Source organism: Apus apus, chromosome 1 (assembly GCF_020740795.1).
Source record: "Apus apus isolate bApuApu2 chromosome 1, bApuApu2.pri.cur, whole genome shotgun sequence".
Taxonomy (NCBI): Eukaryota; Metazoa; Chordata; class Aves; order Apodiformes; family Apodidae; genus Apus; species Apus apus.
The window spans coordinates 190311853-190449468 of NC_067282.1; the positions used below are offsets into that span (position 1 = coordinate 190311853).

Here is a 137616-nt window from a genome sequence, read left to right on the forward strand (position 1 = left end):
TTTCTCTCAGCTGCTTCTCATCAGGCTTGCGTTCTAGACCCTTCATCAGTTTTGTTGCCTGTTTTGAATGCACCAACCAATTCTTTCTGAAGGACTTTCATCAGGCCACTCCTATGCTGGTACTTGCCTCCACAGGCTCTGTTGCCTCAAGACCTTGTTTTCACTGAGGACTTTATGTTGGATGGTGTTATGGTTTGAGGGACCCTAGCATGGTGTTAAACACCTATAAAAGAAACTAGAGAGAGGGTCCTTAAGACCCTGAAAGACTCAGTAGAGTCAGAACAGGGGGGGTTCAATATTCCCCCCACTTCCTGCCATACTCTATAAAAGCCAGGAGAACCAGAAGCTCAGCCCTTTTTCCTTCCTGTACCTCCTTCCTTGCGGTCACTGCTTGGGGATTCTTCAGTTCGCCATGTGCTCTCCAGAATCCAACTCCCATTTGGTGCTGCAAGGAGCCATGGACCCCTCTCCTGAAGCAGCCTTGCTGCAAGGGACTCTCACTCCCCTATTCCTGCCATCAGCAAGATCGGTTTTGTATATATTTGTATATAAGTGTATAGATCTGTTCTTTCCCCCACGTGTTACTCTCTTACTGGTGTTACAGTAAACTCATTCCTGTTTCAGTTTCCAACCCTTAAGTCTCCCTTCCTTATTCCCCTTCCATCTTCCTTTGGGATGGGGGGGGTAATAGGGAGCAATTCTGCCTTCTGGTTTGTGGTTCACCCTTACTATTTAAACCAGGACAGATGAGTGCCCTGGATGACAGCTGGTCCAATCTCCTGCTAAAGTTACGTCAGGTTTCTCAGGATCATATCCAGTTGAGTTGTGAGTGTTTCCAAGAGTTTGGTTTAGTTTTCAAAAAAGATCTTCTCTAGAAAAACATGTAGGGTTTGATCTGGCCTAGAGGATGGATGTTTATGGCCAGGCTAGTGCTGATCTACAGCTGAGCTCTGAGTCATGTCAGCAACACCTGTACTGCTCTGTGCTGTCGACGCAATTCCATGCCTGGGATCCTCTGAGGACATCCATATTGTTTCCTCTGATTGAAATATTTTTCACCCGCCTGAGCAGCCCTAGAAGGGAAGATCCCACCTCAGAACAAGGTTTTTTTTACTGTGGATGAACATATAAAGGAGAGAGGAATCAAGAGATGGCAGAGCTGTGAGCTGACATAGTATGTGATACCAAGGTGAAACACAAGAGGGACATGTACAAGACCTGAAGGCAACACTAACAGTGAAGGAAGAGGACACTCCAAGGACATACAATTAATTTGGTAAAAATGGAAGTTGTATGGACAAGACAGACTTCTTTCATACAGAAACCTCTTACATCATCACCTGAACAAGACTTTTTCATTTTAGCTCCCAATGGAAGGGCTCTGCCTCCTTGCAGCAGGGGGAGATGTGCTATGGAGGCACAGACTCAAGTGGAAATAGCAGCAGTGCTGCCTCTAGTGCTTCATTGAGGATGAAGTGGCAACTTCAAGACATGAAAAGCAGCCACAGGCATTCAAGGGATCTGGTCATTATCAATAATGTCTTCATGGACATGCCCCATGACTGAGTCCTGCTCTGCCTTAGCATCAACCTGCTCACAGCAGGGATTGCCCCACTGCCATTTTCTCTCCTTTTCTTCTGGGAGGTCAGCAGGAAGCAGGTGGTAGGGGGTGGTGCTCCCCTCACAGCTCTCATCTCCTCTGAGGACAAACTGATGCATACGGGGTGAGGGCACAAGGCCTCACAACTACCCGGAGGCGACAATGGCAAGTCCAAGTTTTAAGAGCAGATGCTTCACAGTCTCTTTCAGTGAAAAATCAAGCAGAGCATACTAAATAGATTGCACTAATGAAGAGATGCAATATCCAGAGAAGAACAAGACAGTATTTTCTTTTTGGGGATATTAGCTGTTGCCCAGGTGAAAAATAAATTTTTCCCAACTACTCTGTCCTGGATAATGTCCTTGCAGATATACTTTGGAATAAATTAAGCAAAGTAATTGGCTTGGGTTTGCATCTGCTCAGTTGTGCCTCACCCTCCAAGGCTTTTCTTATTTAAGCTCAGTCATTAAAATAATGAATAAAAACTACACTTAGTAACTGAAAGGAAAAATACTGCTGCTTTCCCAGTACTTGGAAACATGGGACACTGTCTTGCATTCAGCAAGATGAAAGCTAAGTAGTTGCAGGAGGTATTGTTCTGCACCCCTCTGGCCAGGAAGCTGCTGTGGCTGCCTTCAAATTCATCACTGTCCAATGTGATTCATGGCATGATCTTGCTGAGCCTTGGTGCTGCAACTGCTGACAGCTGCACCAGGGTGGTGGCTGCTGGTGCCAGTGACATCTGCCACCACTTGTGCTTCTTAAAAATGGAACAGCAGGACCCAAAAGCAGAGCAGGGTCAGGGACCAGAGCTGGGAAATGAAACAGCACTATGAGGAACAGAGCAAACAGCTTGTTTGTGCATCCGAGTCGATTTAGCACTTCTGGGTGAATGATATTGCAGCATGCTGCGAGCAGATAAATACTGCTGATATTTTTGGTTCATAAGGTTTAGTGCTTCTCTCCAGTGTGCGGGAAATCCCACCACACTTGTCACAAACAAATGCTGTACTAAGGGAAAAATTAGCAGTGGAGATCTCTTTTCTGACTAAAAGCCAAGTGAGTTTTAATGCTGCCACCTGAACTTCAAAGTTTGTGAAGCTGGACTCAGCCTTGGCAAATCATCCCTGCAGATGAAGAGCAGAAGGACATTTATCGTGGTTCGGACCTAACACAACAAGAAAGAAACAGCCCCGTGGCTACTCACTCAACCTCCTCCCCTACCCCTCCTCCCCCCCAAACACACACTCTGGGATGTGGAGGACAAAGCCCAACTAGAAGCTCATGGGTCAAGACAAAGAGCAAGAAAGGCAAAACAGACTCAACTTGGGGAAAATAATTTAATTTCACACTAATCAAACACACACAGGACACAGACAACACAAAGAGCAGAGCTTGCATATGTTACCCCACCCCTCCCTTCTTCCCAGGCCCAAATCACTTTGTTCCTGGTTTCTCTCCCTCCTTCCCCCCAGTGGCACAGGGGGACAGGGGATGGGGTTTAGAGTCAGTTCACAGGCTGGTGGTTCCTGCTGCTCCTTCCTCCTCAGGAAGGATTCCTTACAGTCCTTCACTGCTTCCCCACGGGGTCCCTCCCATGGGAGAAAGTCCTCCACAAACCTCTCCTTCATGAGTCCTTCCCACGAGGTCCGGAGCTTCTCCAGCCTGGGCTTCCTTCAGAGTCACAGGCTCCTTCGGGAACAAACTGCCCTGGCACTGGGGTCTTCCAAAGCTGCACAATCAGAGTTCACTGGCAGCAAATCCTCTGGCCACAAAATCCAAGTCCAGTGGCCAAGTTCACCCCTCCTGGCACCTTCAGGGAATGTTCCACCATGTTCCTCCATGAGTGCAGGGGGACAGCTGCCATCTCATCATGGGTTGCAGGGAAACTTCTGCTTGGGCACCTTCTTCCCCTTCTTCCCCTTCTTCCTCACCAATCACGGGCACTGCTCTGCCTTTACAGCCCAGCTCTTCCTCCTACTGCTTACTCTGCTCAGGTCTCCTTTCAGTTCTTTCTAATGTTAATCACACTGGTGCATCTATTGTCTCTCATGGCTGCTTGGCTGGGTTTGGAGAAAGGGGAGCTTCTCAGCTTCTTACCAGAGCCACCTGTGGCACCCATTACAAAAATGATGTGCTGTCCCCTTTGTTTTCTGCTTTTCTGCAGAATCTTCCCAGTTAGTGATAGTTTTTTGGCTACTTACTAGACAGGTCCTTTGTTGATATATTAAAATTTTCTTCAGCCTGTTTTTTGGTGTTTAATCACTGTTTACTCAGTGATTGTGCTTTATGGTAGCCTGCATTTTGTTATCTACTTAATCAGATGAAAGAAGGCTTTTTTATCTATTTTTATTTATTCTTAATTTAGGAAATGCCTAGACTTGTTGCACAAGAGAAGTGCAGCCTTGTACGCCCTAGGCAGGAGCAAGCATGCTGCCAGGGGAATGTCTTGTACAAAATCTTCTTGTCAGATCTGGTTATAAAAGATAAGTGGCACTGACATGATCAATAGGATAAATGCCAACTGCTGACTTGCTGAACCCTCTGCAACCTTGGACAACTAAAAATGCACTTATTAGAACATCTGATTCCCATTTATTTTTATAGATAGATATATAAACAAAAAAATTTTGCCATTAATACACAGAGACTTGTTTTCTTTGAGGCTAGTATTGATTTTAGGAAAGTATTGATGTGTTAAAAGAGAGAAAAAAACCCTGAAATATGAAAGATATGGTAAATTGAAATTGAAAATCCCCTTTAATAGTTCTTTGCTTTTCCCAGGCCATCTGCTTCTCATCTGAATGTCTCCTGCCCTTGCAGCAGAAAGGCATCCCTGGCTGGACATCAGGCACCAGAAGGATCCATTTTTACAGCAGCTTTCCCACCACTGGTTTTAGGACAGCAACAGCAACTCATCAGTTTTCTCTTTTTAATAATCTCCTCACAGATCTTGATGGCATTGATGTTCCTTTTGGGAAGAGGGCCTGTGCTCAATTCCTTTCCCTGTGGCTACAAGGAATTAGACACTGGTACCTCTGCAGGCTCCCCTCTCCTCTAAGGGAGTCAGCCTCCTTAGCCCCTTGTACTGCAGGCTGGGGTTGTTGGGTGATGGCATTACCAGTGTTGGCTGCTGTGGGTTCTGGTGTCGCCAGTGCTGTCGTACGCCATGAAAGCTGTGGTGCCGGGGCTGCACCACTCTCCTTGTGCTGCACTAGTTTTTCTCTCTCTCTTTCTATCTATCCATCCACCTACCTACCTACCTACCTACCTACCTACCTACCTACCTACCTACCTACCTACCTACCTACCTACCTACCTACCTACCATCTCCCATGTCCCTGCCATAGTGCCCACCACCACTGCCCTCTGACCACACACCCCCCTGGCTGCCAGCCCACCACTGCTCAGGCAGCCAATCCCACCTGATGCTTGTCTGCTGTTTGCAGAGCTGCCTCCTGATCTGGGAAAGAAGTGATGAATGTATTTCATAGAATCATGGAATGATTTGGAATGGAAGTGACCTTAAAGATCATCCAGTTCCAGCCCCACTGCATGAGCAGGGACACCTTCCATTAGACCAAGTTGCTCAAAGCCCCATCCAACTTGACCTTGATCCACAACCTCCCTGGGAAACCTGTTCCAGTGTCTCACCACCCTCACCCTGAAGAATTTCTTCCTAATGTCTAATCTAAATCTACCCTCTTCCAGCTTAAAACCATCACCCCTCATCCTATTGCTACATGTCCTTGTAAAAAGTCCCTCTCCATCTTTCCTGAAGGTTGGGTCCCTTTAGAGGTGTAACTGTGTTTGCAAGACCCTTGTCCTCCTCTAAGCCCAAGATGGGCTCACGCTCCCAGAAGGGCTAGTGCCCCTGTGCTGTCCTGTGTCTTCCACCAGAGCCCATGACAACAGCTGAAACCCTCCAAGATGACCTTTTCTTACATCATAGCCAACACTTGACTTGAGAAGGGATTTTCATCAGCTTCACAGAGCACTATTATGGCATTACTTCAAGTGCCAAGTGCTTCTATTGAATTTGAACACTGGAGAATTCCTTGGAGAGGCTCTTTGCAGGCCAGGGCCCTGAGTGATGTGCAATCACTCCCAGAGCCTCCAGTGACAATCAGACATCAGTCGAGACTCCAGGCAGATACTCTTGCTGCAGACAGTGAACAACACTGCTGCTTCTTCTGAAATGCCTTGGAGTGCCTTGCCTGGGGCGTGCAGCTTTGAGATCCTGTCAATTGGCAGAGGCAGCTTGGCTGAATGTCAGGATCCTGAAGTTCTCACCACATACCTGGAGGAGTCCAGGCACAGAGCAGCCCCATGAAGGTACAAGTCAGAAGGAAAAGTTTCCTCAGATGTACATGTGAGATCTGTAACTCATGACCTTCTTGCACAGACTTGTTATAAAGTTGGCTGAGCCCAGCTATTTTTTAATAAGAAATGAACATATGTTAGAGCAGTGACCCTGCAGCAAAGTGAAAATTAATGGTGGAGAGGAGAAAACAAAATGTTATGGTCTTTTTCAACTAGGATTTGTTTTTCTCCCAGGAATCTTGACAAGTAGTGTTGGGGCTGTCAGCTACCCAGCAGTGGTGGCACACTAGAGCCTTCTGCTCCAATCCCTTTTAAAGGCAGAAATGGACTTCAACCCTGTCCCTGCCTACCTGGGGCCACTGTGGATGCTCCTGCTCTGAGCCACCAAAACCCAGCTCTGCAAAGAGCCAGATCCCAGGACAGCCTTTCCATGCACAATCCCACCAGAGGTGGCTCAGCACAAGATAGTTTCCCACAGTTACCGTTACTATATGAAGCCTCCTAATTGGAAGAACCTATTTGGGTAATCCCTTAATTTTGGAATGTTTTTTTTTTTCAGTTTCCCTGTTAGGAAAAACACCAGACCTGGTGGTTTCTGACAGCAGGTAAGACTTACCTTGTTGAATTTTACCCATTTAATATCTTTGATCCTAGTGAAATTTGCCTCTGACCCTTTGATGCAGTAGGGCAGGGATTATTTTGGCTTCTGTTGCCACCTCCCACCAGCAGCTGAGAAAATGGTGATTTCCTTCAGAAAAAAGCAACTTCCCAAAGACCATCAAGGCTCTGCTCGTGCCTTCATTTTATTCAGGTTTTATTTATCTGAAGGTTTGTCAGTAGCTACAGAGGTGTAAATCAGAAATAGCTTCATGCCTGACTCAATCAATACTCCACCACATCTCATCCCATCCATCAAGAGCTCCCATTTGGCTGCGTCAGCACAGATTTCTTGCTCCCAGGAGGCAGAGTCAGGCAAGGGGGGCTGGAGAGACCCCTCTTGGGAGGGGCCTTAAAACCAAAATCTGAAAGGTCACTGCTTATCCGCCCTTATCTCCTAGGCTGTCTACAACCACTACCAGAACAAGACCTGTCCCACTCCCCTGGCTGCCAGGGCTCTGCCAGCTGCCCAGCCTCCAGGTCTTCAGATGTTGGCTTTCCTGCCTCTGCCAGGTGGAAATACTGGAGGAAACAAATACTTTCCCAAAAATAGTGCCTACCTTTGCAGCTTTGAAAAGTTCTGTGTCACTCACACTCCTGCTGAGTCTGGCTTTAGGTACAGCTGGCTGCTCTGGGTAAAGAGGGCTATTACTTCTTCCCAGAACAGGCCGTTCATATGATGGGCAGACTTTGTACATAGTGACTTAATCTCTATAAAAAACCCCACAAAACCCAGGACAGGAGCTATTCAACCAAGTCACTGGGCTGGGACACAGGCAGCACAAGGCTGTACAAGTCAGATGGGTGTCCAGGAGGTGTTCCAGCTGGCCCCACTCCCCTTAGCCAGACCGCACCAAGCCCTTGCTGAAGCTTGCTCCCTTGGGCACCCACACATGGAACCGAGGTGGGAAACTGCAATGCACCAAGGGGTGGCTGTCACAGTGATGTCCCCACAGTCCAGCTCTGGGCACAAGAGGAGGTGCTGGACAAGCCTTGAGGGTGGAGAGATGGAAACCATAGCAGAAGGAGGAAAGGGAGCAGAGGAAGGTGCCACTGCTCTGAGTTTCCACTTAAGTTCTGATTTCATAGAATCATAGAACTATTCAGGTTGGAAAAGACCCTTGGGATCACCAAGTCCAACCATCATCCCTACTCTACAAAGTTCTCTAAACCAGATCCAGCAACATCACATCCAAATGACCGTTAAACACATCCAGGGATGGTGACTCAACCACCTCCCTGGGCAGTCTATTCCAGTGTCTGACCACTCTTTCTGTGAAAAAAGTTTTTCCTAATGTCCAGTCTAAACCTGCCCTGTTGCAGCTTGAAGCCATTCCCTCTTGTTCTGTCACTAATTACCTGTGAGAAGAGACCAGCACCAACCTCTCTACAATGACCTTTCAGGTAGTTGCAGAGACTGAGGAGGTCTCCCCTCAGCCTCCTCTTCCCCAAACTAAACATTCCCAGCTCCTTCAAGTGTTCTTCATAAGATTTATTCTATAGGCCCTTCCCCAGCTTCATTGCCCTCCTCTGTACTCACTCCAGCACCTCAATATCTCTCTTGAATTGAGGTGCCCAAAACTGGACACAATACTCCAGGTGTGGCCTCACCAGTGCTGAGTACAGGGGGACAATCATCTCTCTACTTCTGCTGGTCACACTATTTCTAGTACAAGCCAGGATGCCATTGGCTTTCTTGGCCACCTGGGCACAATGCTGGCTCATATTCAGCCACTTGTCAGTTAAAACCCCCAGGTCCTTTTCTGCCAGACACTTTCCAGCCACACTTCCCCAAGCCTGTAGCATTGTCTGGGGTTGTTGTGGCCCAAGTGCAGGACCCAGTACTTGGCCTTGTTGAAGCCCAGACCATTAACAGTAGCCCAGCGATCTCATCTATCCAAGCCTCTCTGTAGGGCCTCCCTGTCCTCATGCAGATCAACACTCCTGCCTAGCTTGGTGTCACCTGCAAACTTACTGATAATACACCCTATGTGATTTGAGGTTAAACACAGCATACAAACTTAAATCAAACAAGTGGGACAGTTTTCAAAGCAAGCAGGGACTTTTCCCTCCTCCTCCACTCCTGTAAGACCTGCCTGGGGGGAGTGGGCAAGGCACAAGCTGGCAGGAAAGGGAAAGCAGCACATCCTCCAAGAGAGCATCCCCCAGGAGCTCTGGCTCCTAATGAAATTAATGCAAATTTTAGAGAACTATTGAGATGTCTAGAGCTTTCTCCACCTGTCTCTGGTCTATTTCTAGCAGAAGCCGTTATGAGGTGCCTGGAGGATGGGATCATTTAGATTTCTTTACAGTAATCGCAGTTTAGATGCTCCATAATATAATAAGATCAAGAAGGGAATGACCGCTGGAACAGTTCGCTGGCTTGTCAGGCCTGATGAGCTGCAACACAGCAGCCATGCAGGCCCTGTCCTACCATGCCAGGAATACTATTTTGCAGTCCTGTTTTGGGATAAACCCACCCATTGCCTTCCCTGCCAGCCAAGCACAGCAGACCAGCACACCTCTGTGCTCCTGGCCACCCTGTGGCACACAGCAGCCCAGCACACAGTGGAAGCCGGTGACTGCCAGAGGCAAAAGCACGTATTTCAGCTCCTGCCAACTCAGCCAGGAGTCTGAGAGACCTTGGTCACCCGTGTGTGCCCAGTGCCACAGTGCTGAACCTGGAGTGGAGAGGCATATCTGCCCTTGGAAAGTCCAGGCTTGCATCAAGAACACTGCCTTTGAGCTAAGAAATTTCACCCACGAGCCATCAACACAGAGCTTGGTGTGCCTGCTTATATATGTTATACATAGACTTACCAGGGCAAAAAAGCTGGCAAAGGGCCTAGATCACAAGACTTCTGAGGAGCAGCTGAGGGAACTGGGGTTGTTTAGCTGGCTTTTGGACTATAATTTCCCTGTACTTCAATTTAAAGGGCTTTGGTGTGGTGCAGTGTTTGAAGAATAAAACAACACTCCACCAAGCATTACACATCAGGTACATCAAGTACAGAAATCTTTCCGTGTGCCAAAGAATGTGTCACTGAGAAAAAAAACAACCCTCAAACAGCTTTTCCTCTGCAGAAGAACAGCAAAACTTACTTGTAAACCCACTTCTTGATCAGCTGTTCTGATCCCACTGGTAAGAAGAAATAGAGTTTCACAGATTCTGAGTTCAAGACAGAAACAAGAGACAGCACAATAAAAGAAGATTTAAAAGGGAAATGGCTAACAAAAGTAAGAGAAAAAATATTAAAACTACATCTAATGGCATAAAGAACGATGCCAATTTACTTGTGGCTGCAGGTTATGATTGACAGCATCAGTTTCTGAAGTATTCCTCAAAGTGGTGGTGATTCTGTATTAACTGCAAACTGTTCCATGTAACAGACACCCAACTGCTGAACTAGAAAAGCTCCCTCCCCCATTTACCATCCAAAGTAATCTGGACTATGACTTTTGTCCAAGCAGAAGAATATGTATATTAAAAAAACCTTCCAATTTGACAGCCATAAAAATAATTACACAAAATAAGATCAAATCTGATGTCTGCATCTCCAGAATTTGTTTCCATTTGTATGTGCATTTCCAAGACAGTGCTACTGAAGAACATGCAAGAATTTTAACCAATTATTTAATTTCTAGATGACTGTACATAGATTAGAATTCAGGTTCCTAAATAAAGGTTACTTAACTACACCATGGAAATTTTTGGGAGTCTGCAATGCCATTAAATACCTTTATAGTTCAGGAAGCTGGATGCTACTCTTAATGCAGCTGTCATTTTGTGTTATGGACTCAGGACCACAAAGATTGTCACTCATGGCTTATAGAGAACCAGGAAAGCTACAAGAAACTGCTAGAGAAACCTGCACTGTGATCACTCTGTGTTCTCAATGACCATTTTGTTTCATATGTCACCCAACATGCAGAGGGAGAAAAGGAGGCTGAGGGAAGACCTTATCACCCTCTACAACTACCTGACAGGAGGTTGTAGCAAGGTGGGGGTTGGTCTCCCAGTAACAAGCAATAGGAGGAGAGGAAGCAGTCTCAAGTTGTGCCAGGAGAGGTTTAGATTGGATATTAAGAACAACTTCTTCACCAAACAGGTTGTCAGGCACTGGAACAGGCTGCCTAGGGAAGTGGTTGAGTCACCACCCCTGGAGGTATTTAGAAGATGTGTGGATGTGGTGCTTAGGGACATGGTTTAGCCGTGGACTCTGGCAGTGCTGGGTTAACAGTTGGCCTTGATGATCTTAAAGGCCTTTTACAACCAAAAGGTTTCTGTGATTCGATGATTCTATGACAAGGGCCTGGCCCTTCTTCTCCCTGGCTAGCAGCCAGCACTGTTCGCAGAGAAGGATTTTGCCATTTCGCCTTTTACTCTTGAACCTGCAGAAAAATTAGCAGCAGGATAAGCAATGAAAAGCCAGCATCCCACCCCTGCCTCTCTCCAGGTGGTCTCCTGGGGGATCGCAGGGAGGAGCAGAGCTTGGAGATAGCAGCCAAAGGCCACATGCAGGCTTTCAGGGGCACCAGCCTGAGGAGGTTTGGTGCCCACTGGTCCTCTTCCCAGCGCAGAGCACTGGCGGCTCTGGGGATGCATGTGGGGTCTGGGGCTTGTTGCCTTCAGCCGCAGAAGTAAATGAGCTCAGGCACCAACACTTCTGACAACTGCTCCTGGCAGGGATTGTCAATCAACAGTTTTCACCTTCCTCTAACATTCCTCTAATCCTCACACATTTACAGCTTCATCAAAAAAAGCTATTTCAGTTACATTTGCCTCTGCCTTTTGGTTTCTCCAGTAAGTAAGTTCTATTTCTGTAGATGATGGAAAACCAAAGGACCATTGGCAAGGATATCCTAAACTCACACCCACAACCACCTGCTGTCTCTGGGGGCTCCGAGTAATGTAAATTACGCTCCTTAGCGTAAGTTCAGCAGCGTCTCTTGCCACGTGCCAGCTGCACAGGGCTGAGGGACAGCTCTGCCTCCCTCCTGTTGAAGTCTGTGCCTCTCAAAGCATCCCACCTTGTCAGTCTCCTCCTAAAAATCTGGTTTACCATTTTGCAGACTGATCGAGGAACCTCAGCCAGCTGTGAAGCACAGCAGGAGCCAGGCTGCTGAGGTATGTCAGCATGTATGCACAAAGGAAGAAACGTGTTCATGGAGGAGGACATCCTGCATGGTGAAGAAGCCCCAGGCCAGGCAGCAGGGGCCACGGCCCTGGTAGATCTGTGGTGGGCAGCTGTGAGGCTCTTGGCTGGGGTGTTGGCTCTGCCAGTGGCATTGCAAAGGGAGAATCTCCTCGCTAATGATACAAAAACCACAAATCCTTTTTTTTACTGTATTTTCTTCAGCAGCTTTTTCAATTGCCATTCACATTCCTCTCTTGTATCACCCCATCAGCTCCCCTCCACCTCTCAGCCTCCAGACACATTTAGGCTTCCTGCCAGGTTCCTGGCAGCCATCTCTTTCCATCTCTCAATCCCTCCTGTGCTTCCTATAGCTCAGCACTGCTGTGGAGGAGAGCTGGGCTCATGGTCTCTGGTCCCCATTTCTGTCCCTCGAGCTGGGGCAAATGGTGCCACAGGGCCCCAGCTCTGATGTTTTGGATGCAATGAAATTGGCACAGGTTCTGCATGTCACTGTGGTGGAGAACTGCAAGTTAACACCTTGTGCTGTGGTCCTTTCCTGTATCTATTAAATTAATATATTTTTTAAAATATATATGACACTTGTAGTCTCATACTATTCAGGCTCTACTGCTATCATTCTTTGTTGTAAAACCAGACAAAATGGGGCTGCTGCTCTCAGAGAGGCAGGTGGGGTTACAGCCCCTCTGCAGCCCTTGCTGCCAACAGCAGCCAGGCCACTGCCGAGCACTGGGTTTCCAGCCCTCATCCACCCTCACTCCTGGAGGAATAACCTTTCCATTAACTTTTTCAGCACTCCATTTTCTCCCTTTATGAACCTAGGCAACTAACTCATTCTCCAGTCATCACAGCTAGTGACTTTCATTTATCTTCCACCCACAATACAAAAGCAAGCCGTAAGTGCCATATTTAGCACCAGGGTCTGTTCACTGGTGATGATGGATATTATCCCCTTGCTTCCCAAAGCTTCCTTGGAAATGGTCCTAACTGGCTGGCTTTTACCTTATTTGCTGTGATGCTCGTGTGAGTGTCCTCAGAGCCAAGGACTGTCCCTCCTTCCCGAGGCAAAGCAAGAGGTGCGTGCTCTGCCCCTGGCACTGGCCACAGAGACTTGCTGGCAGGAGATGCCCAGGACACATGTACTGGGAGGGAAATATTGTTCTTAAATTGCCATCCAGCTTCAGGAACACAAACTGGTGGCTCTGCTGGATGTAGTATTGTGCTGGCTGGGTGTCTGAGCTCATTAGTGCCTTGGTGACTGTCCTTGCCTGGGCTGTGTCGGGCTCTGCAGACACAGCCATGGCTGCAGGGAGCTGCCAGGCAGGTGTTGTGAGAGCTGCTCCTGGCCAGGCCCTGCATCCCACACAGCACTTCTGGAGTACCAACCTTCATTTTGTGCAGTTTCTTTCTGTCAGTCCCAGACAGCTAGTACGAGGGAGTGTCTGTGGGGGGTAAATGCCCACGCAGAGCTGGGGGGAAAAAGCTCAGCTCTGATGAATCATAGAATCATAGAATCCTAGGGGTTGGAAGGGACCTCGAAAGATCATCTAGTCCAACCCCCCTGCCAGAGCAGGGTCACCTAGAGTACATCACACAGGAAGGCGTCCAGGCGTGTTTTGAATGTCTCCAGCGAAGGAGACTCCACAACCTCTCTGGGCAGCCTGTTCCAGTGCTCTGTCACTCTCACAGTAAAAAAATTTTTCCTGGTATTCATCTTAAACCTCCTATGCTCCAACTTGTATCCATTACTCCTTGTCCTATCACTGGTCTTCACTGAAAAAAGCTTAACTCCATCGTCTTGACACTCACCCTTTACATATTTGTAAACATTGATGAGGTCCCCCCTCAGTCTCCTTTTCTCCAAACTAAAGAGACCCAGCTCCCTCAGCCTTTCCTCATAAGGGAGATGTTCCACTCCCTTAATCATCTTTGTAGCTCTGCGCTGGACTCTTTCAAGCACTTCCCTGTCCTTCTTGAACTGAGGGGCCCAGAACTGGACACAATATTCCAGATGTGGCCTCACCAATGCAGAATAGATGGAAATGGGAATGGAAATTGGGAATGGAAAAGAATGGAGGAAAAGGATGGAGAGGAAGGGAGCACCTGCCCACAAAGCAAACCTCTTTTTTTCCTATTTCAGTCTAACAGGTTTTAAATAAAGCAGAATTTCAGCTGGTTTTTGCTATTGTTAAGAAGATATTTTGGAAGTCTGGTTCTTCCTTGCAACGACAGGCAATAGACAGAGCTATAATGACACAGTTCATGCATGAACAAGCATGTAAAATCTCCCTGTAGTGTGACATACATAACAGTGCCAGAAAAAAACCCCTGCTAATACTGTGGGTGTGTGCTAAAACATGCATTTCTTTCTTGATAATTCTTCCAGGGCAGTGGGAAGTGTTGCAGTGCAGCTGACAGCATCGCTCAAGTAATGAAATGCTGCGATTCAATGGTTTTCCACACTCACAATGGCATCACCTTCTCCCTGTTTCTATTCCTCCAAGATGTTTAGCAATATGAGACAATCTGTTTTGGAATAAATAGCAGTGTCTCTGCAATTGACTTGTGAGTTTGGGGCTTTTTAAAAAGGCTTTATCTGCTGTAACACCTCTTATGCTGGAGAGAATTTAGTGAGGGGTAACTGGCTAACTTAATTAGCAGATGTAATTTCTCTATAGTGTAAGTGCTGCTAACTGAATCACAGGGTAAAATGCTAAAAAGGAGCTTTATTCTAAGCTTTTTGAAAGGCATTTGCACAGGTGATTTGCACAGGCCTGAGTTAGAGAAAGGTGACAAGTTTTGAGGAGGTCTAGGTAGGAGAAAGTGAGGATGACTCAGGTTTAAAACCAGCAGCATTTCTTTTGTCAAATTCTTGTCATGGTTGCAAGAAAAGAGTCCCTGCAACTCCAACTAGAGGAGCAAACCATTAGCTCAACAGAAGGTCAATGGGGGAGAGCATTATTAACTAATGGTTAGCACTGTAAAATTATTTTACCTCCACACCAAGGAGCCATTTATCTCTGAATTTTAACGTGTTGAACATGCAAAGCACAGATTTGAGGACATCCGATAATCCAATTATAGCTCTATCCCAACATCTTTTAAATGCTTCTTCAATTCTTTTATCCAGAGGCTTAATTCTTTGTTACAAGTGAATGAATTAGAGGTATGAGGAAAATACCAGTTCCTGTTACTGAAGAAACTGAATGTTTCAGTACTGCCCAATGCTGTGAATCCTGAGGATCCAACAGCACTTTGTGTCTCTTCCTTTAAAGGAATTGTAGGGATTAGTTCAGTTGATTTCTTTTGTTTATCAGCCCACATACTTAAACATGTGAGTTTTAACTCCCAAGCTGTTATGCACCAGCCACAGTAACACATGAGGTTCATTCATTGAACAGCAGGTAAACACGGCTGACAGAGTACACTGAGCCAAGGTGTCATGATTATAGAATTGACTGTACGTAATTATCAATGGGAACTGAGGGTCAGCTAGTATATGCAGATTTTGGTGCCCAGATTGCAATGCCAGTGACCTGGTCCCCAGAGTACCCAGAACCATGTTGGAGTCCATGCTGGACAGCAGGATCCTTCTGCCTCCGTTGCTTTCAGCTCATTTCTGAGACTCCTTGAACTCTCTTCCCTAAACATGTGCTTTTGCATCCAGCTGGAAGCACGGATGCCAGCAGATGCTGGTCATCTCACCTGTCCACCAAATGGAAAACTCTGAAGAGCCTCTCTCTTCACCATCCCCCTAAATCCATCACTTTGAAACAGGTGACTAGAAGCATAGATGCATTTCAGACAAAATATCACAAGAGCCCTCCTCAGCCCTCCCTGTGCTTTCCTATCTACCCACCCACTCCAGTCCTCCTCTCCCAATGTATTATCCTTGCCTCTTTCTTAATTAGGCCACTTACATTTGCAGGATTGGCAGATGGGGCTTTTGAAGGATATTTAACTATTTAACGTATCATTTCTCTGCTCAGAGAGAGGCCAAATAACTAGGCCATCCCTAGTGGCTATCCAGCCTGTTCCAAACAATTTCTATGACAAAGATGATGCAATTTCCCCGAGATGCACTAGAAGGGGCCTCCAGTTAGTTAGGGAGGTTTGTCTATCAGCCCGTATAAGCTTTCCTTCCTGCCAAAGATGATAACATCACCTGTCATCACTGACCTTTGAGAATAGCTCATTTGCACAGGCACAGTTACCACTGTCCCCCTGGTCTTTTGCATACAAAACATACCCAAGTGCTTTAATTTTTTCCTCATGGGTTAGAAACTATATCTTTTTTTCCCTCCTGGGCTCTTTCAAAATTCTCTGCATCATCCTTAAAGTGTGGCCCCATGGTGCAGCCAGTGCCAAGCTGAGGCTTCGGCCTGGCTTAGCCTGCAGCAATGATCATCTCCCTCTCCATATGAACACAACTGCTGTTAACATTTCCAGGGTGATCTTTGCTTTTTATGCAGCAATATTACAATTTGATTCATAGTCTGTTTGGAGCCCAGCTGTAATCTGCAGATTATAGAGTCCAGAACTGCTGCTTATCCAGGTATTTTTCATTTTCATTTCATTTGTTCTTATTTATTTCTCTCCTGAATGAGTATTTTCCACTTTATTTTTCACAGCAGTTTATCTCACTGATTCCTGACCCTCCCTCTAATTAATCAAAACCATTTTTAAATTCTAATCAGGCCTCCCAGCTTGCAACCCTGGTGAGCAGATACATTAATTGGTTTTATAAATGTAGCCCTTTGTTAATTGCATTAATGACAATATTTGCCAAAACAGCCATGAGATACTCTTGATGGACTCCCGTCTTTTCCTCCAGCTTTGACAACCTACTGGTATTTTCTGTTCCCTCCTGCTCACAGAAGCAAGCAATCAAGGCTGTGTGCTTGCTCCTGTGCTTTTGGGGGCTTTCAGCCAGTGCTAGTGGAAGTATTTAATGACAATGTGAGGACATTATTCACTCCTTTCTTCTCCTCAGAGAAGCTCCCCAGACTGCAGTACTCCTGTGCTCACCGAAACTGGCCAATTCGCTTCCCCCTGAACTCCCTTTGGCTGGTGATTGCATTCTGATGGCCACTCAGTTGAAGACACAGTGCTCAGCACTAATCACTTGGCACATGCAATCAGTTGCTTTGATTTCACCATCAGCCTGAAGCAAACCCAACTACATAACAGGCCACGGCACTGAGACACACCAGCCACCCAGTTATTATGACAATCATGTTGTTCTTGAGGCTGGGCAGAATTTTTGCTCCCTGGAGAACAGCCCCATGCAGAAGTGATGGAATTTCCCAGCACACAGCCACAGCCTGCCATGGCCTGGGACAGCTGGCCCACCACTCGTGGCACACACAGCACCATATCCCGTGCTTGAGGGGCAGGCATCTCACGGCAGTCGTGCCCCTTCTGTAGCATGGAATATCTGTAGGACAGTCACCTCAGTGCTTTTATTGATTGTTTGCCAAACAAACTCATTAAATAAGAATCCCAGTGATGAAATAGTCAAATGTCTGGCTGTAGGCACACACGTAGAAATATAGTGCTCTATACCCTTTGGTCAGATGGCCAGCTTGAAGGTACCAGTAATCTACAGTCACTCTCACTCTGATGGCAGTGAACATAAATGCACATGCTGGCTTGAAATAAAACCTGGAATGATATTGATTCAGTGGCAAAGCAGCAATAAGTCATCATGAAGCACTGAAGAAAATTTGTACTATTACCATAAAGCATTTTGGAAGAAAGTAAGAGTGTATTTGAAACACCCACCTAACAATGTGAATAGATGTGTTCAGTCTTGCCTTACAATGTTTCTGCCGTGATGGCATCAACCTGCTCCCAACAGGCATTCACATCCGCAGGGCTTGTCCTGATCTCACACAGTGATCTGTGCTTTGGTAGTTCATTGTGGTCATCAAAAAGAGTTAGAGGCAACACCTGGCAGGGAGGCCAACCCCACAAAAACCTTTCCTGACCATTTTCCCAACTTGTTCTAACAGTTCTTGGGGACCTTACAGTCCTGGAGGCTTTTTCCAGTTCACCTACATCTTAGCTGAAGTCTCAAAACTGGACCTGGTACACTAGCTGAGGCCGTATTATTTTGAGAACTATTAAATTATTATCTCAGGTAGCCTACTTGAAACTTCTCCTTAGACACCTTCCCCTCAATGTCTATTTTGTGATCCACTATAACCTCAGACATTGTTTTGCAGAATTGCTGCTTAGCCAGAAACTGCTGCAACTGTGTAGTAGGCTTTTGTTACTTCAGTACTCTTAACTATTTGCCCTGATTGAATTTGCTTCTGTTTCAGGTATTTTTTTTCTAATTCAGAAAAATAATTTCAAGCTTTAATCCCACTTTTGGAAGTGATTAAACTGTCTCCAGTTGATATAATCTGCCAGCTTTATAACCATCTTTTATATATTATGTCATCAATGGAAATGACTGAATAATATCACAAGCAAGACAGGTCCCTATGGAACATCACTTGCTCTGTTTTTCCAGCTTGATGATGAAAGACTGATAGCATTTTTCTGAACAGTCTAACGAGTATTTTGTAACACTTCAAATGAGGCCTTTATCTCCTGCTTTGCTTTTAAAATGTCATGCTAAAGCAGCTGTGTCTCTCTTTTATCCTGAAGCTCATTATATTGCTTTTCAAGAACATTGTTTCAAGAGTGTGTGTTATTAATTTTTTTATTGGTAGATGTAGGTCTAGCTTTATTTTATTTTTTAATTGACTATTTAATTCAATAATGAACCCTCTTCTGTGAAGCCTGAAAAAAAACCAGAGCATTTCAGTTTCCCCTAGATTTACTATTTGCTCATTCTTTTGTGAAATAAAGGATGCAACATCCCTTCCCTTCCTCTTGTGTTTTTCTGTCCTTTTCACACATGCTTGTGCTATGTTTTACATTTATCCATAACAACATACTCTCCTTCTATATTATTGTTGACTTTTCTGCTAAAAGAACTTATGATTCAGCCATAAAGCACTGGAACAGGCTGCCCAGGGAGGCTGTAGAGTCCCCTTCTCTAGAGATATGCAAGACCTGCCTGCATGCAGTCCTGAGTAATGTGCTCCAGGAGATCCTGCTTTAGCGGGGGAGCTGGACTAGATGATCTCTAGAGGTTCCTCCCAACCCTGACACTTCTGTGATTCCATGGTAGCCTCTTAATATGCTCCCTAGTTTCTAAATAAATTGGCATAATTTATCATTATGTGTCCTTTTATTAGTTCCCAAAGATGATAATAATTTATAATTCTGATTTTTTCAGGCATTTCATAAAGTATTTGGGAGTGAATTTCATAGAATCATAGAACTATTCAGGTTGGAAAAGCCCCTTGGGATCACCAAGTCCAACCATCATCCCTGCTCTACAAACTTTTCCCCTAAGTCATATCCACCAACACCACATCCAAATGACCCTTAAACACATCCAGGGATGGTGACTCAGCCACCTCCCTGAGCAGCCTATTCCAGTGTCTAACCACTCTTTCTGTGAAAAAGTTTTTCCTAATGTCCAGTCTAAACCTGCCCTGTTGCAGCTTGAAGCCATTCCCTCTTGTTCTGTCACTAATTACCTGTGAGAAGAGACCAGCACCAATCTCTCTACAATGACCTTTCAGGTAGTTGCAGAGACTGAGGAGGTCTCCCCTGAGCCTCCTCTTCCCCAAACTAAACATTCCCAGCTCCTTCAAGTGCTGGTTATCCCCTATATGTCTCTGCCGCTGCCCCGCAGAGCTGCCGAGGCTGCTTCTACGTCTTCCCCGCGTCTCTCAGACACGTCCTGGCACGTCAAACCCTCCGGTTCCTCACAGGATTCCCACGCAGTCCCAGGTCTCCCCGCTCTGCCCTGGCTTCTCCGGGAAGCCCGGCCCCATCTCAGCCTCTCTCAGAAACTAAAAGGAACAGCTCTCACTGCTGCCGGTGCCTCTCTCCGCTCCACGCTCTCATCTGTCCCTGCTTAGGTGAGAATTTCTAACTTTTCAAAAGGTCTTTTAAGAGAATACCTGCTCTCCTGAACTCTGCTCCTCTTCTTCAGACATCTCCCTGGGGGACCACAGCTAACAAACCTTTTTGTGTATGGAAGTGAGCTGATTCCAAGCCCATGTAAATTATGTTGTATGAGTTGCCACTTTGTCTAAAATGATAAAATTCTATTTTGTAACTAAATCACACCATTTCTTTGTCCAGATTAGCAAACAATTCCTCACTAGTCAGAACCAAACCTAAAATACTCCCAAACTGCATCCACCATGAGAAAGTGTCCTTCCTCATTTGTGGGAGCATTTGTACAGTTTGCACCCTGCAGCACCATCTTCTCCAAGTATTAGAAAGAAAACATCTGTTCCAAGATAGATACCACGGGAAGTCTTTCAGAACGACTCATTTGTCATCTAACATCTCCAGTTTTACCTTTCCTAAACATAATTACTTTCTGGTACTCTGGAGTCTCAGAAAATTGCCAAGTGTTGGTAGCAGATAGTATTTCTTAGGAAGGAATAAGAGTTCTGTGTTCTATTGTTTTTAAGAACAAAGCCAGAAGTAAAAATGGCTGCATGTGATATTTTGGAGAAATTCAAGTTCTGACAGTTAAGTCTCATTTCTAATACTGGAATGACTGAGGCTACTATGTGCATTTACATAATGATTCTTATACAGGTTACAGGATCAAGACACCAAACATGTAGGGAATGCCACAAGTCTGGAAAAAATCTTCTTTTCCATTGATCACATCTATTTCTTTCCACTGTTAGATTTCGAATCCAATACCAAACAGAAAAAAAACCTTAAGTGCAGAATAGAATAGGCTAGTACATAGGCTGAATAGAAAAAAATAATTTGATTCAGTAATACTTATTATTAGAAGTTCCTTCACTTGTTAAATGAGTTGTTAAATTAGTTTTGAGACTGATCTTTAGATTAATAAAAGGTGCTGCTTAAATGAGAACTAATAAATTATTCTAAACTGAATAAAAGATGTTTGTAGTTTTGGCTTTAAAGTGAAGACCTACCTGTTAAGTACATGGGCCACCAGGAACCAATAGAAAGGTCAGCATAAAGATTTGCTTTATCAAGTGAAACAACACAAATTTGCTGTTAATTCAGTTATTTTTAAAGTGCCAAAACTCTAAGAATGAAAAATAAACACAGATGATGGAAGGAGAACACCACCACCATTCAGTAGATTTAAACTGACTCTTTATGATGCACTTTCATCAAAATTTGTAGTTTCCAGGTATCAAATTTCATTCATGCAACACCAATCCACTAAGAAATACATATTTTGGTGGGGAAATAAAACTCCATATTTATGTAAAAACTGTTTTGAAATAAAAATAAAACAAGATTTATTTTTACCTTTTTTTCTTTATTTTTCTTTAATTTTTTTTCTTTTTTTAATAACAGAATAATTATCTGGAAAAAGTAATTTCCCACATGAGATACTTAAAGGAAGTTAAATATACTTAAAAATGGAAGATTCTGCATTTACATTGTTAGATGCCATTAATATTGAAGATATGCTTTCTGGCAAAAAACTTCTCATGCTTTAAAAAACGCACCTTAGTTTTATACTGTACATTACAACATACAGTAGTAAGAAACAGAAGTGGTAAACAGGTTATATGCAAAGAAAAGAAGTTACACTACATGACAGTTACAGCTGTGACACACAAAAAATTAAGTTGTTAAGTTTTAACAGTATTTGAAGGCAATTCACAATCATTTCAGGAGTTTTGTGAAATTTAAGGCCATCAGTTCTAAATAAAATGTATCTGACAGAAACTCACAAAACTGTGTATTTTGTAAAAAACTGTACATGCAAAACCATTTTATAATTATATATGAACAGGCATATAATAAAATTTTTGGGTAGTTTCGTACACAAAATTGTGCACAAATCAACATCGTTGTGCAATTTTTAAACCAGTTAATTAACACTATCATTCATGCACCCTGAATGGAAATGTGATTAAATGACAATATTAAACCCAAATATCAAGAGCCAGCATCCCTTTGAATGGGTAATCTAGACAAAAAATTTGAAATTTTAAATTAAGTTTAAAATGGTCCATTATAAAACATCTGCTGTAGGAATTTCAAAAAGCTTATCTGATGCAAAATGTTCAGTGCTTTAAGGAATGCATGGTAAGACTTAATGAGCTCAGTGAGTCAACTATAAAACTTTGATAGTTCTGATTTGAGGTAATTTTCTTTAATTACTTATACCAAGTAAGTCTTATAATTTGCTTCAGTAAGTAGTTTAAAAAACGGTAAACTCAGATAATCTTAGAAATTGGGAGAATCTCTGCAAAAATACACATACCTCACCCTCAAAGTTTGGAGTTAGTCATAAGTCATATGCAATTAAGTTATCACATTTTAGGAGTTTGTTCTCAAACTGCAGGATGAATGGATTGAAGCACTGATTGAAGCAGCTCGGGTACCGGGCAACACGTGTCTCTTTTCCTTCGCTTTCCTTTGTATTTGTCTGGACAAACATTCAAAGAGATATTGCTTCTCTTGTTATCTTGTGAGAAACTATTGCAAGCTAGAAGACATGTGAGTCAATATTCCAAACTTTTATTCTTAAGAATAGTTATAAAAGTACTGAAATTTAAAAATAGTAACATGTAAACATTGATACAGAGTAGTAGCATTCCTATACATTTATGTACACACAGTATTCAGAAAGAAAATAATCTTTTGAGTTGAAATCCTGACTTGTGCTTTCCCCTCCAATAAATACATCCAAAAGTAGGGCTTTAAATAAAAAAACCAACACAAAAACAACAAACCAAAAAAACAATTCAGAGAGAACATCAACATTTTACTCCTAGCATTTAAAAGCTTTCCAGTTGCTCATGCAACCATAGGAGAATTTTGGTATATGAAGAGAATTTTTCTAGCTCCAAGAAGCTATTGGAAGCTACTACTGCATCCAGAGTCTTGACTTGTGATAAGTGAGAAGCACTTTGGGGCAGTCATATCTGAGTCTGCAACACATGGATCGGGGGTGTATAGGGTGGTGGTGCAGGCGATGGCTTTATTCCTCTGACTCTCATGTAGGACAGAAACTGCTCTGGGATCTCAGCTAAAACATCTTTAGCAAGTCTTGCCATGCTTAACACGTGATTTCCACTTCTGTCGATGTAATCTCGGAATGGCACAAACTGCAAAGCAGAAGAGATGTTCACACAGGTCATTATGCAGCCACAGAACACATCTTACAACATAAAAATAACAAAGTTTTGTCTAGGGAGCATGGATATGAAACCTTACACTATTTTTATATACATATACATATTTCCTATTTATGTGATATATTTTATATATCCACATTACATCTCAATGTGTATATACAATAGCGCCTTGCTCCCCCTTCACAAAACAGGAAAGATTTAATTGTTACTTGTTGTTTTCCAGGATAAAACTAAAACTGATTGAGAAGTCAGACCCACAGATCTCTCATCTCCTGGCTGAACTCTAGAATCTGAAGACTATTTTGCTCATTATAGCAACCAACCGAATTTTGGGTTTTTTGGATGCACAGGACCCAAGGCAACAGATTAAATACCATTTTTCTAAAAAGCACTGCAGTTTTCAAGATTTAAGGGAACACTGAATTTCAGTGAGAGTTTAGCCTGCACTGTATTTCTGAGATCCTGAGCTTTCCAGAAAAAGATAGAAATAAACAAATCTAGTAAATAAATTAAACAAACACAATCTGAGAAAAAGAAAACAAAAGAACCCAAAACCAAAGACAATGTTTCAGCAAAAAAGAGCTTGGACTTAATGAAATCATTTTTACAAGAACTTTGGAAAGCAGTTCTCACTCTGGACTTATAAAACTTATGTAGGCAAAAATCTTCTACTAAAAGGTGTCTAGAATTCAAGTAAGAGATGATTCTTGGCATAACTCTCCTGAAAAAGGTCTCCAATTGCCAGAAGAAAGGCTTCAAGCCTATGTTGAATTCAACTGAAATCTGTCACCAAGTCAGGCATAAACAGCTAGTGATTTGGGCATTTCCTGGGGAAGCAGTAGAACTGCAGTTTCCTAGAAGATGATGACTTAGTCACAGAATTGTTGAAGCCAGAAGTGACCTCTAGAGATCCATTTGTCCAAGCTTGCTGCTCAAGCAGAACCAGCTAGCAGAGGTTGTGGCAGTGATCAAGACTACAAGAGCTGTCAGGAAGATCCCTTCAACAGGAGTAGCCTTTATTCCAGATAGGAACATCCTTTACTTCCTGTGTTGTGTCCAAGAATGTATCAGGCATCAGGGCAAAACGACAGGCAAAAAGGAACCTGACTGTAGAGTACTAAGCTAGGAAGCAAAGTACCTGCAGTTCCACCATTAGCCGTCTTCACTATTTCTGTGTTTATTCAGTAACTCTTCAATACAAGAGACAAGCAGATACTGTGACATTTACTAGCACTGACACTTCCATTTTATTAAAAAAAGGTCTGGCAGTTTTCAGAAGCCAGCCCAACACTGCCCTGTTTTAAGTGGTTGCTCCTTCTTAAACTCCATCAACTTTTCTGTAAGAATACATCTGATTATCCCAGAAGCATGAATTTTGAAGAATAACAAGACAAACACCAAGCTTATCCCTTCCCAGCTGAATTTGTAAATCAGCAGGCAACAGAAACTTGTTTTGTTCCCCCCTCCTGTGGTTATACATTTTCTAATGAAATGTCACTCTTATGTAAAAAGAAATCAAACAAACTGAGGAAAATTCATACACATATAATAGAGCATCCCTACAATACATATGTATATTAAGGAGGAGGAAAGAAAGGTCATGTCTTTATGTGAATTGTAGTCAGTGGTAAATAGATACAGTGACTCACTGTTGGTAGACAAATAGTTTCTTTCCTAGTTTAATTTCAGTATTTCACAACACTCACTGTTAAAATTAGCAGTTATTTTCACTAGCAAATTTTAACTAACCTAATACACAAAAAAGATAAACTTTTAATATTTGAGGAGTTAATTTTACAAAAGCAAGTCAGTTTTATCCTGACAGATACAAAATATAGGTCATACTAAACCTAAAGGGTTTGACATTATCCCTTTTTAATTTATTTTGCTAGCTTGTAAGATATTTGTTAGTATTTAGACATAAAAAGAGCACAAAATAATATTGCCTTCAGGTAATTCAATATGGCTTGGGACAAAGTTCTGATTGAAATATGTTAATAGTGAATAAGTATTTTATTACTTTTTGGATATGCAATGAATTCTAAAGAAATATAAAAGTGTATTCATTACGTATTGCTTTTTATTTCTCAGCAGAAATTAGAATATTTCTGATACATAGCCTTTTCCCACATCTTGTTTATAACATTTTAAGAACTCTGTCCACTTATGCACTTTGAATGTAAAAACAGCAGCTTTTGGAGCTGCTGTTGTTTGGAGAAGTTATGTATCATTACATTGCACACATGTAAATGCATTTAAATATAAGTGCAATACATGCCAGAGATATCTGAATTAGCTTTAAAAAACTTGACACAGCACATTTTGCAGAAATACTAGTTCAGGCTGCAGAAAAGTTACAATTCCTGCAGATGTAAGTGAAAACAAATATACACATTCCAATGTTTATCAGCCGCAATATGACCTTAATTATTATTAAAACATTATCACCTGCAAAATGAGTTATTTGTATAGCTCAGATATTCTCTCTGTATATTCTACTAACCAACAATAATATAAAAATCCAACCTGGCTTGGAGAGAAATAAAATAAGCAAGAGAAAAAAAAAACACAACATGTGAAAACTACAGATTTCGACAAATACAAGGAATAAAGGGAAAAGAAATAGCAGATCTAAGATAAGGTTTGACCCTAAGGATGTGTGTCAGTGTTCAAAAAGCATTTGGACGATGCCCTTAATAACATGCTTCAATTTTGGTCAGCCCTGAAGTTGTCAGGCAGTTGGACCATATGAAGGTTGTAGGTCCCTTCCAACTAAAAGATTCTATTTCATAAATGTGTTCCAGAAAAGTATGCCTTCCACAAGAGTTTAGTTTTAGACAGATTTTATTCTTTCTACAGTCATCAGGTTGATCCAATTTTTCAGTAGTTTACTGCTTTTCAAATATCAACTTCTTTAATACTTTGGCAAGTAGACATTAGTGTGCTGAGCCATCAAATGTCTTTCCCTTTGCTTTGTTCCACTTTCATATCCTATGAAAATACAAAAATTCACATCTAGTTAAATTTATTTGATCAAGAAAATAATAATGAAGTTTCTCCAGCAGGTAGGTAATCAGGAGGCAAGATAAGGTGCCTGGAGCATGGATGAAGAACAGTTTGGACAACCTGTGGAGCTGTAGAAATCTGCAGTTCTGAGGGGAAGGGAGATCACTGTGCATGCAGAACTGCTACAGCCCGTGGTTGCCTGGGTTTGAACCACAACTGCTGGACAGACTGAACCACTCTAGGGAGCAGCAACAGAACCAGAGGACTTTGGCAGAGAAACTGAGGCATCCATGGAATGCAGATGAATGGAACACTCTCAGGGCTTCATTCAGATGTGTAAACACAGATCACAGAATCACAGAATGGTTTGGGTTGGAAGTGACTTTTAGCATAATTTAATCCAACCACACTGCAGTAAGCAGGGACATCTTCAACTTGATCAGGTTGCTCAGAGCCCTGTCCAACCTGACCTTGAGTGTCTCCAGGGACAGGGCATCTAAAACCTCTCTATGTATCCTGTTCCACCTATCATCTGAGTTTCCTTAAAGATGAGACATAGACATGGTCACACGTGGCAGACACAACATTGGAACTGGGAGACACTCACTGTCTTCTGGACTGGCAGTTTGAGGCCAAGAAGGATCTCCTAGACATCTCAAATGCACTTGTTAGAGGATTAGGTATTGCTGACCTACACAAAAATTGCAGTTCTTCATGATGGAATCATAGTGAGATGGCAGTGCAGAGGCTAATCCTTCTCCCAAGGCTGTATAACCCTGTGAGTTTGTATCAGTGTGCTGCCAGTTAGGGGTCATTGCCTAATGAGCCCAAATCCACTGCTATGTGTTATATAAAGGCTTGCAGGTATCACAGAGTTTCTGAGCTGCTACAAACACCTGAAGATAAAAATATGTCAGTGCTAAGGTATAATGCAAGGTAGGATGACAGGTAGAAACAAAAATTCAAAACAAACAGGATCAGTAAAATCTAACTATTAGAGTAAATTTTATCTCCCACCTGCACAATGTCTCTTTCTGCAAACTTTCCTCTTGAAGAAATCCTCACTACATCACCATCCAGTTCTTCCATAGCTTAAAAAAAAAAGAAACAAAATTAATCAATCTATGAGTTCAGCTACGCAACAAAAACAATCTCACTGAGAAAAACTTCAGTCAGTTTACAATTTAGAGCAACAAAACCAACAATTGCTTTTTAAGTAACTCTTTAAGATAATTTGTGCTATAAAATACATCATGCTTTATAGTTATTTTGCACTTTTTCATGCTGGCAATACATTCTTTTTGCCTTTATTGTCATCTTCAGAACAAATCAGGCCATGATAAGGTCCTTATTTTTCCAGCTCTCAAACCAGGATGGACATCTGGTCTGGTAAGGCTATATTTGTACTTCCGTAAGTGAAGAAGCATTTATTTTCAGCAATTATTCTTACAGAAGGTATCACAGGATACAGCACAAAGAGGTAGTAATTCACATGCATACTGGAAAAGTAATGACTGTTAGTGCATAGGAATGAGGTGTTCTTTAACAAAATACATTACATTCATGAAGTATCTTCTTGTTTCATTCTGAACAGGACCCAGGAACACTAAAATTGTTCAGATATCCAGAAGCCATTCTAGGTAGAAAGGCATACCTGATCTCTGGTCAGTGTTGAAATGGATGGACTTGGGATCACAGATTATTGCTCAGCTGTTGGCTCTGCAATCCTACAATCCTTTCAGCATACCTATGAAAACCAAAGCCCTGCATCACTGAGCTTCTCAGGGGCTTACAAATTGGGCTGAGTTCACTGAAAACAGCATTTCAAAAACTATTTGTTCCAATGCAAGAACTAAAGAGCATAAATTACACTGTCGGGAGCCAAGTTAAAACCAAAGGGTATGTTTGTTTAAAGAAAAAATAAGTAGGTCTGTAAGGCACAATGTCAAATGATGCTGCTGATGCAAAAAATGTACAGGTGTTCAAACCAGGAGGCTGAACAAGCATTTGAAGGAGAGATCCATTGAAAATTTCCAAATTAGACATAGAATCACAGAATGGTTTGGGTGGGAAGGGATCTTAAAGATCATCTAGCTCCAACCCCCTGCATGGGCAGGGACACCTTCCACAGGACCACATGGCTCAGAGCCCCATCCTGCCTGGCCTTGAACCCTTCCAGGGATGAGGCATCCACAGGTTCTCTTGGCAACCTGTTCCAGCATCTTACCACCCTCACAGCAAAGAATTTCTTCCTAATGTCTAACTTACATCTGCCCTCCTTCAGTTTAAAGCAATTCCCTCTTGTCCTATCACTACAAGCCATTGTAAAAAGCCCCTCCCCAGCTTTCCTGTAGCCCCTTCAGGTACTGGAAGGTGCTACAAGGTCTCCTCTGAGCCTTCTCTTCTCCAGGCTGAACAGCCCCAACTCTCTCAGCCAGACATGGAGTCTGTTTCTTCCAGAAGGAACTTCTGCAGAGGGAAAAGTCATTTCTCTGCCCTCTTGGACACTGACACACTACAGATATGGCACACATTTACTAGGTGAGCTTCATTGAGGCAGTATACTTGTGGAGTGTGGGTCCAAAGATGGAAACTGTACCCTGCAGTACAAACAGAATCCTGCCTTAAGAAAAGTGATAGCGATGACACCTGCAAAACCCTGCAAAGACAACCTCTAGAAGTAAAAGGAAGACAGAATCTCCATGTCCTGACTGAGTTATGGGCAGCCTGGGCAAATGCAAGGAATGGACAAACAGGGAGGAAGGGAAAAGGCAAAGGAGAGGTGAGAGAAAAATAACTAACATATGACTGAAGTTTGAATTCTCAGGGGGGAAAATGAGGGTTTGTAAATTTCTCTTATAGGCATTTATGAAGGTAAACTGTCTTTTCTCATTGCTTGTGGCATACGATCATCTGAAGTGTGAGAGTCCATTTGGACAATCTCTTCAAGGAATAAGAATCTTAAAATGATCACCAATACACCACTTGCAAAAAAGCATTAGAAAGTCAAACCACAAGAACTTATTTTTCCTCATATTATTTTTTCCTACTGTTTTCATACTCTGAGAATATTTGTACAAGAACTAACAGGTACAGTCATTACTGATTATTTACATTATACATCTGTGGTAGTACTAAATATATTTCATGTATAAAAGAAGGCATGCTGTCTAACCAGAAGTACTAGAATTAAAAAAAAAAAGATGTAGAACTCTGAGGAATAGATACACAGGGAAAGTCTACACTTCACAGTGCAGTGATATACACAATGGCACTTAAAAGTAGTCCAAATAACAGAAGCAACTTACTGCAATAGAGATTGGTGTTCTGAAACATCACATGAAAGAATGCGTAAATAATCCTGGTCATTTCTTTCATGCTGTAATACTCTCTCAATGCAAAGCCCAGTTTAAGACAGATCACCTTCTCAAATATATTTATTTTTCTCAGCATTTTATTACTGCACTAAGAACAGATGCTCAGTATTTCCAGCCAACTGACACTCCACAAGGCCACTAAATATGTGTGCTGAAGAAATTCAGAATTACTCAAGTATACTTACTTTACTGTGAGGTATTTTTTCCCCCCTCATCATCTGGAGCTGTGTAAATGCTGAGCCCCCATATGGTTCTGTGACTTGAACAGAGAGCCTGAGGGCCTACATAGCTCCACATGGTAGCTTGTAATCATACTGAGTTATCAATCAATCCAGCTGGAAATGTCAACAGTGCTTACTGCTTGTTCCATATCATGCTCTTTTAAAGAACAGCATTTGTTTGAAAAGCCACATATTACTAACATGTAAACAAATATTAAAGATTCTAGGGAAAAGGCTACAACACTTACCATCAAACTCTGCTGGTCCTACCCCCACGATAATTATTGACATTGGAAGCTTTGAAGCCTTCAAAAGAAGAAAAAGAGGTTTAACACATTATATAACCTTTGCCAATAATATGAGATCTGAGGAAAATCTGAATAAAAAACACACAGAAGTTATTTTTTAAAGAACTTTTTTTTCCACCTAAAAAGCTGAGCGATGTAAACTGTCTGCTTAAGTAGTAAAAAACATCTTGGATGAAGAGATTTTATTTTTTCCTTAGAGAGTCTTTGAATCATATAGGATCATAATTTAACACAACAAACTACATTAGGATTTAATACTAATATGACAACTAGGATAAGAAATTACCTTAGAAACTTTTCTAAACTGACAATATTTGCCAAATATGTACCTAACGACAGTCTGACATTTATTTAAATGTACCTTGCTGTTTTTTGATATTACGTAGCTGCCTGGAACTATGTGACACTATATTTTACATAGATCTGATGTCAATTTTTCTCAACAGAAGGAATAATCTGTTTCAGCAACATGTAACTTGTATTACTTCCACAAACAAAATTCTATTCAAGTCAGTCAACCATGCCACAAAGCAAACAAGATATCAAACTGGCTTATGGTAAGATTTTTTATTTTACTTAATCTTTTTCATTCAATGAAACAAGGCAAAGATGGCATCTGGCTTTCCCTGAATAAACTCTTGGTAAAACCTTGAAAATTGCAAAGACAGTATAATAAATACTGGATTCTCTTGCTCTGATAGAAGAGCCAGATATCTGCCAGACTACAGAAATAATCTGAAAATGGCTCTGTTGAGGAGGATAAGAACTAAAAAAAGCCATCTACCAAATGTCAGGGTTGACAACTGTTCCTTATTGAGATATTCTGATGAACTCTGAAATGTTTATGGTCATTTCAAAGAGGAGTATATATTGGCTAAACTTCACACATGTACACTATCTGCTAAATAGAACCCTGCTTCTCTCAAGTCTGAAGTCAAGTGGGTTTAGAACATATTGTGATATTTTTCTTTTGGAATATAGAAAGTGGTTTTCTCCCTCATTTAAAAGATATTCTCATTTTAGATACATCATCACATTTTCCCATTCTTCATCTGTCATAATACTACACTACACCACTGTGGGGTGTTCAAAACAGTTAGTACAGATCTTCTCAAACCCCGTCTGGAAGCTGTTTCTCTGTACTTTCCCCTGACATTTGCCAGGGTCAAAAGAAAACTGGAACCTGTTCATAATGCAGAATACTGCTTAAAAGCATAGAAGTTTTGAACAGAAAAATATTGAAAATAATGCAGAAACTGAGAAAAAAAAAAAGAATTCTTAAAATTCCAGGGAATTATTTAGAAGGAAATTAGATGACTGGTATGCTTGTCATTTGGGATCAGAAAGTTTGGGGCAGTTTTTAAAAAGGTGGAGGGGGATCAAAGCTGTCTGCAATTGTTAGAAAGACAAACTGTGTGGTGGGATATGCATGAGGATTCATATCAACATACCGTGTCAGAGGGAAGAGTATCAATTGCTCATAGAACACCATCCAATTAGGCTCAGATTTGGGCTTTGGTTTCTTTTTGTCCTATGTATAATGAACTTTTGCTATTTGTAAAAAAAAACCCACAACAACTATGGAATACATTTAGTGCATCAAATATTAAATTATTTAGTTTATTGCCTAAAATATGAATTCCTAGAAACAGAATTAATTTAAATTTCAACACTTTCAGCAGAACTTACATTCACTATGGATTCTTTTGTCTGAGCCATATCAGAAATAACTCCATCTGTAATAATGAGGAGAACAAAATACTGGGAGCCATCTTTTACTGAAGCAGCATATCTAAAGGAAGAAAAAACAGCTTTGTAACAGGGAAAAAAAAACTTTCTACAAAGAAACTAACATGAAAAGAAGTTGCATTTTTTAAATTTGGCCTTTTATATGTCATAGCTGTGCTGACAATAAGTTTCTGTGAAGTACCTGTTGTGATGCTTACCTTGCTACATGATTAATCACAGGGGCAAAGTTTGTTGGTCCATAAAGCTGTACAGATTTCAGACTCCTGTAATATGCCTCCATCACACCATCAATTCCATGGCAGTACGGATTTTGAGGGTTTCCATTCTAAAGAAAATAAGAGATGCTTAATCACTAGAAGTAATGATGAAGCAAAACCAATGTAGGTTAGTGAACAGTACCCAGCATACACATTTAAATGGCAAAGACCTAAGTATTCTAGGATTTAGTCCAAGAGTTTACTACAGATGCCCAGTGTAAGTGCCAAGGCTGGTTGTGAGCGTTCACTGCCTAGTGAAGGAGGTTCTAGCAGCCTTATGTTACAGGCACCCTGAACTGGTTCCTACACATAAATACCATCTGAAGTGGAATTAAAGAGTCCATGTGAAGATTTAAGGGATGAATTACAGGGCAGATGTGAAACTGGAAGCATGTTTAGGAGCACAGTTCTTGCTCAGTAATTTCTTACTTTAAAAATGTGAAAAAAATAAATGGTATCCAGATCCTGATGTTCAGACACTATGCAAGTATTAGGTAAACTATAAACTATTGTTTTGTACACTGTTCTGCACTGGAAAACTGATTTTTTTCAGCCTGTTGAAAAGATTAAGAAAGGAAATTATTATTTTGGAACCCACTGAAATGACTGGGTCTGTAAATTCTTTGGGTAGCCATTTTTACTCCCATCTGCAATGACAATACAAACACATAAGCTAAATCCCAGATTAGTGACTCATGTCAGGCCAGGCAAGTGATCCATGTAAGGCTTCAAAACCTTCCGAATCACTTTACTCTCCTTCAAGTGCCAACACCTCATTGGCTTAATGTGCCAGTATCTCATTCTGAGGTAGAACATACATCCCTGAGAATCTAGAAAAGCAAAGGAGATTTTTTAAATTGAATTGATCTAGAACATTAAAAGAGAGTGCTGAAATACTGCTTAGCATTAAATGGGAGACATCTATTTATGTTTACATATGGAGGAAGGAAAAGAAGACTGTTTTTTCCTCTGTAAAAAGAACCTCATTACAATTAATGTGGCAAAACCAATGCCTCATTAATTAACTGAATTAATTTTAGAAACAAACTGAAAGTAGCCAGGAATAAGTCTTCTGTTTTAATAGCCTGAAGATTATATGTATCAATATATTTGAACTTGCTACACAAAGTCCAAAGGAAGTCTGTAATTAAAATTAGTATCTGCAATTGCACCTGTTTTAAACTACTATCCATGTGGAAAATCTTTCTTTGAGGTAAGACATGTGGCATTGTTTTCTAGCACAGGCTGACAGAAGAAATACACATCTACAATCACCAGTCTTCTGCCATGTCTTTGCTGCTGTCTAATTAAAACCTACCTGATATACCTACACTTGCTGTAACTTTATCCTACTCACAGAAAAAAAAAAAAAAATCTCATAATAAGCAAGTAGATAAACATCCACACTAATCACAAGCATTAGTTATAACACATCAACCTTTCTGGCAAATCCTGTTAGATTTTTAGGTTCAATTTAGCTGGTACATGGACCAGTCTCAGATTTATTCTTGTCACCTCAGTTTTTAGTCCACTTAGTTATCTCTATGTCTCTAAACTAGCAGCCTGGAAAAGATGAAGAGATCACAGAAAATAAGATAAAATAATAATAATAATAATAATAATAATAATAATAATAATAATAATAATAATAATAATAATAATAATAATAATAATAATAATAATAATAATAATAATAGTCATGATGATGATGAAATATTATCTTGGATCATTATTCACTCACTTCTTAAAATAGATTAGCTTCAGTCTGAAGTCTTTCAAGCTTCTGTTTCTCATGCTGCTACAGCTGAGGCTAAAGATGATTAGTTTTCTTTATTACTATTGTTGGCCTACAGAGACTTTTTCACTCTGGATTTCTGTCAGTAACTTGACGACCATAAACGATTTGGGAATAAACTTTTAGACAGAAGAATTAGCACATTATCTGCTCTTATCTAGGAGTTGCTTAAGATTGCAAGCTTAACTCCCTTAATTTTATTGTAGTAAATAATATGTACAGTATGTAAACATACCAGTGCAAACTCATGTGATACTCTTCCATCTGGAGGCAGTCTAGCTCCAAAACCTAGAGCTGGGAACATTTTATCACTGTCATAGTCCTGAATTATTTCACCTACTGCTTTCAGTGCCATGCCATAAGCATTTAGCTGATAGGGATTCATGTAGTGCAGTGACGTAGGCTGTGAGGGGTTACCTGTTGAAGGAAAGATCAAGCAGATTTACTTTAAAAGGAATATCTTCAAAATTTTCTCTCTTAAAAATTATAGAAATCTAAAAAAGCAGAAATTGAAAAGAAAATTATTTCCTACATACCTAACTGTGGTTGTATCAGGTAAAAACACAATGATTTTCTGAATACATGTTAACAGTTTAAGAGTAGTAGCTGTAAACCTTTTCAGCACTGAATGGGAAGCAAGAAACTATCATTACCCTCGTAAACTTGTGTAATTTTAGAACGATATAGATTTTTAAGAGGAAATTTACTAAAGTATTATGACATTCTGATAGCAGCTCTGGAGGAGGATCAAAACTTATCTCGGCTTCACCCCATTTCAGCCTCACTCCACTTGAAACTCCTTTCTTTTGCCCCTCTCAATGAGGTCTTCCTAAGTTAGCCAGTTTTCTCCCAGCAATAAAAAAAAAACCAACAAACATATTAATTGGAAAACACACAAAGATTTGAAAACCACTCCTACTTATTTAGCTTCATATGTAGCTTTTTCAATTTTTATCTGCTCTATTTGCCCTGTTTTTCTGGACAGGAATTGTGCTCTAGTCTGTTGGACAGCAAAATGGAATCCAGATTTGACATGCTGCCAGTCATACACACAATCAATAACAGAATGAAGTTAAGCAAAATACTGATATAGGCACACACATGTACACTTAAAACTGAACAGAGCACATACATGCACAAAAAGTTCATTTTTATTCTTACCATTTGAGGCTGTGAAATCAATAGCTACTGTGAAATTGATTTGGGTTCTGTAGAAAAAGCAAACACAAATCTTGTTAATAGCTTTACTGTTCTCTGGAAGAACAAACAAGAGATGATAATGTTGTTTGTGGACAAACTGTAGGACAGTAATTTTCTAATACAGGAAACAAAACACTGAAAATACTCTTTTATGAGGCTTCAGCCAAGAGTTACACAACAGTGTTTTACTAACACACTGGAAAGAGTTACTTTACTCCATCCTTCCTTTTTTTCATTGGTTATACAAAATCTCGAATTGTTTATAAGGTTAAGTTCAATAAACATTATTAATTTTCAACAGTAATACTGATTTTCCTTTGGACATATTTTAGCCCTAGCCATAGAAAACTTGGAAAGAAATTTTTTTCCTGTGAGGGTAGTGTGACACTGGAACAGGTTGCCATGAGAACTTGTGGATGCCCCATCCCTGGAAGTGTTCAAGGCCAGGTCGGATGGGGCTTTGAGTGGTCTCCAATGTGGTCTAGAGAGAGGTGACCCTACCCATGCAAAGGGGTTGGAGCTAGATGGTCTTTAAGGTCCCTTCCCACCCAAACCATCCTATAATTCTGTGACAGTAAGAACAAGGATCCTAAGACATGCATGTCAACTGTCTTCTACCATGATCACTACAGCATGTAGAAAAGCTGTCTTCCTCAGATAAGAAGAGGTTGGGAAAAACACCACAATGCAACACCAAGGGAAGACCTCACTGCTCTCTACAGCTACCTGAAAGGAGGTTGTAGACAGTTGGGGTTTGGTCTCTTCCCCAAGTAACAAGCAATGGGAGGAGAGGAAATGGTCTCAGTTTGAGCCAGGGAAGGTTTAGATTAGATATTAGAAGAAGCTTCTTCACTTGAAGGGGTGTGAAGAAGAGGAAGGAACAGGCTGTCCAAGGAAATGGTTGAGTCACCACCCCTGGAGGTATTTAAAAGCCACGTAGCTGTGGTGCTTATGGACATGGTTTAGTGGTGGACTTGGCAGTGCCAGGTTAGCAGTCGGACTTGACGATCTTAAAGATCTTTTGCAACTAAATTATTTAATGGTTCTGTATCAGAAACATCTCTCTGAATATGATCCTTGGAAAAGAGACATAGAAGCCTAAGATACACAAGGTATCAGAGTCTCTCTGAGGAAAGAAGTAATATATGGCAAAAGGGTACAAGGTAAAAGTCAGACTTTGTACTCAAAATCAACAAAAGGTAATTAATTTAGTATTTTTAACACAAAACTGGGTCTTTCAAGCTCAAACAAAAAAAATAAACTTCAAATTAGCACCACTGGAGAAAATACTTTCAAAAGCAGCATAACATGTGAGAAATTATTATGATAAGTTATTAATTTCTCTACTGTTTCACCAGGAATAAAAAAAATTAGCAGCTATAACTACAAAATTAATCTCAGATGGGCAATTTAGAAGCTGTGTGTCATGAAAACATCAGACACAAATACTTCGGAAACCAAATGGAAAATTAATCTGGATGACATTTTAAGAAGTGTTTTCATGGTAACAACATTATTCTGGAACCAAATTAAATGTGATTAATATAGCTGAAAGTCCACTGTCCTGTTTTTATTTCTACTACATGTTTTATTTCTCTTTAACAGACTAGTTCTTAGGTTGTATCAAGTGTACATTATTGGGTTAGTCTTATTAACCTTCATCAACATATTTTTAAACAAGATTATTGATTACTGTATTTTCATAGAATCATCCTGGTTGGAAGGGACCTTGAAGATCATCAAGTGCAACCATAACCTAAATCCCTCTACCATAACCTAATTTACCCGTTCAGTGCTTATTTTGTGTAAGGGACATGAGTTAAAAACCATTAATTCAGAATAAGGACACTCCAAATTTGAAAATTCATATAAAATTGAAGTCTTTGAAACAACAAAACCTTGATAAGGAAATTTCTGATAAGGAAAGAAGATTATTAAGAGACTGGAGCATATACCATACGAAGAAAGACCAAGAGAGTTGGGTCTGTTTGGCTTAGAGAAAAGGAGGCTGAGGGGGGATCTCATCAATGCTTATAAATATTTAAAGAGTAGGTGTCAGGAGGATGGGGCCAGACTCTCCTCAGTGGTGCCCAGTGACAGAACAAGGGGCAATGCTCACAAACTGGTACACAGGAGGTTTAACCTAAATATAAGAAAATACTTATATTACTTATATTTACTTATATTATACTTAATTATATTTTACTTATATTTACTCTGAGGGTAACATAGCACTGGAACAGGCTGCCCAGGGAGGTTATGGAGACATTCAAAACCTGCCTGGACATGTTCCTGTGTAATCTGCTCTAGTAGATCCTGCTCTAGCAGGCGGGTTGGACTAGATGATCTTCAGAGGTCCCTTCCATCCCCTACCATTCTGTGATTCTGTGTCAATTCATTGGCTAAGGCTTTGTCCCAGCTTTTCCAGATGTATAGTTCTCCAAAGAGCTACATTACAAGTTCATGACACCCCCTACATCGATGATGTTGTGAGGTCATGAGGCTTTGCATAAAAGCCACTAAAACCATGACACTTGGCCAGCCAGGCTGAATTACTGAACATCCAGCCCCAAGGGAGAACTTAGGTAGAACAAATAGCCAAGCACAGCAATGTGTCTTGTGGATTCAGAGATGGATAGATCACCACTGCTTTACCAGAATTTAGTTGGTGTAGAAAGACTTGATCTATTTGATACCTGAACAGGTGAATTTGCCCTGTATTACCACAAGAAATGATGACAGTATCTTGAAAAGAACAGTGATCTTCACCTCACAGCCACAGAGCAGCCATTTTATTTTTCTTTCGGAGAGCAAGGTGAAACTTATCATCTTTTAATAAAAGCTCTATCTGCACTGATATACATAAGGGAACAAACTAAGCCTGGGTGTAGCTTTTCACTAGGCTTGACAACACTTGTAATTACTAGGGTTTTTTAAACAGTACATTGGAAGGAATCATTGATTTCCTCCTTTGGCTTCAGAGTGACAACCAGCTGGTCTGTTAGTGGGGGGGGGGGGGGGGGGTTTGAAGGTTCAAGGACCACTTACTGCTCAGGCATCTACAAACAGAGCCAATGGAGTAAGTCACACCATCAAGAGACTGTATTCTCTCCATGACATTGAATTCCCCAGTGACAGTTATTTTATAATTTCCCCTTTGCAGATGCTTGTTAGGCCAAATGCAGTATCAACATACAAAAGACTTTTCTGATAAAAGCTCGACAAGATCTTCCTGTTATACTGTCTTATTACTCATTATTCTCGAAGGATACAAAAAAATATATGGTAAAGCCTTCAAAATATGTATCTATGGCAGCCCTTGTTTCATAGCTGTATCTCACACCAGGTCTCCTTCAAACATAAAATATGCATGCTACTACGTTATATGGTGCACTGGGTGAATGAAAATAGCTGTCATTAAAGGAGTTCTAAACTTCCTTTTGACAATCAGTTACAGCTCAGTTAAAAGGTATGTCCAAACCCCTTAGAATCCAAAAAACATGTGACTGTCACCTTCCAAAAACCTGAATGAAGGTATGGCTTTTAACACGATAGGAAGAATGTATTTGCTCTTATCTTCCACTAATCTGGGACAGAAAAGATAATTTCATACTTTGGGATTGCAAAAGGATTCAGTTCCTGAATTTTATTGATTTACAAATGCCTAGAGAAACTTTCTAGCTCACTCCCTATTCTAGGAAGTTGAGCAGGCTAGAAACTTCTGCATAAAAATATCTTTTCTGTCTGCTAAGTTTTGCAGCTTTTTGGTTCCTGGTCTCTCTTCCAGACAAAACCAGAGCAGACCAATTGTATTCTTCTTCGAGGCCACATCCCTTACATTCTTGGGCTTATTCATGTTTGTATTTTGATAGGAACATGTTATTAATTGTTAAGTGGCAGGAGAAATCAGATTTTGAAATATATATTAATTTCTAGCACAATGTACCTATTTTAAATGTGGGAAGGTCAGTATGGCAAAATACATGATTAAGTATAAAGCTGTAAGGAAAAGTCAGCTACTAATACACAAGCACTTCTTGATGTAATATTCAGATGCAAGAGACATCCAGCTCTTTCCTGCCATACTGCTATAAAATCTGGATTTATGTAGTAAAACAAAATTAGAATTTATGAGAAAATTTCTATTTAATTCTTCAAAGCTCTTTAAAAAAATACAGTCATATTGATGATACTTATAATGGAATATCCCAATTAAACAGATGCAGACACAAAACAAATGAAATCAATACTGTAATCCCAATTTGTCACAGTTAAAGCTGTCAAGATTTCCATTAAATCAGTATTAGTTCTAGACAGATGAAATAAATTACAATGAAAGTTCTGAATATGAAGCATTTAATAAGCATCCATTTATAGAAGAGCCAATATTGTGCCTATTGCAGAATCAGTGTTTTCTTTCCCTTGCCTAACTAAATGGAAGAAAACCAGGGAACTAAAAAAAACAACTTTGGAGGACAAACTTGATGGGAAAACAGACTGATGTCATCTTCTCTTCCCCCTTCCTTCCAAGTCTGTCAACTGGACTGCAACTGATATGCAGCAATATTACAGGAGACAAAGGAAGGAAGGGAGAAGCCAAGAAATGACTCAGTCTTTTGGTCATGTTTACAAATAACAAAAGTTTGTAGGTTGTAGAAAGAAAGGTAACATTTTATACAAGCACTTCTGCAGTTTTCGCTGGTATTTACAGAGAAATTAATGTATGAATCATTAAACAAGTTTCTAGATAAAAGAACTACATGACAAGTATTACTGGTCATACTTTTAAGCACAGAGCATTCTACTGAATTATACTATTTTTATATAAAGAGAGGAAAAATGTTTAAGTTGTAATTATGAATATCACAAGTCTTCTTTGACTTGCAGTTACAGAAATACATACAAATTATCAATAAGAACAGCAACGTATTATTTGTATTCAAAATTTCTGTTTGTCTATAGAATGGATATTATAACATTGATTAACTTTTAACATCTCAGTGAGAACTGTGATAAACCACCCAAAAAGATTACATATGCACACACTATATTATTTTCTTTCCATATTTAGATAGAAAACTTAATTCCTCAGCTCCTTATATGCATTCTTCTTGTAGAGATTAATTTTGAATGAATGGGAAATAAGATGTTTGTGTTATATATGTACAACACACTTGAAAGAACAGCTACACTAGAGATAAAACTGTTTCTCTGTGCATCTGTGTCCACGTACACTTCATTCAACAGAAACTTTTGGTAAACCTGGATGGAAGGCCATTTTCTACTGCAGTTCAAGTCCACAACAGGAATGTTCCAGCAACAGCAGGCCTAACAAAAGTGACCTGTTTTTCTTGAACTCCAGGGTTCTCTACTAAAAACAGAACACCTGCACACATCAGAAGAGCACCACAGCAGATGGACCATGACTGTTCATACAGAAATCACATCCAGAACCTGGATGCTCCAATTACTCTTTTGTTATCTAAAGAAGCTGTCCACCTGTTACAGTGACTCAAACCAGGCACAACAAGCCATACTGATCTTTGGAAATGGAGTCAGAAACACAGAAATAACTGGTTTCCTAACCATGGCAATCTAGGTGCCTCAGGAACAGTTTGTCTAGCAAATGTGCTGACAGAATTCTTTATAGCATGTAGAGCTAACGCATTCTTCAGACATTAAAGATTCACAGAATCACAAAATGTTAGGGGTTGGAAGGGACTTCTGGAGATCGAGTCCAACCGCCCTGCCAGAGCAGGACCACCACAGAGTCTAGGGCAGGTCACTCAGAAACACATCCAGACAGGTCTTTAACATCCCCCAAGAAGGAGACTCCACAACCTCTCTGGGCAGCCTCTTACAGTGCTACATAACCCTTACAGTAAGTTTTTCCTCATGTTGAGGTGGAACTTCCTGTGTTCTAGTTTGCATCCATTGCCGTCCAGAATGTGCTGATCCATCATTCTTCCAGGGACGGAGGCAAGGCTGATTCAGTAGTACCTTGACAGTATGCCTGACCTGTATCAGGAAGTTTAACCTTTCCTGAACTGTAACAGATTCTAATGTAGTCAACAACTGAATTGAATCCTCTCTGAGGAGAAACTGTAGGATCCAAAGAGTCCAAATATAGACAAGAAGTATTCCAGCAGTAGTGTTTCTAATTAACTGAACTGAAGGTAAGGATATTCCAGAAGGTGTTGACAGTTTGCAGTCTAGAAGTATCCTGGAACAATGTCTAGTGGTCCCGAGTGTACTAAGAAGTCTTTTAATGGCCCTAAACAGACTCTGTTCAGCCCTCCACGACACTCCCTACCATTGGCTCACGAGCCCCATTTCAGCTCAGCCTTCAGTTCTGGCCTAAGCTATGTCAGAGAAGTTTGGGTCTTCACCTCAGCCAAGCCCATGCCTGCCCATGGACTCCATTAATCCAGATCCTGACCCATGGACCAACTTCCTGGCTTGACCTCCTTGCCTTGCCCACCACAGACCTGCCTGGCAATTGCTGGACCTGATTCTGACCCAGATCCGTAGTTTGCCTTCCCATTCTGACCACGGTCTGCCTCATCACCACAAACTTCCCTGATGATCAGGCCTTAATTGAGCCTGGCCACCATGTCTGGGCCTGTCCTGCTTGCCTTGCCCACGTACTGTATGATTGGGCCCTTCCTGGTGAGACCCTGTCCTGCCAGCCATGCTACCCAGCTCTGCTCCCAGCTCCCCAGCACTTCTGGGAAGGGAAGGCTGCTCCCTGACACACAGCCCCTTCCTTCCCTCCACTAACATGTCCCACTACTTAGAAGCCTCAATGATGAGCCTATACAACTCCCTCTGAAGGTCACCCATAGCCCATAACATAATGTGCCTACCATACAACAATATCAAACAATCAAATCTAATGTTGCAGGGGCTCTGCATCCAATCAAATGATAAACTATGTTCAGCCACCAAAGAACAAGTAAGTAAAATCACAACTCTATCCACAGATACTAAGTAAAAATTTTAATGACAATACCTCTATACCCATGTTAAAAACACTAATTAGGCATTCTCATTTTTAAGTACTGCACATAAAATATGCTTGTCAGGTTTAATCCTAATGAGCTAAAAGACACAGTGTTTTGAGATAGATAACAGGATGAATTCACTCTTAATGAAAATACTTATTTCCTTGGATGGAGATCAAACAGCAGTGAATTTGGATTTTTTTACTTTAAAATTTAATTTTTGGCAGAACTGAAACATCAAAGAGGCTGTTAGTCCTTGAGAGAACAAAAAAAATTACACTCTGCAGAAGTCCATGGGTTAAGGTCAACAGTTTGGAGTACATCTCAACATTTATCCATTCCCTCGAGTTATCAGTTCAGCATGGAGCACAACCTCAGGCTGCAGTTTTTCAAAACCTCGAATGCAATGGCAGTTGAGATAGCTCAGTGACAGCTCCTCTGCAGCTAACAATTGTAATTGGGGGCATCACTTTAACTTAATCAACTTCAACAACAGTTATGTTAGGAATAAACCTTAAGTACATTCTCATCTGTAGGATTACCAGTGTTGTGAACAAAGGCAAAGCCTTTATATTGCTACTTCCAAAACACAACATGGACTTCCCTTTTTTTTCAGCTGAAGCCTGGGTTGAAGACTGGCACAAAAATAGCAACTTGTTTCTTCACAGGTAATCAATTCCCTCCATGGAATGTGTATACAGACTGCATGCCTCCAAAATCCATATTAAGTGTCAAGGACTGTGTAACAGATACTTGTCTTTATCTTAAATAATTGTGTTCTGACAGGTAGTTTAAAAGCCAGGAGTTTCTGAGATTTGATCCCATTTCCAGGCAGGTTCTAGGGTAAGCCATTTCATGCTTCTGTCTCTACTTGGGAAAATGACAATAAATGAGAAATTGAACATGTTTTCTGTATTTTGCATATAATTTTACATAATTAGTATTGGAAAATGCTTTTGAAGGGGAAAGGCTGTAAATAAATGGCAGTATTAAATACCCCAAAGGTCAGTGTAATCAGAAGACATAAATCAGCATTTTACTAATTTAAAAGTCTACTGGTAATTCCCTTTCAGTTAATTCCATTTTCACTGGCTGATCAGAGGTCATTACTCAATCTCAGTGTTTTAGTACCAAGACTAATTCCAACATTATAAGCAAAGTTCTGTAACTTCACTTACATCAGTGACTATCTGCAGGTTTTCTATAGGAAAGTACTGCATCTCAAATGAGGAAATACAGCTCTGTACAGATACTACTTTACTAATTAAGAGTCATCATATGCAAAGTATAGATACAAATTATTACTGAATTACAGTAAGATTGTGAAAACAAGAAAGATGTGTTGCCAATCACATACCCGCCTTTAATATAGTCAAGGAATGAAACTTCTGTTTCAATTAGGAAGGAAAGCAATGTTACCTGAAAACAAATAAAAGAGACATTAATTGTCATTTCCCAGCTGAACAAGTAGAGACATAAGCACAAAGTTTTTGCAGCTCAATCCTTAAGACGTCATTTCTTAGCATCTTAGGGAAAAAAAGATTAAAAAAAAGAAAAGAAGGGCTTTTTACTATGAGGACAAGGGGTAATGGATTAAAACCTGAAGAGGGGAGATTTAGATTAGACAATAGAAGGAAATTCTTCACTATGAGGGTGGTGAGACACTGAAACAGGTTGCCCAGGGAAGATGTGGAAGACCCATCCCTGGAAGTGTTCAAGGCCAGGGTGACTTAGGCTCTGAGAAACCTGATCTAGCGGAGGTGTCCTCCAACAGGAGGGCTGGATCTACATGATCTTTAAGGTCCCTTCCAACTCAAACCACTCTATGATTCTATGATTTCAATAGGCAGTTCTTCAGAATGAAGAAACAAATTTGGAAGTCTACTACATCTGTTTTTAAAAGAACCCAAACCACCCACAACTACACATATATACATAAATATGAGAGGTGAGATGACAATGTATCTATTCTATGAGTACTTCAACACTGCATAAAGAACTCAAATCACATCAAAAGTGGAACTGAGTATTGATGCCAGTCAAGTATGCAAAAATCTAGTACATTTTACATATGTTTGAAATATATATATTAAAAAAATAAAGTGGAATATATAAAAAATTGGAAGAAATATCTTCAGTCCCAGCTTTTATTATTCAGAAAATGTATAGGTCCAAAACCTAAACAGTGGTCTAAAGGTGTTACTGGCATTATCAGCACTTGAGTCACAGAAGTATAAACTCAAGTGGAGAAGCTCCAGCATTCAAGATCTTCATATACTGCAGAACATTTACGAAGGAAAGAATTTGATCCAAATTATTTTCATTTTATTTACAAAGTGACACAAAGCTCTTAGAACATAAATGCATCAGCAGTCAGTGAAAAATGCTTAAGTAACTACTCAAACCAAATTCACTGATGATATAAGGAATAAAAAGTGGATGGAAGTTGGTCACAATTTTATTTGCCTCCAACTGTAGCAAAATATGAAAATAGAAAATATTCCTATGTTGTAAACTTGGGCTCAGAATGAGATTACAGGTAGTAAGTCTGTCTTGTATCCCACTTTTTTTGTCACAGGTTCTCTGTGATTCTTAGTGACCTGCAAAGTTTAAAGCCATCAAATTATCTATGAAAATAGAAGAAGATTACAAAGTTCTTCCAGACTACTGGTGGCATAGTATTGCATATAAGACTGAAATTTCTACAAATTTTCCTACTGAACATCATTTTAATGTTTTATCTGTTATCACAGCTGATCATCTTCTTCCTAATTATTTTAAGCAAATGTTTTCAGTGAATCTTATTTTAAAAGGTAAACTGAAACAGATAAGACTCTTCCAAAGCAGCTAACGTGTTTACTACCAGTGTCCCAAGTTTTATCTAGTTAATTTTAAATTTCTCTACTTTGCTTTGTTCAAAGCTAATAATGTATCCTGAAACATTTCTGTTTAGTATAGTTTGTCTGTCTGAATTGAAAATTACCCTATAAGTCATAATGAACTGAGATGGCTACTGTGTTTACACTGCCCTTAAAAGCAGCAGTGAGATAGCAGTTAATGATCTACATCCACTTAAGGTTTTCCAGAAGGCAACGTCCTATTAGTGAGAATTATGGTCTTAGTGCCTGGTTTGGAAATCTAGAAATCTGTGGAATAAATAACATATTGGATGAATGACAGGGAGAAGAAAAACAAAACTGCAGGCAAACACACAGGAAAGTGACAATTTGGAGAAGCATAAGGGATCCCTGAAGGGCTTAACAGAAGTGAGGGCAAATGAGGGCAAACAGGACTTGATAAAGAAAAGAAATTACAGAACCAACAACAGGGAACACTGACAGTCAAGGGAAGAGGAAAGAAAATTGCTAACTGTTTATTGAAAATTTCCATTTAATTTGGACAAAGGATAAGAAGACACAGTTGATTTTGTCTGTCCAAACATGAGTAAAATATTTCTTTCAAATACAGACAGGTATCTGTGAAGGGGTTAAAATATTTAAAACCAAAATCAACAGGAAAATAGAACACGTAAATGCATTTTTTTGCTCTTCTGTACCCTAAGCCAATTATCCCATCTACCACTTTGAGTACACTTAGTTTTAGTATTGATTTAAACTAATCACTTTTCATAAGCCTCTGACTAATTTAGCGTAACAGAACTTTATTTTTACACATTAAACTGTAGTAAAAGGATATGTCAGCAAAAAATAAATTATCTAACAAATCAGATAATGTATGCTAAGTTTTCATGGAGAAGCTGCTTCTGCCTGTTTTTTACAACTTAAAGCAGAGTTACAAAATAAGTGGTCATTTTCCTACAGATGAACAGACTTATACAAGAATGTGAGAATGACAAAACATTCCTTCAAGGCTACAGGTCAGAGTGAGAGGAGCCCTGCTGACTGCAGAGGAGCTGTTCATGGGGAAAAAATCCATATGCTGGATGTGTTTTTAAAAAATGTATCTTGTATCTGATTAGGTTTTCCAACATATAATTCTTCCACATTTATCTTTGCTTTTTGTAATTGATGTTTTGAACATTGTGGATGCTGAAACATGGAAGCTGAGAAAGTCCTGAAGGGAATTATTTGCATTCCTAACAAATGGTTCATGAAACAGAGCATGGAATATGAACAAAACAACATTAAATTCTCATCCCAAACTATACTAACAGATCTTTCAATGCAAATTTACAAAAAACTTGTTGGTAATAAACAATTTTGGCTCTTTTTGGTTGAACCATGGTAAGTGTACTAGCTTTTACTGATGCAAGCTCAGCAGTTAAATTCAAAAAGAAAATTCACTTTTTAAAGTGCAGATATGTTTCAGATTAAAAAATAACAGTGTTCCATTCAATAATTTCAAGAATTTGACTCAAATTTTGATATAACTCATTTTGGAAATCATTGGCAACTTAACAGCACACTGGGCACAGCTTTTATCAGACACTTCAAATTTAAAAAATCTGAAAATAAATGCTATATATCAGTGAAGAGTTTCATGTTGTGGCCTTCACAGAAGGTTCTATTCTAATTCTGTTAAATTACAAGTCAACTCTACTCTGTTTTAAGAGAAAAGAAAAGCATCCAGTAACATAAAATATATTTACTTACTGTTCCAGAATTAACATACTTTTTCTTTTTTCCTTTTTTCTTTGGATTTATTACCTAGAAACACAGATACAAACATTAAAGTGTATGATTCATGATTTAACATAAAGGTGTTAAAATAATTCCAATGCAGAATGTAGTCTACTTTCAGTGAATTCTACATTTATTCAGCATACTGCCCACTTGTGCACCTCGGTGCTGGGATTTATGCATCTCTGAAAACATCTTCATGGTACCTGCTAGGCAAGCCAGTGCTGTTATTCACATTTGACAAAGAGGAGACCAGGGCAACAGAAGTGAGAGTGTTCATTAAATCTGAGTGCTCAGTGAACCACTTATTTGAATTGTCACAAGATTCTGCATTTTTCTGCATCCTGGGTCCAGTGTTTCAGAGTACCATGTCACCACTTCTCCATCTCAAAATGCACCTCTTCACATTCTAGTTAATCTGCTTCCATCTTCTCCTCAGTATTATTTGAGAAGCATGAGAATTGTCCTACTCCTCATTTCTGTATTTGGTACAAAGACAGGATCTGGTTGACAGGAAGAGCAATGGGAGGGACAGATCATACTGTCCCAAACCAGAAACTGCTTAGTAATTTCAAGAAAACGACACAGACCATCACCTGACTGGTGTACAGGAGTTGAGGGGGCTCACTGCACTCCCCATACACAACACTCTTCACAGACTGAGCTATAAAGCATGAAAAAACTTTAATATCTTGAACCCACACCTATAAAGTTTCCCACTGTAGCCACCAATAAAAATTGTTTCCCTTCTGAGCACCTACCCACTCAAAGGCAAGTCCCAGTTAATTTAATTACATACACATTAAAATGTACTCCTCCTTTTTTCAAAACTGCACATGGAATTGGAAGCAAAACATTATTTACTAGGTCAATGAAGTATCTCCTATATAACTAGGAAACTCGGATCCTTGTGGCGTAGGGCCAGGTTTTACTGTACACTACTCACAGACAATTCTGTGAGTTACAAGGAATGAAAACATTCCCTTAAGCCACTTACTGCTATAGAATGTTGAAAAACTGGGAGTATTATGAGTCTTCCAAAAACTCTCTACCCCCTAACTAAAATAAAATTACATTCAAAGATTATGCTCCTTTTACAATAAAGAACAGCTGTGAAATGTAAGGGAGAAAGAGACAACTATCATTTCAAGTCTTCCTAAACAGGCTAAATAAGAGTGGCTCTTTCTCTCCAGTATGCCACACAACTGCCTGGTAAACACTCTTCAAAGCTTTTACTGCATTATACATAAACCTTAACACTGAAAACCCCCCAAAATAACCTCTGTCCTTCCTATTAACAGTGTCTTAACTGGTGAAGAATAGATTAAATCTGTGTAATAGTGATTTATACACAGTGCAAGAATTCTTGTTGAACCAGAATCTTAGCCAGAAAGTGGGTCCTGCTGACAACTGCCTGGAAGAGGAAAATGAAAGTAACAGACTGCCTGCTTGCCCTGTGGCCTTTCCTTCACAACTCTCCAGAATCCAGTGGTCAGGCCTGAGTTAGCAGCATATTTTTTGCCAGCAGTCACTAAATGCCAAAAAGGAGATTAATCTGAATCTTCTGCATCAGGTAACTTGACAATTGGGTTCCTAGGAATTGCTACAGAATGCACTAGAGCTTGGAATGAAATATCATGGGAAACAAGGCATCTAACTTGCGATCAAAGATGTATTAAATCACAGCTTGTCTATCTCCTGTAATTCTAGGTACTATAATTATGATCATAATTCTGTGGTTTTTTTCTCCAATTTCAAATAACTCAATAAATAAAACAACACGTTTTTACCTTCTGAAATTCTTACAACCCTGCAGTAAGTTAGGAAGCTACAGGAATTCCTACCTATTAAAAAAAATAATCAAGTAAATTGAAAACACCTTGTTATACCAATGCTCCTAATCTGGAAATACGGGACATCCACTCAAACACAAACCCCTCTACCTGCCTTGGGTCAATTTGTAAATGCAAAATAATTTAAAAAAGAATTTGTCCAATCTCTTTTGTTCTGATATTGCACAGACTGACCGAAGAGAAGCAGCACCAAAGTTCAGAGGATTGCAATATGGGGAGGTGAACATGGGATGCTCAGCAAAAACATACTACTCCTGGGAGTAAGATATTGGTAGTTTATTTAAGAAACTGCAAAATCACTTAGGATGTTATGACAGAATATTCCTGATAGGGCAGGAGCCATGCCAGTGATACAACAAGAGAGGACATTTTCACTGCACACAGTAATCTCTGCTGTGACACTATCCATAGGAAATTGCTGTAAATTACAGTAATTCTGGGGTTGATCATGGATCTAAGTAAGGAAAAAAACTCCATGGCTTTCAGTTCTTTGTCTTGCTTTGAGCAGCAGCACCTTTGATGGTTTTCAAAATAAAAGTGCAGCACATAATTGGAGCACCCTCCTTCCCTACCCTACATTAGGGCCTACCTAAACCATCATATTTGTGATCACCTGTATTAGGAATATTACATTTTACAAAATATTTAAGTTAAATGGCAGTAGTCCAAGACCAAAAGATAGCTTAAGGAATAACAAAGATTAGCATGCTATACAGAAATAAATAAATAAATAAATAAATAAATGGCTCAAGTCACATAAGCTTGTCTTCTCATTATTAACACGAGTATCTTTCCATGAGGAAGAAAAAACTCTTTTCAGTTCTGAGATACTGTGCATGTGAACTGCCTGATGCTGGAACTCACAGTGCAAACACAGAAGCTTACCTAAATCCTTCAAAAAGCATAACTAAACCCTGGAACAAGTTCTTAAGTATTTATTTTGAGGGACAGAAGAGGTCTTGAAATGAAACTGTCTACCAGGATAACAATGACTAATTAGCTGGCTTTGTCTTACTTCTGAATCACTCTTGGAAAAAGCAGAACCAAGAGAAGTTCCAATCACGGGACTAAGACTGCATCAGGGAAGACCTTGCAGACAGGCTGGTCAGGAGTTTCACCAATCTGGACATGTGTGAGTCTAAGTACAGTAACAGGCTCTCCTACCAGAATGGACAGAGAAGGAACAGACACAGTCCTCAAGACTGCTAGTCATGGAATCACCCCAAAATCAACTACAGCCCATATGAATCCACAAGTCACCAGGTGGCATCACACAGCAGAACTGTTCGTATCACTTACAGTATAATATGAAGGCAAACACACAGTTCTTTGGGTTTGTGACTCTGATCTGAAACACTGAGTATGAAATTAATATTCAGACTCCTCTAACATTCCTCTGTTGTTTAGGACAATAAATACAGCACAGACTGTTCCTTCTCTTAACAGCAGTTTTCTTGTGTTGTATAAATCACATGCTGTATGTTGCATGAATGCTCGTATCCAGAAATTAAAGACAGCAAAAATGAGAATAGAATTGACTAAGACAACAAAACAGTGAATTTAAAAATAAAATAAAATAAAATAAAGAAGTGCCTTAGGAAATCTCAGTTAAGTGAGGCTATGAAAGACCTACAGAACAATACCTACAGATTCAGTACTTCACCTTAGAGCAACTGAAAGTATCTGGCATTATCCACACACTTTGTCTATGAGCATGTGTGAGATGGAGAGTGCTAAAAACCTTTAGCACAAATGCTGGATATATGCATATGAAAATGCATAGCATGTATTTTCACAGGGAGAAATACACAGGTGCCTGGAATACCTGCATTATTTCCATGTGAATACTCTTGAGCCCTTGCAAGGAGCATCTCATGGCAGCACTGCTCTAATTAAGCAGACCACTTGTTCCCAAATACCATCATCACATCAGTATCACGAGACAGCAGTGAGTTTTAATGCAAATGCATCAAGAATGTCTATCATCAGAATCCTGAATTAAATGCTTAGGTACTGTTGTGTACCTAAGCACTAGGTTACTGCTCGGTGAAAAAAGAATGCTTAAAGGATACTCAGGGCAATCAGGCAACTAGACTTAGTTATCTGTTATCCATATAACCTAAATTAGGGGTGACACTTTCTGACATTTGTATACATACCCCTGGCAAAAAAAAAGAAAAAAAAGAAAAGAAGGAGAAGAGAAGGAGAAGAGAAGGAGAAGAGAAGGAGAAGAGAAGGAGAAGAGAAGGAGAAGAGAAGGAGAAGAGAAGGAGAAGAGAAGGAGAAGAGAAGGAGAAGAGAAGGAGAAGAGAAGGAGAAGAGAAGGAGAAGAGAAGGAGAAGAGAAGGAGAAGAGAAGGAGAAGAGAAGGAGAAGAGAAGGAGAAGAGAAGGAGAAGAGAAGGAGAAGAGAAGGAGAAACGAAGGAGAAACGAAGGAGAAACGAAGGAGAAACGAAGGAGAAACGAAGGAGAAACGAAGGAGAAACGAAGGAGAAACGAAGGAGAAACGAAGGAGAAACGAAGGAGAAACGAAGGAGAAACGAAGGAGAAGAGAAGGAGAAGAGAAGGAGAAGAGAAGGAGAAGAGAAGGAGAAGAGAAGGAGAAGAGAAGGAGAAGAGAAGGAGAAGAGAAGGAGAAGAGAAGGAGAAACGAAGGAGAAACGAAGGAGAAACGAAGGAGAAACGAAGGAGAAACGAAGAAGAAACGAAGAAGAAAGAAGAAAAAAAGAAGAAAAAAAGAAGAAAAAAAGAAAAAAGAAGAAAAAAGAAGAAAAAAGAAGAAAAAAAGAAGAAAAAAAGAAGAAAAAAAGAAGAAAAAAAAGAAGAAAAAAAGAAGAAAAAAAGAAGAAAAAAAGAAGAAAAAAGAAAAAAAGAAACAAAGAAAGAAAAAAGAAAAAATAAAGAGAAAAAAAAAAAAAAAAGAGGTGGAACTTGAAACACTCCAGCACTTCACTTTGTTTTACCATGGGAAAGAAACCAATTTCTTTTACAGAAATGCTGAAAGACAACTCCAAGAACATGATGAAATACACTTGACAGAGACCTAGACAAGCCAGTATGTGAACACAGCGTAGTGTAGACTTCCTATGTCACAGAATCACAGAAAGGAGGACAGCCATGTTGTATCAGCACCAGAACTGATCACTAGATGAAGACAATCTAGTCAGAATTTACTAGATCAGATGTAGCATAACTCTGTCTCACTTGTACTGCTCCTAGCTGGGGATCACATTGACAGTATTTGAAGTTACAGTACTACACACTGTCACCTACTGAAGACAAAGCTGAAGAGAGCTAAGTTACACATAAAAATAATGGGAACTCAAAACTGAAAATGAAATTTCTTGGATCTATAAATACATAAACTGGAGTTTAACACTGCAAAATATAACACAGTTCCTTAGAAGAGTCTGTAACTTGACACATCTCAGTGACAAACTGGGTTTTAAATCTTTTCCTCCTGTTGCCTCTCCTTATTTAACACATTTTGGAATTTCATGATACATTTCTCATTCCAAACTGATACTCTTCAGGGATAACCATTTAATATTATTTTTTTTAATACAGGAGTCTTAATGCTTAGACTTTTCTTTTTCCACTCAATTTTTTGTGCCCAAATCTGGCATAATTTTTAAAGGGACCTTTCCAAAAAAGAAAAAAATGCCAAAACATTAGTACCTTTATGACACTTCAAGGTTGTGCATCTGAATTTTTATTTGTGCAAACTCACTGATTGCTTCTAAGAATAAATTACTGCATACTTTGAATAGCAAAATTTGATCTTGGAAAAAAAAAAAAGTTTACTTTTTTGCTAAATCCCAGAAATCTGACTAAGTTAAGAAAGAAGACTTAAACTAGGGATTTATTTGATCTGAAAAAAAACAAGCCTGCACAGTTTTTGCGACAGGGCCCTGAGGAGAAAAAAGAAAATAAAAAAGACTAAGAGGGAATGTGGATGTGTCTGCATTCACTTACAATACCCAATAAGGTCTTATCACAGTTAGAAGACATCTAACGAAATAAAACTCTATGATTGAATTGGCAACTGCCTGTCAATCCAAGTAGCTGGCAGATATATGAATCCTAAGCCAGAAACAAGATGCAGATTTTTAAGCAAAGATGGTAACCACATGAAAAAACTTACCCATAAGTAAGCAAAATTCTCTGTCACTTGTAATCCCTGCATCAAAACTCTAAAGATTCTAAACTCTGCAATCAAGGTCAAAGATGTGTGACTCTGCATCTGATATAGGAGCCACCAGATACTCTTTGGATAGGAGAAAATAGCACAGAACGTGTAACAGTTGGCTAAAGGAGAAATAATTGACAAATTGTTTATATACAAATGGGAGTAACTCAGTATTTGCTCCAAGTTATGTCATAACAACCCAGCTGCTTGAAGTGTTCTTCTTGCCCTACCACAGCCCAATGTGTGTGCACATGCACACACACCTACTTGTCTTTACATCTTTTAATGAAGCAACACTTTAAGATTCTCTGTTCTTCTTTATAAAAGGAGAAATGTGAAATAATTTCCAAGTTTGATTTTGACAAGCACTGTGAAGATTTGACCCGTTTGCCATGAAAATATTGGAAGCGTTCTCATTTGTTTCCTGAAAGTGAGTACATACTAACAATACTTACCTCATAAACGTTGAACTGAGATTGCCCTCTTGACAACTCCCTGTAACTTGTTGTGAATTCCCCAATGAAATCGTGACTGTATTTAAGAAAAAAAAAAAAAGTTTTCAAATCAAACACACAGCATTTAATAATTTAAACATATATTTATGAAAAAGAAAAACAGCCAACATGAACTGACAAACAAGAAAGGAGCAATGGCAAAAAATATAATTTGCTTTAAAGTCTTTATTTTTGTGTTCTGTGTGTATCTGTTGTGGGTTCATGCTATTACTAATAAAAATGTAGAGGTGAAAAGCATTAGCTTAAACCTCTCTGATGGCTGCACAATGAGGACTAGGTTGTAAATTAGTGATCCAATGCCAATGTAAGCTTTCAGAATCTGTAAAGCTGAAGCTTTGGGATGCCAAAGACTAGCACCATTTTTTTCACTGGATTACCACTGGCACCACAGACTGAACTGGGAGCAAGACTATGTGAGAGAAAGGCAGATACTAAGAGTGTGAAAGGAGTAACCTAAAACAGAAAAGACCAGCCCTGGAAATCTGTTTAATGTGACACTGAATGGTACTTTTAAGAGGAAGATCCAAAGCTTGTTTCAGCTGCTATGTCTTCCCATCTGGGAGGAGAAAAGCAATCCACTGAGGCTACTCAGTATTAAGACACGACTGGAAAGCAGATCTTGAGCTAACACTAAAGCAGTGATTATCAAGGTTCTCCTTTCTAAATGCTATTCCTGCTCTGAGAATACTGTGCTATCACCCACATTTTGAAAACATCTTCGTCAATGCTTAACCAGGGGATGGCACACTGCCAAGGAGCCCCTGTGAGCAGGGTGGCCAGAGGGAAGGTAGAGGATGAAGCATCATTGAGAAAGGCAGCTGGGGTCAGGGAGCTGGGACACAGAAACCCCAAGGCTGCCAGAGTGACTGAACTGCAGATTTATATCTCAGTCAGGTACCCAGAATGGAAGTGATTGCAGAGGTGAGGGCCTGGCAGCTGGTGACACAACTCCCAGCAGTCACACGACCTCTTCCCATTTGCCACTCTTCCCAGCTGAACTTTCCTCACTGCTCTTCCAATTCCCATTTCCCCCCTGCCTCTGCCTCTGTCTGCCTCCCTCTGTTTTCTCAGTTGTTCCCTAACAAGGTGTTTTATCTCCTCTCCACTCTGCCTTCACACCTGGTGAGCCATGAAACAAGCTTTTATACCTTCCCTCTCATGGCAAACTAGAATATCAAGTCAAAATGTTATTACTTTTTTACTTGTAAAATTTGGTTTTAAGAAATACAGCATATTTCTAATTAAGCTATAAATATTTAAAGCAAATTTCAATAAATCTGAATGTTGCAAGAAGAGGAAAAATGGAAACAATACATAGCAACATGAAATTTTTTTCTTGATTTAATCATAATGAAGAATAAAAAACAACCCAAATACAAATCCTGCTTTCAGAAACCAACATGAATTCACAAAACATGTAAAACAACTAAAAGGTCCAGTCATCATGTAATGCACACAAAATAAGCAAAATATACTATAAGAAAGCTTGAAAAATACTGTATGGTAAAGATACTCCTAATAACTCAGATTCAGAAGGGACCACCTCTCATGAATCAATGCTGTTTTGGGATCAGAAAATTGTTTCCGGGAAGATAGACTAAGACTTTTGTCAAGAAATATATTTTGGAGGTATCATCCCTTTCGATTAAATGCTCTCCAAACTGCAATGACTATTTAACCAGGGAAACAGAGGAAACCATCCGTCCAGACAGAGTTCTGTATGGGCTCTGGCATATAAGGTGTATTTAACCTTGGGTAACAATAGCACTGGCAAAAACTGTACCTCAGTTGAAGAGGAACCTTTTCCTTTCCTAACAGTTCTTCCTTAAAGAATTTCCTTAAAATTTTCAAGTCAGCTTGTATATTTCAAAGGCAGAAATTCAAACAATAGCTCAATAGCTCCTTACAAACATGCTGTAGCAAACAGAGGAAACAAGCAGTTCCAGACTGGGCTATCTCAGGGGGAAAAAAAAAAAAATCTGCACTACTTAAATTAATTGTTTCTTTAATTCTAAGAGACACTCGAAAGGCTTCTTTCCTTGTGGCAATATGCATAGACTGACAAGAACTGAGCTAGACAGATATATCTCCTCTGACTAATCATGTTACAAAGGTATGAGGTATGGACTTACATAAGCAGTCTCAGAGCCCTCTGCACTTAGATCATCAACCTGAATCTTAACACTCAGTATTCAGAGGGATGTACATCCCTCCCCTAGGGCAGCTCTGCAAGATGCTAACAGTGCCTGTTGGACAACATCTGTTTTTGCCAGACATATAACTCGTTCAGAAAAACAAAGCATTGACCTCCCCCAGTATTCATGATCACGCTTCACCAAATGGATCTCTTTATTAGTTTCTGGATTGAGACTCTAGAGAAGTCACTCTCTTTGCCTTCCTAACACCAAGTATTCCTAGACTTAAAGACTCTTGTCTTCCGTGAGTGGCGTATCAGAAAACTGAATCAGAGACACTTAACACCTAGAATAATCAATGGAACCGTGTGTCCCTAAATCTGCCACTTTTGGCACTAAGTTCTGAAGTGCTGAAAATCACTCAAGGAAAAAAACAATGGAGGAAAGGACAATCATGACAGAAATATGTCAATGAGTAAGGGGAACTGTGCAATACTTAAAAAATCAACTACCTAGCTGGAGAAGGAGGATGAATACGGAGGACAAAAAATAAGGTAAGAGAGCCTAGAATCTGAGATTTACAATGTTTCCAGCAGTGTTTATATTCTCAGATGACTGTTACTGTGGCCCCAGGATACCATGGTAATATTTACAGTTTTAAGATAAAAAAAAACAAACCCATGTACTCTGCATAACAGCTCATAAACATCAAGACCATGAAACGGCTTTTGCACCACGTATGCTACGTAACAATTTATCTGAAATTAGTGAAAAAGCCTTCAGAGATAAATAAAACATTGTAGTATTGCTGATGTGAAGTTGCACATCATCTTATTTTTTCATTCTGTAAGATGTGTGTAGAGTCCCCAAAAGAATAATTGTCTCAAAAGCACCGCCCTGACAAACTGGACATGGTGCTCAGGTGTGGTCCTCATTTGATAAGCCACCTGGACCCTGTTCTCACAAGGAGAGCCTCTCCTTTGGCAGCCACCCTGACAGACACTGTCCTTACTCGGTAAGGAACAGTGGCTGGCAAGAGGAGCCCCGTGGAGGCACAGTGCCATCCTGCAGAACACCACTTTCCTGTTTAAGAACAGAGAGCATGCGTGAAAATATAGTTCATTGCTCGGGCAACCTGGATGGGGGACACCAAGTGATTACCTGGACCCTTGTGCCCCACCAACTCACTTCCAGAACATTCCCAAATCCAAGACTGAGTCTGTGCAAAGCAGGCCAAGCCTCACTCGGCGTGCGCACCTGCCAACCAAGGACCACAGCATCACGCCAAGTTCACTGCTGGATCGAAGGGTGGTGATATCTTTCCTATCCTCTCTCTCAGTTTCTAAAGTTCTTCTCAGCATATAGGGGTAACATAATTTACAATTTTGCAAAGTTTTCCCAGTTGTAACCTGTTGTTTTGAGAGTACCATTTTGCTAAGTTCTGCTAATTGTAATCGGTTGCTTTGACAGCGATATTGTTGTGTGTTATTTAACAAGCTTTACAATCTCAATTATAAGTAAAATAATGCTTTGTATAAGCCTCCTGGGTAATGGTCTTACTCTTAGAATACCACACAGAAAATTCCAGAGGTTACTCTCAGCAAATGGGTTACTAAAAGAGATTAAGAGAGGAGGACTGAATCTGAATCTCCCTGGGTCAACCCCCACCTCTGGGGAACTGTACCTGTGTCAATTTTGTGGGATGTGATATTTCATTTGGGCCCCACCTCTGGGGAGCTGTGCCCAGGCATGTGACAACATATCTGCAAGTATTTCAGTAATAAAAACAGTAAAAAAAACGCCACTCTGTTTCACACAAGCAAGTTCGTAAAAAAAAAACAACAGCTACATTTGTGACTTCTTCTAGCATCACATATTTTAGGATTTTTCAGAGATCTTAGAAGCAATAGAAGGTATCAATTAGAACAAGTGGTTCACATTTTGACAATTTTATTGCAAAAACTGGTTTGAGACAAACAAGAGTTTAATAATTAGTAGTGGTATCGTAACAAAGGTCCTATATTATCTTAAGGTAACCTTAAGGTCCTAAGGTACCTATATTACTTTATAGTAAAAAAATGTTAAGTCATATTTGAAAATAAATCAAAGCTAAAAATATATAATTACTCTTAACAATGTAATTCATGAACGTGACAGCAAGATGCTCAGCTCAAAGCACCCTGGTGTCATTTTCCCAAAGCACAGGTAACACAGAATGGGGAAGTGGGAAAAAACACTCAAAGTCAAGACTCAAGAAGTCAGAGTAAAATCAAGATTCAGAAATCAAGTATATGCACAGCAACGCTGCCTTTGATTGCAGAATAACCTGCAATATTCAGCATAACTTGCTTTGCTATCTAGCAGGCTCTCTGATAATCTTTCAAAGGTTTTTCTTGCCAAGACTGCACATTTCTGGAGTCCACAGATTTAGTTTGGTGAGGTCAACAGCTACTGTAACAACTGCTTATAAACAGAGTCCATTAAAAATGAAAAAAAAAAATAAACTGAGTAACAGCAGCATTGCAGAAAAAATTATAGACATTCTTGAATGGGATTCACTTCACTCTGGCAATGGCAAAGTTAAATTAGACACTTAGGTTCTAGATGCAATCACCAGTAAGCCATAGGTACCACTAAATAGCAATTTACTCCACTTTGCATGGATTCAATCAGACCATTTTCCTCTGTAAGCTACTTAAGTAACTTAAATTATTAGTTCAGTCTAGATGTCTTATTTTTTCACATTGTCTGAAGTTACATGAGATGACTGCTGCCTCATCTTTCTGAGGAATTTAACCAGTAAGATGTCAGTGTTCTGCCTGCTTCTAAATTTAAAAAAAGTAGAAAGCAAAAGGCAAAAAAATAAGACAATTAGAATAAAAAGAAATACAAAAATAAGAAAAAGAAAAAAAGAAATCAGAAATAGTAACCTTCACTTTTTATTTTTTAGGTATTAATTTTATGGGGATTAAGAGTGGTAAGTGAGCAAAAGCAGGTAATACTTTAAACTGTTTGGGAGAGCATAGAGGCTAATGATTGCCTGAATTCCATAGTATGCTGAAGATTTCACTCACAATTGCAGCTATACAATATTATTTGTGAGATTTCGTCCCTTTTTAAATCTTAACTCAGTTTCAGATTTTGGAGGAAATGGGCCAGTGCATGGGATTTGATACCCTAATAAAATATAATCTTTATTTTTCATTAACTTGGCAATATAATTATTCAGTGTTACACTATTTTAAAAAATAGTGTAGTCTATACAGAAAGTGTAAATATTTCAACTTTTTAAGGATTTGGCAAATCTAACTGAGGAACAGAGGATGTTATTAAAAATCATCTTTACAGTGATGAAGGGCTAATAGGGCTTTGTCAATATACATCCTTTTATTTTTAATTGCCAGAACATGCTATTTTGTGACTCTATATATATCTAATCAATATCTAATCAAAGAGGATGAATTTGCACTAGCAGGTACTTATAGAGGGTAAAGATGTGATATGAATAATTATAAATCAACAGGCTTCATGATGGAACCAAAAAGGCAAAAACATAAGCTGAAAATGGTTTTGGACCTTGTCGGCAAGGAAATGAATGGCAGCACAGCATAAATTTGCCTATTATGCTTACAAGATTAGCAATATTTAAGACACTACTGTACAGTAAATAATATAATATTTTTTAAGTATGCCCCAAAATATGTGCATATTCATATATATATATAAAAATAAAATTAAAATTAATATGAAATAATTAAGACAGACCGACTTAACAATAAATAGAAATTCACATATTCTTGTATCACATACAAGTTCTAGTGAGTACAGTTTCTGAACCTAAATATTAAGACAAAAGCTAAAACATTTTTAAAAGAACAAAAGCTATCAATCTGGTCTGATAAAAATAATGATATAATCTTGTTTGTCAACATAAAGACAATTTAAAAGGCTAATTTCTTCAGAAAAAAGTGCACTCTTGAATAATCACAGATTGCCCCACTTGAATTTAGCAACAGAAATTCCACATACATTCCACCATCCTCTTTCTAGCAACTGAGTTATTGAAACCCCAGGTCTCCCAACTCTAGAGTGCATAATGTTTTGATGAAGACAGGCCTGGAAACAAACATTCAAAGCCAATCTGAAATTATGCTAATTAATAGGTAGTTTTCACATTGCAATATCTAGGCAACCATGAAGTAGCACTTGCTGGCTCAGGCATTTTACCGTATTTGAAAAGCAACAGTTTATGAAGCACTGTTTTACGCAAAAGAAAGCAGATTATAAAATGGATTATCTCTCCCTTTTGAACGTACATCAACAGATTACATAATGAGATTCATGAAACTGATCTTACAGATCACAGAGCATTCCACTGTGCTTGTTCCCTGTATGTATATACACACATCCTGTTCGAAACGGGCTAACACAGCAGCACTTAACACAATTGCAAAACAAAACAGAACTGTAGTCCAGCATTTTTTAATTTTTTTTTTTTCCAGTACCTGTACCTCTAAATATCAATAAAGTCCATTCTTTAGTTCTATTCTGGCCACTATGTATTTCTACATTTTAAAACATGTATAAATATGCATGGATAACCATGAAGTTTAACAACAGAATTAATGTCTTACCTTCCATCTCTATCCCAATCATACACCTCTACTTTAATTGTCCTAGAAAACAAACAAACAACCCTATTAAAACTTATATTCTCTGGTTTCTTTTATAAATTATTCTTTAAACCTTAAAATATTATCCAAGTTTTTAAGAGATTAACAAACTGAAACTTATTGTGAAGGTTTCTTTGGTAGATGCTATTATTTGGAAAAGGGATACCTACTGTGGATTAGTAACATCTTACAGAAAAAAAATAACATATCCATACTTGAGAAAAAGTGTGCAGGGATTGAGAGGGCCCTTCATAGAACAAAATTATTAAACAGCAAAGTACAGACTAAAAGTAACGTTCACAATCCAAAAAAGCATATTTTAAACAGTAAGGAATTCTAGTCCATACATTTTTGTTTTTAAATGAAAATAACTACTGCAGAATACAATAAAACTTCAATCTGGTGGACAGCATTAACCTCTTCTAAACACTGTGCAGTGGTGACAAAAGAAAACTGTGTGAGATCCATTTGAGATTTTGTGAAGGCCTTTCACATCTTCACATACTGGTATTTTATGCTCTCTGCACTACTATTTTATCTTAAAGGACACAGTTTAGAGGATGGGTTGTCCAATTAAAAAAAAAATGTTTAATTTTAAAAAAATCAAGGATAGAGAAAGGTGGACTTTAGGATAACTGTGTCTTAAAACTTTTATGCAGAAAATAACTAAGTGCTACTCTCATTTTGAGAGAAAAAAGAAAACAAAAAGATTAGAGATACGAAATATTACTTCAATATTGATATCCCTGAAATCTCATCCTTGTGAGGGCTGAAAACATTGTATTATTATATAGTTTAAGAAAAATTAATACAAAACTGGCCTTTTCACAATGAAAAAGTGGACAGAGCTCACTCAGAAGCATACACTGACTGAAGATTTAATATCTCCAAAACCAGAATGAATGTTTACTGTAATATATTCTTATCAATGACATTATTCCCACCTTTCACATAGTCCCAGTTTCAAACAGGATAGAGCTCATTTTATTCCTAGCAGCTGGTATAGTGCTTTGTTTTGGATTTAGTATGAGAAGAATGTTGGTAACACAATATTTTAGTTGTTACTAAGTATTGCTTGTACCAAGTCAAGGATTTTTCAACTCCCCATGCTTTGCTGGGCAAGGATGTGCACAAGAAGCTGGGAGAAAGCAAGGCAAAGGCAGCTGACCCAAACTGGCCAAAGGGCATTCCATAACATATGACATCATATTTAGTATATAAATGGGGAAGACTTGGTTGGGGGTGAGACTGCTGCTCAGGAGGTAGTTGGGCCTCAGCCAGCAGGTGGTGAGCAACTGTGCGGTTCATCACTTACTTTGTATATTATTATTTATTATTATTATTAGTCCTCTTCTTTTCTGTTCTATTAAATTTTATTTCAACCCACGTTTCCCTTTCTGATTCTCCTCCCCATGCCACTGTGTGTGACCCTTGCTTGTTGGCTGCCATTAAGCCACGACACTTATCTATCACAAAACCCAGAACACCAACATTTGATCTGTGAGACTATAATTATCTGAAAGAGACTTCTGCGGCCTGTGTTTTAATGTATTAACATGCCAAGCTTACGAATCAACTGGTTAAAAACATGATATAATTACCATGTTTTTCAAAGATGGATCCTTTTACATGGGATCCCTGAAAATTTTAAACTGGATGGTGATGATGATGACAATTATTACCTTCTGGGTTTCTCACCTACTTTCCTATACATTTTAAAGGCTTTCATTTATCAGCATCCTCTGACGTTACAATGTTAGCCAAGGAAGACAGTTCATCCTTGTTTTTAATTGAAACATTAAAAATACTTGTACACACCAGTAACAATGACCATTCTTCAAATTAGTCTTTTCTTTCTAACTGTTTCTTAATCACAGCATAGAAAGCAAATAATTCTTTTCCAGAAATCACCGCTAACATTTCCTACAAATTTAGCATATGGGCTTTATTTTTCTAACTTCTTTAATGTGACAAATTATTTTAAACACATATTATCCTTTCAAAATGCTGCTAAAATAACCTACATAACATCAGGAACTGAATCGCATAGAAATACTTCTATGTAAAAGAAAACATGAGTTAGGGGGAAAAAACTGTACGTGCAAAGAAAGTGCCACCTTGAGCTTACCGGTCATAGTCTCCGTTACACAGTGCTCTGACAGAAATCTTGAACGCCTGCCACACTGGATTTAATGTATTTTTTATGACTTCTGTTTTGTGGCAGATTGTAAAACTGTAATTAAAAAAAAAAGATACCTTTTGCATTTATTTACTTCTTTTTTTGTGTGTCAGCAATCATGGAATCAAATCAGCTGTAATCTGTATTCACTCGCACAATGTCCGTATAAAATTTAAGATAAGAAAAAAAGAAACACAGTGAATTCAGAGAAAAGAGAGAACTGAAGAGGGCAGAACTGTTTGAGAGAGATTACTGGGTGATAAAGAACTCTAACCCCAAAGTTTTTTACCAAAAACTTTGACAAGAATTACAACCATTCAGTGAATTTTTTCAGGTAAGAGTGTTCTCCACCTCACTGTTCAAACAGGCCTTGCAAAGCCAGGAATCAGTCAGAGATCCAAGAAGAAAGTGGTCTGGTAAGAATGTGACTATTGCTTTGCAATTAAGAAACTGAGCCAAGAGCATTATGGCTTTCTGATGCTTGTTTCCTGGTTTATGATTTTTTAAGCAAGGCTATCTCAGAGAAAACATAATCCTCTGTGAGATCCCAATTTCACCTCCTCTCAGATGAAATATAACCAATTGTTTCAATACATTCTGCTTTCTATAAATGAGGCAAAATTGAAACACTTCTTTTGAATCCTCATCTTGGGAAATCAATTGTTCAAAAGAAAATAGAAGGCATGTCACTGGTGAAATCGTTAATGAAATTCTATATACAGATGTAACTAAAGTTGTCCTTTGTGAGAATATCTTCCTCATGTTCCAAAGGCCTATGTTTTTATCCTGGCTATGATTCCAAAGGCATTCTTGAACCTAAGAGACAGAAGAGGCAACATCTTTCTGCCCACAGGTGCAGAAGTACTGTCCCAACCTCCTGTTGGATTCAGAAGACCAGTGAAGAATCAGTGGCTCACTGCTCACCTCTTGGAAGAAAGTGGAGAAGCACAGCACTCAAGGCCAAGAGAAACTGCACACACCAGCACTTTCAGTAATGCCCAGAGAAATTCCACTAATGACCTTCACGCCACTCACAAAGGAGCCATAACTCCTCCAGGCTTGCAATTTAAGATATTCAGCATTTATTCGAGAATCTGTTACTATAAGCTGCCTCCAAGAGGAAAAGAGCAGGGAACAGACACACATATACCCATACACAGCTTCAAGTTAACATCTGCTCCAGTTAAGCTACTGAAATATATACGTATCATATATGTCTGGTGTTTGTTTTGATACAATGTTATAGGTGAGGACTGTCAGTTTCCCAGAAGACATAACCTGCTAGTAGACTCACACACAAGCACTGTCTTAACCAGAAGTCAGCATGTCAAGTCCTAGCAGCAGAACAGGACAGATTAACCTACTTCAACAAATTAAAGCATGAATGTAGCAAACAGCCATTTGTAAAAAAAAAACAACAAAAAAAAACCCACAAACCAAACAACAACAAAACCCCCCCCACAAACCCAAACAATTCTATTTAAGGTATTTTTTAATTATTTCCTAGAACTCAGTCAAAAAGGTAAATGATATTTCCAAATTCACAGTATAAAATGTTTTTACCTAAAATAATTTATAAGCATTAGCATATTCTGCAGCTACAGTTTTCTTTGATAATTCTATTTAATTTAAAGGCATGCTATGTCTTAGCAGAAGTCATGCTATTTAACTATTTTCATTACAATCAATTTTCATAGTGCTCCTTATTTATCATACATTTAACTCTTCAAAATTTGTTAAGAGTATTTATTTGTTAAAATAGTTTGTCCTGTACTGCATAACATGACATACTTAAATCCAACAAACATAAAACAGACACAGCTTAATCTGGCTTATACATATATATATATAAATAAAAGAAAATTATATTATCATCTGCAAATAAAGAAGTTGCCTGCTCTTTAGCATCTGAAATATTTAACAGGCATTTACCTGCCATCTTCATTGCTTCGGTGAAACACAAGGAAAGGATCAGATTTCCCAAAGAAGTCCTTCTTGTCTAATTTGTTTGCACAAAATTGCATTAAAACTGAATCCTGAAGTAGGTAATACAGAAAAATTAGATACAATACACAGTTTACTACACTATAATAATAATAATTAAAAAATCATTGCTAACAACCAAACATATAGAACACAAAATAAATTAGGGGATCTGCTTTCTAGATGCCCTCATCCCCTTCAGTGATTGTGGACTAGTCACCATTTATGTAAAATTGGAGTGGTGTGAATCTGGAAGAACATGAAAGCCTTGCAAGGCATCAAGTATTGTCTTAACTAAAAGGGAAAGAAAAAAAAATCCTGTTCTGATTATGGATTTAATGACATATTTGTGACTTTAAAATAACATGTTACAACTGGGATAAAAATGCCAGTCTTGGAGGATAAACCCAGAATACCAGGAAAAAATTGCCTTTGAGTCTCTTTTAAGGTTACCAGTAAATGCTTGGGATGATGGCAAACATTTTAAGAATGGTAGGGGCTTAACTTCCTACAAATGCAGAAGCACAACTTCTGCAGGAAAGCAATTAAATTATTTACCCATTTTGTCATCTGATAGAAGTGTGAACACTGTGATCATGTAATACATAAAAAAGTTTGAGTCAATGTAAAACGAAGGGGAAAGAGGCATTTTCCATGACCCTACTTATCAATCATACTAGTAACACAGGAATCTTCTACTGCTAAATGGCAGTTAATGAGACTGAGTTAGTGTAGCCCATGTGCAGGACTGGCAGGTTGCCTGGAAAAGATAAATAAGATTGGAGCCTGTGTGCTATTCAACTATACCAATATTGCACTTCTGGAGAGAAAGAATATAAACTTGACCAAACTGGAAATAAGGCACAAAATTAAGGATTTATTTTTACTTCAAATATCTAATGAACTTAAGAAAATAAGGCCTAAACAGATTAGCTATCACATATATTAGTAAAAAGAGAAACGTGACTATTGCATAAATAGCAAAAAACCAACCACTTATGACATTCTAAAAGTTAGAAGATACAGAAAACGCAAAGCATTACCTCCTCAACACTGTCAAATTACAGAAACTCAGGCATTAAAACAAATCTCTTCAAGCTTCAAGGTATTTTTGTAGGCTTATGCCTGTCTAGATCCCCTGTACATCCTCATCAAATGTCTGATACTACTGCTTTCTTCATTTAAGATTTGCTATCTTGGAATTGCAAACTCTTCAAAGATAGAGCCTAAATCCCCATCCAATATATACCATGCTTTGTCAAACTGTCCCCCTCCTCAGATTCCGACCAGTCTTTATCACTCCTTCCCTGGAAGTGTTCAAGGCCAGGTTGGACAGGGTTCTGAGCAACCTGGTCTAGTGGGAGGTGTCCCTGCCAATGCGGGGGTTGGATCTATATGAACTTTAAGGTGTCTTCTAACCCTAGCCATTCTATGATTCTATTGTATCTATAATCCTTCCTTATTCTTCCTTTCAGTCTCTGCTTCCCTACAATTTACAGGTTGCTGCTAGCTCATTCAGTGCTGGGAAGCAACAGAGCTGGCCTGGCTACCCAGTGCTTTCTGACCAGGCCTCCTCTTCTGTCCAACCCACTTCTCCATGAACCCCAGGAGGGGGAGAAGCAGGGACACTCATGGGGAATGGTCATGACCACACCATGTCTCTCCCCTCAACTGGTCATATTCACAACTGCCCTGATATTCTTCTGTTTTCTATTGAGTAAGTAGGCACCTGTCAATTGTAGGCCATGAAAGTCTTGAGTTTCTTCAAAGAAAAACATTTAAGCTCTTCTTTTATGGCAATTCTTTGAAATACCTTTCTAGGTTTTTTCCAATAAACATTAATTTCATATTTTTAAAATAATATGACTCACTATTAGCATAAAAACTTTCAATTATAAGGTTAAAATCCTTTTATTTGATGTTCATGTAATGCCAATATTCCTTAATGGAAATATCATTCCATGGCTGAAACAAATGGATCTTTGTTAAAAAGAAGACATTAAGAGATTAAAATGTGATTAATTACTTGGGGAAATAAAGACTAGCTTTAAAACTCATCTAAGAATCAAAATCTTTATTCTTCATACTGTTTCCTGCTTCTTTCTGATTCTTCTATATAAAAACTGACAGTAACTGATAGGAAAAAAATATCGTAACTTCTTAAATATATCACAAAATGCAATTTTGTACATAATACCTCTGACAATCTGATGCAGTGTAAATCACAAAATAATTTTCATTTTATTTTTCAAAAAGCAATGAAGACACTTACTCGGCAACAGCCCAGTTCCTCTGCTGTTACTATGACAGTTCCACATTTCTTCCCAGGAATCCCTCTGCAAGGAAATACATCACCTCAGTTCCTCAATATCATTAATGAAAGTTGCACTGACGCAGATAAGCATAAGGGAAGCTTTCAGTTCACAAAACTGATGGAATGCTACACAGTTCCCCTTTTCTGTCACTTGTCCTGTGTTAAAAAAGTTGATTTACCCTAAGTGAACTGATAAATGAGTTGCATATGTATTCTAACTAGCAAGAAACAAATCAGTTTCAATTTTAAAATTCAGTTTTAAAGGAAACAGCATACAATGTTTAAATGGGATGAAATTACAATCGCAGAATTCTATTTTCCACCCTCCCATTGATGTTTTATTTAGAGATTATTCTACAACTTACTGATATGTGAAAAGCATATTTTTGCAAATTTTCCTTAAACAAAATACTGAGAGTATATTTAAAACTATAAGCCACCCTTATCGGACAACATTCTGAAATGTTTCTGAAGACACATAATAATCTCACCATTGAATCAGATTCAGTAGTTGTAAAATAAATTATAATTCACCCAGACAGAAATAAAAAACATGCTGCTGCTGCAACATCAGAAAGCACAAAACAGATAATTAGAATAAAGAACAATATAGGAACAGAAAAGCCACTCATAATGTGATAAGATTCAGTGCCACCAGCTTTCTGGGAGTGGGGAAGGGAGGGAAATACAAATATTGAGATGCAACTTTTTGCATACTGTGAAGGAGAAGTTCTGCAATACCCTAATGTCTATTATTGTACCCATTAGCACACACCTTGGCAATTCCTTCTAGAACTTTTTTCAAAACTGATTTTATTGCTTAGTCTTATTTTATTTCTAGTTTTTATTTCTTTATGTCTGTCTTCTAAATAATTATTTTAATAAAATTAGTTTCCAATAAGACATAAACGTAAACTTATAGTTTCAAACTCTATATCTTTAGTTTTTATTAGAAAACTAGAGGGCACTCCTGCTCTGTTTTGACAAAACACTAACATAAACACTTATTTTGCTTATTAGTTTCCTTAATCTTTTTGGAATTTTTTACAATGCTTTACAACTTTAATTAAGTGCACCAAGACTGTGGCAGAATAAAGAACTGGTGGAAAAACAGTTCTTAGAAGAAGATAACAGGTTAGAAGTTTTTAATAGAGGAGCAAATACTGATTCACATTTATGCAAGTTCACTGAAAGTCATGTTTTGAAGATGATGTATAAGTTGAAGGAACACACCAGGGAATGCTGTTCCTAGACCACTGCAGTCATTTGCCAGTAATCAGAGAGCCCAGACCTCCTCACTGCAATGTGTTAAGTCTGAATTTCACAAGTAAAACAGTGGATAGGTGAAGTATTCAAGTTTTTGTTGTGAAATGTTAAAATTATGTTTTAAATACATACAAAGGTTATGACACTCTTTCAATTAATGTGGTGTGAGTTCTAAGGTACAAGACTTAAGACCAAAAAGGAGAATTTTAATCAAATAAGGGGAAAAAAGAATCTTGTCATTCCAAATGTAACACAGTATGATTCAGTTTTATCAGCATCCTCAAGCAGTAGGATTAAAAACCTGTCACCCTTCAACAGCTCCAGGCTGAAAATTACCCATTTTAGCCTCTGCAGCAACGGGATATTGAAATAGAAATCTCAGATTTTTGAAAGATGAAAAAAGCTGCATTTTTTCTCTTGAACAATATTTCTTGACGCTTCAGAAACTTCTGATATTTTATTGTAACAGCAGCAGTAGAAAAGACTTAGTTATCAGGGTTACATTGACCTTACATGGTAAAATGTTTCAAGAAGCAAATGACCTTGACCCTGGCTTTGATAGGGAAAGAAGAAATAGAAATTTCAGAAGTGTAATTAAAAAACCATAAGTTCCCACAACAGAAACACCACAATTTTATAAGTTGAGCCAACTCAAATAGAAAGCCCCAATAGCAGAATTACCATTACCTGAACCAAAAGACTTCCTGCTGAAGTATTTGAGCCCAGTCAACTGTGCCATTAGGGACATACTTAAGACATAGTCTGGGCGGTGACAGTACTTTGAAGAAAAAGCATCAAACATTTTCTTTAGTATGAAAAGTAAACTAGATTTATCCCACTGCCAAAAGATTACTGAGTCAGATATAGACTGTGACAAATACAACTCTGATCACTTCCTGAAGAGCTGAAGGCCTGAAGTAAACTGGTGATAAGCAAGCCCTACAATCTGGTCACCAAACTGTTGCCATTTGATAGAGAACCTTGTGTCACCCTGCCCACAGTTATAACACACAGCAGTCAAGACCTGCCTCTCTCAAACTGAGATTCACACATGAAGACATTTATGCAAAGACAGGCTTCATCTCATCTTACAAAGGCCAAGGGATGCCCAATCCCAATAGACACAAATTTCTGGAATTATCACTCTGAAAGATGAGGTAAACTGGAGAGGCAATCCCCTAAAGATACGTGTGTGGGTACATTTTAGAAAAAAGGAATTCTTTATTGTTCAGTAGACATGATATGTACACACCGTACAGTCATATCTGAATGCAATTGGGGTAAGGTTTGGCTTGATGTATCACCAAGGTTCTCAAGGACATATGCCTCCTAAAAGGAGGATAATATTGCTATGATGGCTAGCAAAGAGGTGAAATGCTTAATCAAGATTAGCACAGAATTTCTCGACAGAACAAAAAGTTATCATAATTCTGGTACTAAATACTCTACCAGGCAACCTCTACAGTTTGTGACACTATTAAATATGAAAATGAATATGCATGCTTGCCTTGAGACTAAAAGCATGAAAAACGTACTGGACTACTTGCAGACAGTGAAGTGTTTGTTCTCTTACAAATTCCCTTACAAACCATTAAGAAAAAAAATCCTTAAATGCAAAGTCAGTACCCTGACAAAAACTTCAGTGCTCACAGATCAGCCAAATAAAAAGACCTCTAACTAGCAATAATGCCTCGAGAGAAAATAACAAAATCAATTTGAGCTTATCACTGTATGAAAATAGACAATTTGGAAATTCAGCATTACAGATCAGTCCTTCCCATTGCCACGGCAATACTGATTAATATTACCTTGAAGATGAGCATGTAAGAGTTCCACCTGTTTAAATCCAGAATGCAGTGTCCCTGCCCATCTTCTTTAAGGAATAGCTGGCATGGAGCTGCTCTGGAATTGGTTCCATAGCACTGAAGTGATGATAAGGAATTTATGTTCAGACAAGCAATTTCTCAGGGTAGGTTTCTCTGGAAAGGGTTACAGATCAGCATTTGTGGCATAATAATGACACAATCTGTGTTGCATAATCACTGCAACTCCCAACACTCAGGTGCCCGACACTCAGAGAAAATGTGCCAGTCTAAGTGTGAATAAGGTGTAAACTGAATAAAGGAGGTAAAATGTAGGAAGATATGTTTCAGTGGGTCCTACTGGTTTGAGACTTCAGAACTTATAGGTGTGCTACAGTGAACACCTCTTTTTGGACAGTATTTGAGAGATGAAATCATTTGACTGTTAAGAGAAACTGAACAGAAAATACTCATCAAATGAAAGGCCCTCAAAAATACCTGCATGTCTCTAAACAAGACCATTTTAAGGAGTAATTATTGTCTTCTTAGAACAAATTATCCCTGCTTTTACAGCACCAAACCCTCTGGCAGTCACAACCACAGATACGAGAATAGGACAAATACATAGGAACTCCCAGTTCCGTGGTTCAGATGTTTTTCTATCAGTTATGTTCACAGCAAGATGACAGGAGAAAGAACTTTCCAAATAGGCCAGCTGGCTCCAGTACAGACTCATTAGCAAGCAATGGCACTCAGATGTGAAAAAGTAGCATAGAACACTCATTAAGCTTTGAAATGGCTCTGCCTCCTCGTTAATGGGAATCCCTACAGGAATGCACTTAGTAGCTCCTGAAAGAAGTATTGCTCAGAGTTATAAATGTGGCTAGCACCCTCTCTCTAGGAAGACAGAAATGTGAATATCTAATTTTGAATAATGTCTGGGAAGGTTATGCTCTCTTGAGAGACAAAAAAAGAGAAAAAAAAAAAAAGCTGTGTCATTTCTGGAAATAGATACATCTGTACCTCATCCTCAAATGCTTATATGGCTGGGGCACACAAGGCCACTCCGAGTAAATCTTACATATGCTACTTATCTTGGGTTACTAGATTAATTAAATGCCTTCTCAACAAGTAAAGAGAGTAAATGTTACTGTTAAAATGTCAGATTCTCCATTTCCCCTGCTTTGTATGACTAGATTTGTTTTTCAAGACAAATTATACAAGGCAAATATTCAACTCTGTACGTGGCCAGTCTGTAACATAAAGTGCAACATTAAAGTACGTTCTTGAACAAAAATTCTCGTAGTTGCTGGGACAGTGCACCACCATACTGGCAGCAAGAGTCTTATGCAACAGAAGGCAACAAATTCGAAGTCCTTATTGGTGTGAGAAGCAGAGAGGGAGGTTCAGGAGACATCATATCTGCCAAGACCAAATACTATCAGCTCCATGTCTGAGAGTCTTAATGCACTGGTGCTTGTAAGACCCATTAAACTGCCAGTCTTGCCTGTCGTGAAGGCGAAGAACAAAAACATCTGTGTGTGTGTCTTCATTTCTGCACTCGGCATGATGTAGCAAGGTACGTTTCAGTCTGCTTGCCAGACCACTGCAATGGTTATCTTCTAGAGTCAGGATTTTTTTACCTTCTTTTTGATGAAGAACATGAGTATCCTTTCATGCTAGACTTTCTAAGGGAACTTTCCTTGGTGATACACAACTGGACTTGGAGCTGGCCAGCTAACAGCAGCCATGGAGTCCTGAATCTCACAAGGCTTTTGTAAATGTCAAAAGCAGATAGATCTGAAGTTTAAGCTTCGAGTCTTCCTAATTTTCCTTTTGAAAGAATGCCAAGAGTTTTCTTAAATGCCAATCAGATAATGGAATTTAAGCTTCTCAAGCTGCTTAAGTACAAAAAGTGCTATTTCAGTAGGGTAGCTGATTGTGACTAAAAAAGCACTGGTGTGGGGAATGATCCATCTTCTCTCACCTTTGTACATTCTCCTCTTTGTACAACCATTGGCAGGGAACAGAAAAGGCAAAATATTAATGAACTTCAGAAATACTGTGATGAGAAAACCTCTCTGATCTCAAGTGACAGATCATAAAGAACATTTAAGTTACATGAACATGGACTTGACTTTCTAAAGAAAAAAGTAAGTTCAAAGTAGTAAATATCCTTAGGAATGGAAGATGTGCAATATTGTCAATTGAATTATTGTTATTTGAATATTAAGAGACATTAAACGTATGGCTATAAGTAAACAATCCTGAAATGCAATGTAATGGTTTAACGAATAAGACAACAAATGTCTCCTAGACACCAAGGTATCCAGACTTCAGAGAGTCCAGAGGGAACAATTAACCAGACATAGTCACCTAGCCACAGCACTGGCAAAAGTGACAATAACAAAATAAGAAAACCTTAACACTGGGAAGAGCTGATAAAAAGTCATGAATGCTTTCTCATTAACATTAGCAAACATCTACCCACACTACATACACAAAAAAGAAGGTATTTTTCAAAAATCTTTCAGGGGCACAACTGATTTGGGCCCATTTAGTAACTGCCACGCAACACAGTATCAGAAACCAGACCTAAACAATGCTTGTTTACTCAAGAGAAAATGTATTACACAGGCCCATAAATTATGAAATAATTATAAGACCTTTATTCCATAGATTCTTCATTGATACATTTGCCTTTCTCATAGCTAATTTCAAACCTGAAACTTCAAACTTCACCCTTCACTCTCTTCAGGCTTCACATAACCTGTACCAAGTAATAACAAACTGCTCAACTGGTAAGTTTTTATCTACTTTTTCTAAATAAATTTCAGGAAAAGAAAAAGTGTAGTGTGCTGAATAATTTACCACTTTGAAGATAGGGAGAACTATAAAGACCTTCAAGAAGTCCCCAAGATGTCTTACTAAATAAGAGTGTCTTCAAAGTCAGCATCTTTCTCTGACCAGGTTAGCATAGGCTTCCAGTAGAGTCAACTGACAACTTGTCAGAACAGTAAATGGAGTTTCAACAGTGCAACTCACTGTAGCAGTTAGCATAGGTTAGGCCTAGGTAGTGAAAAGCTAGTGAGCTTTTTTTTTAGTAGAAGTAAACAAAACAGGGCCAACCTCTTGTCCTGATTTGAAAGGTGCTGAGGCTCTCCAGGGACAGCCCTGGTAGGAGCTGGGCAGGGGCTGCTTCAGGAGCTAGATTAAAATTAGCAGTTTACTACTGCTTCACAGTAGCCATAATCTATTTAACAGTAATTAACACTCATAATACTATTGCAGTCAATTTTAGGGGGGGTTGGGGTTGTTTTTGGAGGGTAGGTGGTGTGGTTTTTTTCTTTGGGGATTTTTTTACTTTTTAGTGTTAAGTTTTATAAATATTTATTTAATTGCAGACAACTTCTGATCAACTACTGAAATTAAAGGACATCTTAAAAGTTAAGATTCCTCTGCAAACCTTGATGACAACAGAAAGTGACAGTTTTAAAGTACTAAAGTAGTCTTCCAGGTTATTTAAGGAGGTGATGCAATGAAGTAGTATTACTTCTAACATATATTACTGTGTGCACAGGTGTGATTTTAAATTCAAATAGTGTGTTTGTAGAGCTTTTCTGAATTATAGTGAAGACACTGAAACCTTCCTCACCTGCAGAGTTGGAAAATCCATTTACCCTTAAAATGAAGTAGTTCCCAGCATGCACAATCCCACCATTACAGAGAAGGGAAATAATAATGAATAGGTAGTGATATTAATAGAACTGCTTATGTATAAGGTAATTAAGCCCTTCATCTAAAAATAAATTATGTAAAAATTATGGGACAACACTGGTGTAGTTCTTGGGGAGGGAGGGTGAGGAGGGCAGGAGAGGTTGCAGGAGGAGGGCAGGAAGGGTTACTAGGGTCTTGTCATGAAGATTGATTCTGCAAATACAGTGATCAGGTAACTGAACTATATTTGGAGCCCCTCAAAATTAAACAAAAATGCACTTATTACCAACCTCAATTCTGAATATTAAAGAGAACATGAATCATATTGGTAAAGGACATTGAAGCAGTAGTGATCACAGCAATCATGGCATTCAGCAGGAGAGATAACAGCTCATATTTTTTACAAAGCAATGTGAATCATCTGCAGTTGGCTGTAAACTAGGGAAACTAAATAAAAGGCTTTCTTTAATAAAACACTAAGCTTAAATGTTCTGCAAAGACTTTTCAAGTTTTTTTCATGTTACTCAATTTTTTAGCATGAACTGTGTGATAAATGAGTCTTGCTGAATAGCTGAAACTTACCTTTGTATAAAACCCATGATGAAAGTTTGGCACTGGAAGGAAGATGTTTACAGGCAGAATTTAGACAAGGCAAACAGATTGGAGGGCGTAATTACAGGAATGCCTTCCCACAAAGCACTGCTAGCAAACCCCTGACATGTATGTTTTGAAAGCATTTGTTTCAGATATGCATGAGTCTCAGAAATTCAAGTAGACTAAATCCCACTACAATATTTTCTAAACTTAACGTACAATTAAAAGTTTACCATAATTTTGTAATGGAAATATTTCTTTAACTTTATTTCAAAGTTTTTATGATTTCACAAAGACCGTTAGATTAAATTAAACTATTTAAATTCTCTTCAGGTTTTTCAATTTAAATGGTCTGTTCTGAAGCATTATTTAATGCAGAAAGAGTTATAGCCTGAAATTATTTTTCGCATGGAAACAGGAAAATTCAAATGCTTCTCCAAGCTTACACTTGCATTGGAATTGTAAAAATTTAAGAATTAAAATGGATTCAGACATTGAGAAGAGTTTTTAGCATGACAGCTCACACTTTAAAGTTCTGGAAAAAGAAAATTATAACTATCATATGTTGGTCTCCTTGAAGCTGTCCATTGTTTTCACCAAGATGAAAAGTTTAGGGTCACCTCCACAAAACATTATCATGCTATTTGATACCAACTAGACAAATGCTTTAATTTATTTTTTTTTAATCTATGATATTAAGTTAATCACATAAACAAGAAAAAAGCTCTGTTAAAATCTAGGGGAAAAAGGGTATCACTGTTGTATTTTGGATACTGATAATGAAATACTGACTTCTGTGGTTTTTCACAGGACTTCAAAGCTACTATTTACACTAATAGTTAAGTATGAAGCTGACAGGTAAAATATAAAAGACACGTGCACATAAACCACTAAATATAGATATAAAAGGGTCACTTGAGTAAGAGAATTGGCTAATTACATCAAATACATATATAGAAGATAGGAACATATTTCTTAAAAATTTTACATCAGATTAACAATGTATTATTAATATAACACAATTAAGGAGTTGTCTTGTATCTGCAATTACACTAAAATGATATCTAAGTATATTCTGAATTCTACAAATTGTTGCAGATCATCCAGAGCCTGGTTCTTATTTAAATATAAATTCAGAATGAGTCTTGTGTGGTGTTTTCACCAAAGTTTGGCCCACAATAATACAAGGTTTGCTCAATCTGAAAGCTTAATCTACCTTTAGAAGGAAATCAGTGATGAAGAGAATGAATTAAGTAACCCTGGTATATTATCATAATGAACCCAGTAAAATGGGACAAGCAGAAAAGACTCCATCAGACAGAGTAACTCAATTCATGATCATTCATATCAGTGCAATTACTACTGAATGAAAAAAAAACAAACAACAACACAACAGGAAACACCATCCATTAAATTCCAAATAAAAATATATTACCATCACATGAAATGTCCAGCTATACGTTTAAACATTTGTTTTGAATGTCAAATGTTAATTTGTAGCATACATTTAGATCAAAATCATAAAATATTTTCAATTACTCAAACATTATTTAGGAATAGAAAAATAAGATTGTTCATATAATGCATATTTTAAATATATGTACACCCCTATGAACAATGGTTTGCAAACATCAAAATCCTCTCAGTGGGAGAAAAATCTGTTGATCGCATGAAAGTTTTTTATACATTTAGTAGGATAAATAGAAAATATTTTATACTCCAGACTGCCTCATTGCTTGGGAATTGAATTATTGTCAAAAACAGAAATACAAGCAGCAATGTTTGCATTTGAAACAGTGAGAGTTTTCTTCCTTGATGCTTGAAAAAGGTAATAGAGATTTATGTGTTAATTTGCAAACTAGAAAGAAAAACATTTTTAAGATGAGTATAGTTAAAACTGTTTCTAATGCAAGATTTAATGAAGTTGACAAAAATGCCGGATGAGTCAATTCCTTTGCTAATTGTCCAAACTGAAACTCAAATCATCATAGTCTATTCTATTGTACCTAACAATTTATTCTCTCTTCGAAGTCTTGTCTGTAAACTCCATAGATAAGATACCTCACAGAAAAAATCCCCACAACTCTCACTTCATGAAACAGTGTGTATTCATCCAACATTCAAGAATGGCATACTCACACAATTGATTTTTCCAGTCTGCTCCCTTGTGATCCAACTATTTCTCCCAGTGTACAAAACATTTGCCCCAAAAAATCCTGAAAATCAGTAACACAAACACTGAGAATTATTATTTCACATTGAAAAATTGGTTTCTCATTTATCTGGGCTGCTCACTTTTGTAGAACACAATGCTAAACGCTGCATCTTCACAGTAATTACGCAGTAATGTATCGTAAAAGAGACTCAACTATTTATTAAATATTCTACATAATCCTTGGTCACATTTACAGAAGCAATTCTAATGCACTCCACTTACTGTTTTTATATCGCCTTTTTCATCAACAAAAATTAAACCAAGATGGAAAAAATTAAAAGCATTGGAAACATGATTGTTTCTTTACCTTCTTTAACTGGGACATTTAATTAAATGTATCTTTTATGAAGAGAATCTACACAGGTTCTGTTGATTTCTTGGAAGTTAATTATGTTTGCAGAAATTCAAACCTGTGCAGGATCTGAATTAGCACCCTGAATGGACAATTATTCAAAAGCACTGCTGTAATGACAGACTTTATTTCCATGTTTAATTTATCTATGCCACTAAAAATCTGCTAATTTTCGTATTATATCCCCCTGTAACATAAGTAGTATAAAAATATGAACAGATTTTCAAACTATTGTATGTATACTGAAAAAAAAAGTATGCTGCAGTCCAACTCTTTATCTTGCAAGGGAAAAGAGCTTGCTAGCTCTGTTCTTCCCAGCATCACTGGCAGGGGTGGTAATATTAGCTTGTGAGATTTGTTCACAAACAGTAATGAGAATCAAAACACGAGAATTCCTATCCAGCAAACCATAACCTTATGATATTGAGTATAGTAGCAAATGTCTGTACAAGTAGTTCTGACTCTTCTCTCAGCCCAGGTCACTCATTCTTGTCTCTGAGCTGTGTTAGTTAAGGCTCCATATAGCAAATTGGATCTGAGAACTAACCTCACTGAAGAGCAAAATAACCCTGCAAAAAATGAATTTTTGAACTATGTCTAGGTACCCCTCTGGACCTGCTGCTTGCAGACAGAAGGACTTGTGGTTGATGTGAAGTTTGGAGGCCATCTTGGGCATAGCAATCATAAAAAGACAGTTTTCTATCTCAGAGAAGAAAGGAGGGGGTCAGCATAACTGCTGTCCTGGACTTCTGGAAGGCAGACTTTGGCTTGTTTTGGAGACTGGTTGACAGAGTCCCTTGGAAGGCAGTCCTGAAGGGCAAAGGAGTTCAGGAAGACTGAAAGTTCTTCAAGAAGGAAATCCTAAAGGTGCACGAGCAGGCTGTTCCCTTGTGCTGAAAGATGAGCCAGTGGGGAAGAAGACCAACAGACACCTTTGGTTGCAACCAAGGGAAAAAAAGAGTTTAAGCCTTTGGAAAGAGGGACAGGGAACTCGGTGTGACTACAAAGATGTCATTAGGCTATGCAGGGAGAAAACTAGAAGGACCAAAGCCCAACTAGAACTTAATCTGGCTACTGCCATAAAAGGCAATTAAAAACATTTCTATAAATACATTAGCATCAAAAGGAGAGCTAAGGACAATGTCCATGCTATATTGGATGCAGGGGAAAACATTGAGACAAAGAAGGAAAAGCCTGAGGTACTTTATGTCTTCTTTGTCTCAATCTTTAGTAGTAAGACCAGTTTTTCTCCAGCTACCCAGCTTGCTGAGCTAGAAGACAGGGGCAGAGAGCAGAATGGAGCCCCCATAATCCAACGGGAAATGGTTACTGACCTGCTACACCACTTAGGCACACACAAGTCTATGGGGCCAGATGGGATCCACCCAAGAGTACTGAAGAAGCTGGCAGAAGTGCCCACCAAAGCACCTTCCATCATCTATCAGCAGTCCTGGCTAATTGGAGAGGTCCCAGTTGATGGAGTCTAGTTACTTCTCCCAAGTAACTAGCGATAGGATGAAAGGAAATGGGTTTAAGTTGTGACAGGGAAGGTTTAGGTTGGATATTAGGAAGAATTTCTTTACTGAAAGAGTGGTGAGGCATTGGAATGGGCTGCCCATTGCTTAGATAGGTATAATTATCACTGGGTAAACACCTGGCCTGTCCAGGCCCAAAAAATGATGGTGAATGGAGTTGAATCCAGTTGGTGGCCACTGGGACCCAGTGGCCAGTGATGCTCACTGGGATCCAGTGTTTGGGCCAGTTTGTTTAATATCTTTATCAATGATCTGGATGAGGGGATCAAGTGCACCCTCAGGAAGTTTGCAGATGACACTGAGTTGAGTGGCAGTCTTGGTCTGCCTGAGGATAGGAAGGCTCTACAGAGGGACCTGGACAGGCTGAATTGATGGGCTGATTGTATGAGACTTAACAAGGACAAGTGTTGGGTCTTGCACTTGGGTCACAACAACTCCATGCAACACTACAGGCTTGGGGAAGAGGGGCTGGACAGCTGCCTGGTGGAAAAGGATCTGGGGGTGTTGGTAGACAGCCAGCTGAATGTGGGCCAGCAGTGTGCCCAGGTGGCCAACAGCATCCTGGCTTCTATCAGGAATAGTGTGGCCAGCGGGACTAGAGAAGCGCTTATCATTGTATCCCACAGTTATCTTTATTTATTTATTTGGTGGAGTTTCTATGGTTACTTCCTATTAGTTCCATATTCTGTTATTAACAAATAACTCAGTTGTTTTTTTTCATTACTCTGTTGTGTTTTTTTCTTCAATCAGGAAGTTGCTATAAACAGAAGTCTAATTTCAGGTAGCCATAAACATTACTACAGACAGCTTCAATGGCAGCACTGTCTAGTCTGGTTACTTCATACCTTCATTATTTCACTTGCTTCTCATTTTGCCAAAACTGAGTCACTGAAATTCTTGTGGTTGACTTTTTCTTCACCTTTTTTTCATCCCTCAAACTGTTCAACTATTAAATGACACTGCCCAGTACTTCCAAAGGAGTGGGTCAACAGCTATTTTTAGGAACAGGAAAGATCTTACTCCACACAAGGTGACTAAGACACATGAGCAGTCTAGGTATTCAAATCTTTCATAGCTTGAAAAAAAAATTTATAGGCCTGACATTTTTCAGAAAAAACAAGTTCCCAGTGCATGGATATGAGCAAAGCCCTGCTCACTTCCTATGTACTCACTGCCAAAATTCGTAAGAGCTATGGGAAAGAGACACAGGAATCTGCCAGAAAAGAGAACAAGCCAGTCACACCTTGAGAACTTGGGAAACGATGGAACTGAATTGCTGTGGTTAAGAAAGCCATTTCCAGCTCGTGCCTTTCACAGAGTTCTCAGAGCCATCATCTTCTTCATGTACATAATATTATATGGCATAGTTTGGATGTCTTCAACAGATAGCAAGTCTACACCAACTTGTACAGATTTCCTCTTAAGACAATGGAGGGAAACACGTATTTCTGACGTTAATGTGTAAAGAATAAAGTTTCCCTCCAAAAACTGATGATTCCCAGAAACTGGCAGTGTTTAAAAAAAACAGTATCTAAAGCTTAGCCTGTATTACTTAGAATGTAGCAGGCACATGTGTAATTTAAGACCTACTTGAATAGTCTTCAGAAGAACATCGGTTTGTTTTCCCACTGTTAGTATATTTTTTTTTCCACGGGCTCCACAAGATAGTAAAACCTTCAATTTCTGTTCCAGTAATCAAACAATTAAATTTAGGCTACATATTTGCATACATCTTTACTTGCGCTTTCACAGCTACTAACTTACCTTGTGTCTTTTTTCTTATAACTTAACTATGAGGGATTTGTACAGAGGAGCATGTTCTTAAGAAAAAAATGTATGAATTCAGCTAAACCAGCTACTACCGAAGTTCAAGCAATCTTGGGCAGAAGCCAGGGTGAGGATGTTGAAGACAGTATATGTAAGACTTCTATTTTCTGCATCTTCCTAGTAAGCATTGCAAATATTCAGACCACCATGATGACACCGATGGAAAAGAGTTTGCCAGGGGCCTTACAGCTTTACAGGAAATATCTAACTGGAGATCAATGACTAAAAGTTTTATCTTTTCACTGTGAAGCACACACACAAAACATTCCTTCCATTATTCTCTTCTACTTTGCTCCAGATTCTTAAAGGTTCTCTTACCAAAGCCTTCCTGTATTTACTTTAAAAAAATGCTCTCAGAAGCCTCTGAATTCTACTCTTGCATGTTTAAATTTTCAAGTTGTTATTTAATCGCTTCCCCTTCAAGATGACATGAGCATATAAGGTTTCTAATATTATTAATTGGGACACAATTGAAACACGTTTACAATTCTTCTTACCCAGAGAACTATCAACAAAATGCAGCATATCATATATCTGAAAAAGCATTGTGTGCTTAAATATGCCCTTTATAGGAGGAACGTTCCATTAAAATTATACTCACAAGCATTATATATATTCTTAACCACAACACAATCACTGTATTTGTCTCTACGCACCTGGTATTACTTACAGTCAAAAGAAGAGAAACATTTTTAGGAAAGTGTAAGCATTTCAGCACAAGAAGGTATAATAGGAAGGGAAAACTTACATGTTTTGATAGGTTAGGACTCTTTGAGTCAACATCGTAGCTTTAAAAAAAAAAAGTGAATTTAATCAGAGTTGCCTGATGACACATCTATGGACAATGTAAAGAAACAAAAATCAAACAATTCTTTCACCTATTTCAATGTGTGAAATTTACACAAACAGATACGTGAATGGAAGTCCCACCAGTAAGGAAGGCAAATTGAATCATCCCAGATTATACAATTATGGATCACTAGCTATTTGAAATTAAATACTTTTCTAACAAAATGCAGATTCTGATATTCCTGATAGAACAATTAAAGCTGCCAAAAAAAAGAATAAGAATTAAAAATTAATATTACAAAACAAACTAACCCGTGAATTATTTTCTTAGGTAATTTTTGAGTCATTTGGCTAAGTAAATAGAAATAACTGGCAATAAACTAGATTATTTTTAACTCAAGTTTGTCTTTTTCTTTTCCGTTTATCATAATCTTGTTCTTCCTACAGCTAGAAAATGCCATTGTTTCCCTTCCACTGTCAAATCAAATTAAAAAAAATACTCTATGAATGCAAGGTGGATTAAAAAAACATTACTATAAGAAACCACTGGGGGATTGCTAAACTCTACACTCCCATAGTTTTCCATCTTTATCAGCTAATCTGCAGTAATATTTTATCAAATCCTATATTCAGATTCAATACCAGTAACTACATTGAAAAAGTATCCTTCAAGCCCATCTCTGCCTCCCCTTTCCATTCCCACCACATGGTAAGTTTATCCCTTTGGTTGTGCTGCCATGACTGGCTGTTGGGATGCAACAACCCCCAGCAGAGCTACAGGCTTGGGGAGGAGGGGCTGGAGAGCTGCCCAGCAGAGAGGGACCTGGGGGTGCTGACTGACAGCCAGCAGCGTGCCCAGGTGGCTAAGAAGACCAACAGCATCCTGGCCTGCATCAGGAATAGTGTGACCAGCAGGACTAGAGAAGTGATTGTGCCCCTGTATTGGGCACTGGCAAGGCTGCATCTCGAACCCTGTGTGCAGTTCTGGGTGCAGGAAGGACACTGAGGTGCTGGACAGGGTGCAGAGAAGGGGAACTGGGCTGATCTGGAGTCTGGAGAACAGGTCTTACAAGGAGAGGCTGAGGGAGCTGGGACTGTTAAGCCTGGAGAAGAGAAGACTGAGGGGAGACCTCACTGCTCCCTACAACTACCTGAAACGAGGTTGTAGTGAGGTGGTTGTTGGCCTCTTCTCCCTAGTGACCAGTGATAGGACAAGAGGAATGTGCGATTCACATTTTTTACTCTGAGTTCTACAATACTTCGTTTCTCATTTGTCATTGTTAGGCGACTAAAGTAAATTCACAGACTATTGCAAACATTAAAAACAGTTATTCAGCTTTGAGTTCAGAATAGACTTGTGTTCAGGTAATGCAGAACAGCAGCAGAAAGGAGCTGAGACTTTCTGCTAAGTACCGAGTATATTGGAGATTTACAGCTTCTCATAAATAAACCAACAGGAGTCCATTTCTCTGACCACACAAAGAACCAACCAGGAGACTGTCTTTTCCCTTCTAGGTTCAAGTCCTTTTCAGATAGCAATTATTCAGAAGTTCTTACAGACTTTCCTTTCTTTGCCTAGACTGAGCCTAGCTTTTTCTTCCGTGGGTCATTTCTTTTGCTCTTCTCTTCTATTGCACTGTCTCCTCCCTTAAACATACATGCATCCTACAAAGAGCAAGAGGCAACCTAATAAAGATTCCTATGCAGCCTCAACTGCCAAAAGCTGTTAAAAAACTGCTTCCATTTTAAAAGCTTAAAATTCAGTTTACTTAGATGCATACTGGCATTTATTTTAGTATAGAAAGTTTTGGCTTCATACAACTTATACAATATTTTATTTCTGGACAGTATGTCCATACCTGTTTTATCAGCTATGCTACAAGAATATTTTAACATTTTGACATCCATAGCTTTCTAACAATATTCTAAAAATAATGTTTGCGAGTATGACTGTACTTTGACTAATTAACACCTACCAGTTTCTTAAAATTCAGTCATTATTTTGTCACACATTTATTTCTGAGGAAGAAATGCTAAATCAATCATGTTTATTAATGTAATACTATTTCTCCACAATTAGTTTTATGCACAACAAAACTTAATATGTTTACAGAGGCTGCAATAATGAAATCAAAGATTGTTAACTTACAAATCAAATCGGAGATTCTCTCTTTCTTCAAAGAAGTAGTCCATTATAAATTTTCTTACAAAATCTGGATTTAAAGTATTATCAATTACTTCCGTTCTCCCAAACTGTAAAACAAGAGCGTAAGTTTAGGCCACATGCTATAATGAAGTATAATTAAGTAAACTATCAATACTAGCAATATTTGAGATATGAGAGAGCATGTAAAAAAATATCTTAAACAGATGCCATGGAAGAAAACAACTGTGTTGACATGAATAGACCAGTTAGCTGTGGATGAAAAGAGAATAGCAGACCTCACATTTCAATATAGAGTGATGCACTCTCTGTATCTTATTACCTAAACTTTATAAACATCAGCTCCTAAAGCCAATCAGAATCCACAAAAATTTGGGGAAGAAAGTCAATAACATCAAAAGCTGCTGTGTCCTCATAAAAACCACTAAAAACAGCAGCAAGCTGAAGCTTGCATACATTGCTTATTTCAGATAACTTTAATTATTAGGGAATATAGCGTGTATCATTTTTGCATTATCCAGCTCCTATTTCATCTCAGTTGAGCTCTGCCTTCATCTCTCCTCTCTCTGAGGCTTCTGCAAAATGTATTTTCTTCCTTTGTGTTTACAGGAAGAGCCTCGGGTCTCATCAAGCTGAAAATATTTTATTTTTAAAAAAATAAAGAGCTTTTGACTGACTTCAGTTCATATACATCACAGATATAAATGACTAATTGTAAAATATCAATGTGAGAATTTCATTCTCATTTTAGCTGTTCTTTCAAGAAATTCAGGTAACAAAACAAAGTTAATTATTATTGAAATGAGCATTTTGTTTTGTCCTACACATTGAACGTATAAAGACAAATTTGAAAATAGCCTACTGAAAAGCTTTTTGACAGTCTGCTAAAAGATCATAATTAAGGAGTCCTCAGAATTGGAATTTGGAACTAGAGGCTTCTGAATGACTCAAAGACTGCCAACCTTGTCATTGACAGGACTCAACTAAATGAACAGACATGAATACAGAAAGAATAAACCTTTTTATACCTGAAGATTTTTTTTGCATGTATTTCCTAAAAATGCTTTCACATCACAGATGTGACTAACCACTATAACATCCAACAGGAGCCTCCTTATCCTGGCCCCTGCATACTAAACATACATGTGGGTATGAAAGGACAGAGAGAGAAGCCTCTCTTCTGCTCAAGACTAAACAATTTCCTTTCACTGCTTGATTCTTATTAAAATAAAATAGTAAATAACTCCAACCACATTATTTGTGCGCTTTAAATAACTCCATTATTGTCAGCATCTCTTTTTTCTCCTTTGAATGACTGCATGTATGCATTCAAACTGCAGGAAACTGTCTCCCAGCACCATTCATTCACACCAGCCATTCAGAGAAGTGGGCCTGTATCTAAGAGGATGGCTGCTTTGCAAAAAGCAACTACCCACCCAAAGGTGTCAGGTTCAATAAAATGTTGAATGGAAGTTAACAAATGTTCAAGACACTGCTCTGTAAAGTCTCAGGAAAAGCAACAATCCTCATAATTGACACAGTTATGATTTGCATCTTTACAGAGTGTGCTTGAATCCTGTAGGTACTTTCACGATGCTGTGAGATGTTCAATTGGGACAGTCTAATTCAGAGATCTCCATATTCCAGAACTTCCCATCAAATACACAAAAAACTATCTTCCCAACGAACAATACAATTTCCAAACAAAAAGGCAACAAATATTTAAGATATAGTGTAGATTAGCACACTCCTTTGCCAGTCACTGCCCTTGGTGCGGGGTCTTCTACAGCCGCAGACCTCAGTCCGCGGGCAGCAGGACCACACTCGTCCCTCATGGCTCCTTCAGGGAACATTCCACCATGCTCCTCCATGAGTGCCAGGGGACAGCCTGCCATCTCACCATCGGCTGCAGGGGAACTTCTACTTGGGCACCTCCTTACCCTTCTTCCTGACAACCTCAGAATCTCCACCTCCGCACTGCTGTCCCCTCTCCAGCACAGCTGTTTCTCTGCTGCTTGCTCTCTGCTCAGGTTTTGTATCAGTTCTTTCATATGTTAATCGTGGAGGCACATCTACTGTGTTTCTAATGACCCGGCCTTGGCTACCTAAGCTGGGGAGCTTTTAGTAGCTTCTTACAGGAGCTACCCCTGGGGCCTCTTCCCAGCTTCAGGAACCATGCCAGAACAAAACCATCACAATAAAAAAAAAGGGGTTTTTTTCTTAAATAGAATTTTCTGTATTTCCGTTTGTGCTCATTGAGTCTTGTCCTTCCATTGGATACAGCTGAGAAGAGTCCATCTCTGCCTTCTTTACTGCGTCATATCAGGTATTTATAAACATGGATATAACATAAGCCTTCTCTTCTCCAGGCTGAACAATCCCAGCTCTCAGTCTCTCCTCATATGAGAGATGCTCCAGTCCCATTAACATCTTAGTGGCCCTTTGCCAGACACACTCTAGTGTGCCTGTGTCTTTCCCGTACAGGGGAGCTCAGCACTAGACACAGCACTTCAGCTTTGGTCTCACTGGTCTGTCTGCAATGCTCTCCCTAACACAGCACACGATGTTGGCCTTGCACATTCAAAAAACCTCCCCATTTCTCTCAGATGGTAGGTACTGAGCAACTGGGGGTGTGACAACCTGTAGAAGTGAATGAAACAAGGATCTAGAGGCACATAGTTAGGTAAAGACTGTTCCCCTTTGTTCCTACATACCCTAAACTGACTGTGACTGGAAGTGGACACACACACTCACTGTAGACAAAAAAGACAAAAAAACCACCAGCTTATTTATACAGTCTTATAGCTCTCTCATGAAGGTCAATAAAGACTAATTTGAAGTCCTGTACTGGTACTGGGGACTGCCTGGTGGTGTATGAGCTGTGCAGAAAAGGTCTTAGTGCAGCCATGAGGTGTCTAACAACACATTGGGTTGCATTAGGGTCAGCACAGCCTGCAGATCAAAGGCAACAATGATTTCTCCTTTATTCAACACCTGTGGGGCCCCACTTGGAAACTGTATAGTTTGGGGTTCTAAATACAACTGAAGCAACAGCCTGGAGGCAGTTAAGTTAAATGGACCAGAAAAAAAACCTAACAAACAGATTGGCAGGCTGGAAGACACAACCTGAGGAAAAGCTGATGGAGCTCAATTTGTTCAGTTTGGAGAAGAGGTTTAGGGAAATCTATTTCCACTACCATGCTCCACTACCTAAACAGCATTATAGAAGCCAGAGCCAGAGAGAGTTCCCAGGACACAGTGCAGTAGTCAAAAGTTGCAACAAAGGAAACTGTTAAGGAATACAGGGAAACACACTTCCAGAATTAGTGATTAAGCACTGGAATGGGTCACCCTGGGAGCTGTGCAATTTCAAACCTTAGCTGGGAAAGGCCCTGAGCAACCTGGCCAAACTTTGAACTGTGATGTGTGTGGATCAGGACAATGAACCAGACACAGCAGATAAATAAAAGGCTGGATAATACAAAGGTTTATCTCACTTAAATTATTCCATGATTATGTCATATTTCATATATAAGATTTTTAGATTTTATAGTTGAATTGAAATAGAACTATGTATGAATTGGAAACAAAAGTTACTTAAAAATAAAAAAAAGTTACAAAATTACAGCTAAATGTCAGTTTTAACTTTTTTAACCAGTAAAATATCATAAATTTGCAAGTACTTTTTGTCCCTTCAAAACTGCATTTTTTTTAGTAAACAATATTTCACTTTACACTATAATCATGATACACTTGGGAAATCTTTCAGACCCGATTTACAATGTATGACAGAAGTGTATCAGCAAAAGAAGATAAATATGCAATATGGTGATTAAACCACATTGAGACCAGAGAAAACCTAACAATGTCAGTTATATCTTTGCTACCTTTCTCTCTTATCAGTTATACAGAAATTGTTACAAAACTCAACAGATTTAACTCAGTAGCACTGATAACTTTTCTTTAAATAATTTGAAATTACTTTTATTTTTTTAATTGAAGCTTCAGGTTTTGGTTTGTTCACTTCTTTTCAAGGGCTACACAAATTATTCCTTCACATTAAACCAATACAACTAATTATTTAACTGACAAATTACTATAAAATTTAGATTACCTTAAAATGCTGGCCTCTAAAAATCAACAGGCTACACTTTTCAGCTAAACAAAGCCTCATCTTTTAAAATCTGTTTTCCCAATTACCTGTAGCCTTTTTAAAGCAGAACAGGTTATTTCTATAATCCAGGTACAGACTAATAACATTGCTGTTAATTAATTAGTTCTCCACACGGCCTAGTTTCCCCACTAACTGTTGTGTAAAGCTAAAATGCTAACATAGTCAACAAACAAATACTTTTAAAAATGTCATTACGGGGAGTAACAGAATCAATTTAACTATTGAAATTACTATCTATGTTCAACAAAGAAAATCAAGAACTGAGTTGCTTTTCTGGATTTCCTCAGATGAAGAGTCTTTGTCACATCATAACACAAGCTTTTCTGGTAGAAGGGGATTTTTTCAATTTATTTAGTAATTTTAATTTGCATAGCATCTCAGTCTTGGTATCTAGTCTAAGATGCTATGAGGTTAATGGAAAATTATAGCCTTAATTTTAACATCAGAGTTGTAAAAGACTAGCAAGCTGGGTATGTCCAATACCACAGATACAAAGGAACTATTGTAACTATGTCGGTCAAACCCAACCCTCTGCTTACCACTTTCTGTATGAATTCTTGGAATTAATTTTTGCTTCAATTTTATGGCCTTGAATGAACTTGAGAATAGTATAAAGAGTAAGTCATTTTGTCTTGTTTTTAAATATTGTGTTTGACCACAATTGCAATGGTATTCCAATACTTAATAACACCCACTCTGAAAAATAAGTTCTTGCTTCTTGCCTGAATTTTATTTCACTTCCTTTTCCATCTCTTTCATCTTTCTATACCTGTGTTACACTGAAATGTTTTGCATCATGAAATTTGTGTTCTTAGCATTGATATTTATAGCTGATTACAATTATCCTTAATTCACTCTTATTATTTATTAGGAAAATAATTTGAGCTTAAGTTTTTCAGCGCAGCATATGTTATTTAATCCTAATAATTCACTACTTTTATCTCTAGTCTTTTGTCTTTGAAACATCTTTATTGAAATGTGAACAGCCAGAACCTAGCATTCTGTTACAATTCTAGGAAACTAAGAACTAAAAAATGGTTTAATCTCTCACTACGTTCTTGGCTCTGACCTCAACAGCTTTTGAAAATTCTTTAGGAAGCTTCAGGTAATACTCTCCATTGGAAGCCTGGCACACAAAATGGTATATGAATAGACATAACAAAAGATAATCTTCTCAGAGTTTGTAATCCAGCTTCACTGTATGTGAACAAAACAAATAAGAAACTTGACTTGTGGAGAAATAAATACAGCACCAATAAAATCAGCCTTTTATAATAATGATTAATAGTCTCAAATAATCAGAATCATGGAGACCACAAGGAAACAAACAAAAAACTCACAACTGCCAACTTCACTCTAGAAAAAAGTACAGTCATAAAACATTCTGCAGTGTATTTGTCCCATAGGAAGAATAATATTTTTAATATATAAACTCATACTAATTCAAAAAACTGCAACATTCCTCTAACACGTACGAAGGCACTCATGAAATCTGTGTACTTCATGTACACATGACGGTGCTTGATACGTAACTCTTTTTAGCTGACAGTTGTAATTTCATAAGTATTTAAAAACTAGAAAGCATTCCTCATTTTTCTGTGCTTTGGCTTCTTTCCATTAACTGTTTGAAAATATTACTTCCTTGAAAACATGATGTTATTTTATTCCAACTGCCTTAATTCCCTTAAGTAGCTGATTGTTTCAAGAGATCTGCCACAGAAAGCTTTCTAGTGGGACAGCATAGGCTTCTTCCATACTCTCCATCCTTTTACTTCCTTGTATTGAAACCTTTTCTACTAATCCGCCACAAACTGCATTCCTATTTATGCCATGTCCCTGCTGCAGAAGATACAAGCTATTGTTCCAAAGAAACTTCACCAGAGCTCTAAAAAATCCCAAATCTAAATCCCAATAGATGTTGATTATAAAACATCTAGCCTTTGTCATTTTCATTAAGACAGCCTTCAAAATCTGCAAAGGAGACTAAAATCATGCTTTAGTGTGGTTCAAAAGGTAATCAAACTGGTAGATGCTGCAGTGAAATGCTTAACTACCAGACACATGAGTGTCTACTTTGAACAAAATCAGGAAGATTATCACAGCATCAGTCAGGTTGGAAAGGACCTTTAAGATCACTGAGTCCAACCATCAAGCTAAGACTGCCAAGACCACAACTAAGTCACGTCCCTAAGTACCACATCTACATGTCTTTCAAAAAGACATGTCCAGGGATGACAATTCAACCACTTCCCTGGACAGCCTGTTCCAGTGCTTGACAACCGTTTCAGAGAAGAAATTGTCCTTAATGTCCAATCTAAACCTTCCCTGGCACAACTTGAGGCCATTTCCTCTCATTGCTTGTGACTTGGGAGAAAAGACCAACCCCCACCTCACTACAACCTCCTTTCAGGTAGCTGTAGAGAGCAGTGAGGTCTTCCCTCGGCCTCCTTTTCTCCAGGCTAAACAACTCCTGTTCCCTCAGGGTCTCTGTGTAAGACTTGTTCTTCGGACCTTTCACCAGCTTTGTTGCTCTTCTTTGGACACTCTCCAGCACCTCAATGACTTTCTTGGAGTGAGGAGCTGAACACAGGATTTGAGGTGTGGCGTCACCAGTGCCCAGTGCAGGGGGACAATCACTGCCCTAGTCCTGCTGGCCACACTATAGAAGCCAGGATGTTGTTGGCCCCCTTGGTCACCTGGGCACATTGCTGGCGCACATTCAGCTGGCTGTCTACCAACACCCCCAGATCCTTTTCCACCAGGCAGCTGTCCAGCCTCTTTTCCCCAACCCTGTAGTGTTGCCTGGGGTTGTTGTGACCCAAGTGCAGGACCCAACACCTGTCCTTGTTAAGTCTCATACAATCAGCTCATCAATTCAGCCTGTCCAGGTCCCTCTGTAGAGCCTTCCTACCCTCAGGCAGACTAAGACTGCCACTCAACTCAGTGTCATCTGCAAACTTCCTGAGAGTGCACTCAATCCCCTCTCTCATCCAGATCATTGATAAAGATATTAAACAAACTGGCCCAAACACTGGGTCGCAGTGAACACCATTTTTGAGTGGCCACCAACTGGATTCAACTCCCTTTACCATCATTTTTGGGGACCAGACAGGCCAGGTTTTTGACTGTTGTAACAGCTCCTAGGAATGGGATTCTGCTCACTGAACCTTACATCTGACACAGGCAAAATTGTAGGCTTTTGATCACCACTCAGAGGCATTTATAAAGAATGAGTCATCTGATGTAACACAGACATCTAACTTGGGCCTGATGAACTGCCCTCAGGATATTATCTTTTTCCATTAACTATAAATAGTTAAAAGTATCAACTGAGTTGTAAATACCTATACTTAGACCTTCTCCTGATAGACAAGATAATCGTCTCAAAAAGAAAAACAAAAAAACAACAAACAAAAACCAACACCATAAGATTTTCTAGCAACTGATATGTCAAAACCTGTTTCAACTCCTGTAAACTGGCATACGATACCATAACAACACGCTGAAGTTCATCACCTAGCCAAGATAAACTCTAATCAGTATGAAGATGCAACGCCAGCCATAATATTGCACACTGCCCTGTTCAGGTGTTTTTGCTTTGGTCAAGGAGATAAAATGGCAGAAGACAACACCAAAGTATAAAGTGGTGACACACTTCAATCATTAGAAACTTGGATCTGGTAAAATCAAGAGTAGACAGAATCTTTCCATCAACAATCTCCTAAATCACCTCAAAACAACTATATGTAATATTTTCTAAGTAAGGTGATAATGGTATAACTTTACCATCAGGACAATTATGATATTAAAAATGGTTAATACTTATTTTTACAGTTGCACTAGAAAAGTATGAAAATGCCACAAAATTACGTATGAACCTCAGACAACCATGTAAGCCAGAAGGTCTGACAAAATCCTCTTAACCCTAGACCAGAAAAGAACCCAAATGCTTTGACTACCAAATAGCATCAAGCTACTTAGTCACCTGAATGACTCAAGACTCCACTGTTTTCAGAGCTAGCTATCCAGACATTTAGAACTCCATGTATGTCCACTATGCCAATTTAATTAAGATTAATGAATTCCCATTTAAGGTACACAAACTGCTATTTCTGAAATTACCAAAGGAATGCAATCCAGAGGATTTCTACTGCACATTTCAGAACAGAGAGCAGCAATTTAACTAAAAACTACAAATTAAATAGGTACAATGTTTTTTAACTTGCCCAGTTATATGAGCTTTTCTTCAAGCAGGAGACAAATTCAGTTATCTCATATTGACAAGACTGAAACTCACACCTACCATGTCACAGCAAAACAGACAATGTTTCTCCAGCCAATTGGCAAACTAAAGGAAATATACACATATATTATAAATATCTGATATTTAATATGTAGTATGTAATATGTAAATATTTATATAATACCAAATATAAGGGAAGAGGTCTGGTTTCTGTGGCCCAGGCCCCTTCACTGTAATCACTTAAAGTATGAGTTCAGACAACAAGAACATCAGACCTCCTCTCTTCCACAGAGAAAAATGTTAACATAGTTTATTGTTCTCTTGGTTCTATTCTTAGAATGTATGGCCACACAGCAGAGTACCTACAGTGAAGAATGGTTCCATCAGTCCTCTCTGTAAGGCAGCTAAAGAGTGCACCTTGTCAGTAGAAAGATAACCACTCTTCCCACAACACTGTCAACCCTTTCAAAGAACAACATTAAAGGAAAAATATTTGATTACTTGAGTACAGGGAGACAGTTCCAGGCTGTAAATGTTGATCTCCTGCAGATATGCAGTTTAGAGGCACCTGATTGAGTTTCTTAAGACATCTACCATGTTATACACCAGTAGGTCAAGAAGACACAGTCCAGCCTGTTCATAACACCCTCCCCACTCCCTTGTTGCCTGCTGGATACGCTATTCAGCAGCACCAAATGTCTCCCAAATATTACACATGAAAAGCAGATCTCTACAGGTTAGTTTTGCTGACACTGACCACCACCATAGTTGAATCCTTCCATAGATCTTGTACTGTTGCAGTGTCTTCCTCCCTTGATATCCACAAGCCTTGTCCAGATTTATCACAGAATCATAGAACCTTAGGGGTTGGAAGCTAAGTTTGATTTCATTTATCTCAGGGAGACTGTAAAACAGGAAACTCATGTATTTTCTCTGATTTTATTTTCCCTTTTGATGAAATTATATGATACAGATTTGGAAATAGATATTAATGTGCCAAGGTATTAAATGGTTATGGGTACACAGGAGTCCTGTTGTTTAGCATGGCATCCAAGAGGCTATGACATGCCCTCTTCTGCTAAAGCAAATGACGAGCCTTAAGTATACTCAAAAAGTTTATACACCTATAAATAGGTATCTTACCTCTCTCCATTCTTTGTTTCCAATGGCTTGTGTGTACAAAACACAAACTGTGAAAAGAAAGAAAATGTTTCATCATTTTCAGAATTTAACATTCTTAAAGTAAGTGAACAAATTTTGTAGTCTGTTGTGCTGTTGAAATTAGTAACTAGGAGAATCAAATACGTTTTTCAGCATGCCTAACCAGATCAGCAACAATATGGTCTAGTTGTTGCAGCAATGAGATAATAGTCGTTCTAAAATGGAAGGCAAAACTTATGCTTGACCTCCAGAAAATCACTTGACAATCTTTAGCAGTAAAATTCAATAAAAGCAGGTCTTCATTAATGTGGATGGTCTGGCTATCCTAGTTAATCTAATGTATAGTTACCCTAAATTATGCTTCCTTCAAGAGATGAGAGAATTAAAATAAAAACAAATGAGGACTCTACTGGAAAAAGACAGGGGAAGTAAGTGTGGAAAAAGGAAAAAAAAAAATATTTTCTTCCTTAGTTCTGCTTCAAATTATTACTATATATTTAAGTAACTTGCATTTGCATCCTATTTTTTGCATCCTATTTTTTTTTTAAACTAAAACCTAATAAAACCCAGAATCAATGAAGTTTGTCAACCTAAACTGTTCTTGAAAAGTCAAGCAGCACAATCCCACAGGCATCACTCTCCTTACAGATCTGTTTTTCCAGTACAGAACCCACTACACATTAATCTGCAGCTTTCATCACACGGATTGGTCATGTGCATGGAAGGACTACGATAAACTTTATTTTCTACAGTCTTTCTACAGTCTGCAGCAAACAACCATACAGTAATTTTTACCTGAAACTCCACTACAACCATTTTCTAAACAATGGAAATACAGATACTTGAACAGCTTTTCCCCTGACAAATTATTGTGCTGTGCTCATCATTATTTTTCAGAAAGTTAAAAATAATACTGTTTTGGGTTGCAGCCTTGAACAATAGAGGTAGGAGCCTGGTTTTGTTTACAATGAAGTCAGAATTATCATCAGACCAAGGAAGAAAAAATAAAGCTTCAAACTATGTCTTCTTCTTACTTGAAAGGCATTTGTTCCACACACAAAAAAAATATTAAAAAAACATTTAAATAATTAAAAAAAAAATCCCATCAGGCAGTAGCAAATAAGAGGAAGAACAGTAAAAAGCAAGTTCAATATTTTAGATCACATGGAAGTTAAAAGTTAACACAATTCAACACTTTTTTTCCAAATAGGATGTCTTGTAGAAGTAAAGCTTTTACAAAAAATTTCAAAACAATTCTCCAGAGATGTCTCTTTTTCTCCACTTACTCTAAATGAAAACTTGGGCAACCATACTCCTACCTTTGTTTCTTACTCAAACTTGTCTGTTAGAATCCTAGTTTCCAAATTCAGTTTCTTTGTAGTCAGTTAACTATCATTTTTTTAAATATTTGGAAACTTAGAGCAAGCAATGTTATCCTTCTTACCCTTTCATTACTGAGGCATTATTAGGCTCCTGCTTCCCTCCACTACCAGTGGCTCTCCGGTACTTATAAAGTTTAAGAATCTCTGTAGTTTAAGAATCATTTATATAAAGCCTTGAATGAGGAGAAAAGAGCTAAGAATTTGTAGTACGACTAGCAATTTCCTTATATTTGTATAGGCTGCAGATGTGGCAGGTACTTTAAATATAATGAAGATATAGACTAATAATCACCTCACATAATATTTATTTTATTCTAAGTGCAAGTTTGACAGTGAAACATACATGTGTATCTCAATCTGTCACTTCAAAAAGTCAGTCCTAATGAAAGCTGTAGGAAGACATGCATTCCAGACTTGCAGATAAATACTTTGCAAATTTAGAATAATTTAAAAACTTCTTTATCTTTCCTGTAAAACTCATCCCGGAAACTTCCAGGAAACTGTCCATGATACTGCTCTCCACCAGTGGTAAGATTCACTATCCTTAAAGGCTCTCAGGCAGTGTTATAAAGACCCTGATATCATACTGATTTCAATAATCCCTCAAGAACTTCTTCAAAGTCATATCCAACTGGACAATTGCAGATAAATATGTTGAAGTTGATCTAAAGCACTTGAACTACTCAAACCAGAGATCTAAGGCTTCATGAAGCAACCAATTTATCTTTTTTTAGCAGAAAATATTTATCAGAATTGTCATGTGGGAGGGGAAGGAATAAAGTAGGATAAACAGCAAATTCTTAAGTTTCAAAAGCCAACTTATAATGAAACTACATCCTAAAATGAAGCTGAACAACCAGTTCTTTCCTTGTAATCTGGAAAACTGAGGGAGCAACAAGGAAGTTGCAGAGCAGTGTTGAGCACACCCTCACAAGGAAGTTGGATGAGAAAGCCTTTTGGAAGGCTTTGCCATATGAGCTCTATGAAGGGAAGATCCATCCATATCTATAGTCAGAAAAATCAACATTTTGTATTTTTTTTACTCTGGACACTGATACCACAGTTTCAAATTCAAGGTAAATGTAATGAAATCTTACAATGATGAGGAGGGTGGAAGTGTCAATAGTTATCACTAAGTTGTAGAGTCAGTTCCCAAAACATTACAGTCTGCACCTTCTTATTTTCCCCCATATAGTTGGCATCATCTTTACCCTACTCTGGTCCTTTCCTATTTAATGCATATGTGCTTTCCCTGTAGCTTGGCAACTACAAGTTACATCCAAACTTCCCGCCTCAGCTTTCCCAAACATAACAACACATCTATTCCCTTTCAAGAAAGTCTTAGCCACAATAAAGTTGGCCTTTTCCCTGTGCTACCTTAATTTTTCCTTAAAATATTTCATTAACAAGGGCTATCTAAGTCTGTTCCACCTATATCTAATATTTCTACATTTATTTCTGTGTACTTGCCTCTAGGAAGGCAAAGTGCCAGCATCTTCTTGGCATGAATATTCTAGATTGCAGGGAACTGGTCAGAATTACAATAAATACTGAGCAGTAATTACAGTATCAAGAAAAGGCTATTCAAACCTCATAGGAGAGCCAGAGAAATCACTAGTTCCTTTTTAATTTCAAAAGAAGGCTGTTTATACTGACATGGGAGTCAACTATATTCACATGTCCCCCTCTCTGAGAAAAAGACCAAATGGATAAAATCACATTTTCACTATCAGTGTGATCCCTAAATAAGAGCATTGGAGTTTGAAAAGCATATTAGAATTGGCCTAGGCAAATCCAGTAAGACCTCAACAGAGTGACTTTGCATGGCTCTATCTTGTATGAGATCTAATGGTTGCAAATTCCATGGGTCTATAAGTGGATCTTGTGAAAGCAAGATCTTATGATGCTGGTTTTAACACCTTTTTTAGTTAACAGGATAAAGTTACTGCATACAGACCAGCCTAATGGTCTTTGTTCAAGCAAACAGACACTGAGGAAAGTTATCCTGCCATACTTTCAACTCCAGAAAATAATTTTATACTACATCCTTACCCTTTTCATTTTTGCAGTAGGACCATATCTCTCTGCTCAACTAAAGGACAGTGGAAGCAGACAAACCAAACTAGCTAATAAAAAACCCTGTAGGATTTTAAACTAAATGTAAGCTGTTCGGAGAGAACCCACAACCAAAGCTGCTTTCTCAAGTAATTTCTTGAGTGCAAATATAGCACAAGCACTTCCAGGGCCAACAGTTTCTCCCTTCTCTCTTTACCAAGGACAGTATTACTGTATTCCATGTTTTTGCATTGCTAACCTGTAACAAATAGGCCTGATTGGCAATTTAACTGGGTACTCAAAACTTCAGGCCAGAACTTCAAAGCATATTACCAGTTAGGGTGCTTTAAATAAGCTATTTACCAGCTATTTACAAGAAAGCAGTGTGTTTCAAATTGATAGACGAGGTTATGATACTTCATAAATATTTCCACATACTTTGAACCTATAAAAGTACCACCAATTTAGTTCTCAGAAATACTTTAAAGATAGATATTGAAGATTTCTTTTGGTTTTCCTGTCACTCATTTCCCTGTGTCCCTTACCCTGCATGAGTAACCCACCAGCCAAAGTAGCTTGGGTTTCCCACAGGCCACAGACCCCTCAGGGTCTGCAATTGATGCCTAATTCAGTTCTCTATCTGATAAAAACTTGAAGCACTTGCTCCTAATAATATTTGAGCTTAAAAACTATACACCTCATAACTTGTTAAAAGGCACCTTGATTCAATAAAGGGATCTCTGAATGCAATCTATCAGGAGCAACAGGTCACTGACCACTCTTCAAAATTGCTTAACCCAAACAACAGAGCTTTTATTAGCCAATTAAAAACAGAAATATGGAAGACATTCAATTCTGTTTCTGCATTATCTCCCTACACCAGAAGCATGGTATTGCTTACATCCCCTTAGGAATGTCAGTGGTACTCCCTCATTTCATGCAGCTTTTTACCAGGAAGTAGAAGGTTTTTGCATCAAAAGTCCATCGTGGAATCTCTCTCAATAAATTATTGGTTAAGAACAGACAAACATTCTCACAAAAGAACTTACAAAAGAAACAAAAATGTTTCATACTTTCACATAACTCAGAAATCAAGCCAAAACCCTTGACACAAGTATATGTGTCTCAGGTTATTTCCAATATCAGTTAGCACAATACATGGTACTCTAAAGAAGAAAAGCCCAGGCTTGGGAAAAAAGCAAACAACAAAACAAAAAAGCCTGCAACCCAAAAAATCCCCAAACAACTTACAGAATTAAATATATGGAGAGCTGCAGGGTAGACAACATGATCCAAGATATCATGATCTAAGGACTAGTCAATTAACACTGCTGAAGTACATTGATTAAGCACTATCAGAAAAAAAGACAATATTTCGTGGGCTCAGTTCCTTGATAAGAGTTTTATTAAGTGTCCAATACAGGAAGATAGTTTAAAATCAAAAGTCCCATCGTATATAAATTCATAGACATGAGAGTTTTTTGGGATCCAGTCATGCATTACTAAAACTTAAGAGGAAAGTGAGTGTCACTATCTTACATATCTGAAAACATAATTCATAAACCATCAAACTATTTTTGATTGAGGAAGGTTGTGTTTCCCAGAGGTTAATTAACTTAATTTTACTTTTCAGGGTTTGACTCTAAGAATTAGAGAGCATTATGCACTAGAATCCTTGTAGTTTATTTAGAAGTTTGCTTACCAGCTTTGAAAGAGGTACAGAGCAACAGATGCTAAAACCAACCAACCAAAAAAAATCCACAATCCCCCCAAAAAAAACCAAACCAAACAACAAAAAAACGACCTCACAAAACTTTTCTGCATTTATTAATTTGCAGAAAATGTAGGGTGACAGGAAAATGTAGCTCAGAAAAGCAATAATGAATACAGAGGCTTCAAAATTCCAGTTCATATCACAAAAAAATATGTTATTTCAGTATGACTTAATTACTTTAAATAATTGTCACAAAGACAATGAAAACCTAACGGACACTGAAGAAAATCACCCATCTAATTTTTAATCCAGTGTTTACACATTTCAAATATATGATGAGAAGAAGCAATAAAATGCTATATACTTACTCGGATCAGATTTAGAAAATGTATCTCTGTCCAAAAGATTTCTGTTAAGAAAAAAAACACAACAAAAAAAAGATAAAAATAATCTTCTTTGTAAAAAATGGTGTAAGATACAAATCAGAGACCAATGCATATATTTGTAACATTTTTGACCAAGAGTCAGCTTAGTTTTCTGCCCCCTTAATATGCAGGATTTACTCAAGGTCAGCCAGCACTAACACTTGGGTCATCTTAACATTGCATTATATTAGACATTTTGAATTTGAGCAAACTTTGGCTCATATACTCCAATACCATGAAGTAAAAAGCAACACAGGACAAGCACACTAAGTGTAAATATAATGAGCATCGGGAACAGAACTAACTTTAAATCACCAATGTCTACCCAAGATTAACTTCCTACTTGAATCCAAAGACTTCAGACCTTACTTAAAAGAATGGCTTTGAGATCTCAGAACTATCAGGAAATATGAGTAAGGTAAAGAAAACTACAGCATAAGCAGAATTACATAAGCAACATACACCAAAACTAGGAATTTTCTAAGTACCTACAAAGCACTTAAGAGTAAGTAGCAAAAACTAATTTCTTTGTTCTGCAATGCAGTTCTAATATCCTAGTCACACTTCAGCCAACTGAGAATCATATAGATGAGGAAACTCAACAATAAGTCTAGCGAATCAGGACCAGAAAACCATTCTCAGAATGTTTACCTACATTCCACCACTTAAAAAAAAAAATTAAAAAAAAAAATATATTATCAGACAAAGTAGGAAGATGGAATGCCACTGAACAGAGACAAAAAAGAGCTAATAAACGTAGGCAGGAAGTTTAAATTAGGTATTAAACTTAATCAACAGCAAAAACAACAGCAAAAATGCAGCAGTTATGTAAAAAATTGTTCTAGACATCACAGTAGAACACAAACTGAATGCAAGTCAGGAATCTTGTCCCTTTGGGGAAAAAAGCATACTGGAATACTTAAACAAAAATACCACTTTAGAGTAATTGGTCTTCACAATACTGGTAAACAATTCAAGAAATAATGTTGTGGGCACTCCATTATCTCGCAGTCTCTAACAGACATGGAGCCCCTAGAGTCCAGTGGAAACAGAAATAATCAGAAGCCTATAGAATACATCAATGAGGAAAACACTGCTGCAAATTGATGCTGATCTCCATGCAGACAGAGCAAGTAGAAACCGGTTTAACCCTAAACTGAATCTCCTGCACTGCATCTTTTATTGTTGTGGCCAGATGTGATATGAAATCTCCACCACTGAAGGTCTTTAAGAACATGTTAGGTAGCTACAAGTCTTAATAAATTCTTTTATCCTACCCTGGAGCAAAAGGAAGGCTAAAAAGAACCAGTTTACATCCCTTACAACTTATTATTTTTAATAATTAGTACAGCCTGTTCAAAGGTCACCATTTATTACTCTCATTCAGATCTAAATCTCATTATTTTTGTACTACTGAACAGTGCTGAAAACCACATTAATAATTTTGTTCAATACAGATATTCTAAGCAGTTCACTTAGATTTCAACAAGGAAATTAAAATCTACTCTCAGTTTAGGTACTGCCAAGTCCACATTTCAGAACAAGCAATATGAACACAAGATGCCTGTAAAGGAACGTTGGGTGCATCTGTTTTATTTACTTTAGCCACAGTAGGCACTAGGATTAAAATTAGGATTTGTGAATTAATGTAAAGTCTGCACGTGCTACTTCTTCAGAACTTCTCTAATCAGTTCAGAAGTGGGATTTCTATATATGCATTTAATTATGCTCAGAGAGACTGTATTCCATCATAACAAAAAATGTGCAAATATAAATTGAAATTATAACAAACCCAGGAAAATCCATGATTCCAAGTCTGCATTTGACAATCATCACTTCAAACTTCACTAAAAGACAGTAAATTCTGCAATATCGGAATTGCTAATCCAAAATGAAAATTGCCTCCTATTACTCTTTAATTATGCATACTTAGATAGGCCATTAATTCATAGTAACTAGAATCAGGTTTATTATCCCAAAATGAATTGCTGTAAAAATCTAGAATTAGGGTCATATGAAAGAAATAGTACATTGGTTTTTGGGACAGGCCTCCTATGCTCAGCATTAGGATTCCAGGCATTTTTAATTCCTATGCATAAATAATACACAATGACCTTGTAATTGGCATATTAGTGTTTATGACTGCAGAGTAAGATTAAACCAATTTAATGACTCAGTTTATACTGTGCTAAGGTGCTAGGAGTTTTTAATATATTTCCTACTCTTAGTTTGCTCCTTTTTCCTCTATTTTCCCATGTACACCAGAACACAAAGACTGACCATACTAGGTACTGTAAAGCTCAGTCTATCCTAATACTTTTCTTGCAGCAGTAGCAAAAAGTAGGTATCATGGGAACAACATAAGAGCAAGGTAAGAATCTGTAATACTTCCTAAGAATGTTCCTGGTCACCAACCATTTGCTGCTGAGGGACTTCTTGAATTAAGAATGTTTCTGCATAGAAACTCTACGTAGAGAGTATCCCTGAAAGGATTGTAAGGGCTGAGTTAGAGAAGTTTAAAATTGTCATGCACACCATTAAGTGTCATTAATTCATAGTTTTGAACTAATACAGCCTGTAATATCCTCAATCCAACCCTTCACACATTTTACCATTAAAAAAAATGATGTATTCAGCAAAGTTTGCAGATGTGCCTGATCTCCCAAATCATTAATAACCTACCTAATTGGTAACATAAGAATGTAACAAGCTGTTCAAGTGATACAGCCAGAAGGAACTTCAGACTCATGCCAACAGAAGGGGTGGGGGTGAGGGAGGGAATCAAAGTCTGATTTGTCCACTAAATACCATAACAACTCAAGAGGTTGCTCTATTTCATTTATGCATTTTCATGTAGGGAGCAAACAATCAAAATTCTCCTTTAAGTGTAAGAAAATGGCATGGCACATAAGCATAGGACAATCTGCTTACCACTTTGTTTCAAAAATTATTTTAGAATAGAATATTTCAGTTGGAAGGGACCTACAGCAGTCATCTAGATGCCTGACCACTTCAGGGCTGAACAAAACTAAAAACATGTTATTAAGGGTATTGTCCAAATGCCTCTTAAACACCGACAGGCTTGGGGCATCGACCACCACTGCAGAAAGCCTGTTCCAGTGTTTGGCCACACCCTCAGTAAGTAAATGCTTCCTAATGTCCAGTATTTTGTACTATGTTTAATGTAAAAACAACTCCTGAGTCAGCTACTGCAAGATTCACTGATCTAGTTAACAGTAGCTCACCAGAAACCATTACAGCATATGCTGCTTTGTACAATCTCACGTACTACGGGTATGTTGAAAAAGACTGACCTGCGTTAGAAAAGAATATTTACTCACCTTGTTCACATATACTTTGATTCCAATTTGACTTAATTTTAATGATCGATATCTGAACTTCCTGCTCTGTATTTTTTTATTTTAAATTTAACCCTCTGTTAAGCTCAACTGTTAAGCAGAAGTAAATCCAGATCCCTTTCCAGAAATAACAGAATTATGGCACTGAACAACAGACCTCAGTAACTACAGAACTGAAGAGTTTAAAATTTATTTTTCTAGTTTCAAAACCAAAACAAAATGACTGTTCACATGTCTGCAAAACTCACAGAATCACAGAATCATAGGGGTGGGAAGGGACCTCTGAAGATCAAGTCCAACTCCCCTGCTGCAGCAGGAACACTTAGGGCAGATCACACAGGAACGCATCCAGAAGGGTCTTGAAAGTCTTCAGGGAAGGAGACTCCACAACCTCTCTGGAAAGCTTGTTCCAGTGCTCTGTAACCCTCACAATATAGAAGTTTTTCCTCGTGTTGAGGTGGAACTTCCTGTGTTGTAGCTTGGTGCCATTTCCCCTCATCCTATCCATCCTATCCTGGCCCATTCTTGACGTCCACCCTTCAGATATTTCTAGACATTAACAAGGTCCCCTCTTAGTCTTCTCTTCTTGAGACCTAACAGCGCCAGGTCTCTCAGCCTTTCCTTGTATGACAAATGTTCCAATCCCATAATCATCCTCATAGCTCTCTGTTGGACTCTTTCCACTATATCCCTGTCCCTGCCCTCTGGCGTGCCCAGAACTGGAAAAAAATACTCCAGATGTGGTCTTACGAGGGCAGAGTAGAGGGGAAGGAGAACCTACCTTGACCTGCTGGCCACACTGTTCTTAATACATCCCAAGATACTATTGGCTCTCTTGGCCACAAGGGCACATTGGTGTCCCATGGATAACTTGTTGTCCACTAGGACCCCAAGGTCCTTCTCCATGGGGCTGCTTTCTAGCAGGTCAACCCCTACTCTGTACTGGTGCATGGTGTTTTTTCTCCCCAAATACTTGTTTATAGTTTGCTTTCAACTGCTCTGAAATCCTTAATGATAAAAATGTGCCTTTCTTCAGATGAATTTTTCAGAATCTCTTCAAGTGCTAAGGTTTTGTCTCTCTATATTACACTTAGCACATACAAAGATTCCTTGGTTGTGAAAGAAAGTATTCAGCAGTTTGCAACACAAAAGTAAATGACTGTGCAAAATTATGTTAGTTTTTAGAAAACATACATTCTCATTGTATTATATTCTCATATAAGCATACACACTACTTTCTCACAGTACACTTGTTACCACTCTGTGGGAAGAGGAACTGTTCTTAGTTCATTAAACAAATGCATTTCTGTTTCACTCACTTAATGCTGGGCCCATATGCCTTTTTCAAGGACTCTAAAAAAAAATTTAAAAAAAGGCAAAAAGCAAAGCATCTCCCCACTTTCTACTGTGCAGCATAGTGTCCTTTGTACTACTAAATGTAACATAGCTGTATTACATCCAAGTAGTTTATGTCCCTCATCCTTAACTGATATTACTGGACTTGGAATGGTCAGTTCTAGGTAAGATGATGCAAAGGGCCTACCTGAGTGAAGAGTCCACTTGACTTCTTGTAATTTCAAAAAAACTTCTCAGTTGTGAGAACTAGCTTAAGTAGTCACCCTTCCCTAGCTGTTTACTCTCTCCTTCTGTATTCTGTCAGAACACAATAAAAAGCCAGCTATTAGACTTCAGATCTCCAGATTGAAAATGCCCTAGACCTAAAAGTAGATTAGACAATTTCTCAGAATTTTATCTTCTTGTTCAAAATAATTAGTTCTCTTAGGAAAGGCATACAGGTGGCTCTTCTGACTAAGAGGCAATTAGGATGACCTCTTTTTTTCTGTTCAGATTGTCTCCACTCTTTGGGGCACTAGAAGGACTGAAAGCAAGGGAAGAAAGCAAACATCTCTTTCATATGCAAGCTTAAGGAAACACCCACAATACCTCTTCAGAACTATTTGACTCTTCTTGTTTACAAGAAGATTAATACATTTTCAGCCTCCCAGAAACTTTTGTTGTCAATTTAAACACACAATAGTTCAGAAGACATTCTCTTAAGGGGGGCGGGGGGGGGAAAGAGTTTTAGACAAACCACAGAAAATATACTCTGACTAGATGTACACGAACAGTTTTAGGATAAAAACCTCTATTAAAACTGCTGACTACTCCTGGGTGTTGAAAAAAACAAAACAAAAAACAAACAAACAAAGGAATTGCCAGGTTTATTTACTTAAACATAGCAATAGTTTTGTAGCAATTCTGAGGAAACAGAAATTAAGTATTTGATTATGAAGATACTCTTGCAGATGAAGCAGACCTGAACACTAACTTGGACTGCTCCAATCCCAATTATTGATATCACAAACTGGTTGATCTCTGCTTCAGTATCACCCCTATTATTATTTGAAACCAACAGAATGAACCATCTACATTTCTGTTCCTAAGGCGGGGCAGGTAAACAGCCTCTGGCTTTCAGCTACTAGTGATGTATCCTGGGGATAGCACCTAAGGATTGCTGGCAGCCGAAAGACCTGTTAAATCTAGTGTCAACTCACTGGCCCTTTCCAGGTACTTCCACAAGCCCATCCAGATCCATGGATATGTGGTCCTATTTTTGATCCAATTTCTTTAGGAACATATATTTAATACAGTGTTTCATTAATGTATAACAATATATAAAACAGATTGGTTTTGCAGTTGTTCTGAAGCAATTCTTTAAAAGGTACACATCAAAGAAGTAATTCAGAAACCAAACATACACCACCAATGTAATAATACTCCTGATCCTTTCTCAGGCACTGCAGGGGTGATGGGGGGGCACTGCTTAGGTGGGCAGAGAAGGAAAATTAGGAAAATAATACTACTGCAGAAAGTCTTCTTAATAAAACACTTGACGTTGTTACATACTTCCTGGTACCTAGCCCTTTTCCTGCTGTCAGGCTCTCTTTCATACCACCCTCCCGAGGCCTGAGATTGTTGGTTTCAGTTGTGAGAGCGTATTAAAGGGAGCCAACCCCCAGTGTCACACATCCTACCTGGAGAGAAGCATGAATTTTACAGTGGTGGCAGAGGTGGAGCAGGTGCTCTCAGAAGGATTAAGATGTTCCTTCCTCCTCACTCTGAGGATCCCCCACCTGGGCTATTTTCTCAACATGCTCTTACATCTCGCTTAATTTGCCTACAACACCATTTTACTGTACATAATGTGAAATACATCTGCTTGAAACTTACTCTTTCAGCTCTTTTAGTTCTGTCCAGCTCCCAGCCTGCACTTCTTTACCAGCCACTGGTGACCTCTTCACAGCACTGGGGTCTCCAGTGGCATCCCAAGGCCCCTCTATTCAGCCTCTGCTCCTGCTCCTCCACCTTGCATCCTGTGTTCCCACTTGCAAGGAATCTATGGCACCACACCGATGCTCCTCTGCACTACACTGTGCTGTGAGGGTCACAAATACATCATTCTACACAGAATAACTACTTGCTACCTACTACTACCTGTAGAAAGAAATAAGGTTATACCACACAACTACACAGACAACCCAAAGTGAAACTAACTAAGCAGCAGCCACCTGGTAATTAAAAACAGCAAACACTGGGCTTGTTTGCAGCTAAGCAAACGCAAAGCTTCATGTAGGCAAAAACAAGTTTAGACAAAACCTGACAAGTCCTGAGACTCTGCATAGTTAGTATGAAACTCGGGGCCTGTTCCCAGCAATTGCAAGACTGAATTTACAGACAGGACAACAGATCTGCCTCTAGAAACCACATGGCTGCATGTTTCAAGTTCAAACAATATAGACACTTAGGTGAAAACCACACTGCATAGGCTATTAGCAATCCATCTCCATTACTATTTTGATGGACACTGTCACCCATTTATATTTTTTCTCCCAAGACACTAGCTTTTCTCATCTGAAGCCAGCTGACTGTCTAGGCAGTTTTATTTCAAAGAAAAAAACATAGAATCAACTTTTGTTGTCGGTCACATATAGCCACTTCACAGACATTAATCCAACCTGGACACACATACACAAAGAATGCAAGAAAATTACAACCAGACTTACAATCAGGATTAATTTTATATTCTGTATTTTTAATCTGCAGAGTTACAGGATCAAATAATTTGTCATGGATATCTCTTTTATCACTGTATTTTTTCTGCAACAGGGATTTCTAACAAATTATTAAAATTTCCTAAAAAAACAGGAGGTAAGTATACCTCCTGGCAAGAAAAGCAATCTTGCCAGAAATCAATGCCTAGGACAATCTAAGATATAATTAACTATACTTTTGGGTACCACAACCACTGTAAAGTGGCTGGTTAAGACCTTCAGACAGCCAAACAAAAGGAAAGGCAAAAATTCTGAAGTGGTACGTGTTGTTCCCCTGTTTAAGAAAAGTGAAATTAAATTATCCTCCTTACTAAGAAAAGGAGTTGCTTAATTCCATTCAGCTCATTCATTAATATTAGATTTCTGTGCAAATTGTGAAGCAGCACAGAACTGATCCAAAACAGGCATGGGCAACCAATTGTATTTCTGTTGAATTTATGCTGCCTTTGCACACATTATTCCTGGTGTGGGAATACAGCCAGTGTAGAGTCCATCCAGCATAAAATCAGACTGATGAGGACATACTGCCTGCTTGAACACAAAGCCTGGCAAAGCAATACTATCATAACAAACTTTCTGTAGAAAAGTGACCCTGCATTGTGTCAATATTTTTACAAAACTTTAACTCTTTAACTATCTTTCAGATAACCATGTCATCTTTGATACACTACTAGAAGCAATAAAAGTGATCAAACTACAGCTTCACTTTCCTATAGATTAAAAAAAATCATTATCAAGAAGATAATTCGGATTGATAACTCCTCATCCAGTAAATAAACATAAAAATGAGGCATAATGAAACTCTTGGCCTTTTTTGTAAGATAAGGTTTCATTAAGCTTGTGCCTTGATCAGGAGACTACAGGAAAAAAAACAAACAGCTAGGTCAGATATGTGGAGCATAAATCACCCTTATAAAATCACAACACAAAGTGAAAAAAAAAAAACAACGTTGAAAGCCCATTGAACTACATTGAACCTCAGATGTCCACACACAGCACAAACTTCAAGATGTGTGATAAACATCATCTACTTGTGTTCTCAGCATTAAATATGCTAGCTCAGCCAACTACATATAACTGCACTGATAGCAGGGAAGATGGGAACAGAATATGAAGTTTTTCTAAGATTTAACTACATTGGAATCAGAATATCACCAGAGAGGGAAATACAGGATGAGACACGTGACCTGAAGCTCACCTCAAGTTCACATGGGACCACAAGTTTACACACACAGATGGTAAGTGAAGACTCAAGTCTAGACACAGGCCTATAGTCAGCATTGTCTTGGGTTAGAGCGGCTGGGGCACAGGGGTGGCTCCACTGAGAAACTGGTGGTAGCTCCCCTGGCTCCAACTGCAACCCCACCTCTGGCCAAGGCCAAGTGGATTAGGGAAGCTGGAAGAGCCTCTGCGAGTAATATAATCAAGAAGGGGGAAATTAAAATGCAAAAAGACCTGCAGGGCAGAGAAGAGAGGAAGGTGAAAGCAAAAACAGACCAGAGATACCAAGGTTGGGGAGTAAGGAAGGGGAGCAGCTGCCCAAGCAGAGATTTCCCTGCAGCTCATGGTGAAATGACAGGCTGTCGCCCTGCAAGCCATGGGGGAGCACGATGAAGGAGCTCGTGAAGGACCACAGTGGGGCAGATGTGGATCTGCAGCCACGGAGGACCAGGCAAGGTGACTGTTCCCAAAGCAAGCTGTGACTCTGTGAGAAGCTGACTCTGGAGCACTCTGTTCCTGATGGACTGCACCTTGTGGTTGGACAGGTTCATTAAAAACTCTCTCCCATGGGAGGGACCCTGCAAAGGAGCTGGGGAAGGATGTGAGGAGCCCCCCCCCCTGAGGAGGAAGGAATAGCAGAATCAATGTGTGATGAACTGATCTTAAACCCCCACTCCCTGTCCCCCTGTGCTGCTGAGGGGAAGACAGGAGTGAAGTAATTTGGGCCCGGGAAGAAGGAAGGGGTGGGAGGATGGTATTTAAGATCAGGTCTTGCTCCCTCTCTTGTTCTGCTGCTTTTTTTTTTTTTCCCCTCCCCAAGTTGAGTCTGTCTGTTTTGCCCATGACCATAATTTGGAAGCAAAAATGTCCCTGCTCTTGTCTCAATTCATGAGCTTTTAGTTGTATTTTCTCCTCCAAACCCACAGTTGGGGGTGAGTGAGCCAAGGCCTGGTTGTTACAGGCTGGGACTAAACTGCAACGAGTGCAAATACCCTTTAGAGAAAGAGGAAACTTTGGACTGTAAAAAAGTAGTGGAGTAAAAGATAAAGAGCAGCCTGCGTTCTCTACTCTACAATGACTGGAGAGCCAAGATTGTGATTCTTAACCCCATGACAATTATGCAAAATTATGCCAGACCACAAGAAATGAAGACTGCATACCAGGTGACAGTGAAATGTTCATCAAACCATGGATGCCCTTCAGGGCACATGGAGGAGCTACAGGGTGCAGAGGGAGATAGCTACCAGAACAACTGTTCCAGACAATAGTGGACTATTACCAACACCAGAGGACCCTCTGGGATCACACAAATTTAAGTTGTTCTGCTATGTTAGACACGGCTTTTGTACCAAAGAATACAGATTCCTGATAAAAAAAAACTCAGATGTTTGGAAATCTACAAGAGTCAGAAAAGAATTGTGAGCTTTTTGTTTGATAGGCACTTAGTAGTAATAACCAGAAAGAATTAATTTCTAGCTTTTTGTAAATCTACAGCCAATGCTGAAACTCAATAAGCCATGGAAATAAATTTAAGTTTTTAGTCACAAGGAAAACTCAGAAAGAGCATTACCCGATATCCAAAACACTGATAATTTTCATAGACAATTTCTAATCCTATGTCATGCACTTCTAAAGGCTACCTGATGTGCTGTGAGGGGCCAGCCCTCAGGACCTAAGGGAAGTAGTGTCAAAACCCCATTGTAACCTTTCAAAGTTTCATTCGCATCCCAAAAGGCCTGCCTGAGAGGATGAAGACAAAGATGATGGCTGCACATGGCCTAGGGCCTGCACGTACAACAACTGAGGGCAAGTGGGTGGAGGTCCACTCCAGCTGCTCAATGTTATGACTCAATCACACTTACTCATCCTTGCTAAATGAGGAAATTAGGCCTTGGGAGCCTCACTGACTCCAACTTTCTCCTGTCGGCTGGCCCAACACTGGATCCAGGACTGGTGATTTTCTGTTATCTGTCTCTCTATCTTTCTTCTCCTATTCTCTCTCTCCCTAAAATGACTAAGTACACAAGGCCTAACCATGATTTTCTTCTCAGGTTGTGCAGCTTGAACATTCATGCATTGTTACTCTTGTGATCTAAATAATTAGCTTTTATGATTGTGTAGCCTGAGATAATAATTGAAGTATCAGTATTCATTCTATAGCTTTAATTAAGCCTAATATTCAAATACAGGCCTTGAGTGCTGTTTCACCTTAATGCGATCAAGGGGTATCGGACGGTCGAGCATTTCCTTGGACTGGGACATTTTAATCACTCTCCCTGGAAGGGCCAGGTCTGAGACTAAGGTTGGATCCAGCCGCATCCAGGCTCCTCTCTGAGAAAGGAGATAAGAAAGCAAGGGAATCCAATCTGAATCGCCCTGGGTTGCCCTACCTGGGTCATGACATTTGTCCCTGAAGCTATAACAGGCTGGCTTGCAGAATAAGAAGAGTGCGATGCCATCTGCATAGTACTGGAACCTGGCTAATTTGGTAACACTGACAGTATGGGCATGCAGAGCAAATTAACTTGGGAAGTGATGACAGACGAACCATACAGAATTAAACACTAAGTGAAGAGAAGCTGTATTCTTACTGAATATGAAGAAAGAATACAGTCACGTATTTATTTTGTGCCACAAACAGCTTGCATTGCCTCACTGACCATCAAGTTACAACTGGACAAACTGGAAGAAGCTCCCATACTTCCTGTAATAAAAACAAGTGAAAAAATGAAGAAAAAAAAAATCTAGGAAGAAAGAATAGTTATACCAGTTATCAGCTGATAACAGTTGGTATAAACTAGTTGGCTCCACAGCTCTTCAGATATCAAGACCCAAACTATTAAAAAAGCATTTCTCTCTGGGTGTTAAGGAATACACAACTGCTAATTATTAAAGAATTTTCAGCATTCTCTGAACTTTGCAGTTTGCTCTTGTTATATTTCACAATTTTGTTTAAAACTACTTCTCAAGAGCTTTAGCCAATGTATGTGTTTACAGATGAATTACAAATGTGTTAACCATTAATCTCTTTCATAATTCACTTGACACTCAGTTTTTAAGCATTATTTTGTAATCAAAAGCTGTCATTCCAGCACATAAAGAAGAAAGGGATCACCATGGAAATTCCCATGCTTCTGCATTTGACACCGAGACACATCAGGATGGGAGGCGATTTTTTTAAACAAGGAAATAAAAATTAATTTTTTTAAAAAAAGCAGTGGTTTTGAAGACAGCTACAGAGAAATAACATTGTAAACTATATACTGGAATTAGTTACAAGAAAGGTAACTACGGTCAGAATTGATTGACAATCTCCGTAACTATCTGATGGATTCTCAAATCACTGTAAAACTAAGGCTTGAACAAAACATTGCAGGTATATACAAGCAATACTTGGAATGAAAGAGACTCCCAATATAAGAGAAGTGGGTCAAATTCAGCATAGATGTTCTGACATCAGTAATTTTGTCAGGTTATTCAAAGAACCTAGAAGTAAGACTAAAGGTCCTGGATTGCTTTTACACATAGCAGCACACACTTCATGGGACTGGGCTCTTCTGTGGCTGTTGCCAGCAAACTTTGCAGAGACAGGCAGTGTGTTCATATATCAGCCTAGTTGCAGTATCACAAATTCAATCTTGCTCTATTTCTCATCGGCTCAGCCTTCTTTTGAAGCACACCCTAGAAAGAACATCAAATCATACTTTATCTACTTAGGAAAGAGAGGGAGTGGTCTGACAATTTAAGTTTAGAGCACTGTCGCTCTGTCCTCAGGGAAGTCCTGGGCAACTACGTTAGAAAAATGGAGCAACGATCTGTAGCACAAACTTTGTCTCATTTCCCATCAGGAAACAACACTATTCTTATCCGCTGGAAGCTGCCAGCTCTGCTGCTGAAAGGAATCAGTGATCTGCAACTACTGGGGAATACTTAAGGAAGGTGCGTAGCCTGAATATAAAAGCCCACACATAAAAAATACGCTTAGACCTCTAATGGGAAATTATCTGTGGTTCAAGGGAGAAAGCAGGGTTTCTGAAATACCGATACACAAGCCACGGCCAAATAAATGTCAAGGAATAAAACTGCACACAGGGTTTTGTGTTACGGGTCGGCATGTTTGTAACTTACTGGCAATAGCGTCACGATAAAAAAATGACGAGTAACACGTCCGGTTTCGTAATAGTTTTGTAAGGACACAAACCATCTATGAAAGGATTATCCCGGACAGGAGTTTTCCCCGTCCTCACCCGAGGAGCTTGGGACAGCTCCAGAAGTTCAACACCTGCCGGAGAACACGGTTTGCGCCCACGGCGGCGCGACGCCGGTGCCCCCCGGGCGCTGCCTCCCGGGCCGGGAGCGGCACGGGCAGCACGTCGGGCGGCAGCAGAAGCAGTTTTCCGCTCCGACAAAGCCGACGGCTGGGCAGCCGCTGCGAGAACCGGCACTTCTCCACCGACAGCACCCACCCCTGCCCCGGGCACGCCCAGTGCGCAGCAAGCGGACCGGCAGCAGACCGGGGGCTGCTCCCTGGCTCTGCTCGGGGCTGAGGATTTGCACCTCACCCGCCCTCCGCACGATCTGCGGGGACAGGAGGGAAAGCGCCTCGCACAGCGCCGGGCATGTGCAGGGCAACCCGCGCCCGACCACTGCTCCCTCTCTGCCGACAAGCCCAGGGCGAAGGGACCCCCGCCCCGGCACCCCGCGGGCACCCGCCCGCTCGCCCCCTCCGACGACCCTGAGCGGGCGGGCAGCGCGCCCCTGAGCCGTACCTGCAGGACACGGAGAGCTCCACCTTGGTGGCCGGGATGCTGGAGCTGAGCACGTTAAAATCCCCCACGGACGCCATGTTCGGGAACCCACCACTGATCCCCAGGTTCTGCCGCCCCGCCGGCTTCTCCAGCCCGAACATGGGGCAGCGCGGGGAGGCAGAGTGGGCGGGACGGAGGGGAGGCCGGCGGAGAGGGAGGGGAAGAGGCGGTGCCAGGCGGGGCTCCAGAGCGCGGCGCCGCTGCCCGTGGCCCCGGCCCGCACCCCGAGGCGGCAGCGGGGCCGTGACGTCACCGCGAGCGGGGTGCGCGGGGTGCGGGCCGGCTCGTGTGCGGGGCGGCCGCAGGGGCCAGACGGGCGGCGTGCGGGGCGGGCGGGCGGCAACCCCAGCGGAGCGGCAGCGGCCGCCGTTGGGCTCGTCGCCGCCCCAGGGGACGCAGCGCTCCCGCCGCCCTGCTCCCCTCGGACGCCGGAGTCCCCGGAGGGTGAAACGGCACCGGGGCCAGCGCGGCCGCAAAGGCTGTGGAGCTGGGAGGGGCCCCGGTGGAAGCCAGTTCAGGGGACGGTCCCGAATGTCTTCGTTCCCGCGCCTCTCCGGTCTCTTCCCCCTCGGCCCCTGCACGGAAACTTCAGTCCCGCCCGCAGCTAAGCCAGGGAATTCCCGTCTTCCCCGCCTGCGAGCGAGCTGCCCCTGCTCCCCGAGCAGCACTGGGACTTCCCGGCGCCCGCGGGGCGGGGCGCGCGGGAGCGGAGCTCCCCGCCCGGCCGCCGGGGCTGTCCGGGCAGCGTTGCCCGCCAGGGGGCGCCACCCGCACCGGGTCTGTGCGCGGCGACTCGCGGTCCTGGAGGCGGTTCCGGCTCTGAGCCCTGGGGCGCTGCTTTTGTGCCCATCTCCTGGCGTTTGGGCAGCCATCGATGCTCATCTCTCACAGCACAGCAGTTTGGTGAGATGCGGAGGTGCTACATCGCCGATGGGCAGGTCAGACACAGGCAAATGAAGTGCCGTGTCTGTAGTCGTGCAGTGTGTGGGAGAGGGAAAGATGACAGGGTGCCACCCCAAACCCTGTACAGAAGTCCTCTCCTCTGGCCATTAGTGGCTTTCCACACAGAAATAAATTTAATGTAAAAGACAAAAATAACTCTAAAGCCACAAACATCAGAATACATTAATTTTGAATTTTGTTTTCTCAGTTCATGTTGGCGTAATTCAAGTTCAATGCAAGATCTCAGTACATAAAAATAATGATGGACAGAGAACTTGAATGTAGACACCTGGTTAGCAACAGATTGAGCAGTGGCAATACAGAAGACAGAGTCTCTGTGCACTGCGTACATCTGAAACACAACTTGAGTGGCAGAAACTCAAGGAAGGTATCACTGATATCTTTATTCAGAAACTTTGACTTCACAGCCTGCTTCTGCGTTTTTCTTTCCAGGAAATTACCACCTGAAGTCTCTTTTCTTCCTTTTCCTTCACTTCTGCAGTTGTTGAACACAAAGCAACTTGCCAGGTATCACCAAAATCTTCATCCAGCCTGTTTCAAGTTTTTGGTACAGCCAAGAAACTATGTACCTTCAAAAGTATTCTAGATGTGTCTGCAGGCAGCCATACCAGGAAGCCTACGGCTGAAATTAAAACAAAACAAAAACAAAAAACAACACACACAAAAAAACCCCAACAACAACAAAACAAAGCACACACACACAAAACAACAACCAAAAACACAACGAAAAAACCCAAATGGAAAACTAAAAACCAAAGGCAAATTTAGTTCACTATCATCTTTGTCCATATAGTAGTTTGAAGAGATCCCTGGTGTCTTGAGAGGCTAATGCTGCGTACAAATGGGGTATTAGATGACTAAAAACTAAAGAACTGTTTTTAAGGAAAAAATAAAACTCCTTTTCAGCATTATAGTACTGCTCCTTCCTCTTTTATAATCTACTATAAAAATCTAAACATAATCAATGGATCCCACAGGGCATGGCATTAATAACTTGAGAGGCATGAATAGTTACTATAATAACTATATTACTGTACATTATCTAACTATTATAATAACTGTAGACATGGGTAACTTAGAAGCATATCGTGAAAGTGTGATACAATATTATATTCTTCCCTACTAATCCACTTCAGATCACTGCTTTGGGTTAGGTGGGGGGTTGTTTTGATCATTTTTATATTATTTGATCTTAATGTTTTATTTGACTTAGAAAAATTGAAATAGTTGTTTATTGGTTATTCCATAAACAGAGCATCCTATGAAAATAGTGGAGGAGTAAAGGAAATTCAGATCTTCAGTGTTGCTGGGGAGATACCCATCTTCTCTCATCATGTTTATAAAGGCACAGCTATTTTGTCTTCTAATGTTTTCAGCTTTAGAGTAAATACATAGTTGTCAAGCACTGAGAATGATTTATACAGGAAAGGGAGAAGCAAAGAGCTAAAACAGAGGGTAGTTAAAAGTTACACACCAATGAGGCTTAACATACAGTATTATCATTCCAGAGAGGCACCTTGTATTTGCTCATTCTTAAATGGCAGTGAGCTGTTTGGAACAATGGAGCAATGCCTAAGTATTAGGGCAGTATCTGGAATTTACGTACCAAATAACTATCAGCAGTGTGAAGGAAACATGAGGGCTGTGCATTGCATGTGCTGTACTGCCATTTCATTGTGGTCATTAACTGTGAAAATTTTGCAGTGGAAAGCAGAACATATTTTCCTTGCTTTCTTTTGGGATTGTTACTTTCTAATTGTCAGCTGTTGCTAATTGTCAGCTATCTACATAACTTGTTTCACTATGTGCAACCTAATTTAGGGAATGAGGGGTATACTTGTAGTAATCACAGCATAAACTATGAACAAACTGCAGATTCCAGAATAACTGAAGTGTAACATGGAATGATTGCTTTAAAACATCACTGCTTCCAGGTTCCAGCAGTATAATTGAACCTAAATGCCACAGGATGCAAACATTGATTACTCCCCTCCACCCACTCAGCTTTCTGCCTTGTAGATCATTAATTAGACATATGAAGAAAAGAAGTTTTATTATTCAACCTTTGTGCTCCTAAAAAAAAACCCACACAGAAAACCAACACAAACTATTCTGTAGGAAGTTAGGAATTGGAAATGGCATCTGTTCTTCCATCAGTGTGAACGAATATGTGGATGAATATAGGAGTGAGCTTAGAAGTGAGCTTCTAAGTTACTGGGACAAAACAGCTGTATACCTGTATAGCACAATACCATTTTCATGACAACCAAAATACTGCTTGCTAAGTCTGGATTTCTGATGAACATACCATATTTCCTGGTTCTTCCTCAAGTATTTGTTCAGTAATTAATTAATTAATGTCCAGTAAATACTATCCTTTTATCTTGGCTGCTGTCAAATTCTTTCTTTCAAGAACCTAAATAATGAACTTAGCCATAACTTGGTCCTTTCTGATTGCTGAATATAGCACTGAAACAATGTTACCATCCATAATACAACATGCCGATGGGTATGTTTACTGCCTTTATTCTTTTAGTGTGAACTATCTTCTATAACTCCATAATTTTGTACTTTGCTTTCAAAACACTCAAATACTTAAGAAGTTCTAGTTTTGTGATAGTAAAGTCTAAAGGACGTGTCTGACTCAGAGGTTAGACGTAAAAAAGAAACCTTAACTTCTTCAAGGTTTTCACTTTAAATACCAAATTTTTCAAAGGCTCATGTCTGCAGTCCCACAGGTGTCAAGGATAATACATTCTTCAGTAAAAAGTGCCTAGGCCTATGTTTCAAAGCCTTTGAAATGTATCCGTGCTGTCTGCAGGAGGAAAGAGCACCTTGTCACCATGGCATAAGCATGAGGATGTTAGTGAGTCATCAGCGCAGAGACAGCTAACGACTTCACTGCTTCTCTACCCTGACAAAGTTAGTAACGTGTTTATCTGTTTGTTTGTAAACCTCTTGACTGATTCTGTGCACACAAATAGGTATCCAACAAATATTCACTTCTCACTTTTTATCTACATAAGAACTGACTGTGTTATCTATCAAAGTACCAGTATCACTAGATGAAGTTTCCTGGATTATTTCAAGCTTTCTTCCAGTTTGATGCTGGCCAGAAGAGACACAGCAGCAGCAGCAGCAGCACAACCAGAAGGCTCCTTTGTTCCACATCCAAAGGAAAGCATTCTTCCATAGGATCAGTGCAGCAATTCCAGGTTAAGTAGCAGTAGCATCCGTTTATGTCACAGTTTTCAGTTTCTTCAAGAGCTCTTCAAAATGGCAAAGACCCCTGAAGCACTCTCAAGAGTCATCCAGGAGGTGTCATGGAATCCATTTCACATCTTGCACTTAATGCTGCATAGTAAGGTCTCTACATCTTTGGAGAGAGGAATTGTAGATGTACTGAGCACTTTGCCTGGCTCTCATCTGAGAGGGAAGCATGTATCATGGATCTCAAGTTCTAAACATGTGATTTGGGAGTATTTTTAATACTAGCTTTTAGCAGTCAATGAAGTCAGGTTACAGTTCAGATATACTTTTAAAGGACAAGGAATCAAACCAATTAGGTCTTTCTGAATGAAGAAATGTTATTCTACACCTGTAACTGTAATTTCATTTCTGGACAAGTTTCCAGAAAAATGTAAGGATGCATTTAGAGCAGTTTTTCTAGAAAGGCAATTCATTACTAGCTCATGGCAGGAATTTCAGGTGCTGCTAAAGCAAAAGTAGCAGCAAGAATGGGGACAAAAAGATTGTCTGCATACAATTTTTTTTTAGAGGTCTAAGAAACAATCAAAGATTTTCTTTTCAAAGATCATAACTTTAGACAGCCCCAAAATGAAACCTGAACATGCTAATCCCAAGATCAGTTGAACACTTAAGGAAAGTACATTAGTTTCAGAAGAGGAAATTTATTTCCTCCTCTTCAGTCATGTCCCATGTTCTTGGACTACCCTTTAAGACTGGAATTTTTTTCTTTCCTGTCCTTCCTTGCCATGCTCACTCACCTCGAGGCCTTTCATTTTTCCAAGAAATATCAGCTGATTTGCAGAAAATATGTATTACAAATAATTTAGGGATAATATACTTCACTATGTCTTTTTCTGTCCTGTCTCTACCCACATCTTTTCCCTCAGCCTGCTTCCAGAGCATTCATAAAATCACTGCCACCATTAGCAATACATCTTTGGAGGCAAAATCCTAATATGTAAAATTTGCTTCATGGATTAGCTAATTCAGAAGAAATTAGCAGACAGCAAATAGGCATGCTTTCCAGTAATTTTCTTCATTGCAACTAAATTCAAACTCAATTATTTCAGGAAAAAAAATAAATCATTACAGCAACTCTTAACCCAAGAGCAGCAATACCCAAATTGCTACATTTCAACCATCCTTCTCCATCAGGTTGTGCCTTTCATTACTTATGCCCACAATTTAATTTCCTTATACCACAGAGAAGACTTCAGCTCACATTGATTAGAGCATGGAAGAAATATGTAGCTTTGCCAAAATAGCCACAGGTTTAATTTTTTTGTGTGGACTCCACCACAGATTTCATCAGGGACCACCGATTGCTGATCTATTACTTACCTATAAATATCCAAAGAAATGTGTACATGGTGAGGGTTATAGCATGGGCCAGTCTGGATAACTTGTCAACAGTCACATACTCAAACTCACATCAATGTATAATCTGGATGATATAGCAGGTTCACTTAGTCTTTCATCTTCCCAGAAGTATCTCAGTGGAGTCAGTGTAACACTCTATATTCTAAATAACAAGCAAGAAGCAAACCCAAACTTTCCTGTCAATTGCTTTTTAACAGTTTCTTTCACAAATTTCTCAGTGTAAGCCAAGATAGTGAAGTTTTAAAGAACCTGTCACCATAAGTGCCAAATCATGTCTATCGCTTCATCGTTTCAGAAAAAAAATAGTTGTGGGTGTTTTTGTGTTCTGCCAAAGACAAATGAAATCCCAGCATGTTGCCACATCCCCCCATGCACTATTTTTCAGGCAGTCAGGCTTACAAAGAGGCTGTATCTCAAATTCATTTTGAAAGCTCAATTTGATTTTTATGTTAATTACTTCATTCACTTCTTGATTATTTCTCCCCCCCCCACAAGATTATACTTGTTTTGTGGAAGAAACCAACAAATTCCCTTTGGGCATAAACGTGAACGTGACTATACTTTAATAGAATAAAAACTTCATAGCACCTTAAGGTGCCCTGTGGTGTCTGACAACCCAGGGTTAGATGTGGAACCAGAAAGTGCCTCTCCCACACAATGGAGTCCTATTACCTGGATTCTGGGAAAGGAAGGAATTGTGTTTGGAAAGATTTATAAAATCCTGAGAGGATATAAAATATCCTCTATTTTCCATCTGAAAGACTTTCTGAGGGGATCACAGACCCTATCAATACCATCTAAGATGTTGATTTGGTTTCTGCAATTGATTTTATGTCTCAACCTACAAAGACTCAAACAACAGTAACTGAAATGCTAGGAATACTATTAAAAACCTCCACTCCCACAATTATTAATCATTATTCTATGATATAATCTTTATGGTCAGATGTTCAGTCTGGCAAAGCAGACTTCAATCCATTAAATCACTTTGGCTTTCACTTCCAGAAAAAGGCCTCCAGCAGAAAGGTCTTTTTGTTCAGATACTTGAAGAATTTTTCCCATTTTATATTAAATGTAATTTTCTGAGCTACTGGGTACAGCTGGGTTCTACAGAGCTTATAGTTTTTTTCCCAGCGTGCAGACACCAGGTTTCTAGGCAGGGAAGGAGCTGTGCAAGGTCTGGGTTGCTCTGCCCCTCCGTGTGGGGTGGAAGCCTGGCTGTCCTGTAGGCAGCTGGGAGGTCTCTGAAGCAAAAAGGGAGGTCTTTGTACTCAAGATGTTCTGAAGAATTAGTCACTGTGGGGCAAAGTCTTCTTTGTTTGTCCATTTACCCAAAGCAAGCTCCAAAATGAATAAACCAGCTCTGTGAGAAGCTGAATTCAATCACTCATGACTCATTTATATAGATGAACTAAATTTTCACAGCATTTATTTTGATTGCATTTTATAATGACAGTTATAGTTAGTTACCAAATGTTAATTTATGGTATAGGTTGATTTTGCGTTATTAATGAACTATCAAAAAGGCAGTGTGACTTACAGTAATGACATTTAGCTGCTCACCAAAATATCTAGAGAATAAATGAGAACTTGTTTCTATTTCTTCTGTAGAAATAGAAATGGTCCTCAGATGGGCAAAGTGATTAAAAAAAAAAAAATTATTCATTTTCCATCATAATTTATTTCATCATTCATTAATTTTAAATTATTTTCCACAACATTAAAATACCTTAAGCTGTTGACAGCATGTGGATTGTCTTCTGGGAACACTGTCCATCACATTTTCCTCATTTCATGGTAACATTCAAGCAATTAGGGTTTTAATGAGGCTGAAAATTTGTAGCCCAAATACTGTAATGAGAGTGACTATCTTCCCGAACAACTGTGGCACTAATGCAGGAATGCATTTAACCATATGCTTGAACTCATAACTGTGTTGTTGGGCAGCAGCAATCTTCCGAACTTAAATGAGGTGCAGGCCCACACTTAACATTTGCTAAATTTGGAGGACTTATTGCACTATTTCTTTGCCTGTGTGAAAAGTACAAGTGCAATATTTCTGTTTTCTCACGCTACAGTCTGCTGTTTCAATGTACTTATTCATATCCACAAATTATTCAAATGAGACTTGATCCATTACTTATTTTCAGTTTTAAAGTACCATTTAGAATTGCACAATATTTCTCAAATGGGAGGTAAATTAGAGTTCATTACTTAGAAGAATATGAAAGATTAAACTGCATCTGTACCATAGTCTGAACTGTGCCAATAGCTGTCAGGACTCATCATTCTGTATCTGCAATAAACAAGAATCTGTTGTTTCCTCTTCTTTAAAGAAAGTTTCTGCATCCTTATAAAAAGATATGGCTCACAAATGGCTTCACACATTATTTATCCAACTGTGGAATAAACATTCAGCCTCCAAAATGAAGAAGGAATTAGTTTGGAGCAATTGCCAGACACCAGCAGCATACATTCCAGAGTCAGAGCCGCAAGAATTCTATGAAAGCTACCCTACTATTTAGGTAACTATAACATGGTTGTTTTAAAGATATTCTGCAAAAAGATGCTGGCTAGCTGCCAGCACAACCAGCATTTGTCAAAGCTGAGAAAGTAACTTCATCAACACTTATGGTCTTTTGTGTATAAAAAACCAAAAACAAACCAAAAGCCAAACACTGAAAAATGCTAAAACAAACATAAAACAAAAGTAAATTACAAGTTTTAAACCCATTAGTCACATGGGTTGCATTCTGAATTTTCCTCAGAGGTAAACAGCTCCCTGAAAGAAAAAAAAAAAAGCTCATTTATTTGAATAGTGGTTCCCCATGTAATATTTACATCTTTGGTTCAGAATTTAACCATAAACACACACACAAAAAATAGATTTGCCAATTGAGTAGCTTTAAAAATTGTATAATAATCTCATTTTGCATGAATAAGAGAAAAATTAGAGGAAGTATGATTCTTAGACATATTGGATATCTAAATCATTGCATAAAATTAAAAAACCTAGGCCAAAGTCATCTTTATGCGAGCTCAAGAGAACAGAAATGAACAATGAACTAATTAACCTTCATGAGTTTAACAGATAATTCAGTACAAATTAATGTTACACTTTAAATATTAACTTCAGGTCCTTAGTCATTTACAGTTTGGGTGTATCTTTTCATAGTGACATGGTTAGCACAGCTACAGGAAGATACATAGCAAATTTAGAAGAAGTTTGATTCCAGAATATATTTTTTGTCCAGTTTATGAGTTTCCCAAGACACATAATTAACCCTTTAAAATGGCAAGACACTTAAAAAGTTTGTATTTTTTTAAAATTTCTACTTTCTAAAAGCCTTTTGGAGGAATATTATACATGCTTCAGTATTAACCTTCATGAAGAACAAGCTTGGGCACCTAACCCAAGGATAAATTCAATATACATAATTGTTGAAGATGAACTAATCCTAACCCTCAGTCCAGTTTCACCCTTGCAGCATACCTAATTCCAAGTACCAGCCCATGAATTCATTATGGAATTAAATTCCTCTGATACCTGGTGTCTTATAGAAGCAGACTCCTAACACAAGCATTCTTGGTGCCACCTGGATCCCAAGAACTGATCATGATCTGTGTGCATCAGAAAAGGGTCCCTCTCAGCTCTTGTTGAACTGTAGCTCAGCCCTGTTTCCTGAGCTGCCAGTAATCCTGAGTTCACCTTTTACAAGACTAACCCTGCCTTGGCACAGCATTGGCTGAGAAGCCACTCGCACCACAGAAACTCCAAACGGCAGGGAAATTTTAGGGGTCGTGCTTCAAAACTTACTTTATCATCCCCCTTGAAATAAAAAATGTGTTTTACCTCATTATTCTATGCTTCTAACATTCTAATATCTATATTTAGCCTTTTCTTAATAGCTTCCAGGTAGAGAGTTTTAATTATGCAAATTAGGTATTCATTATTATCTAAAGCTTAATTTATTCCAACCTTATAAACTCAGTAACTTTTTTACTTGTTGCTGTAGATGTCTGTCCTACCATAAATCTAACCTGAATCTTAAATACAGCACTATATCATGAGGCCATCACAGCATGGTAGCTAATTTAGCAGGGAAAGTACTATTTCATGTTGTCCAAAATGTGGAAACCTGCTGTTTTCATCAAAGAATGGTAGGATCATGGAGGATGGAAGTGACCTCCGTGTTTTGTCTGGTCCTCTTACTCTGAGCATTGCCTGCTTCAAAGTTAGGTCGAGTTGCTTAGGGCTTTCTGCAGCTGGGTTTTGAAACTCTCTGAGACAGGGATTGTGCAGCTTTGCTGGGTGACCCTTTCCAGTGTTTAACCACTTGTTCCCCTGTATCCAGTCAGGATTTCCCTGCTGCAGCTTGTCACTGTTGCCTGTCATCCTTTTTGTCATGCTCATCAGAGGCGACTCTTCACACTGTCATTTTGCTCCACTTAAGTACAGGAAGACAGCAGTTAGACCACTCCTCATGCTTCCCATCTACAGGCTACACAAGGAGAGCTCCCTCTGCTCTTCTTGCTTATTATGTTCAATCATCAGCTCCTTAATCATCTTAATGTTCCTGCAGTGTTGTCTCTGCAGCTTGACTGTCTCATAGCAGGGATCCCAGTACTGCACCCAATATACCATATGTGACCTGGGGGAAAAATGACTGCCACTGCCTGCTGGCTGTGCTACCACTGACACACCCAGGGTGTTCTTAACCTTCATGGCTGCCAGGGTGCCCTGATCAGTCATGGTCAGCTTGTTGTCTGCTGAGACCTTTGCCACAGAGCAGCTGCCTGGCCGCTCAGACCCCATCCTGCAGCCATGTCTGGGCTTATCCATCCCAAGTGCATTTGTGGAGAAACCCGTGGGGCTCCTGTTGGCCTGGTCCTCCAGGCTTCAGAGCAGATCAGTGCCATAGATGGTGAAGCCCTAACTCCAACCCTAGCTGTAGAATGGGAACCTCTCTCAACACAGCAAAACAATGTGACAAAAATCTTTGTTGGTTGTTGTCTCAAACCTAATTTATTTTTTCTGACAGATTTTCACAGCACAATAGAATATGGTAAAGACATAAACATTAGTCACAATACAAAAATTAGCTCAATTTTTTTCTTTTTCACTAAAACATTATTTTTTATTTCAGAAGAAGTTCAAACCACAGGCAGAATGTAGTGTTGGTCTTAATATTAGCCTTGGTACAACTTCCCAACCAGTTTGTGAACTTAATACACTAAGAGCCTCTATGGCTGTGGAAGCCAAGCCATAACCACCTTTGGCAACGTTGCCTTATGCCTGCCGCATGGGCCTGGGTTTTCTTGTAAAGAAAATACAGCACAAGAGTCTATCTGAATTACTCTTCAAAACTTGAGAGACATATTGCACTATGCAGTGAAACGTTGTGCTTCCCATCAGCTGTCTGCGACTGCATTTCTAATATTACCTTTTTAGTTTATCTTTGAAAAGCTCTTTTTAAATATGCTATTCTTTTTATAGTTGCTTTCCAAAGTAAGCTGCTTACAAACATTTGCTATCTAAATCTAATTAATTAAATTGATTCTTCTTTTGTAGTGAAGGAAGACAGATAGGAAGAGAAATGCAAATCCTAGCATGTATCACATATTCATCAAAGGCGCTTTTTTTTCCCAGTATGCCTTCCTGTCTGCAATGCAAATGAAAAATAGTAAAAGTAGTTCTACAAACAAATATAAGATATACAGGTTTCTTTAACTCTCACTTTTTGATGGTTGAAATATTTCTAAATACCCCTTTCCCTTTGAGGAGAGAGACCTCTGAAACAAATATCTCTTTTTACAGCAGGAGAATCATCCTGATTTTAGCTAATTGTGTTCTATTTCTTTAATCCTTTTTCTTTCTTTATGTCAAGGGAATACATACACTTGATTTGCAATCACACTGAAACTAATACTTCCATCTGTTTGTCATATTGAGCAAATAGATTGGATATGTAAAAAAAAAAAAAGAGCATTGTAATACAATGGGGCAGCTTCTATTTTAGAAAAATAATTTTTGCTGCAGAGTTTAGAACTGCAGAAGTTATTTAGCTATGTGGAGCTATGACTACAGAAAAAAATTCTATCATTTACAAATTCTTTGCTCAGATAAAATTAAACTATGATGTAGTGCTTGTTTATGTTGCCACTGTTGTTTACCATGCTTATTGCATTAAAGTGCATTCTGAGACCAGTGTTACCCTAAAAAACTTGTTATGGGCAGGAAAGAAAATGCATTTTATAGGGGAAACCAAGCATTTATTGTTGGTCTAATGAAAAACTTAAAACTAATTCCAATACAACAGACAGTTGTGAAAATTAGTCTAGTTGCAATAATCCTATCTGCCACGGTACAAATTATCTGATTAATACAGAATAACATTAATAATAGAGTTAAAACTGTTGTACAAAACCTTCATAGTTATCTCTCCAGCCTGTCCCTTAGACTTCCATTTTTGGTCCTGTATTTGATTGCATCAGTATTGCTAAAGAAGATGGGAGCTGCAACAAGCCATGAGCATCCCATGCTCTTTGCCAGGAGAAATGTGATTTTCATGATGGAGTTTCTTCCACTTCCTTGCCAGAAGGAGGAGTATGATGTTGATGGTTTCTTTCTCCCTACTCTGACCATCTCTACCCTGGGCTATTTTTTCAAGACACTGTTACATAGTCCATTGGTCTACAACTCCATGGTCTGTCCAGCTGTCCTGTATATGGTGTGTATTATATCTGCTTGAGACTTGCTCTTTCATCTCTTTTTAATTAAAAAAACCTCAGTTTTGCCCAGCTCCCAGCCTGCATTTCTTTACCAACCACCGGTGACCTCTTCACAGCACTGGGATCCCAAGTGGCATCCCAAGCCCTATCTTTTCAGCCTCTGCTCTCCCACCCTGCATCCTGTGTCACCACTTGCAAGGCCTCTGCTATCACACCAGGTCAATGCTCCTCTGCTACACAGTGCTGTCAGGTCGTTCTAAGCAAGATAACCACTTGCTACTATCTGCAGAAAAATTATGGATTGATACTAGGTGGGAGAGACCAGGTCATTTGAAAAAATGCTGTTGCAGCTAAGCATGCCCAAACAAAGCTCCATGTAGGCAAAGACAAGTTTAGGCAAAGACAAGTATAGGCAAAGACAAGTTTAGGCAAAGACAAGTTTAGGCAAAGCCTGACATGTCCTGAGACCTTGCAGTTACTATGAAAGCTGGGGCCTGTCCCAGGCAGTAGGAGTATTGGGCTGATGGGCTACATGAGATCCTCCTTTCACATCCATATCTTGTCCATCATTTGAGAGCGTAGCACTTCTTCCTGATGAGTCGACCTGACTGTCTGCAAGACCCATTCTTCTCTGAGAATCCTACTTTCCTTTTCCAAACAGCACAGCCTCAGCACTCAGCCACCACTTGCCTCTTCCGAGGCAGGTTGATGCTGCAACACGATCCTGGGACAAAATATGTGAATTTAAACTTCCAGGCTCAGGAAGGAAAAGAACTGCCTTGGTGCTCAGTGCTCCTGTACACAGAAGACAGAAGGATAGGCTTCATGATGTACAGGAAAAAGTTTCTAATTGTTTCTAAAAGAATAAATATTCTGGGATAGTAAGCTGACATGCAGCAAAATTTGTCTGCCATGGAGTGAGGTAGGATCTCAAATGCAGCCTTGTTTTCTGTGTTTCTCAGAGGCTAATTCTAAATAGCTGTATTTTCCAGGTGTCTATACTCCATTTAAGAAGAGTGGACTTCTAACGTAGGCTTTACAATTCTTCTACGGGGCAGAATCCTATAATTTGGACACTTTGAGGTATAACTTTTAGGTACCAAAGTCCTTTTCTGTACTTATTACTTAAATTTCTCTCCCAGCTAAAGTAATGCATTATTGTGAAACAACTAGATTAGAGCAGCAAGCAGAGGAATAGTCAGCATACAGTTATTATTATTAGTTCTCTGAATTCCCTTTGTGCTCTGCACTGTCTTAACATTGGAATTGTTCCTGCCTCAAAGAGATTAAATTAGGCTAAGGTTCAACATATGGATTTTAAAGATATCTGCAGAGGATGGGCAACAGAAAGCACACAGAAAACAAATAATGCCAGATAATTACATCTATTGATAGAATCAGTGAATGGAGACAATGCAATGTAATACATCTAGATTTTACTGAAAGATTTGATATCATTTCCCACCAAATGATGTGTTGATTAAAAATTAGCACTATACAAAATGAATACAGCACATGCCAAAAAGATTATGACTCAGAAAGTAATTCTAGAGAGCATTTATAATGGTGTGTTGGGGGGTCAGTTCTGTGCAATATATTTACTGGGAAACTTCACAGATACAACCTAATGGAAACCATTAAAAAGGAAAAAGTACCTCTATCAAGTTATTGAAATTTCATAGTAAACTGAATCCCTGGGAATAACGGTGCAAATGTCATTAAATGCAATCACATACTTCAAAGAAACAAAGATACGGCTTATATGTGTAATATACAGGGTTCTGTTTTAGAGAGCAGCATATCTGACATGAAACTAGAGACAAGATGGATTACAGCTGTGAAGAGTTTATAGTGTTGTAGAATAGGAGAAGGCAAGTTGTAGCCTTTTTGCCAATCACAGACAGGCCACAAGCAGAGGATGCTGTTTCCAAGACGCCTTAGGAAATACAGAAACAGGGGTCTTGGCTGAAAGCTTGAAACTCTGGGGAATTAAATTAATGCATTTAAATTAATGGCTCTTAAGATGAGAATTTTTTTCCCTCGTTGACACAAAATATTTTGCAAAGGAGTGTAAAACTCTTAAGGGATTGAGTGGGAGACCATTTACGGCACACAAAACTACCCTCCCTCAGAATGTACTGGCTGCAGTCCTGACCTGGCGTGCCCAGAGAGTAAAGAAAATATCAGCCACATCCCCCGCTTTTCATCATATAATCCACCTGATGTGGGGTGACCCCACAAGCTGTTGTTCCAAAAGGCAGAGCTTGGCTGGGACAGTATCAGCTTAACATGTCAGCACCCCACTTTGGTACAGAGGAGCCAGCAAGGACCCTGTGCTCTAGCCTGAACTTAGCAAGTGCCCTTGGCTGCTCACCACCCCCTCGCCGCTGGACAGGCTCGTAGCTGCCTCTGCCAGCTGTGCTCTCTGCCAGCTGTGCTCTGCCAGCTGTGCTCTCTGCCAGTTGTCCCTGACAGCTGTGTTCGCTGCCTACAAGCTGCTCTGCAGTGACATTGGCAGGCAGAGCGGCTGCTCAGCACTCTCAGCTGCAGGCTGCTCGGGTGCTTCGCTGGATTATTTCACACAGCAGTGCCCGGGGTGTTTCAGCTCTTAGGGAAGGCTCAGTGATGCGCAGGAATGCTGCAAAGTCATCACCACAGAAAGGAGAGTCCTCAGATACTGTCTCTTAAAGATTATCTCAGTTACTCCCCCCTTGAGACCCCTTGTCGACTCTTCTTGTTTCAGCATTCTTTTACTGCAAATCTGTAGGATTTCTCAGGCTTGTCATATCCCTATACCTTTGCTGATATGAACAGAAATGCTGTCAATATTACAAAATACCTGTGACATTTAAATCTGTTAAGGCCTGATGTGTTCTCTGTTGTAGTCAGTAGCTCCCACTGTCTTACCCTGTCCACCTGAGTGGGTGGCTCCTGCCCAACAGCCTGCTGCTCCCAAGGAAGGTCCACTGGCTTCTCCGCAAATCAGGCTTACCCAAACAGAAAAAAAAGCCCAGCAGATAATGTGTCCTTGTATTTAACTGGTATTTAACACAACAAACAGTAAAAATACCCTTGTAAAATAATGCTTCCGACTGTTTTTTGGGTTATTTTCCATGTGGAGTGTATCTGCAAGAAATAGTCCTAGTTCCTTGTTTTTCCTACATCTTCAACTACATAGTTAAAACATCCAAGTTTTCCTATCTGTAGCATGTGCTGCAGTACTGAAGCAACTTGTTAGGTGTTCTGGTTTGGTTTGGTGGGTTTTTTTGGTAGCGGGAGAAGGGCCCCAGAGGTGGCTCCAATAAGAAGCTGAGAAACTCTTCCTGCTCCAAACCCAGCCAAGGAGCCATTAGAGGGACAATAGATGCACCTCAGTGATTAACATATGAAAGAACAGCTATAACATCTGAGCAGAGAAGGAGGGGGGGGAAAGCTGTGCTGGGAGAGAAGAGCAGTGCTGGTGGTTGGTGAGGAAGAAGGGGAAGAAGGTGCCCAAGCAGAAGTTTCCCTGCAACCCATGGTGAGATGGCAGCTGTTCCCTTGCACTCGTGGAGGAATGTGGTGGAACATTCCCTGAAGGTGCCAGGAGGGGTGAACTTGGCCACTGGACTTGGATTTTGTGGCCAGAGGATTTGCTGCCTGTGGACACTGATTGTGCAGCTTTGGAAGACCCCGGCGCCAGGGGAGTTTGTTCCCAAAGGAGCCCGTGACTCTGCGGGAAGCCCAGGCTGCAGCAGCTCCGGACCTCGTGGGAAGGACTCATGAAGGAGAGGTTCGTGGAGGACTGTCTCCCATGGGAGGGACCCCGTGGGGAAGCAGGGAAGGACTGTAAGGAATCCTTCTTCCTGAGGAGGAAGGAGCAGCAGAAACCACCATCCTGTGAACTGACTCTAAACCCCATCCACTGTCCCCCTGTGCGGCTGGGGGGAAGGAGGGAGAGAAACCGGGAACAAAGTGATTTGGGCCAGGGAAGAAGGGAGGGGTGGGGTAACATATGCAAGCTCTGCTCTTTGTGTTGTCTGTGTCCTGTGTGTGTTTGATTAGTGTGAAATTAAATTATTATTTTTTTCCCCAAGTTGAGTTTGTTTTGGCTGGGACCTTAATCGGTGAAGAACCCCACTTGTCCTTTGTCTCGACCCATGAACTTTGTCCTCCTCATCCCAGAGTGTGTGTGTATGGGGGGGGAAGTTGAGTCAGCAGCCACAGGGCTGTTCCTTTGTTGTGGTGTTGGGCCCAAACCACGACATTAGGCAACATCAGTAAGACTGAGACTTGACTCTTTTTGGCTGGTTGTCAGAGCAATATTAAGGAACCAGTTATCCCACAGAACATGAGAGTTAACCTTTAATCTGTACTCTGCAGCGATTTTACAGATGATTTAGCTGAGCCAAACCAGTTACATGGTCATTGCTGTCATATGTTCAGGATGGAAATATCTCTCAAATTTAATGCTTAAACTATTAGCCTTGCTGTTCACTTCTTCAGATCAAATTTATTTAAAAACTTATTTTCAAAGGAACTTCAAAAAACAGAGATTATTCTAAAACCAATATAGGGGATTATGTGCCAGGTTCCCCAAACCAGGCACAGCTGAAAGCAGAACCACAGGTTGAATGAGGAAGAGAGAAAAAGCTATAAAACTACTACTATGGGACCAGCCATGCTATTCTCAACAGTGCTAATAGGAAACCTGTAGCCCCTTTTCCTGTGCCATAAATCCACCCTCACCCGTAATCCTTCTCCCTTCCCATCAGTTGACAAAACCTTTATAGTATGAGTAGCATGAACTAGTTTATATTTCTGGTTGCTTTTTCAGTGTTTCCATTACCACTGTTTTTCTGCAGCACCACATATTTGAAGCTGAAGGACAGAATATGTAGGACTGTGGGCCACTTACCTGCTATGCAAAGCTGGCTCACCTGGAAACTTCCAGGGATCAGTTCCTGGGAAGCAAAGGACCATCTCAGAACCCTTCCTCCTACACTCTATTGTGAATTCATCTAGGGAATAAAATATCACAGTGAGATTTGTAATCCACTTGCAGGCTGTTGCCTGATGATCTGAATAGCTGCAATTTAGAAGTAGCTGAAGCTCAGTGGAAATTCCTTGGATGTAAATGGTCTCTTAAAGTATTAGAGTCTATAGAGAAAGTGTGTATGCAGAGGTAGTTGTCTAGGGACCTGTTGTGATCGGTGAGACCTAGTAAATGCTAGCAATGAGATGCAGGGTGGGATACAGAGGTAGGAGCCTGCTTCAGAGGGGGCTGAGACACTGTGGAGGTTCCATTGTCTGCACTGATGGTGAGGGGAACCCTACTCATCTCCAAGTCTGGGTTGCAGATACCTACATTTATGCAGGAGGAATCTCACTCCATATTTTATTCCCTGTGTTCAGTAAGACCAAAGAAAGCACAGCCTATACCAATAAGCCCATAGCAATTTCTAGTCCTCACGGGTACAAAATAAATAGCATTAAGAAAAGGAATTGTAATCGGTTTGACTTATTAAATGTATGCAAGCATGGTTGCATAGGAACTAACACATAAAACTTACTGTAATTATGTCAGTTATAATAACAACTACAGGGAAGATTCATTTCATACTGTCTCCAAATTAGCATCTATTTTTCAGAGGTGGAAAAAGAAGAAAGCATGAAGAAAGTATTTGCACCTAAAGAGGTGGATTTTGAGATCTACTTATAATACAATAATTATTGCTTTTTAAGGTTGGGCAGGAGATACACTTATTAGGCTTCACAATAGCTCTGTTAAGAAGACAGAACCAAATAAACAACAGTTGTCCTGCCTTACAAGATTTACAATTAAAGGGTGTGATCTGGAACAGTAAACGGAAGAACAGCAAAGTAGACAAAAGTGAGAGATAAAGTGCTCTGCTTGGAAAATAAACACAGCAAAACAGAAGTCTATTAAAGAATATCTGAAGTAGGTTAATAAAACTACTATTCCACCAGTATCTGTAATGTATTTTCCAAACCTGTGACGATCAGTAAAACAAAAATTGAAGTCATAGTTAAAAGTCATATGTCCTTCTTAAAGCATTATTTCAGTAATGGCTGATTTGACCTCTGCACCTCAAAACAAAATATCATAACAGTATTATAGATGTAACATTAGGAATAATGAAAATTGATTCACTATCCCAGAAAAATTAGCTGTAACAGGCTAAACTAATAAAGCAGACAGAGGAGCACTTAGAGTATCTTAATGCTCTGTTGGGCATGCTGAGTTCACACTGTCTCTCCAGCTTTTCAACTTTCTGTAATGGATGAGGTTTCAGAGGGGGAAAAGGGCCAGTTTGGACATCTTCCCCTCCTCTCTGATGTGTAAGGTTGAGCACAAACAAAACAAACATTAAAAAAGCCCAAATTTATCTGTAAATATTTTTTCTGATTTCTTTCTGTCCTCCCACTGGTTCAACTAATCTTCATGGGAAACTCCAAAAAATTTTCAGGCTGTTTAGCCCACCTATTTGGGCTAAATTTGGCCTTAAAGCCAAACTGCAGAGTGAAGCGCCAAGTGCTGAAGAGCCAACACCTACACCACACACCTTATGGACAGTTTAGTTCCATATAGCCTGAATGCTCCTTGATGGTTGGAGTATGTTGCATGCTGTCTTGGAGAACCTATTCTAGTTTAGCTCATGTGAAAGCAAGTAACTTCACATGCTTCCAGACCCAAGTGCTGTAAATCATAGAATCACAGAACTATTCAGGTTGGAAAAGACCCTTGGGATCACCAAGTCCAACCATCATCCCTACTCTGCAAAGTTCTCTAAACCAGATCTACCAACACCACATCCAAATGACCCTTAAACACATTGAGGGATGGTGACTCAACCACCTCCCTGGGCAGCCTATTCCAGTGTCTAACCACTCTTTCTGTGAAAAAATTATTTCCTAATGTCCAGTCTAAACCTCCCTTATTGCAGCTTGAAGCTATTCCCTCTTGTTCTGTCACTAATTATCTGTGAGAAGAGACCAGCACCAACCTGTCTACGATGACCTGTCAGATAGTTGTAGAGACTGAGGAGGTCTCCCCTCAGCCTCCTTTTCCCCAAACTAAATATTCCCAGCTCCTTCAAGTGTTCTTCATAAGATTTATTCTATAGGCCCTTCACCAGCTTCACTGCCCTCCCCTGTGCTCACTCCAGCACCTCAATATCTCTCTTGAATTGAGGAGCCAAAATCTGGACACAACACTCCAGGTGTGGCCTCACCAATGCTAAGTACAGGGGGACAATCACCTCTCTACTTCTGCTGGTCACACTATTTCTAAGACAAGCCAGGATGCCATTGGCTTTCTTGGCCACCTGGGCACACTGCTGGCTCATATTCAGCTGTTTGTCAATGAGAACCCCCAGGTCCTTTTCTGCCATACACTTTCCAGCCACACTTCCCCAAGCCTGTAGCATTGTCTGGGGTTGTTGTGGCCCAAGTGCAGGACCCAGCACTTGGCCTTTTTGAAGACCATATGGACTGTCTCCAAATGGAGAAAGTCAGGAGGTTCACTTCAAAAGCTTGCTTCTCATGTGAGCTGTAGGGGCACCTTTGTCATATACGTGATAGACTCATAGAATTGTTTGGGTTGGAAGTGACCTAAACATAATCTAGTTCCAAGCCCCCTGCCATGGGCAGGGACACCTTCCACTACAGCAGGTGGCTCAAAGCCCCATCTAACCTGGTGTTGAATGTTTCCAGGGATGCGGCATCCACAACTTCTCTGGACAACCTGTTCCAGTATCTTGAACTGGAAACTTGCAGAAAACTCAGTAGGAATTCTGTGTATCACCCAAAATATTAAATTTAGCCTTCAGACAATTCAATATTAAGAATGTATGTAAATATTCTATGTAACAGCAGTTTTGTAATCTCCTTTTAAATCATAAATAAAATATGCTGGTTTTGTACTGCCAGCTTGACATGAACATTAAATGTGAAAGCATATTTTATGAATATATAAACAGATATTTTTTGAAAACAGCTCAAATGCATAGCTGCAGGTGAGTCACTAAGAAAGAAAGAAAGAAGTACTTCTGACACACACACAAATCCAATTGTCTGGTAAATGTACATGAAAGGAGGTTAATCCACATTTAAAAAAGCTCTTGAAGACATAACAGTCATCTTTGAATTGTTGCCCCATGGTCTGGAACTCTCCTTAGATGCTGAAAAGCAGGAGGTAACTGCTTCAGACAGGCAAACAGACTCTTTGCATCTCCCAGCGAATACTCTTTTTACTTCCATTGCTTTTCAGTTGCATGTTAAATCCAGACATTGTAAGTTGCAGTTTCTCAAATGCCTTCTCCTTTTCTAGCCCCTAAACCTCTATGATAATGTGAAACAGACTAAGAAACAATCAAATATTTCATAATTTATACACTATATTATTTTCTTTTATGTATTACAAAAAATTTTTTTTCTTCTCTGTCATGAAGTACAGTACCTCCAGCTGCTTGCTCTATAAAACATCCGTACAAAGGAAGTGTTCTTTTGTCTTTACCAACTTGGCAATGGCTCTGAAGAGTTTTCCCTTCATATTTTGCCCATGGAAGGAAAAAGAGAGGAACATTCTTTGTATTGCCAAAATTGCTGTGTACAGCTCTCTATATATGTACATATACATACATATAGGTCTATCAATTGCCATGCTCTTTATCCCAGCATTCTCAGATTTTATTCTCCAGAAAGCATAATCAGGTGGCAAAAGAAACTGATCAACACCCTTTCAAACAGCAAAGAAGTGTTACTTTCCTTTTTGCTTCCTTTTGAATTTCTATTTCTATTGAAATGTCTACATTTTGTCCGGGTTTAAAAACTGATTTTTAAACTAGAAGTTTAGAGACCTTTTATGGATGATTGGAAAACTATTCTGACACCACGGTCTACCAAAGAGTTACTACAAATCTGTGATCTAGACTCTTGATATAGAGGGGAAATACCCCTAAATGGTGTTATCACTACTTGGAGAAGGCATCAAGACCAACATTAAAGGAAGGGGCTCAGACAGACCTGGAGTGGGAAGCCATGGCAGGACTCAGAGGAACTTCTTCATCCACCATCATCTATGAATGAAGTCACGATCTGGAGAAGGCAGCTAGCAAATGAGAGGGTATTTCTCATGACAGTTTTGGTATTGGTTATTCAGAGATCATGGATGTTTATTAAGTAAATGTCTCACTTGGCAGACACAACGTAGTCAACGTAGTCAACTAGAAGCTCAATCTATGGGGAACACCAAGGAGGCCAAAGAAGAGAAGGGGTAAAATATGGAGCAGCCTTCCTGATGTGAGCAACCATTCAGGGAAGGGGTCACTGCTCTGCTGTGGAGCTGCCTCCTTCTCTGCTTCATGCTCATCCTAGACCCAGTGATACATTTCCTCTTTGTTCTATTCAGGTTGACAACCTGAGTGGTAAATGGTCCCTGCATGAGAATGGAAACCAATTACTTTAACTTTCAAGATTTCAGTTACACCTGGTGACAGGAAAAAGTAATTACCAGAACCTTCACAAGAAGTTAAACATTCAAAATATATTACATAACAAAACTTAACAAAAAGCTGATTATATCCATGACATTTTGTGATACTTGTAACTAAGTGGAGACCTCCAAAAGCACTGACTTGTCACAGAAATCTAAATAAGTTTTGCAAAAACCTTACAAAACACCCTTTTAATTATTCATCATTCCAAACTCAAGAGGGACTGATGAGATCAGTTGGTATGACACAGACTAGTGATACAGTTCCCAAAAATTCCTGACTTACAGAGTAAGGCCCTATCTTCCAGAAAAGGATTCAGTTCTAATTTAAAAATTTCTACTGTGGGAGAATTCACCAGAGCTCTTGATAAACTGTTCCAACAATTAAAATATCAGCCTTTGAATTTTTCTAGTTTCATTATCAGGTGCTGAATCTTACCTTTGCTTGTTTAAAGAGCTTCTGCCACAGTATTTCTGCCCCCATAGTTACACTGAGACTCTCATGGGACTGAGCTGTCTCTTGGTCACTAGAGACCAAGCTTGAGCTCCATGGTACTCTCACTGAAAGATGTGTTTTTGTAGCCCTTTTGTGGCTTTTCATTGTAGCACGCTTTTTTTCATTATATTCCACAAATTTCTGACACTAGAATGGGACAGAGTGTTCTAGCAAGACGGTACCACTATAACAAACAGATTCATTATGGCATCTTTGCACTTACTTGTTTGTGTATCTGAGGTTGCTCAGGTGGTCATCCAACAGGACACTGAATGTCCTCTAGTGTTTTTTTGCTCTAGCAGTGTCCCATCTTCTTTTGGCTATTCTTCATTCCAAGACATACAATACTACATTTGGCCATATCAAAATGTGGGTTTTGTGTCCAGCTTACTGAGCATAGCAGAACCCTCTGTGCATGTTCCCTTCATTTGATTTCTGCTACTTCTCTCACTGTAACTGATTTGAGCTCCCATCGTCTTTTCATGTTATACAAAACCAGCATGAGCCTTCACGAGAATAAGGAGCAGGATCCTTTAAAATTAAGCCTAAAATCACCCATTTTAGTTGAAAAGAAGTCAGAGTGTACCTGGAGTAGCACGGAGAATGTTTACTTTTTCTTTCTCTGCAGAAGTGAACCCTAATGGCATATTCCTAGTGGACAGCATACCAGAGAACACTGGCTGGTAATTTTCTGTGTTCCCATTATGGCTTTGGAAGGCAGGAGCCTAGAATTAATGGGGTTTTGAAATGCAAAGTAAGATTTTTTTTGCTTTACACTCAATTCCTTCAGGTTTGGAAGGACTCAGCTGGTGGGTTTTATGGCTAACAAAGGCAGGCTGGATAAAGCAGCTGACTATGGACAGTTTTAAATCCCAGCCTAAGAAGTTCTGTCTCCACTGAAGATCTGTATCTATAATAAATTTAATCCACTCCAACACTTGGGGAAGTTTTGTTAGATGTTCAGCTAAACTGGGTGGATGATTTTAGGCTTGATTTCAAAGGATGCTGCTCTCTATTCTTGTGAAAGGCTCATGCTGATTTTGTATAACATGAAAAGGTGGTGGTAGCTCAAATCAGTTACGCTGAGAGAAGCAGCACAAATCAAATGAAGGGAACATGCACAGAGGGCTCTGCTATGCTCAGTAAGCTGGACACAAACCCCACATTTTTATAGTAGTATTGCATGTCTTGGGAACTTGGGAAGTTGAATCTATTCTAATCTAATCTTAAAAGACAGTGAAATATTTGGCTGTAGATTATTGGATCCAGCTCCTGTAACTTGTAACGCATGTTCTGTATTTTTTGTCAAAGTCTTTCTTTTTCTCAAAAACAGAAAAGAAAGAAGTAATTCTGATGGGAAAGAACAAGCAGTGTATCAGAACTTCAAAAAAGTGTAAGAGATCTAAAATTACATGTGCAAATCAGTGCTCAGAGAGGATAAATAGCCAAATATACACAAACATATGCACACACACTCCATTTTTTCTTTGATGTCCCTAATACAAATGCCCACTAAGGGCTGTCGTGCTCACTTTTATAAAATAAAAAATGTGAAATCGGAGCCTGAACAAGCCTGAACAGCATATTGGTGCTGGTAGAAGTGTATTTTTCTGCTCTTATTTTATTAAGATATATATGAAATATATATATGAAAAGATATATGAAATTGCCAAGTTGATCACTGATTCCACAGAAAACAATGAGCACTGCCTGGCTCCACATGGTTATCCAGCCAAGGGCTCTTTCCGGAGATGACATCTCTTCTGTTGTCCACCACAACTGTGCCCCAACTTCCACACAAGTCTCCTCTTTCACCATTCATCAGCAAACTTATCACCTTTTCTCTTATCTCCCAGTCCCACTTTTGCCCACAGTGTAAAGTAGATTAGAGACAGGCACTCTGCACAAAAAACAACAATAATCCCAAATTAAACATCCCTTCCCCCGAACAAACCAATACATCTCCCAGCCAGGGTGTTCACAAATTTGCTTTCTCTTACTCAGTGCTCAGATCTCTCTCTCTCTTTGCTCTTTTGTCATGGTGAGGAGCCAATATCCTTGTCTTGGAGGAAAACTGAGCCTCTTTAATGCTATCATTGCAAAGATCACACAGGAGGGGTTGGGTTCTGGACAGGACTGGTCTGGTTTAGTGCTCCCCATCTGTCCCACATTGTTAGGCCATCCAACAGCTTTCTCTGGTTGTATCTGCAATGTGCATGAGTGAGCAGCCATGAGAGGAAGACTGGCAGGATGGCTGAGCCCCAAGACAACGTGGGTGGCCAGTGGCAGCTGGGCCAGCACCTCCTGTGCCAGCTGGAGCCTTTGGTTAGTTTAGGCCCACATTGAGCTCTCAGTGCAGAGGTGCAGCACACAGTACAGACATGTCCTCTGGGTTTCTGGTGTTCCTTGGATTTATGCAACAAGTACTGTTCTTTCTGGCTGCCTGCTGCTGGTGTCTGCTCTGGCAGAAGTTCTCCTGCTTTCCTCTCTCCCAAATACACACAGCTCTCACAACCCATACTGACATCCTTCCTTCACACAAGGTCCTTGTTCTGCCATGTCCATGGACTGAGAGTGGCACACTATAGTGTTTCATCAAGGAGTCTCATGTTTTGTATTCTTAAGCAAGTAAGGTGGTTGTCTCATTCATCTGCCTGGGTCAAATTTCACCCCACTGCCCATATTTTGCTCTTCCTCAGCCCTTTCTCACCATCGTGAGCTACACCTTTTTGAAGTAACTTCTCCAGGTTCTTCCTACAAAAGGGCTAATGAGAAAGTTGCCTTCTCTGCACTGTGCAGGGCAGACAGACTTCACAGCAGACCTTGCTGCAGCCACCAAAGGCTCTAGAGAGACCCAGGCCTTACGGTTTCTCCACACCCAGCTTGCCTTGAGAAAGGAGCCTTTAGCAGCCAGCCAGAACTGCATTTGTCTTCCTGCAGCTGGCATAAACTGGAGAAGTTCATACTGCTGTGTTGTGTGCCCTGGCTAATTCAAATGAAATGTGAGTATGTAAAAACACCTGGATGAAATCCTTAATCCTTGAGTGGTCTGGAACCAATAGCTGTGAAAATCAGACACTAAAATATTCTGCACTCGCATTTGTGTCTGTGCATCAGGAGCAGTTTCCCATAGAGAAGCACTGGGGACGTTTTTTCAAGAGCAGACTGTGGCTGGGGCCTTTTCCTGCAGTTTTTGAGGCAGAACTAATCTGCTGAAACTGACCCAGTATTTCTGCCATGAGAAGGATTGTCTGTATATTTTTGTTATGGAAGGAGAAGGAACAGGAAAAGTCAGGAGCACCTTTGGGAGCCTGAGATGAAGCACCTTTGGGAGCTTGAGGTGAAGCTCAACGCTGCCTGCAATGTTCTGGGGAGAATGTCACTGCTGGGGGAGGGAGAGCTGGTGCTAAACTGTATCACAGTCCCTTCCCAACCTCCTTACTAGAGTATGTTTACTATTAAAGCTCTTACGGTTGCAAATTGCAACTCAGGTTTCTCTTGAATAGATATCAACAAAGGTAAAATTAGGGTTTTAGCACAGAATTGTAAGTGTGGAAACAGCTGAGTTTATGAAGCTCTGACCCTGCCATGATGTGGATCCCTCCTGTCAGAAGTCATAGTGTGCATTTGCTGTGGGAAACACTGGGAACAGTGTCCAGAGAGAATCAGATTTTTTAAAGAAATCCCCCAAGTTTTCAACAAATTCTGTGATTGCTGGATGCCAGGATGTGCCTGGGGTGTGGTTATTACAGTTCAGGAACATGGAAAAGGAGACAAAAGCAAGTGATCACTGCAGTTGTAGATTTTGTAGTCGGGGACTTATTGGTTGATTTGTACCAGCTGGTTGCATAATATTTCCTATTATATTATGTTATACATTGTATGTATTCTATATTGTATTAATGGCTGAGTATTATATTACTAAAATAACAGTGATTCCTTAGAGACATTTCCACAAGCTGGAGCTTCTTGTGGTCTTGGGAGATCATTCTGCAGCCAGAAATAGTTCAAACTAGATGTAGGTGT

At 39.4% G+C, this 137616-nt stretch overlaps 1 protein-coding gene across 8 annotated transcripts; it reads right to left on the bottom strand.

Moving 5' to 3' along the window:
- Positions 1-21106: 21106 nt before the first annotated feature.
- Positions 21107-111468, bottom strand: CPNE8 (copine 8). 8 transcript variants are annotated; one of them, XM_051629993.1, is made up of 21 exons: positions 111236-111324; positions 110005-110147; positions 97718-97758; positions 92181-92227; positions 82606-82709; positions 80416-80455; positions 75878-75954; positions 66318-66381; positions 63995-64098; positions 62012-62116; positions 59845-59886; positions 53016-53091; positions 46492-46545; positions 43236-43297; positions 34836-34882; positions 33910-34091; positions 31820-31947; positions 31563-31665; positions 29814-29871; positions 26985-27058; positions 21107-22931 (listed from the first exon to the last, which is right to left on the bottom strand). In XM_051629993.1, exons 2-21 carry the CDS (start codon positions 110007-110009, stop codon positions 22743-22745), a joined length of 1602 nt encoding a protein of 533 aa, XP_051485953.1. In that variant the 5' UTR covers positions 110010-110147; positions 111236-111324; the 3' UTR covers positions 21107-22742. The 8 variants fall into 8 exon arrangements, with proteins under 8 accessions (XP_051485953.1, XP_051485947.1, XP_051485963.1 ...); XM_051629987.1 differs by lacking the exon at positions 110005-110147 and having other exon boundaries at positions 111236-111468; XM_051630012.1 differs by lacking the exons at positions 21107-22931; positions 26985-27058; positions 110005-110147 and adding an exon at positions 27074-27714 and having other exon boundaries at positions 111236-111383.
- Positions 111469-137616: the final 26148 nt, after the last annotated feature.

Bases quoted from the DNA above. Each gene is read 5' to 3' on its own strand.
- CPNE8 (XM_051629987.1), bottom strand. From the start codon at position 111,375: ATGTTCGGGCTGGAGAAGCCGGCGGGGCGGCAGAACCTGGGGATCAGT. The intron at 53,092-59,844 runs GTAAGACATTAA...TCTTAAATACAG, and splicing joins GATTGGGATAGAGATGGAAG to TCACGATTTCATTGGGGAAT. The intron at 31,948-33,909 runs GTATGTTTACAT...TATTTTCTTTAG, and splicing joins TATCACATGAGTTTGCACTG to AATGGAAACCCTCAAAATCC.